This window comes from Triturus cristatus, chromosome 11, assembly GCF_964204655.1.
Source record: "Triturus cristatus chromosome 11, aTriCri1.1, whole genome shotgun sequence".
Classification (NCBI taxonomy): Eukaryota; Metazoa; Chordata; class Amphibia; order Caudata; family Salamandridae; genus Triturus; species Triturus cristatus.
Genome location: NC_140594.1, coordinates 257,165,670 through 257,309,848, shown reverse-complemented (window position 1 = coordinate 257,309,848; position 144,179 = coordinate 257,165,670).

Genomic DNA, 144,179 nt, shown 5'->3' with positions numbered 1-144,179 from the left:
AAAAAATAAAACATAATACAATATTAAATACATTTCAAAAATACGTAAATATAATATTATAAATAGAATACAAAAATAATTTTCATACAAATAAACTTTTTATATAGAAATTAATTACATAAATACAATTTAGTTACTTCCCACCTTAAAAACACACACAACTATAAACATGCACCTAAAACCTAACTTTAAAAAACCTGTTTTCACTAATACTATAAATATTTATCAACAAACCAATTATAATTTTTTAAATATGAATTATTAATGGATGTTAATTAATGTATGTCCCACAATATATGCCCACAAAGCACACAACAGAAAACAATTTACACAATTAAAATACTTCATTATCAAATTAATAATGAATAGGAATTACAAAAATAATTATTAATCATTTAAAATGAATTTACTTCCCACCCTTTAACCCTATAAAACCCACAACACACATCTATATTTAAACTTTGAATTTTTTTATTACACAATAAAAAGAATTGTCAATTACATAATTAACAGTATTTGCCAACTAATTATTCATTAATTTAAATAATTTTTCTTCCCTGTCTTTACCTCTATAAACCCCACAACCCACACCTAAACAAATTTTAATTGGACAATTAACATGATTAATCATCAATTAATTAATTAATTAACATTAATTAACGACTATTAATTATTTTAAAATAAACTACTTCCCACCCTTGACCCCTATTAGCCCACAACATTCACCTAAAAAATACACATTTAACATAATTAATAATCAATTAATTCATTAATAATGATCAACAACGAATACATTATTTATAAAAAAAATAAATTACTTTCCAACCTTGAGCCCTATAAACCCCCAACACACATATAAAATGTACAATAAAAAAAGCACAATAAACATAATTAATATATCAATTAAATAAATGAAAATAAATAAAAAATGATCATACATGTATTATAATTAGATTACTTCACACCCTATACCCCTATAAACCCACAATCCACTACCAAACTAAAAAAACACAAAATGTAATTACATTTAATATAGCAAAAAACATAAACAAAAATAAGAGCAGACTCGGGCAAAGCAACTTTACACTTACACAAAATGAAATCTAAAGTAGAGTCCACAGTCTATGCCTTGTGCAAATTACATGAGAAAATGCAGAGTCCAAACACTATCCCAATCAGAAAGGTGCTACAATCTAAAATAAGGGCAAACGCGGGTTATGGGCAGCAGGCATTCCCAGGCAAAATGAACACAATGATGGAAAAAGCACAATGCCGGGTGTATAAACGTATTTTTAAACTACCTAAATACACCCGCAATAGCGGCATCCGTTTGGGATTTGGCCTGGTGCAACAGTGCAAAGAATGCTTGGAAGTGCACGCAAAATAATTTTTTCATGTATTCAAAGGGATGGGACCATGAAGAGCATGCTAAAACCCATCTTTAGTGGACCTCCTAACCCATGGCAGGTCTACATGCAGAAAGCAGTAGAGGTTTTAGACTTGGCAACATAGAATTGGGGTCAAGAGGACATAACCTACCTGGGGATTAAGAAGGCAATCAACAAACAATGCTATCATTTGTCAAGAGAAAGTGATCTAGTACATTTTAAAGTGGAAGCGGCCGATCTGGGCTCATGGCAACATACATGGAGCACAAATCTCAGCCTTACCTCCACCAAGCACTGGGTAGAAAGGCTTGAAAAAACATTCAGAGGGCTAGACTAGTGCCCCTCCCAATAAAATAACTTAATCCGGGGTGGAAAGCCCTTGAACATATAATCAGCTGCAGAATCTGCGATTTCAAAACAGAATCATTACTACATCTGACGTGCTGCTGTCCGGGTCTGTTACAATCTCGTCTGAAGCGATTAAAACCAATATGGCTATGCAAAGGTGTTCGGACAGTAAAAGATGCTGTCTTGGCTTTATTTTCCTCCACTTTACCGACTGATCTGGCCAGACTTGGAAGATACATGGAAGAAGTGCGTTCCAGACTTGTAAGATCACGCAAACTTCGAGAAAATAGTCTCGTGGGGGACAGACAAAGACTTACTTCCCTTGTAACGCTTTATTTATCATTCAATTTATTAATTTGATTGTCTTCTTTTCTTAACTCTCCCATATTTTATTTGCACTTTTTATTGAAATGAAATTGTTTATAATTGTAAAACAAAAATCTTAATATTCGGCTTTTAAATCATTCTGTTATATTGCAAATGGTTTTAAGTAACTGTGCAATTAAATAAAATCTATCTATCTATCTATCTATCTATCTATCTATCTATCTATCTATCTATCTTTCTATCTATCTATCTATCATAAACAATTATAAGTATGCAAACAATTACATCATATACATTTAAAATATATTAAAATACATACCAAGAATAAAAGAAGAGATATTAAACAACTATATTTTTGCAAACGATATTGAATACTTTGATATTTTGAATATTGATATTACAATAAAATCGATATTCTTGCTGTTGGTATTTCCATATCACGATATTTCTGACTCAATATTCCAGTATGGCGATATTTTAAACTCAATATTTTGTCTGAAATAAAACTCTCTGAATTACAATGTCCAAAAGCTTGCTTCCATGTATAATTGCATTTGATACAAACTAATACAACTATTTATATAGTGTCCCTTCAAAACATAACAAAACATTGTTTGATCAATGCACCCCCTTCAAGGTATTGTATGACTGACAGTCTTAGTTGCCCAAGGTGTCTGCTGTGAGGTGCAGTCCCTTGTATTGACATGTGAAATGTGCACAATTCTGTAGTGATTGTAGATAGCCATAGTTTGAAGGAAGTGTGTACTATTGCCTGGGCAAGGTGGCGAGCCAATCGTGTTGTAATAAATCAGGGATCAGAAAAGCTCTAGGCGGTTTGATAGTTAGAGCCAGAAGATGGGACATTGTAGGGACCTAGTGAGTAGGATAATCAGTGGAGGTTGACTCAGCACTTATGGTGGTCCTAATGGAGAGGACCCAGTAGTGATGCATGTGGCATCTATATGTGCAGAATAGATTACGACACATAGGACACCATTACGATGTCTGTTGGTAAACCTCCGACCGCTCATCAGAGGCTTACTGACCGACATCGTAGGTTTACAGTCTGACAGCCGAATTTCAATGTTGGCGCTCGGAGTGTAAACCAGCTGGTCGATCCGACTGGGTTCTGATGGGCTCAAGGAGCCCTTCAGCCAGTTGGAAACCATTTATAATCCCATCATGATGGCGTTTCCTCTGGCGGAATTATGATGTGTGATTCCGACAGCCTTTCCATGTTGATCTTTCCGACATAGAATGTCTGTGTGAAAGCGACTTAAAGGGCCCCTAGCAGGGCCCCCATTCCCCCCACGGCTTGTGGTTGTGGCAGTGGGGTGCACCTATGGTGCCTCCCTGAAAATCCCTGCATTGTGTGGCAGGCACCATGATGCACATGCAAGATACTAAATTCTCAAAGAAATATAGCAACTCTTGGTTCTTTAAGTGCAATGTATATAGGGTCTCATTATGATGGCGGTGGGACCGCCACTGTCAGCACATTAGTGGCGGTCCCACATCTCATCAGATCCGCCTGCCACATTATGAAGGAGCCCATCGGATGGAGTGTTATGCCTACAATGGTGGCGGTGCCTGCTCATGCACCACCATAGGTATTCCAATGTCAGTTTCCACCGGCCGTTTCATGGCTGTTTACTCACCATGAAAAGGCAGGCAGAAGGGACATTTGGGGCTCAGAGTGGGCCCTCCCTTGTCCACCTGGCCCTCTGACATGGGCCCTGGGTAGCACCTATGGTGCCCCCTACATATCCCTGCACCATGTGACAGGCACCGCATGGTGCCTGCCACATAGGGCAGGGATATGTACAGAGTGTTTCATTTATACTGCAGCATGTGCTGCAGCCCACAGCACATGCCACAATACAAAAGATATGCATTGTGGCTGCCTTGAAGGTGGTCACATCGTGATACCAGTTGCGGGACCGCCAACAGCTAGTCGGGTGGTCCTGTTTCCGAAGGTATTGACTGCCATCCTAATTAGGCCCCTAGCTCTAAGAAATCTTACTGTACAATACTTGGGGTTGTATTGCAATGGTTTTCCTCATTCCTCCTAAACAGATCCCAGAGAGTCAAAATAAACCAATCTCTGTCTAAGCCCCACGCAACAACACTGGGTGTTCCACAGGGATCTTCCCTCTCCCCTATTCTTTTCAATCTACTCCTGGAACCACTAGCAAATCACTTAAAATCTGCTAACATCCATTGACATATGTATGCTTATGACACTCAGATGTATCTTAAAATCGCCTCCCCAGAGGACATCATATCCATCAATATCATCCTGCAAAACACACATTTCTGGATCACGGATAATCATCTCAAACTTAACGCTGCCAAAACAGAATTCCTTCTCATCTCAATGCCGAATAACACCCCTAAGTCGAGCCTTGGCTGAAACATCTTTCAGCCCTTAACTGCTCCCCTCACATCATAGACTCTGCTAGATCCTTGGGTATTACACTAGACAAACATCTGAATATGCAAGAACACATTAATACTGCCACCAAAGGAGTGAATTACCAACTGAGCATTCTGCAGAAACTTAAAACCCTACCTTCCTCACGAAGACGTAAAACACACAGTCCAAGGTCTTATATTGCCCAGACTGAACTATGTTAGTGCAACATTATGTGGCCTACCTCGATACAAGTTGGCCTCCCTCAATGCGGCAGCCAGACTTGTCTCCGGAACAAAAAGAAACACACACATCTCCCCAGTCCTAAAATCCCTGAACTGGGTACCACATCAAGCAAGAATTCAATTAAAACTTGCATGTTTGACACATAAAGCACTACATTTCAATACCCCCAGATATCGGGCTCAAAAGCTAGAAAAATCAGGGGGATGCAGACCCTCATGAAGTTCGCACACCCTGCTATTAAAACCCCAACGAACCCACAAAAAGTAAACGGGCGACAGAGCTTTCTCAGTTGACGCTCCAACGATATGAAACTCTCTACCTCCGGATGTTCGCCTAATCTCCCCTACCGCCGCTTTAAAAAAAGAAGCAAAATCTTTTTTGATGACTAACTTTTTACCCTAAGGGCCAGATTCACAGAACTAACTTAAGACAAAATCCTAAACTTACTACTTTTGGTATTCACAGAAGGCATTTAGTAGTAGTAAAGTTAGGATTTTGTCTTAAGTCTGTCTTAAGTCTGTCTTAAGTCTGTCTTAAGTCTGTCTTAAGTCTGTCCTAAGTTTGTCTTAAGTTTGTCTTAAGTCTGTCTTGAGTCTGTCTTACTACTTTTGGTATTCACAGAAGGCATTTAGTAGTAGTAAAGTTAGGATTTTGTCTTAAGTATGGCTTAAGTCAGACTTAAGACAGACGTAAGACAGTCTTAAGACAAACTCAAAACAAACTTAGGACACACTTAAGAGAGACTTAAGAGAGACTTAAGACAGACTTAAGACAGACTTAAGATAAAATCCTAACGTTACTACTACTAATCAAGCTTTTTATTCTATGTACGTTCATATATATTTGTCATACACGTATCTTTTGTTTATCAGTCCAACTGATACCCTACTCCTCGTCATATAAAGTGCTCTGATACCCACTAGGGTCTTGTTCGCGCTATACAAAACTTTATATAAATAAATAAAATAAACTTGATTTTCCAGTTTTATCTAAGGCATATAGCAGCTCTTAATTACATGGGGGGCAATCCCCCAGGTCAACTCCTTATAAAGTGCATGGTGTGATATCATATTTAATGTTTTTTCATTATTATGATCAACACCTAGGGTCTCAGAGACCCTACAATAATTGGTTTCACAGGGTACTCTATGGTGTACAGCAGCTCCTAGTTATTAAAGTGCAAGGTGCTTAGTTCTAAAAAGATCCTACAGTACTTGATCTCTCTGGGTTCCCTAGGGGATCTAGCAGCTCTTAGCTACATAGGGGTCAACCCCCCAGGTTGACCCTCTGTAGAATGCATAATGCAATATCATGTATTTTAATCATACATAAAGTGCTATATACCTATAAAGTGCCACATGTATCATGTATTTAATCATATATAAAGTGCAATATATATGTAGATTCACACCAAACACTCCCTCACTGCCAATATCCTCATCCTTTCATGGACAGGCATAAGAAGAAGGAGGGACAGTTCAGAATACCAAAGAGTCATTGATTTTTATTTTTCATTTTAATCCATTAACAAAGTGCAATTGTGCAATAATGGGCAACAATTTTTGGCAGGAGCCTTCCTAAATATATATCTATTGCCAGTAGGTAGTTATAGTTAGGGCCAACTTTACCCATTGACAACGCATTTTTTGTTTTTACTAATAACTTTTTTGCCGTTTGACGACTCTTCATAAAGTTTTCCAAAACAAGTGCCCTACTTTGCCTAGCTCTGCATCTGATGGTTCGGGGTGATCGATCAAGCTGAGAACGAGAAAAACAAGAGTCCCAAAATGCTTTTTTCCCTTGTAATACCTATGAGGATTTTACAGTTTTAAGACACGACTACAGACCGAACCACTGAATGGAATTATACCAAATTTGGTAGAATTCTAGATCTTGGGCCAGAAAGATCTTGTTTTGTAATTTGGTGCAAATCTGTTCAGTAGTTTGGGAGCTATTAACGAAAGAAATGTAAAGATATCTAGTGACCCAGATCCTTCACAGATCTACCCACAGGATAATCGCAGGCACCAGCAAGGGCCTGATTGGCTGGCTGGCAACCTGATAGGTGAGTGTTGGCTGCAATTTTGTTGGCCACTTGGTCTGGGGGAGGGATAAAAAGTTTCAAAACTCAAAAGGGGTCAGAATACACATGCTGACTCGATAGAACACATGGAGGGGTCACTGAAAGACCCCTCATGGGAATGAAATTGGGCAAAACATTTTTTGGGGCCTGAATTGAGGCTCCACAGGTACCCGCAGATCCAGCAGGTACCCGCAGGGAATGCACAGGTACTTAGCAGGGATCCCGGGATCTAAAGCCCATTGGGGAGAAAAAACAAAACTCACCTACTCACATACCATATGCCCATCATGCACGGCCATAGGCTGTGCACAGCGTGGGGTTTAGTGCATGTGGGGTATTGCCCGCAGGCCCTAAGTTCATCCCCACTGTCCACAGCCAAAGGCAGTGTGTGCCAGTAGTTGTATCAACATGCGGTAATTATATATTACTTTATGATAAAAAAACATTAAACAAAAAGTTGTATCAACATATGGTAATTATATATTACTTTACGTTAAAAAAACATGAAATTCACAGTAAAAAACAAAGGTTACAAGAATGTTTAGGCCACGAGTTATAGTTTCTTAACATAAATGTAACTGTAACTGCTGAAATGTTATGGTTTTGTATGGGTAAAACGTGAACATAACTATAACATCCCTGTAACCTTTGCTTTTTTTCAGTGAATTTTGGAATATATATGTATATGTATAGATAGAGCTCTGTCCAGTTGTAAGTGTAGGCTCACCTATGAAGCAGAAAATTTCAGAAGTTCAGATTTTTCTTTGCAAGTTTAATAACAGCTGAGTGCTGTGAAATAGATATTTCATGCATTCCATGAACCTTTTGGTGTCTCAGTCATCACCTATGAGATCAGACCAGTACAGCCTTGCAAAAATACTAATTTAATGTAATTTCAGTGAGCAGCGAAGCTTTATTAACTTTGGCAAAAAAGACAAGATCTGACTAATAAAATTTTAATACGAAACCACAGAATTTGAAACAGATCAGTTTATCTCTTTAATCACATTGATTGAAATTAATGGAATAATGAAGAAAAACATTGGAAATGGTGATGCATAATGTCAGAAATGTACCCTATGTTTCGTTATTAGACGTGCTCATGCATTACTTGAGACAGACAGTACTACATGGCACGATATGTAATAAGGTAGTTCTGTGGGAAATTCCAAAATATAAACAAGTAAACCTTTTTGTGGTTATAAAAACTGTGATCCACAATCATCTTGTAGCACATACCATCATCCAAAATATCCCTCACTTGAGGAGTTTACAAGGGTTCCTTATGAAAAATTTATTCGGAAAAAGCTTTGGGATAACATTCCAATGTGTTGAATTTCTGCCTCTTTAGGAACCAAAGACTGAAACAGTGTTAGCACTTTGGATTTTGATCTGTTTAGCTTCAAATTCACAATTCATTGTACTTAAAAGGAAGAATGAAACAATATTTTTTAAAGTTTTTTTCTAGTAGATTATTAATGTCTTCAGTATTCTTAAAGCAGAAACACTACTTAAATGAGTACTTCACCACTGATCAGCGGTGGCTCCTCCGTTAGGGCGAAGTAGCTAACCCCACTGCTGAGAGCCAGCAGATCCAAACATGAAAAATAAAATGATAATAAAATAATTTTATTATCTTTTTATTTTTCATCACTGAGCTGAGTCTTAGGGTAGGGCGGGGCCATCCTAATGGACTGCACCTTCAGCAGGGAAGTGGAGTGGTGATCACTGCAAGGGCACATGTCAGTCTGCCCAACTGTCGTAGGACAGCCAAAAAACATACAAACTTAGATCTCTCTGACTCGATCTATGTTGCACACTGGTTTTGCAATTCACAAAGCAATTTTACAAGTATCTTTATGGCTGCCTATTTTTCTATGTGGAAAGTCTCCATAATCTGTGCGTAGACTTTGCAGTCTTACAGATGCTATTCGTAAAATTGCTTTTTGAGTTGTGTAAAATCATGTTTGTGAATTGGGCCCTTAGTAAGCATGAGCAAAAGAAATAAAATGCAAAGGCAGGTAAAGTTTGTTAGACAGCAAGATGGGTAAGTTGGGTAAATTTGGCACATGCCACACTGGAAATGTGGTTGAATTTCCCAACATCCTCATAAGCTGCCTGTTGGAAAAGGTTTTGGTAGAAAAAAAAAAAAATCTTTTAACAAGAGAATTTTTGGGATTTTTTTACAGCAAATTCCTTCATTAGTGATTAGGGACGGATTTAGAATTAGAAAGATTGGTTACTCCAACACAAACTTGACGGATATCATGCATGCTGTATTACAAGTGCTTTATATCCAATACACTTGGAATACAGCAGATGGGATACCCGTCACATTTGTGATGTAGCAACTCATCCACCAAACACTAAATCCGGCCCTTAGTCTTCTTCCTGTTAGTACTTGTTGTGTGCCCAAATCAGACTCACGAATCACTTGTAAGGTGGGCCAAGGTGTTAATATTTCTTCCTGTAATTCACTTTTGTTGTCATTGATATGTCCCATGCAATTATCTGTGAGAAGGTGGCCTGATATATGCTGTCCACTAGATCTAGTGGGCACCTTGTATCAGTCCAAATAACCCCTTATGGTGAATGGTTAAAGACAACCTTTATTGAAAGGTGTCCTAGTAGTAGCTATGGAGAGCAGCCTTCGGCTAAGTCTTGAAGGAATGTAAAGCAGCTTGTTTTACCAGTCTATAATCTCTTGAATGATCAAATGAAAGGACAACCACACCAGGTATCTATTCAAAATATATGTATTTAGGTTAAAACACACCCCTCTAGTCTCTTTATGAGACTGGAGTTCGAAGTACTTTGTTTACAAGTTAGCAATTATCAGTAATAGCACAAATACACGTTTGGGCCCTAGGGGCGTACCAAACCATATACCAAAAAAGTGGTATAAGAATCACGAATGGAATAGACACAAGGCCTATAGCCTGTAGAATTGCTGGGACCCCAAAGAACCACCCAAGGTAGTGACACAGGGGACCCACGGGGACTGTATGCAGTGTGTAAACACAATCGCGGGTTCCCGTTATCTTCTATGGGCAATCACACGGTTGGAATTTTAAAGATTAGGGACACTTCTAATCGAGTCAGGACCAAACCCTTTTGGACTTAAGAAGTTCTAGGGCTAGCACCCATGGGAGCACCGGAGTACTCGAGTTACCTCACCCAGGGAAGCCGGGTGCATAGGTGTCTTTTAGTGTCGGGTCGCGTCGTCAATTGCAATGGAAGCCTGCAAAGATCTGTTGCTGCCTTGAAGAGGAGAAGTGTCCAAAGAGATACAAGCCTGGATCTAGGATGGAAGGAACCTGAAAGCAGAGGGGACAGAGTCTGGGTCACTAGCCAGTAACCAAGGGCAGGATGGACCAATGCCCACAGAGGTCGGGTGCTTCAGGTGAGTTGATGGGTGTCTTGACTCTTCAGCCACGAGGTCCAGGAGGCGTCGACAAAGTCCACACGCCAGATTTGATCTGTCCCACAAAGTCTGTCGAGTGCTGCAGTGTCGGCAACCAGAATAGACCCAACAAGCCTTGGCAACGGCAAGTCACTGGAATTCAGATAAAGGTTTGCGGTGCAGACCAACAAGGTCTGAGGGACTCACCCAGCAGGGTAAGTCAGGGCACGTCTTGAGCAACCAGGAAAGCCCAAGTAGAAAAGGAGTTGCCTTCGTGGGGACCTGCTAGCCAACGGGCTAGTGATCGCGAAGGAGCCTCAAGTGGTTGCACTTGAAGCTGGTCCACTGGTCCACTGGTCACTCGTGGAGTGGAGGCAAACAAACTTCGGTGCAGGAGTTGCTCAAGGCCGGAGCCCAAAGCACAACTTCAAGGAGGACCAGGAAGATAGTGTTGCTGCAAAAGTTCATGGTGTCCAGGGGTCACGGTTCCACGTCATCCACGATAGCCACGGGCCTCAGCTTTGCTGTGAACTCAGGGTAGCCTCGGGGAAGTCTGGAAATCCACCTCTGGTGATATAAAGACTTCGGAGCTTCAGCGATGCAGACGGGTCAGTTGCTTCTTTGGTGCCTGCCAAGCAGGGGAGTCACTCCTTGACCCCAAGGGAGATTTCTTCAGTCTTCTAGTCAAAGTAGAACTTCGAAGGTCCAGGATATATGTTGCAGAGTTTCGTCCAGGGTAATCTAAAGTCCTAGGGACTGGATTCCTATACTTATACCAAGTTTAGGGGATGGACTAACTCTAAGGCCCCACCTATGGTTGGGCTTGGAAAGAGGGGTGGTTACACCCATTTCCTTTGTCCAGTTTCACACCAGAGCAGGGGCAGGTAGCCCCTGCAACCGGTTTGAATTGGACTATGCACAGGGACACCAAGTGTGCCCCAGTGTAGGACTTCCAAGCACCAAGGAGTGCTCCCGCCCAGCCCCAATACACATCTGCCTGTCTGGGGTCTCCCTTCGACAGAAATCCTATTGTCCAGGCCTCCCCTGCAGGAGTTTCGGTCAGCAGCAGGAAGCCAGACCCGTGGCTGTGGCAGAGGCATCCATTTTGTGATGCCAGGGCTCAGGAAAGTCCTACCGGGTTTGACCAGTGTAAACATGTCTTTCCCTCTAGAAGGGTAGAATGCTACCCCCTCTGCCAAAACTGGCAGGGGGGTAGTATTCCAAAGCGTTTGACACCAAACACGACATGTTTGGATTCAGTCATTCCAAAGTTAGCATTTACCGCGAGGTTATAATGCACTTAAGAGTATATGGTCAGGCTGCACCACAAACAGCATCACGAACGCTGCAGGCTGGCTCTGCTCATGCAGGGGCACCCTCTCACATGAAAACCAAGCCTTCAGGATTGCTAAGGCCTACCATAGGAGTGACTTATAGGTTTTATATGTGTGTGCAATGATAGTGATATAGGTAGCCTATACCACTGTAAGGGGTGCAAGCACACCCTTACCCATGCTGCAGTAGCAGACTTGTGGTGCCATTTTGGAGTGCTTCCCAGGGGTGGCATAATAAATGCTTGAGCCCCTGGTAGGCCTCTGAGGTACCTATGCCCTAGGTACATAGTATACCAGATACTAGGTGCTTATAAGGCACTCCAGAATCCAATTAGATATGTACCTAATGTACATGCAAACCATTTTACAGAGAAAGCAGATAGACTTGGGCCCTGAATAGCAGGATCCCAGTCCAACTAAGTCATAAACCAGCAAAACACCAGGTAAAAAGTGGGGGCAACCATATAGTCAGATTCCACCTTCCTACACTAGCCACAATAACACACAAATTCAAATGTACACATTTTTCAACATTTCCTTTTCTGGCAGAGGTTTAAATAGCTTTAAAATCAACGGGGTTTATTTATGAGCCCTTGTGTCACTTTTGCGCCGCCGGTGCATCACTTTTTGTCACGCACCAGCTGCGTAAAAAATTAGACTTGTTGCACCATATTTACAAAGTGAAACATCTTGGTAGATGCGTCACTTTGTTAACCCCTGCGCCACATTATACCTGTGCCAGGTATAATGTATGCATGGGGGAGTTCCGACACAAGAAAGGGTTGTAGAAGTGACGCAGTGAAATCTATAAGATTTCACTGCGCCACTTCTAGGACGCAAATGCGTCAATATCTTATGCCAGCCTCATGGCAGACTTAAGACTGACGCAGGCACATTTCACATGAGACTTGCCCATGTGTAATGACCCATTGCCGGAGTTGCGTATCTTTTGTGACACACTCCAGCAATGCGTCATTTTCGCGCCTACAGATACGTTAGACATGCTGAGGTGTCTGTAACTCCTTGCGCCCTCCTTGCGACATGATGCGTCATACTGTAAGTATGACGCATCATTGGTGTCGCAAGGAGGGCGCAATGAAAAGTGACGCATCGCTGTTTTCACGCAGCGATGCGTCACTTTTCATAAATGAGGCCCAAAGTTGCTGATGTATGATCAAGCCTGACAAGGTGGTGGACACATAGCTCCTGATCTCTCTGCATGATCTGGATCATCCCATTTCTATTACTCACAGTGGGTGGTTGGGTACCAATACCATTTCCAGCTGGTGGAGAGTTGAGAGGCTGAGCTGAAATGTGAAACATTTTTCTTTTTTCACAATAGCAGACTCAGTACCGAGGGCAATCGGTGTTTCGACACATGGGGAATTTCAAACTCTATGAGGCCACATGGCCTAGGTCCTAAAGGTCACTCACCCGCACATGAGTAGGTCCTGTGAGCCACATCCTGGACTTTGGCAAACCCTGACATGATAGTGAGTCAGGTGAAGCAGCAACCTCGATGTACGTGCAATAAGAGCCCCTTACATGCAGGACAAGTAGGGCCTTGTAAAGCTGAGCCACCTGGACCATTTGGAGGGATATTCCCCACACATCGGTAGACACTGCAGGCCACCCCCTGGACCGATGCAGAACAGAGGCGCTCAGAGGCAGGCAGAGTGGCAGACCCACTATCGGGCATAAATGTTGCTCTGAGGTGCTGGGAAGAGGGGACCCTGTGAAACCAAGCGGCTTTGACCTCAAAGACCCTTCCTCATAAATTATTGGGCCTTGTGAACCAGTCCACAGCCATCAAAGGACCCTGGGGCAATGGGGGCAGCCACGAGTGCACAGGGCAAGTCATCATGACCAAGATTATGGAGCACACCCCTGGGCCTGTATGTTCTGCAAACAGACATTTCGGAATCCATATAGCCTAGGCTCCTGATGCCCAGAAACCAGTAACCCAGTGTCCCCTATGAGCAAGCTGATATGGATGAGACCAGAGAGCACCCCTTAAACCCTGGTTAGACCCACACATATGCATTGGCAGCCCGCACAGCCCAGGCATCTGAGGTCCAGACATCAGCAACCCAGCTGTACATACATTGACTATATCCCCTGGTGATGGCTCATTGGAGCCACAGGGGAAACACACTTGCATTGAAAGGGGCCACCTCTGCAATCTTAAATATATTCAGGGACCCGGGGATGAAGTGGTAATTGCCTCCCTACCGCATGTTTATGGGGTCAAAATCATGGTGGCCATTTACCTTGCATCTCCATAGCGTTGTGATGAAGTTTGAACACAAATACGTCCAGCTGCCCCCTGATACAGCAGCTCGGCAAAGTTGTAACCATATTTTGGTGTTCAGCCCATTGCGGGCCCCATTACCACCCACCCCGGTCCAAATTAGCCAGCTGGACTGCTAGAACCTTTGACATCAGGCTTGGGCAGCTGTAGTAGCGGTGGCAGTGGCCTCCTTGGGATGGCTTTTGACAGCGATTGAAATAATAGTGATTTTTAGAGTCCCCAAACAGAGACTCCATAGTGCTGGAAAAGTGGTATCCTGGGTTCCATCAGGACAGGTGAATTTCAAACTCCAGCAAGGGAGGTGCCTCCTTCATAGAGAATGGGGTTGTCACCCACTAACCCAAAAACAAGGCACATTGGCTTTGCAGCATTCTAATCCACAACGCCACCACAATTCCAGGGGCTGTGAGACCTCTGATACACTCCATAGGAGGTGACAGTCCCCCAGATACACCAACACTATGGCAGTAGGCAGTAGCAAAAATAATCCACCATTAAAACCTTCCTCCAGCAGACCACCCACCTAAGCTCAAAAGACAATGAACTGGCATCAACAGAATCTGGAGGCATGGATGAGTCGCAGGATGATCAGTGGCCTGCTCCTCCAACTCTTTCAAAATCTCAGGGAAGGTATACTCCTTCATTTCTTAGATGCTGACCTCCCAAAGTACCTTGCAGACCACATTGAGGCCATCCTTGAGAGGAGTAGTGGTGAACCTTTACTAATGGACAGACCAGATAGGGTTGAAACCCTCTATAGAGTCTGATGTGCTAAATCTCAGACACCATACACCAACAAGCAACAAGGAAGCAATCATGGCCAAGGCTTCAAAAGGTTGCCCTCTCTCTTTCAATGACATTCATATGTTCTTAAATCGAGGTGCAAATGGACCTGTTCCACTGTGGAACTAACTACAGCCCAGAATTCTACCCCAGACATTGAGCACAGGGTTTGGGATCACTGCCCACATCGTTCATGCCAAATACTCTGTTTCAAATGCTTCTACTGTGGTAGCCCAGGAATATTTACATATATACACATTTATTATTTGTCTTGTTTGTCTTATCTTGTTGGGCCCATTGTTTGGATTTTAAAGGTTAAATGTTTTACAGAGCTGGGTCCCTTGGAGAAGGGGGGAAGTTGTACACTTGGAAGCACTCCTTGCTGCATACTCCTGCCTTATCAAGGCATGGTCACATGGTATGTATCAATACAAAGAAGGGAGGACCAGGAGCCAGTTGTCGTCCAGTGCCCGTGCTCCTAAAGTGAAGCGTTTAATCCAAAAGGGGATACTGTTCTGGCAGAGGGGTACAACATGTCACCCACTCCCACGAGCAAGAGAAAGGAAGAAAAAAGGGGGAGAGGAAGGTGTAGAGTCTCCTAGGTATTAGGACCCACTTGTGAGAAGGAAGAACAAGTCTTGCTACTTGTTGCCCTCATACATCCCAAAGGATGTCATGCTTAATCATCGGGCGTTTGCTCCTCGTCGGGCCGGCGCTGCACTGCCCAACGGGTCCCCTAAAGGGTTACTTTAGTGGAGATCCTTTTAGAGAACAGCCGTTTGATGCATGCGGGTGTGTGTGGGGGCGGTCCTATAGGAGGGTGATGTAGTGTGTGAAACATAAGTTAAAACTGCTTGAGGGTTACCAAGAATTGTTTTTAATGTGGCAGTACCCTTGACAGAGTAAAAACCCGTGGCTGTGTGTTACCCCAATAGGTTCAATATGCCCAGGTAACTAAAATGTTAAAAAGGTTGACATGTTTCGCTCCTGTGTGGTCTCAAGGATCCATTGCACTTCTTCAGGACCTAAGGAAAACAAAGTGAGGTGATGTGCACGTAAAAGGTGAAAGGGTAAATACCCTCTGAAGGTGTCAGGGCGGGCCACAGAACTCTGTACCCTACAGTGTGGCTACAAACTAAATAGTTGTGACCGCTCCTGAACACCATCTAGGAGAGAAGACAACAGAAAACAAAGAGGACATGCATCAGAACTGTCTCTTGTCTCCCAACAGTATACAGCCGGACTGTGCAAATCACATCAGAGAGCACGAGACAGGTGAAGTCAAAGTAATTCTATTAGAACAGAAACCCCAGCGCGGTGTCTCAACTCCGACAGCCTGGCAGACCGGGCACACGCAGCACCAGAAAGCATGGCTGCTGCGTTTGTGGCCCTGCCGGCATCCAAGGAGTCACCCGTGCTGTGTGTTACGCCAAAGGAAGAGGGGCCCAGCATTATGGGTGAGTACCTCCATGTAGCATATCGAGTTTGTGGTAAAAAAAGAGAAGCAACCCTCCGTGCAATGTGGAGAGGCAACTGGAGGTGTTAGAGACTCTTGGAGCAGTAACTATCTGTCACACAAGTGTAATTACAGTTGTCTGAGTAAAATGAGCCCATGTCGGCATAAGACATAGCCCCGTGGAGTGCTAGCGATCTTCAATTGCCCTTACCTATATATAAAAGGAGAGTTGCTCCATAGGCTAAGAGTGTAGTACGCCTGCACCTTACCAGGCTAAAGAGAGGAAACAACATGGGACACAAACGTCAAATAGTACCCATGTTCCAATATTACAGTGCGATACAGAGAACTTACTGTTTGCTTTCTGTGGTCCCCCATCACAGTGTTCCTACATACAATTTTGCGCGGGCTCCAGCTCAATATCACCTACCCTGTACATATGGCTGCCTGCAGTAAGTGGCCCTGGCAGGGACGACTTAATATAGTGTTGCTAATTGATGCTGGGGAGGTGCCCTCTTCCGGGAAACCCAGTCATGCAACTAACAGCTGCGTATGTTTAAGGGGGCAGCGGTAATGCACATGTGTACTGGAGAGACCCTTGTCCTAGTTACCTGCGCATAGCGTGCTGCGCAGATCCCAGTCGTCATGGTAATTAATGATGCCAAGCGTGCGAAGTGTGAGTGTGTACTCAAGTGCTGGCTATTTCCAAAATGCCGCGAATAGCGGCCTCTACGTGGAGGTGTACCTAAACGTTTGGTTTAATTGTAGTTAAGTGTGGTTAAGCAGTTGAATAAAACTACATTGCCTCAGATTGAGGCGGTGGTCGCCTGGTAGCAATTAGGGATCGAGGATACATAAAAGCATGGCAGGCTCCCTGTAATAAGAGAGACAACCATTGCAGCGCTAGTGGGCAGGGTGAGAGAGGAGACAAAGGAAAAATGTCTGGCTGGTATGCTGGCCCATCACTGTATTCCCATGTTAGAGAGGTTGTAAGTCAATGTGCCCTATACATCTCGGTCGGGAGTGTTCATGGTGTGGTGATGCCCTCATAATCACGTGCCCTCGAAGGAGGGTTATGGTCTAGTGGTGTTGTCCCGCCCTATGCATATGGGCCTATAATCGCCCATATCCTCAGTCTAGATCATGTATGATGGGTGGGGCTTTGCTTACTGAGTGAGTCAGAGTTCACCCATGGGTTCTCATCATTGAGACCCCGTTCATGTGTACGAAGATGGTGTACCAATCGTTGTTCGCGGCGTAGAAGGGAAGCACTGCTCCCCATCTGGTTTGCCTCCAATATTGTCCACTGTATTTCATCACAGGTGTGGCCTTTCTCGATGTAGTGGTTTGTCATTTTGGTAGCCGTCCGGCCACATTTGATAGTGCTCTTATGTTCACTTATCCTTATTTTGACTGGTAGGGTCGTCATCCCCACGTACCTCAGTGAACACAGGCAGGTGACCAGGTAGACAAAGTTCCTAGTGTTACAGTTGGTGTGTCTACGCTGTTCCCATGTGAAGTCGTCAAGGTTCAGAGTTTTGATGTGTCGGGTGGAGGAACACGTACTGCATATACCAAAAGGGAAGTGGCCCGACACTGGTGGAAGGTTCATAGGGTCGGGTCCTGAGGTTTGCTTCTTGCTAGTGGTCTAGTATTGACCAGCTGATCACGCAAATTCATAGTTCATTTGAACGCGAACTGTGATTGGGCCAGATTAAGGGAACCTGTGTTCAGGATCCTTAGATAAAAAGGTCCTAACCAGTCTTGAATGAATAGCCCTGTTTAGACCAGCTTAAGGGTGCCCCTGACCACCTGTTTTTCCATTCCACCAGTATTTTTGAAGGGTCAGATATTCTGTGATTTTCTCCTGAATTTCCAACACGACCACAGGGTTGAGTAGGAGGGAGTCATCGAAATGCCAATAACCTCTGCTTTGCAGTATCCCATTTTTCAACCATATGCCCTCGTTCAAGAGGGTCTAGGGGAGATGGTCTGCCTCTACTAGGGAGCGGTTGAGCTGTTGGTTAACCAGCAGGAGGGTGATCTGTGCATATGTACGATGTGCTGCAGAGTCATAGGGGTGGTGAATTTAAAGAGGATGGTGAGTGCACCAGGTTTCTAATAACCCCAGGTTTGAAGCAGTAGTTAGCCTCGGCTGATTCAAGTGCACCAAGGATAACCAGTCTGTTGGAGCGGGTATTAGGACCTCAAACATAATGTGTGACATTTTTTTATGTTGTATGATTTGTGGTCATGGCATGCTATCTATATGTTATGTTTGGCTACTATAAGACCATTTAATCAAATATGGGACACTGTTCTGGCAGAGGGGTACAACATGTCACCCACTCGCTACGAGGAAGAGAAAGGAAGAAAAAGGGGGAAAGGAAGGTGTAGAGTCTCCTAGGTATTAGGACCCACTCGTGAGAGGGAAGAACAAGTCTTGCCTCTAGTTGCCCTCACACACAACCCGAAGGATGTTATGCTTCATCCCCAGAAGGGTCACTTCGGCGGAGATCTTTTTAGAGAACAGCTGTCTGATGCATGCGGGTGTGTGGGGTGGGTCCTATTGGAGGGTGATGTAGTGCGTGAAAACTTATAAGGTTTATCGATAAGGTTTATCTAAGGTCTGAGTTGAGCTTGAGAATGCAGAGTGAATGCACTCCCACTAGGTAAATCTGGAAGAAGGTCCTTGGAGTGAATGGCCATTTACGCACGCTAGAGCTAGATAAACCCAACTATCTCCTCACTCAAATTGAATTCAGCTTTCACGAGGGTGGCAACAAACCAGGGACCATAGCGGCACACAAGTTGAGGGACTACCAATCCCCCAGTCTCATAGGTGACATTAAGGGCAACAAAGGCACCGTCTACTGTACCTCAGAGGATAAACTTTCAGGCCTTTCAGACATTCTGACAATCATTATATACTGCCAACTAAATCTCCTCAGACTCTCTAATTAAATCCACTGTGGTATTAGATGAGCCCATCACCAACACAGAGGTACTTATTTTTTTAAACATACATTATTGAATTTTCACATTACAGATACAGTCAAAATCAATGCATATACTCAACATTCTCCACATTGGCCGAGCAAGTACTATAGGTTCACAAATCATTTGCAGTTCTGAACATTTATAGCCCACCACTGGAGGTTTCTGACATAATAATGTAAAAGCATGTAATCATATGATGCATTCACCTACCAACAAAACTGCAACATTTTGAACTATGAAACAGCCCTTTGAGAGTGCAAGTATTACTAGGGATAAAGCCACAGTTATAGTGAGAGGGACATGCTTAGTGAGAGTCAGACAAGTTCAATTGTATAAGTTTCTTTAAAGTCATAGCCCCCCAGGTGTAGGGCAGTATAGTGTGGTGTGTTATTCCTTGGTAGAGGGTAGGTTTAGGGGGCATCTGCTTGGTCTGAGTTGTACCTGACCAGCTGTTTGTCACTCCCTATGTATGGCAAATAGTCTAGTATTTGGGTCCTGAATTACGCCCATCTCCCCGGTCTCAGCCCTTTATCTGTTTCACTTTTCAGTACTGTAGTCTCAAAGTTCCATTAACCAGCTCTGAATTGTGGGTCCCCTTAGGGACTACAAGGCCATTGTCAGTTGGCGTTTAGCTAGGAGTAACACCATATATGCAAATCTAGTCGTGACTGCTCTTGCCTTAGGCTGAAACCAACCCAAGAGGAAGGTCCTGGGCAGGGAACGGTCTGTGGCCTTTAATAGCACTTCCATCACTGTGTCCTAATAGGGAGCAATGACTGAGCACCCCAAGACCATATGTAGGAATGCTGAATGTGCCTAAATTGTGCATTGTGGGAAACATTTGGGATGTTTGCAAGGATTGTGTCCCAATCAAGGTCACCAATGGGAATTCCCGGGTCTGTCTCCCATCTTTAACGCAATGGCCAGAATTCTACTTTTGCTTGCCCTAAAAGTACTTTATATAGGAGTGATGCTGGACGGTGCTGCCCCGAGATCTCAGAAATACACTGTAGGCCCAGATGGACTGTTGGTCCAGTCAAACCTGTGCACCACCACATCGGCACTCCTGCCTCCAAGGACCTTATAAGTAAAATGTACAGGGCAGGATCACATAATGCTCCCCAGCCTTCTTAGTTGCATTAAACAATGCTGTACGTCGAGGGATCAGGCGAGCTGCATAAGTCACATAAAGCTCAATTGCCCATCCACCCTCAGTACTTTTCAGAGCACCTTGACCTTAATTGCCCCCCTGAAGTCGTGTTCTGAGATATCCCCTCCCAATTGGCCTACCTTCTGGGCATTGGAGGCAACCCTTTGGCACACTGAGGATGTAATTGAGGAGCTGTTGAGTGCTACATTTATCGCTCTGTCCGTAAAATTGCTTAAATTATATAAAGAACATCCAGTTAATTTGTACCTGAGAATGAACCTCTTTGTCTTGTGCCATTCTAATGTTCAGTACTGGTTACCCCCTCTTTTCTGAGTTAATGAGCCACCCCAGTACGCGTTTGGACTTATCCTCTCATCATGAGCTTTGACGAGATAGAAGTGATAATCATATCCCCTGCTCAATCAGAGCTAGTAAGGATTCTTGTTCCTAACACAGCCTATTTTCAGCAAGGGGGTCCCCACTCCGCACCATATCTTTGTCGCTACGGAGTGGCCCCGCAACCCCACTGTGAGAAATCAGGGCCTTTTTGCAGGGACCCCACTTTTTACCCTTAATTCTGACTACTAAATGCTGGTTTTCTGACTCTGAATGTGTCCTGGGCTCTGCTAACCTGACACAGGGTTCTGTTTATAAGGTACATGGTAATTACCTACCAGTAAGTCCTTAATATATGGTAGGACATGTAGGTTTATAGACCGAGTGGATTTAATGCACTTAATTGTGTATACTGCTCTGGTTCCTGGTGTCATTTTAAAAGCCGGCCCTACCTTACAGGCTGCTTACTTCTTAATTTGACTTTGTAATTAAAGTTACTTTCAATTTATTCAATGCCCTTATTTTTTACATTTAAGATGTTTTATAAGCACTGGTGAGGGGCAAACTGCACATTTTGGTTTTCCCCATTGTAGTGCATTAGCTCCATAGGCTAACATGTGAAGGCTTCATTGAACTTTAAGAAAGTCTAACTATTGACAGGTGTGAGCTAAAATAGTACTTGAAAGTATGAAAATGATTGTTGAAATAAATCCAGCAACTTGCCATGGTTGGATTCATTATAACTCTTATAGAAAAAAAAGTTATAGATCTTGCTTTTCTGATGTGCCTGAATTCAGCTTTGTAGTAGCCTCTTCTGCTTGGCCAGCTTTTGACAGATTGAGCTAAGTACTCTTGCTTAGATGTGAAGTGACCTCAGATGAGACAAGTGGTACATCTTGTGGGAGGAGATCTGCTGCTTCAGAGAAAAAGGAAGAAAGGGTGTGGTGTAGTTCCTATTTCCCTTAGAGGCTCTGCGCATTGGAATAATATACACTATACATTTTGCATAGGACTAAGGTCAGTATGCTCCTATCGAGTACATTAAACTTAATTACTTGTGTGTGCCAGCTAACTCAGAGGTCACTAGAAACTTCTCGAATGGACAAGAAGGGATTAGTTTCTGACAACTGCATAAACATGACAACTTTGTTTCCCTTAGAATCGGAACAGTCTCAGAATTGTGGAAACAATAGATAACAGTTTCACTCAGTCAATCGTGCATGCTTAGTTTATCCAGAGTTACACAGAAATAGATAGACGGGCATTTCAATAAAAGGGGTTTATTGAACAGTCTTGTTTCTCGTGTAAGAGATATGAGCTGTTACAATGATTAGACAGTAAGCAAGATATAATACGCACAGAGTAAGCAGTAAGAAGAAATAATACTGCAATAGCATTGTCTTTTAGCTATGACATATAATCATATATACATACATAAATAACACAGGCTAAAAAGTGAATACTCGTCTGATGCTTCAAAAATAGTCCTACCCCGGTGTACCTAACCTAAGTGTAGTGCGAGTTAAAAGTAGGTGCTGTTTTCTATAGTATGGTATATACTAAGTTTAGTATGCCAAGAGTCCCTCTAGGTTCTAGTCGGCTCCATACCTTTAGAATGAGCGAGGTGGGAATCTCTATCCGGGTCTCAAACTCTAACACCCCACGAAGGGAGTCAGAACACTGGAAGCTGGATTCTCTGCGAGCAGGGATGACAGCGTCGGGTCACTGCGTCAGGCCGGAATATGGTCTCTTCCAAACTTGCTGTGGCGAACCGTGCAGTCAAGTCGTGCCATGGTTTGCCATGGTAAGGGAAGGTATATTTATACCTGGAAGGGGCCTAGGAATGCTAGCATTGACGTAAAGTCGGGCAGAGGAAGACATCATGGATGAACCCCTAAGGAATAGTAGTTCATACATAATAGATGAGTTCTTGAAGAAATCAATAATCCTAGGTAGGGAAAGTCCTGTTTGGCTTAAGGGTCTGGTTTTATAATAACTCGTTGTGACGTGGGATGGACGGATGTAGGTGACCATGCCTGTATTTGGTTAGCATGGCTAATTCCTAAATAAGGACTGGGCTTCTATGCCTAAATAAGGGCAAAGCGAGTTGTGCCTATATAAGGACATGATTCAGGGAAACCTATATACGGGTATCTAAATCGAAACACAACGCCCACTCAATTGATGAATGATTGATATTACTAAATGCTACACATGATAAAAACATAAAATTGAGTATCACAAGTTCACTGAAAACATTTGTAAAAGCATACTAAAAGAAGTTGTTAAAAGTTTGCTGCACATGAAATGCAAAGGTGCTGTACATAATTAAAGCAATGTTGCATTCTACGCATATATTTACAGTGAATGCTAAGTGAATGAACATAAATATATACACATATGTAATGAAATGGTCTAGTTTTACAGAAAGGAAAAAAGTTCGGAGCCATTTCATGTCATGATTACATAAATGTTGAAAAAGGCGGCAATGTTGTCTGTTCTTTATGAATAGTTTTACTGTAAGCAGAGCTTTGAGCCATAAAAGAAAAAGTCAATATTCAAAAAGTGCGATCTTAGGGAAGTTTCAAATGCAGTCTTTTTGTTTTGAAAAAATGAAGGCCGAATTCATATATTACATGGTACACTGTGAGCCAAATCAAAAGTTATTTGAAGATGCTGGGGAAAACATGAAATCCTCTAATCCTGTAGACAAAAAGTCGTCTATTGTTGTTGGTGACAGGTCGCTTACCTCGTTTAGAAGACTAACTGCACATAAATGTGATGCATCGTCAGTAGCAGTGTTCGTTGATACTTGTGTGCTTGTTGATCCATCTTGTACCTCAGCAGTAGCATGTTTCGTCTGTGAGATCTCAATGAATACCGTCATCAGGATTGGTAGCCTCTGGGGACAACACAGAGCATGGGCCGTTATTGGGTCCAGCAGAGTATCGATATCCGTTGGCATGACTGATGGGCATGTTAGACAGATGTCTAGCACGCATTCTTCACCACAAAGCAGGCAGCGTAGAACAGGTAAGAGGCAATCTTGCCAGATTGGTCGGAACGACAGAAACCATGTGGTATTTAGTGCTCGTAAATGAGGTAAACCCAATAGCTGTACTATGCGCTCACGACACTTCCTTTCCAGGAGAGCATTCTCCAAGGTGCTGGGAGTGACGCTGGTGGATTGGCTTGCCATAGCGTAGCAGAAGGAATGAAAACAGGATTCCTGCAACGAGTGCTAGAAGTAGCAGCAGACCACCAAACACCGAGTGCATGAAGTTTGGAATGATTCCTAGGACTGCTTGAAGAGGTGTTAACTGTCCCGAACATACGGTCTTAAATACATGCACAATACCGCTCGTATCAGACATGTTTAAGATACGTTCCAACATTTCTGTGAAATGTGTAGGATAATTTGTCCTTAACAGAGCCTGTATCTCAGCAGAAGTCCTTGCGACTTGTAGGTCATAGGTTTCTTTGGCCGAGGTCAAAGGCACGGTTTGTTGTAAAAGAATGGCTTTTATTCTACTTAAAGTATCAATTTGTATAGAAGAGATGTTCAGTGAAGGCCATAAAGGTGACTCCCTGATTGTGTTTATTTGGGGGAACAAGACTTGCATACAGCAAGTGACCCTGGAAGTAACCGTTACTAGATATGAGCAACATGCCACAACAGCTCTGATCATTCAACATGAGGTAACTCCCATTTGAAAGTTGTCCAAACGTTGGATTAATCACAGCGGCTGGTGAACCTTGCATGTGGCAGGATAAGTTTGCAGTGGAACCGCTACAGGCCCTGTGTAAGCTAATATCCCGACATATGAGTGAGCCACTCACTGCATTTTCACAGTGTGTACCGCTAATAAACAATTCACGCCCCCACTCCAACATCTGTGTGTGTAAGGTAAATCCCTGGATGTCCTGATGTATTCTTTACCCAACCTTTCATATTTGCCTACTGGCATGTGTTTAAGGCAATACTGAAAATGGAAAGTTGTAACAGGCAGAGTTATTTTGCCATGTAGGATCCATTCTGTAGCTGGTTTTTCTGCTACCATAAATGGCAATATTTCCAGTTTTTCAATGCTCAGCACTGTATACTTTGCTCCCCTTTGTGCCAGCTCGATCTGTTTATCAGTGCAATTGTAATCAGAAAACAGAGACGATGTATTGATGAAACGCCAAGGCACATAGCCTGAACGCAAGTTTGTAGCGTCCAGCCTAATGACAGAATAGAACGTAATTGAGACTGGCCTTGACGCAGCAGGACCAAATCTTGTTCCACAATGTCTATAGCAGAGGATACAATGTTTCCCAAAGAATATATACTGGATGACAGAGTCATTAACCCATTGTCGACCACAGCGAGAGATTTCTCTAATTTAATACAATCAATTTCTTGGATTCTTTCTGCAGCGTCTGCTTGGGTAACCTTCCATATTTCATTATACGCAGCATAGATGCCGGCATATAGGAAACGTTTTTGACGTGGTTTTCTTGGACCTAGCAAGAATTCCCTAAGGTTTGCATCTTCTTTAAGTAAAGATAAGTGTTGTTTCACATCCTCTAGTGTAGATGTCTGCAGCCAATCAAGGCATAGTTTTCCTACACTGTATGTTATTACTAACCCTGGATGCTGTCTTTGAACATAGCGTGAGTCTGGTCTATTGATTGTTAAACCTTGTGTTTTCTCAGGAATCTTTCTTGACATATGTTTGTGTCTGTGGGCCAGAGCAACCATTTTTTCAATTCAGAATCTGACCTGTTGTATTGTAAGATAGTATCTACGTAGACTACCCCCTGTGTAGTCCTATTACTTTGCAGGTGTAGGTATAGACGGTTTGTTCATGTCTTTGATCTTGGCTAACCCAAGGCAAGACGTTTGTTGGACAGTGTCATTCAAAAACATTATCTGCTGTGTGATGATGCAGGCTTTAAACAAAGCTTCTATCCCCTGCACTTGCCAATCTTTTGTACCCCAGACAGATTTCATGTCAATTGTCTTTTTCCAAAAGTCGAAACCCTGTCTAGACAGTTGGACAATAAAGGCTGCAGAATAAATCTGTTTCGTATTGGTTAACATATTTTTCATTCCTATTTTGTTCACATTTTTAAAGTAAAACGCTTCTGGATTGGATATATTGTACCCTAAAAAATATGGAAACTTCATTTCAAACGTTTTTGAGCTACCCCTTGGTGGTGTAGGACAATGTTCCCATTGGTTACACATAAATACATTTCTAGCTGTTGTAGATTTATGCAAGAAATGATGACCATAGTGGTTGTAACAAAAAGCTTTTCATAGTCTGTTGAACCCTCTAAGTATTCATGGTTAAAGAGTGCAGCAAATCTTTCTGGATCAGACATCATGTTATTAACAGTCTCAAAGTCCCAATCATCAGAATAGGTACTGGAGGTAATAAAGTCACTTAATGAAATCTTGACGCGGACACTTTATGTCAGCAGCGCCGTGAGGGGAACGGCTGAATCTGTGCTCCTGTTGCCAGTTTGCCCTGCTTCTTCTGCCTTTTTGTTATCGCGCCGTGAGGGGAACGGCTGAATCCGTGCTTTGTTGCCTGTCTGCCCTGTTTTGCCTGTCACATCGCAAACGAGCCGTGAGGGGAACGGCTGTACCGGCACAACTACATCTCCCAGAGGCCCCTAGCGTCACACGGCAATAGAGGGCGCCAGATGCCCTTTAAAAGAACTACACGCCTCCCGCTCCGCGGGACGCGGACACTTTATGTCAGCAGCGCCGTGAGGGGAATGGCTGAATCTGTGCTCCTGTTGCCAGTTTGCCCTGCTTCTTCTGCCTTTTTGTTATCGCGCCGTGAGGGGAATGGCTGAATCCGGGCTTTGTTGCCTGTCTGCCCTGTTTTGCCTGTCACATCGCAAACGAGCCGTAAGGGGAACGGCTGTACCGGCACAACTACATCTCCCAGAGGCCCCTAGCGTCACACGGCAATAGAGGGCGCCAGAGGCCCTTTAAAAGAACTACACGCCTCCCGCTGCGCGGGACGCGGACACTTTATGTCAGCAGCGCCGTGAGGGGAATGGCTGAATCTGTGCTTCTGTAGCCAGTTCGCCCTGCTTCTTCTGCCTTTTTGTTATCGCGCCGTGAGGGGAACGGCTAAATCCGTGCTTTGTTGCCTGTCTGCCCTGTTTTGCCAGTCACATCGCAAACGAGCCGTGAGGGGAGCGGCTGTACCGGCACAACTACATCTCCCAGAGGCCCCTAGCGTCACACGGCAATAGAGGGCGCCAGAGGCCCTTTAAAAGAACTACACGCCTCCCGCTGCGCGGGACGCGGACACTTTATGTCAGCAGCGCCGTGAGGGGAATGGCTGAATCTGTGCTTCTGTAGCCAGTTCGCCCTGCTTCTTCTGCCTTTTTGTTATCGCGCCGTGAGGGGAACGGCTAAATCCGTGCTTTGTTGCCTGTCTGCCCTGTTTTGCCAGTCACATCGCAAACTAGCCGTGAGGGGAGCGGCTGTACCGGCACAACTACATCTCCCAGAGGCCCCCAGTGCCACACGGCAATAGAGGGCGCCAGAGGCCCTTTAAAAGAACTACACGCCTCCTGCTGCGCGGGACGAGCGCAGGCGCGCCCGGGCGAAGCCCGGGCCAAGGGCGGGCCCGTCCTTGCCCGTCATTGTCAGGAAGAGGCAGGGCTGGGCCCCCCCCTAACGTTGACTGCCTGCTGGTGCACATAAGGTACTATTGATTAGCTGCTGTTGGTAGGAAGGACGCCATCTGTTGCATAGCATATCTGGCCAAACACTCATCATGGGGAAAAGAACACCAGCTGTGCCCAGGCGAAACGGTAAGCAGAAAATGCCTGTAACAACTCCCACTACCCCAGTGCCCAGCTTGACAGCCATAGACAAAATGCTACAGAAGACTATTGGTGTTGTCGCTACGGCCATCCAGAACACTTAAAGGCGTCTCTCGCTTCCACCGAGCTTGCCCCTATTTATCATTGGATTCCCTGCTTGCTACATCTTATGCGGGGCTTCCAGGCGCAGATTCTAGTGAGAACTGTATAATTGTAGATACGGTACCTCCTGGACATTTTTCTACAGATAGCAGGCTCTCGTCAACCCCTACTATGCTAAGGTCAAGCATGAATAGGGGCTCTGATTCCTTTTCACCCCTAGTTAATGACCAGGCAAACTTAGAGGGGACAGGACTATGCCCCGATTTTGATGTGTTAACTATAGGCAGGGATAAAAGCGTCAGGATATCGATGCAAACTAGGGGGCAGAAAGCTAAGAGGCAAAAAGCTAAGCGAAAACAGAAACACATAGAGCCAGCGCCGACCAAACATAGCGATAAGGGTGGGCACAACCAACTACGGAGGACCCCTGCCCCTGTAGAGCAAAATAAGGGTAAGGGGGAAGGTCAATTTAGTGAGATGGATTCCCAAATTATAGAAGCCAGTGCAGCGTTGGGGAACGAGGGTTTCTGGGGGAGATTGGAGACCCTGATAACCACCCTTTTAGGGCCAATTAACCAACAAGTCCTCAATAGAGATAAGAGGCTGAGAGCATTAGATGATCATGTGATAAAATCGGGCATAGGGCACAACTTAACAATTATACCAAATCCGGGGATAACCACTGTAGACAAACCCAAAAACATCGTGGTTAGTACGAACACAAAGGCCCATACTAATGCCCCTTTGCCAACACCAAAACTGAGCACAAGTAAAAACTCATCAAATGCGGAACTCCCAGCCAAATGGGCACCCAATCCTAAAACAACTAAGGCAGATACCCCAGAAGGTATGGATCAAACCACTGCCAAAAGCAAAAGGCCACAACCTAGACAAGCTAATAATGATGCCCGAAATCCCCCAAACCCCCCATCAGCTAAGTTGGACCAAACTACAGCAACTAATATGAGACAGATCCTGGCTCGTATTAGTTTACCCCCAGAGTGTGGAGCCTATGTGTTGGTCCTAGTTAATGTGCCTAAATTGAGGAAGGACCAAGAGGAAAACTTCACAACTCTTAAAAATAGAACCCTTCATTGGTTAGCTGGAAATTGTAATTTTCCTATGGAAGGAGCAGGGGAGATTATTCATACCCAAAGAGTGGGGTGGGTGGGCCCGTTGAGAAAAAAGTTTGAGGGTGACTGCATAATTATACATTTTAGGTCCCCGCAATGGGCGCAATCCACACTTGCAAAAGCTCCATTGCCCTCACCCTGGGAATATAATACTACTCTGCTCCCTCTGGGATACTTCTACAGGCACTTAACAGACCCCAATTTTAATTTCGGGACTAACCCCCCAGCATATCAATCGGACCTAAATTTTAATATCAGGAATAACCGTCGATTGTGCCATCAGGATCAAAATTCCAATTTTAGGTATGGCCCCCCATTAGGTCACTTGACCGCACCCCCAGGATACCCAATGTCACACCCATTCTTTCCCATTTTGCCCCAGCATATCCCAAGGGAGAGGCTTCATGCAGGGATTAATCAAAATTCTAACATGCCCCAGAATGAGTTGAGGTATATGTACAACATCCCAACTTATAACCGGTTTGAATACGCCTTTTCAAACCTAGAAGATCAGGATTGACTGGGGAATAGAGAAAGTAATATTGAATGTGAAGAGGTAGTTAATGTTACTGGGGAACATTCACATCTAATACAATCCAGTCAATGGTAGCGCAGGACGTTACTGTCCTACCCTCAGTCATACGTGAGGATATAACAACCATATCAACTCAACCTAAGCAGAGTGCAAGGGACAAGCTCCCAGGTTCCTCTAGTCATTCTGATTTGTCAATCCTTAGCTGGAATGTTGCCGGCTTAGAATCAAGATTGTCAGACCCTCAATGGGTCCAGCTATTGGACGGCAAATACATTATCATGTTTCAAGAGACATGGGCTGTAGGAAATCTATATATAGAGGGCTACCACTGCTTTAGTGTGACTGCATCCAAGCCTGTTTTCCGTCGTGCAGTGGGAGGACTATTTATTGGTATTAGGACATTGGCGGGTGGCACCATCAAAGATTTATCTGGAGGGAACCCGAATATTCAGGTCCTTGAATTCAAGCGAAAGACTAGGATTCATTTAATTAATTTTTATAATAATGATTTTTACTCTGTACCCAATAAGAACTACACAGCACTCTCTAAGACCTTACGACATTTGGAAGCAAATATAGAACTAGAAGAGGAGACAGGGATTTTAATCGGGGGGGATTTTAATGCGAAAATTATAAAAAAACGCTGGCCTGAGGATAATATTTATTTAGATCAAGCTGAACGAAGGGGTATTGAATAAGCCAACATGCTAAGTGAACATATTCTTAGCAATGCTATGGAAACAAGTCAAACCTCTAGGATGGACTGCGTCCCCACGTTCAGAGGGAGGGACTGCCGTTCAACTATTGACTTTATTTTTATGTCCCCTTATTTAGTAGACCGTGTAATAGAATCTAAAGTGATAGAGACATCATTTGGAGATCATAACCCCCTCACAATCACCCTACATTTAGGCCCCAGTCCGGTATATGCTAACTTAAACGGAGCAAGAGATATCACACCATCTGGCGATGGCCTGCGTTTAAGATGAAGGGGAATTGACTGCGGGGCCATACTAGAAAGTGTGAAAAATGAACATCCCGAATTAATTAACTCCTGTTAAGTTGGGAATAGTCACAGAATAATTACGGACTTTGGCAAACTGTGTTTAGTAATAAAAACTTCTTTGTCAGTCCCACTACCAACGAAAGGGAAAGAGCCAAGGTGGTTTGATTCTGCCTGCTCAATAGCAAATAGGGAACTGCGTAGGGCACTAACCACCAAGCCAAGGAGCACAGCAGAGGTACAGACAGCTAGAAAATATTACAAACTAAAAATAGATGAAAGGAAGGCTGCATTACTGACGGAACAGTGGGAATCGCTGGTTGGAAGTGCTAACCTGAAGAGCAGCGGCCCCGTCTAGTCAGCCGTAAGGAAAATGCGAGACATGGGCAAACATCTATCCCCAATTAGCTGCAATATAACCAGCAGCACCTGGGAGGCCCATTTCTCCAAAATACATGCTGCTCCTTCCGAGGAAGTAACTATCTCGGCCTCTGGACAGCTGCGCGGCTTACAGATTGACCTTCATGAGGTAGAAGTAGCAATCAGAGAGAGCCTTGGTAACAAGGCCCCAGGTCCTGATGGACTCCCTATAGATGTTATCAAGCACAGCACCAATTCTTCTTAATGTTTTTAATAGTCTGTCAACAGAGCCGATGCCCAAAACTTGGGCCACCAGTATTATAGTCCCAATTTTTAAAAAGGGCGACAGATCACATCCAGCTAACTACCGCCCGATCTCGCTCTTGGATAATATCTTAAAAATTCTCGGGCGAGTTATTTATAACAGGTTGGTAGAGTGGACCGAAGATACAGATCTATTGGACCTGTGCCAGATGGGATTCAGGAGCAAGGTGGGTACGGTGGAGCAACGTTTGAACCTAAAGTTGATCGTCCCCCATCTACCTTGCATTTATGGATCTTTCATCCGCCTTTGATTTAGTCAATAGATCTAAATTGTGGACCATGCTTCTTAATTATGGACTGGATGAGGCCCTTGTAAATTTCCTGGCTTACCTTCATACCGATCTCAAGGCACAAGTCAGGATTGGGATGGGCGGTGAAGTATCCGGAGCCATAAAAATAGGCAGGGGGGTCAGACAGGGGTGCGTTTTAGCTCGCCTGCTGTGTATTATTTATATTAATGGTCCAGCAAAAACACTGAAACAAGTGACTAAAGATGTCCCAATTATTCAGGGGCACCCACTGCCAGTTCTATTATACGCAGACGATGCGGTCCTTATGGGCCGCACTCCAAACGCCCTCCGTTTGCTTGTTGAAACCTTCGTTCAACACATGGAGGCCCTAGATCTGCGTGTAAATTTTAAAAAATCTTTTATTATGCCATGTGGGCCTGGGAAACGAAAGCTCAATACTATACATATAGGGTCAGACAAACTAGAATCTGTAACCTCATTTCCATATCTAGGGTTGGTTTTCGCTGCGAACGGCTCATGGAGTGGGCATTCTGCCCACGCCATGGCCAAGTTCTCGAAAGCCACCAATTCTATATTGAGTCTCTCACGTCCAAAGAAAATAGGTGCCATTAGAGCTATTTTTAAATTTTTTAGATTACAGTGCATTCCTGTAGCTACTTATGGGACTGAGGTCTGGGGATCGGGGAAAAGTCCCGGAATTCAGCGTGAAGAGAGTCATTTTTGCAGGAAAATACTGGGCGCCCCAATCTCATCCTCTGAATGTATTTGTCACAAAGAACTAAACCTCCCCTATGTTGGCGACTTTATTAGAACTAGACCAGCTCTATTCTGGATTAGGATCTGGAGGAACAACTCAGCAACTTTAACACAAGACATTATAAAAGACTGCCTCAAATGTGGACAGAGGCGACCTTTTCTCCGACCCATCCAGAATTGAGCCTAAAGACAAGGTTGAGGTCAAACAAGCACTATATGCACTTTTTAACACAGAAAGAATGGGAAGGGAAATATTCAAACCCACTGTTGTTACATACATAGGGAATGATTTGTGTAGGCAACCTCTTCCACCCTACCTTACCCTCCCCATGTCCAACTGGGAAAGGTCCCTGTTGTTTCTAAGGGTGGGCGTAGGTCGCGAAGTAGCACTTTGCGAAGCTACGCAAAGTGAAGTTCGCACTACGCGAGCTACGCGTAGCACTTCGCGAACTGCGTAGTAACATGTTCGCACTGTGCAAGATGTTGTTTTCAATGATTGCACAGTGCGGACAAGCAACCGGCACTGTGCAATCATTGAAAATGGCATCTTGCACAGTGCGAGCTGTAGTTTTCTGCTGCTCGAGTAGATTTTTACTCGAGCTTCAGCTTTCTCAACGCGAACTGGTAGTTTCTCATCGCGAGCGGTCGCGAGCATACGCGACCACTCACAATGAGAAACCTGACCTCCTCGCGTTGGGAATCTCGCCGGGAGGTTTATTTTCCATGCTCGCGATCGCCAACTTGCAGTTGCTGATCGCGAACAAGGAAAAAGTCTCGCTGGGATGTCATTTTGCTTGCTCGCGGTCGCCAACTTGACGTTGAGGACCGCGAGCAAGCAAAAAATGACCGCAGCACTACGCAACACTACGCTACGCGTGTTCGCACTGTGCTACGTGCAGTTCGCGTAGTGCGAAGTAGCGCGAACTTCGCAAACTACGCGAGCGTAGCGTAGTGCTTCGCCCAGGCCTAGTTATTTCGCCTTAGGGCAGGCTCTGTGAAATTTTTATTGGGCTTTCCCCTGGGTTATCACCACACGACACAATACAATCCATGTCCGTGTGATGGCATTAGCACACAGAACGATTTGCACTTTCTATTTTTCTGTAAATTTTACTTAAAATATATTAATTGGTTTTTAACACCTTATTTTAGAAAACAAAGACTCCTCTCCTTGGGGGAGTCTTGCTCCATGCTATTCTCCCTGGATACAGATGAATTAATCTTTTGCACTAGCACTTTCTTTAAAACTGATAACACGTGTACGTAAAACTATGGAAAATCCCTGAAAATCGATTGATGAGAGCTGTATTGGTTTTTAATAATTAGGAAATTGTACCTTGATTTATTGTGAAAATGAATTGCTCTTACTGTTGTACTTTTATGGATTTTATGAAATTCGAATAAAGGTCTTTTGAACTTGAACTTGAAATCCTGAATAAGTGTGGAATCTTCAAAAGTTCTGACAGACCGAATATATCATAATCCGTTTTGTCCCAAACTATACCATCTTGTATAGGAACGGCTGTGATGTTCACTGCTGACAAGTCTCTTGCTTCACGATGGGATGATTTGAGTGGTTTTAAAAGTAAGTTCACATTTTTATTCCCTGTGTCCAAATGAATATATCTTCCATCTATCAACATGCTCAGAGTTATTACTAAAGCTAGCCAAAGCAAAAAGAAAAATATTCCAGAAATAATCCATAGTTCAATCCATGGTGAAACCAGATAAGTCTTTTTCACGTGTTGAAAAAAGTCTTGTGCTTGTTCTTTGAAAGTTGTTTTGGCTGGCGTAATTTCAGGCTCACTGGGATCCTCAGAAAATGTATCAAAGTTAATGAAATAGCCAGAAGCAGTTCTGTCAATGGTTGAAATTGCATCAGGATTCGTTGAAATCGCTGGAACCAGTGGATCACTTGGTACGTTGGTGTAGACAGGTGTATCAGGATGAACTGTTATTTGGGTTTCAAGAGGGATGAGATCCATAGCATTGTTGCTTAGTTCTTCATTTCTTACTGTTGGATTCTCAATGGTGATGAGTCTTTCAGTTTGAACCTCTTGGATAGTAGCTAGAGGAGTGTGTCTGCTACTTGGTTGGAGTCCACATGGCCTACTGCTTAGTATCGGCCACATAGTGTGGTTTGATGAGGTCGATGGACACAAATCTTTTCTCCTTTTTTCCAGCAAGGGGCGGCAGAAGTACTGTTCTTGATCTGTGGATTGCTAGGACAGGTACTGGTTGTCTGTAAGAAGGCCCAAATTCCTTCTTGTCCGCGATATTTTCTCTGACTAGATCCCCAAGCGTTGGGATCCAGACAGGCCTTGCTGGGATGGCAGGTTTTTCCCCAGCGGTGGTTGGCTTCAGGAACATGTTGCTTTGTTTGGATCTTAGTTCATTTAAGTCCTGTAAAACAGCCAAACGATCTTTGATATCACATGGTTTATTTTCCACCACTGTGCCTTTACATTCGAGATCAGGAACCCACATTCTTGTCCCAAATAGGATCTCATATGGAGTGACCCCCCCTAGAGAACTTCTTGGCAAATTGTTTAATGAGCGTTGGACCCCATAAAGATTTTTAACCCACCCAACCCCCGAACCTAATACCCTAGCTGTTATAAAAAGCTTTATGTCCTGGTTCTTCCTTTCCACAACCGAATTTCCCTCAAGATGGAATGGAGAGGAGTACCGCAATGCAACGCCCAAACTGGCCACGGCTTCTTTGTAAGCGAGAGAGCTTAGCAGGGCACTGGTCAGAATGTAGTGTGCCAATTGCGTATGTGCCGATGAAGACTCGCAAATCTTTTATAACAGTTCGAGCGTCAGATAAACGCTGAGGCCACATCCATAGGCACTTTGAGTTAGTGTTTGTGGGATTGCATTCGTCCAAGAGGACGCCTGCACATAGATAGTCTAATGCTGTCTAAAAATGGTGTCTGTACTGGGCAGGCTACTTCGTACTCTGGTGGCAATATCTATTGCAGTCTATGCAGTTATTGATGAAGATGTGAATAAGTGTATTCATTCCAGGTCACCAGTACATCTCCTTTAATGTTAAGATTGTTTTAGAGATCCCCTGATGTGACAGACCCTCTCCCAGGTGTGCTTCATAAATCAAAGCTGCTCTACGTTCCATGTTTGGAATTACCCTATCCCCCACTCCAGGGATTCGAGCAAACGGAACGTTGTTCACATCAATTATATACGAGTATTTGAGTGGAAATTTATTAGGTAATGCTGCACCACTGCCTTTGCTTGAAGCATTGACAGCCAACAATATCTCACTGTCTATTTTCGTTTTTGAACGAGTGATCGCAGCTACGGAAGCCGTTTGCACAGCCCCCTTTGCGGCTATATCAGCCAATAAATTCCCTGCAACATGAATGCCATCACGTTGATGACTCAGCGTGTGTATCATGTGAGTGTTTTGTAGTCCGTTTCGCAACTGAAGTACTTGTTCCCAAAGCGTTTTATGCTTGATTGTGCCACCTTTTGCATCGTTGAAACCATTTTGAAGCCAATTCTGTAAATATTCACTGTAGGATTGTACACAGTAAAAATAATCGCACACTATAAGTGTGGGGAATTCACGATCCATATTTTCAAGTGCCAATTTGAATGCTTGTAGTTCAGCTCGCTGAGCTATACAATCTCCTAGAGATTGTGTTTTAGTAACCATCGGTCGGAATTTACCATTGCGCATACAATCTTTAACGATCACGCAGGCTGCACTGTAAGCTTGCTTACTTGCCGTAGCAGGTTTTGCTGATCCGTCAGTATAAATTATGAATTCATACTGGTCAAGAGGGAGAATCTCAATAGACAAAGGACATTCATGTTTGTATTGCAGGAATGCTTGTGTTTTTAAATAACGATCAAAAACATATTCGACATCTGTTGCAGCAAGAGAATTAACCCATTTTATCCATCTTGGATGCAAAGCTTTTGCATTCGGAATGCTCGCTTCTGTAACCGCCTCTAAGGCTGGTACCGGAGTCACGACAATATTGCGTTTCCGCTGAGCTAGAGCTCTTTTTTTTGCTACAGCGGTTTGAACTGCTGTCAGAATTTTTTCTGTTGAAGTCAAGCGCATCTCCGCTTGTGTATACAAATGTGATTTGTATGCAATCTGTACTTTTTCACCTTCATTAAAAGTTAGGTAAGTGAATCCGCATTGACCCGAAATTATTCGGATCACTAAATTACGTGTATTTATGCGTTTGTAAGTGATTTGTTGCTAACAAGTCAGCTTGTAGTGACGCAGGATTTCTGTGTGTTCCTGTGTCCAATCTTTGATTTTGAAATCAGGTTTGATTAGTTCATAGAGAGGTTTAACCCTTTCTGCGTAATTTAGAATGTAAGTTCTTCCAAAATTCTGGAAACCTAGAATCGACTTTAAATTTTTCAGCGTTTTTGGAGGTTTAAGCAGCACACACTTTTCTAAAAGATTCGCTGCCAGGCTTTTGCCTTCACTTAAAAGTTCATATCCTAGGAGAAGAACATTGAGATGGGCAATACTAGACTTTTTAAAGTTGAGTTTATAGCCCTCAGAGGCGAAGCCCAGTATGATCGTGTTCACCCTGTTCAAGTGCCTAACCAGGTCATCGCCTGTCAGATAGATATCATCCACATATGACAATGCCTCGTCATCATAAATTTGTGGTAACTCTGTTACTCTTGCTGAGAATAACCCCGGGCTGTTCTTGAACCCTTGTGCGAGCTATTGTTACTTCTGCTGCACTGTCCAGCATTGTCTGAGCCCATTCTCCGTTCTTGAGTTGTGTCCTCAGGATTTTCAACATGTCTGATCTTCAGACCTGCTACCTTTTTCTTGGTGAATTGAGGTTTTGGTTTGTTTTTCTGAACGGGTTGATCGTCTCTGGACTTCACACGTTCTTGTTTGTGATCTGACCGTCCTCTTCTGTCGGATGTCTGTGAACATGTCTGAAAGGTACGAGAGGAACGTGTATCAGTATCTTGATACCTGTCAGGTTTTTTCAAATTATCCCTATTCCTGAGGTTATACCTCCCTTCAGAGTGCTCCTTTTGAGGAGACCTACCTCGGGATGGAGAACGTTTATCTTTTGAATGTTTTTTTTCCCACTTCTTTTTAGAAGATGTAGGATGGTGTTTAATTGAGTATTTTTCAGGACCCTCAGACAGTTGTGGTTTAACTGGTTTCCCACCTAAACTGTCTCTGCCTAATTCTTCATAGGATTTTTCTATTATTCTGGGTAGTTCACGTTGATGTTCTGTTACATCAAATTCCCTTAATTTCTGGCGGATCGCCACTGCTACTGCCTCCCCTTTAATATTAGATAATATTATTGTTGAGACCTGGTCGAAGTTCTTTAGAAATTTCATACCTAGATTCAGAGCAGGCTCTGCCCCGTATTCATTTTTGAATTTGTTTCAGGACATCAGGTATTACCGCAATAGACGGAACACCATGTGTTTTAGTATAGATGGAAGCAAAGACTGTGGCCCAAGTGGTGCAGTCTTCCAGATGTGGTGTTATCCCCATTGGTAGACAGATTGTTAAGATTCTGTGTTTCTCATAAGGGCTAGGATTAGGAAATACTGCTTTGATTTGAGTAATTTTTTGAGCTATCCAGAATGGAATTTGTTCACGTTTTGTGGGCATTTTACCCATGACTGCGTGTAAAGTCTGTGGAGTAATTTTTAGTATATTCCCCTGATGAGGAGTCTGATTTGGAATGTTATTGGTGGTTGGACTGTTAAAGTCCGCATCACATATTGTACTAACTGTCTGTAAATTGTTATCAACTCTTTGAGTTGAATGAGTAGTTCATCGTCTGACATTGTTTCAATGTCAGGATGAGGTGTGTAGGCGGCTAAAATCGGCCATGTTGCTCCTGGTCTACCTAGTGGACCGAGCCTGGTAATGTGATTGTAATGTTTTAGGGCGCCTTTAAACCAGAGCTGATGCTCCTGGTATGCAAGTGGAATTTCAACATCCTCGAATGGAATGTATTCCTCAGGTGCTTCATCTTCTTTGAAGAAGTGAAAAATTTTTGTTACTGGATTTGATTCTGTAAATGTAATCCATGAATAGAATACCTCTGTCTGAAAAGATTCATGTGCCTCTATCACAAAAACTGCTCTACCACCTGTTTGTGTTAGGCCATGTTTTATAAGTTTTAGAGTGATGGCTCTCCTTAAATTTGGATGGATGTTTATAACACCCTCATCGGTTTAATTTAAACCTGTAGTATTTAAACCTGTTACAACTGGATCAGCCGTAGCCTCTGTATCAGACATTTTTGTTTAATGAAAAATGCAGAATAAGTTTCAAGGAAAAAAAGATAAGGTGCCCAATATTTTGGAACACTGTATCCTTCAACGTTGAACAAACCAAACGGCTAATACATAGGATTTTCATCCTACTCAGCTATGGTGGATATTATTCCTACCCGCTCCAGACGTCTTATGGAGTTTTATGAGTAGGGATCTCTGAGAAAAACACGACTGAGTTACATCAGTATCTAGCATTAAATGAGTGCCTTACCAAACCGTTGGGCGCCATGTAGTGTAGTTCCTATTTCCCTAATAGGTTCTGCGCATTGGAATAATATACACTATATTTTTCGCACAGGACTAAGGTCAGTATACTACTTTTGAATACATTAAACGTAATTACTTGTGTGTGCCAGCTAACTCAGAGGTCACTAGAAACTTCTCAAATGAACAAGAAGGGATTCGTTTCTGAAAACTCATAATCATGACAACTTTGTTTCCCTTAGAATCGGAAACAGTCTCAGAATCGTGGAAACAATAGATAACAGTTTCACTCAGTCAATCGTGTATGCTTAGTTTCTCCGAGTTACACAGAAATAGATAGACAGGCGTTTCAATAAAAGGGGTTTATTGAACAGTCTTGTTTCTCGTGTAAGAGATATGAGCTGTCATAATCATTAGACAGTAAGCAAAATATAATATGCACAGTGTAAGCAGTAAGAAGAAATAATACTGCAATAGCATTGTCTTTTAGCTTTGACATATAATCATATATACATACATAAATAACACAGGCTAAAAAGTGAATACACGTCTGATGCTTCTGAAATAGTCCTACCCTGGTGTACCTAACCTAAGTGTAGTGCGAGGTAAAAGTAGGTGCTGTTTTCTATAGTATGTTATATACTAAGTTTAGTATGCCAAGAGTCCCTCTAGGTTCTAGTCGGCTCCATACCTTTAGAATGAGCGAGGTGGGAATCTCTATCCGGGTCTCAAACTCTAGAACCCCGCGAAGGGAGTCAGAACACTGGAAGCTGGATTCTCTGCGAGCGGGGATGACAGATTCTGATCAGTGCGTCAAGCCGGGATATGGTCTCTTTCAAACTTGCCGTGGCGAACCGTGCAGTCAAGTCGTGCTGAGTCGTGCCATTGTTTGCCATGGTAAGCGAAGGTATATTTATACCTGGAAGGTGCTTAGGAATAATAGCATTGACGTAAAGTCGGGCAGAGGAAGACGCCATGGATGAACCCCTAAGGAATAGTAGTTCATGCACAATAGATGAGTTCTTGGAGAAATCAATAATCCTAGCTAGGGAAAGTCACGTTTGGCTTAAGGGTCTGGTTTCTGAGAACTCGTTGTGACGTGGGATGGACGGATGTAGGTGACCATTCCTGTATTTGGTTAGCATGGCTAATGCCTAAATAAGGACTGGGATTCTATGCCTAAACGAGTTGTGCTTATATAAGGACATGATTCAGGAAACCTATATAAGGGTATCTAAATCAAAACACAACAAGGGGACTGTGTAGCCAAACTGGTCTTCAAAGGGAGAAAGGCATTGAGGACAGGAATCAGGCCCACCCCCACTGCATGCACCACCAGTCAGATGGATGCCCTTGTAATTGAATTAGCAGAGGGGCTGGAAGGGAGTGATAAGGAAAGTTAGCCACACCTGTAGTTTGTGTTAGCCAAACCTGAAGCACCAGGTGAGATTTTCTCCATTTTAGATTTAATGGAACTGTGCTTTCTGGGACAAGAATATACCACACTTCAGGAGAAATAATCATCACTGATGGTGGCATCCTGCACCCCATTGGTCAGGAATGCACCCCTGGTTGCCAGCCCAGAAATCTGGATAAATACGGGAGAGCTGCCTAGAAACTCAGAATCGTGCCTAACAACAAGAATTACTATCCTGCTGAACCCCAGGCCTGCACTAAGAGGACGGCACTCTGAAGGACTACCCCTGCTGCACACCGTGAGCTTCAGCAACAGAAGGACTTTGCTGACTCTAAAGGTTTGAGGATAGACTTCCTGAATGCAACAGGTTGAAAGAGCTCCACCTGCATCATCTCCACCAAGAAGAACCCAGCTGAACAGCGTTCAGTGGACTTTTAAGGATTTGGCCAGGTGCATTATAGGTTGTGTAGTTCCAACTTCCCAAGGAGCAACTCAGAGATTCTTGAGCGTTAGATTGGTATTGTGGACCCTTCAAGACCCAAAAGGCCCTCTGAATAATTTGGAAAACATTTGTTAAAAAGATCCATAATTTGACCGACCCATCGTCGAGAGTCAAGCCGCTGACGTCAGAGCTGTGACCCGGTCTGAAATTCAGGTTTATCCGGCTGTAAGCTCCAGAGCTCAAAATCTTCCAGGATTTCACCAAGGCTTCTCACTGAAGTGTGCTTCCATCCTTGAGTCGCACGCTGGCCTGACAAGAAACCTCGCTCGATGCCAAGAGAAAAAGTTCCCAAAAAAGTGACTAAGTCTGAAGGTAAAGACTTGACCAGGCCCTACCACTCACTGTATCTGACACGCGCTCCATCGCAGTCAGCCTGAAACATTGAATTTGTCTGTGTCAAGCGCGAGCAGATGTCCCAATTTTGCGCTTTTGGCTTTTAGGCACTAGAAAATATTTATTCTTCAAAAATTCATATCTCCAGTTCCCTACATTCAATGTTTGTAGTTGTGGTGTCATTTTAATCAATAAAATATTTCCTATTTTTATAAATTGGTGTAGGATTTTTACTGTGTGTTGTGTCTTACTTATTTAATGTATTGGCTTTTTTACAAGCCTTAAACACCTGTCTCCTAAGTTAAGCCTGTCTGCTCACAGATAAGCTACCAAGAGTTAAGCTAAGATAGTTTTATTGAAAACTTTACAGGACGTGATTTGTTATTGTGGTGTTGTTACTAGTTGTAGATACCTACTTGCACCTACTAATAAACCATCTTCCAACAACCACCTTTGAGGCATCTCATTCGAACAGGCTGGAAGAGGTCATGCCCTCATTTTCTTTAAAGAAATGGCCTATAGCATATCCCAGCATGGCACGAAAAACTGGGTCCTCCAACAGCAGGGGGTTGAGTTTTCATGTTGGGATCACGGGCATAGTCGCAGTTCAATTAAATGTTATAAGTAGCAGGTTGTGGTCCTAATGTGTTCTAGCTAGGAATACCTACCTAGCATTCCACAGCTATGGCCCTACTCTGTAATAAAGTGGTGCACAGACCCTTATTTAAACACACACATACCAAAAATGGACCCCCAAGTAATATAAATATGTCCTCTTTGATGGGTATTGGATTAGCCATGTGTCCCCCTGAGCCCCAGTGCAGCATTCAGTCTTTAAACCACTTGGCAATTTTGTGTGTGAGGGTGTTATGCAGAGGAGGGTGTGATATATTCAGGAATGTGTTGGCTACACAGTTAACCCCCCCCCATCAAAAGAGGATTGTTGGTAACTTTAACTAATAATGAGGCCATGGTATCTAGAATAGCACATTGATCCAACTTTGGGGGATATATGTTGAGAAATGCCACAGCCTGCCCATCCAGTTGGCCCACTAGCAGGACATTTCAACCCTCCTCATAATTCACCTCCATGTGAGGACTGAAGTGGAACCACAATCATATCCATAACAGTACTCCACTATCTTATGCTGAATATGTCATACAAAGCACCCTACCTCTCCATCATTTTTGTAATGCCAGTCCCTCTGATTTAGTGATGTGAGTCTCTTACAGGAATGCCACTTATACTTTCCCTCTCTTCAGAAATGCCTGCACATTCGATCTTTTACAGGCTGCGTTAAGCCCCACACATTCCATGTTGTGACTTTCATAGACAATATCATAGCAAAGTCTGGGTGTCCCCATAAAGTATGCTCCCCATTATGGATCTCCTCAGGAGTAGTACATCGGGCTATACCACTCGGCATCAATAAAACAGATTAAACCGTAACATCCCCAACTCCCTCTCCCAGGACTGAGAAGTGAGGACACTCTGTGCAAACAAATTACAAATGTCTATATGGTGCAACAATGGTTGAAATCTGCCACAGACCAATGCAGCGAGAGTCCCGTCCTCTTGTGCTCTGGGGATTGGGCTCAAGGTCATCTGGAATCAAAACCTGCTGCCCTGATATATCAGGCACTCTGGAGTGTGGGCCCACTTTGCCCAATCCCCTCCCTGATATCCCCCAATACCTGCCACCATCATAGGCATTGAGAGTGTCCCAGACTGTTCGTCTTAGAGGTCGTCCGCTTGGCGAGGGGTCAGAGCAAGGCCCTGCTGCTGTAATCCATTCAAAACTGCCGACCCACTGGTGCTCCTTTCACAATCTGAATCTCATTCTGTTGCAGGGATTCTGCACATATACAGAACTATGAATAGGAAGCCAGGTCTTCGGTGTATTGTGGTGTACCAAAAACACGCCTCAGTGCCCAGAACCCCTATCCGGCTAGCTATAGTATCCCATTCGTTCTCCTTACTACAGCGGAGCTACCAATGATTGATATCCTAGAACATGCGACTCAGGGCCTCTCAGAATTCATGGGAACAAGACACTCTTTTGCTTAGATACTCATACCTGTTCATAATGTGAGTAACCAGAGACACTGTATAGTTTAAAACGTTTATTTCTAGCAAAGAAATGCATAAAAACAATAAAATCAGCATGGTTACAATTCCATATAATGCGAACGGGGATAGCATATTATAATGACAGTGGATTAAGCCTTATAGCGCTTTACTACCCTCCCCGTGCTACAAGCAATGTTTATCATATCAGTGGAAGACCTCTGGGCTTGGACAGTGGAGCCCCCTACCTCAAGTCTTAGATGATAGGATTTACATCTCTGGACAAGCACAGCTCTTCCTCTGGAAAGGTTCTTTCCATCTTATGTCTATATGTGTGTGGGACAGACCAAAGCTGATTAACCAGTGGAGTTGTTTTCTGGCCTTGAACACGAATTACAGACGAGAACTAACAGCACAACAGAAATAGTGAAAGGCAGACAGTTCCCATGTGAAGCAGCATGAGCAAAAGTGTTTACGGGAACCAAGGAATGTAGTGTTGTGTGCTTGAGAGGCAAGATGGCGGTGTTGGAATGCATAAACTAATGCTAACTTAGCAACGTCCGCTGGCACCCCCAAACCCTCAAAACACCCTCCCCTTGGGTAGTCCAATGCACAGTGATCGAAGCAAAACACAGAGTTAAAAAAGTCTGAGGAACAAGCGCTTATGCGACTTGGTAGTGACGAATGTCAATAGGGTGAGGAATATGGTATAGTTCTGTTTGCTTAAAAAAAATATATCCTTCTGGTAGGGGATTAAAAAAGTAATAGAAAGGAAAAAATATATATTTAAAAAAAATGTCTGGACGGCCTGGTCTTATCAATCCATTAGCGTGTAAGAGCAAAAAGTGGCGACAGCTTCCAACAGCAAATCATTGTCATCGTCTGAAAATGTAGACGCCATCCAGTTAAGTCATTCAAAGGAGCAAACATGCTCATTAACGATGGGTGCTTCCAGCACCATCGGTGGGCAACTTGCGTGGTACTCAATGTAACTTCGTTGCAGGAATTCACGTGCTGCTGCACCGATGTCCCACTGAGTTAGTACTCCTAGCGCAGTCGCACATGCCATCAAACCCATACCAGAACAGTCCTGCTCATGAGACACTAGTGGGCCCTTCAGAAAGGCAAAGTCTGGGTCAGGAGACACTGTATTTGTGAGGCAGAGATCCAAAGCCCATTGAAAAGGACATTCCAAGCAGGACAAAACTGGTTGCATGCAAGTGTACCATGGAAATCGGAAAGACAGATTATAAGCCACGCTTAGAGTGGCCAGTGGCAAGGTACCGTAGCACTGAAGCATGCGGATACGAAGAAACTGCAGCTGGGCCGGGTTGTGTACGACCACAAGAGGGGCAGCCATTTCAGAGGAGGCAAATCACTAGGAAGACCCCGGCAGAGAAAAATGAGTATTAGTGGCAACCCGCCGAAGACACTGGAAAAAATTGAATGAATGAAAGCCGGGATCACACCAAAAATAGTTTGAAAAGATGTTACAAGGCCAGAGTCCACAGTTTTAAAAAAATGAGCCAGCCCCGTTGTATGTGGAGCATTGAAGATAGAATGAATTCGCTCACCAAAATGTTGTGGGAGGTCAGTGTTTAAAAGTGCTTGAACTTCTGTTCTTGTATTTGCCACCTGCAGGACATAGTTCTCACGGGCAGAAGTGAGAGAATCTTGTTTCTGGGAAAATAAAGCTCTTATTCGGCTCAGCTAGTCGAACTCTGCCTGGCCAAACTGCAAGGCTTAATTGAGATATCGGAACTCCCACGAGGTGGAGGAAACAGCACATTTTTGCAGCAAACTACACGTTGTGACACAGACACAATGTACGGTATGCCTATTAACATGCCACTTTTTTTTACAAAACAAGGGAACCCTAAAAGGTAAGCAAGGACCTAGGGAGTCAATTTTAAAAAAGAACAATGGTCCTTGTCAAGAATGATTTTAGCAGCCAAAAAATAATTATAGAAAGAAATCAATTCTATATGTAATCTATCCAGCCGGATAGTGTCATTTAATGGCTTCAGCCAGCGCGCTCCCTGCACGTCAACGAATTCTCGTGGTTGCTAACTCAGTCCCTGATCACTCATCAAGCCAGCGCGCTCCTTGCACGTCAACGGATTCTCGTGGTTGCTAACTCATTCCAGACCGCTCCGGGCCATTCCCACGTATGCCCTGAAATTCGAACACAACCGGGTCGCTGTAAGCAAGCATTGCCTTGCCTTCCTCGCACTAGAAGTGGCCGGTTTTCTGACACCATTGGCCCGCCTTCACCAACTATCTCCCCAGTGGTGTTTAATTGCTCAGGCCTACATTACCTATGTGCTGATGTTGATCCCAATATTTTACAAATAGGGATCGAAACATCGTCGACACTATATAACACCGTGCACATTAACAATTTTATTATTATGTGTCACGGTGGTAGCCATTTATCACGCTTGTGGCATTTCCTTTTATCGTGGTACAAGCAATTTTTTGTTTCGCCTGTCTTGTAAATTGTCAATGACCTTTTATTTTATGTGAAATCGGATACAGGACTGTGTCCCACTACTCACGAAATTTGTTCCTTTACATTGTTTAATTCTCATTTACTTCTCATTAAATTACACTATCCGGCTGGATAGATTACATATAGAATTGATTTCTTTCTATAATTATTTTTTGGCTGCTAAAATCATTCTTGACAAGGACCATTGTTCTTTTTTAATATTAACATGCCACAGCATTTTTCATTATTCTGAAGTAAATAACTAACGTTAGACAACAGTGTGAATGTTAGTTTATTCGAGGGGACGGGCTTTCCCTTTAAAATGCATGCTAAATTAGGTGCATCTAAATTACAGGCGCCATGCAATTGTATATTTTTGCACACAAGGGACTGTCCAATAGAAGAATCAAAAAGATTCACCAATCAGATACACCTCTGTGTCATCACGCAAACGTCTAAACGTGAAGGGGAGTGACCAAACTTCATGAAGGAACGAGTTTCCTAATGGTTCATAGCGACCGAGGGGAAAATGTTTCATGCATGATGTAAATTTAAATAAGGAGAACGGCAGTGTTATAACCCCATGAACGAGCCAAACAGCATTGTTTCCGCTACTGAGAATGGTAAAGGGTCTAATTTTTCTCTTTGTAAAAGGGTATAAGTTGCATCTTTCATGGACATAGACTGTTGTCTGTCAGTCAAATGAAAAGGTAAAATCAAAGATGATGAGCTTACATAGTCCCATGGCACGCGACCCATTTTAAGCATCTGCAAGGTCCATGCTAACTGCATAATAGAGCGCAATTGGTTCTGACCATGATATAACACAGATACCTCATCCTGTACAATATCAACAACAGAAGAAACAAAATTTTCCAATGTGTATATCCTGGAAGAAAGGGTATTAATACTGTTGTCTACTACAGCAAGAACTTTTTCAAGATTAGCTTGGTCTATAGCCCTTAAATATGAAGCGGCTTCAAATTTGAGACAATTTCCAAATTTCACTGTAAACAGCATATATCCATCATTTAGGCCTAGGGCCAATCGGGCATTTTATGAAATCTGCTAAATCCACATCATTCGATAACATTGACAAATGCTGTTTAACAGAAGACAAGGTAGAGTGTTGCAACCAATTTTGACATAATTTACCAACAGAATACGTTGTAACAGAATGTGTAGTCAAAAATCGTGGATCAGGCCTGTCCTGTGTGTAACCTGGAGCTCTGTCATGGAAACGCATTTGGCATGCATCTGCACTAGTCTGCCAAACCAACCACCCCATAGAGTCAATATTAGAGATATAAAATTTTGCATTTGTAAATAGAGACTGAAACTCCTCAAATGTGTAATTGGTAGTAACATTCCAGTCTGGATATTCTGCAAGGGAAGGAAAAGCAGGAGCCTTCAGCACCTATCAAGTAGTCTGATAGATGGAATCGTTCAAGAACAGTATTTGTGTTGGTATAAGACATGCACAATACAAAGCTTCTGTGCCCTGCACCTGCCAGGTTTTGGAACCCCAAAACGATTTTAAATCAACTGTATTTTTCCAATGATCATAGCCGCCCACTGCCAATTTAAGGCTGAAGGAATCAGTGTATAACAATTTAGTGTGGGTAAGCATAACTTTCGTATTTGATATAGAATTTAAGTTAAAATAGTAAGATTCAGGGTTTGAGTTATCAAAACTCGTAAAATATGTAAATTTATTCAACAGGGTGTTTGAACTCCCTGTTGATGGGGCGGGACAATGTTCTCATTGTGTGTAATTGAATAAAACTCGAAAAGTAGTTGCTTTATGCAAATAATGGTGGCCATAATGCTCATAGCAAAATAAGTCAGCATAATTTGCAGAATTCAAATACAAGTCTTCAGCATCAAATGCTGCATAGTATTTTAAATCTGAAAACAGAGATTGTATTGCTCGCATATCCCAGTCATCTGAACGTATTTTATATTTAACCACATCACCCATGGAGACACGAAGTACATTTGGAACATTAACAATCTCTGTCGGACCATGAATTTGAAATGGGACTGTATCCCAAACTATGCCATCCGTAACTGGTCAGGCTGTAATGTTGACGAAAGTCAGGTCCCTCCTCATGATGTGCGATGAAGAATGCGGGGCCAAAGTTCCATCTACCAGTTCTACAGCAGAGCATTCTTTAAGGTAGTGTCCATTGATCAAAAGAAAAAATACTGTCACAAATCCAATGGACATGAATAAAAAAATAAGGATGAGCACCAGCCACATATATATCTAAGGGCGTTTAAACCTGGAGATAAAAATAGCAAATTTTGATGGGGTCAAACTCGATTATGAATGAGAGTCAAAGGAAAAACGCGACTCGTTCCTGGCTGTAGCATTCAACCCAGGCAAAGATTCACTGGTAAGGTAAGTATATTCTGGTTCCTCATTAGCAGCTGGGGTTGTTGGACCAGCAAAGGATTAGCAATAGAATCCATCTCTATGGCAGTGTCAGGATTTCCTGGAATAGTGGCATACGATGAAGCTGGAGGCAAACTATTCAGAATCGGCCAGATAGTGTAGCTTGACATTGTCAATTGAGACATATCTATTATTATACAAACAAAAACTACGACTGACTACTAGTTTAGCACTTGCAATCCCAAAGTCTCATCATTAGTATTTCAAGTCCTGTGCACAGTACTTCCGGAGTGCGTCGTAAGGCTACTCCACTGAGGAACAGATGAAGATATGAAGAACAAAAAGGAAGTTGCACCAGTCAAAAGACGTCCAAATCAGATAAGTATCTTTAGGTATTCTCTTTATTTTCTTTAAGGAAACTCAGCCAACGCGTTTCGTTCCACGCAGGAACTTCTTCAAGGCAAATTCAAATCTTTATGGCAACTAGAATGCACCATGCCATGTGTCAGAGTCCCACATGCATAGAATTTTTTGGGTTCCAAAATCCCCAAAAGATATATGATGGTAATTGTCTAAAGATTTGAATTTGCCTTGAAGAAGTTCCTGCGTGGAACGAAACGCGTTGGCTGAGTTTCCTTAAAGAAAATAAAGAGAATACCTAAAGATACTTATCTGATTTGGATGTCTTTTGACTGGTGCACCTTCCTTTTTGTTCTTCAATTGAGACATATCTGTTGTCTTTGCGTCCTGGAAGGGGTGGTAAAATAACTGTACGAGTTTCCTGCACGCCCAGCACTGGAACCGGAGCTCGATAGGATGGACCAAATTCTTTTTTGTTCTCCACCTTCTCTCTGACCAGTTCTCCAACTTTAGGCAGCCAGCCGATCACTGGAATCTGCAGTGCAACATCCGCGGCGGCAGGTAAATGGTCTTTTGCTAGACTGTCTCTTGTATCTTGTAGGGTCTGTAATACAGCACAATGTTTATCTACGTAAAAAGGGACGGCAGCAGCCGTCAAGTGTAGACCATCAAGGTCTGGCATAAACATTTGCATGCCAAAGAGCAATTCGGATGGGGTCCGCCCACCCTGAGGTCTTCTAGGGAGATTATTAAGTGCACGTTGTACACTATACAAATGGGCGAGCCAGTTCCTGCCAGCGCCTAGCACTCTAGCTGTTAAGGATTGCTTTAGGTCAAGATTCATTCACTCCACAACGGAATTGCCCTCAAGCCGGTCCGGAGACGAAAATTTGACCTGCACCCCCAAAGACCTCATAGATTCTTTGTACGCCTTAGAGGTGGACGCCGGACCCTGGTCCGAATATAAGGTGCCCACTGCAAAAATTCCCCCAAAGACGCTCAAATCACTGACTACAGTTCGAGCGTCAGTGCTGCGTTGTGGCCAGACCCATAGAAAACGTGTGCACAAATCAACTGCAACTAAAATGTATTCATATGCAGTATCAGAAGAAAATGGACCGCAGTGATCCAAATAAACACATGCAAATGGTCTATTGGATATGCATAACGGTGTTTGTGGTGGCCGGGTCACAGTAGATGGCTTGATTTGCTGACAAATGCCACAAGAAAGTACATAAGTACGTGTTCGTTTATATAAGCCACGCCACCAGTAATGTTGTTGCAAGATACTGATTGTAGCAGACACGCCAGCATGCGCCGAGGCCATGCCCTTGTGTGCTACGATTATCAGTGTAAGCCTGCGGTCCACGTTGGGAATCAACCTTTCACCAACGTTATTAATTGTCACATAGGGAACGTTATCAGGGTTTAAATGATAAGAGTATTTAGAAGGGAATCCTTTTTGATAATTACCTCCCTTCTCTGTAGCAGTTATAGCTGCCAAGATGTCATCCTCAGTCTTACTCATGGATCTTGTAACCGCAGCTACTAAGCACGTGTCCACTGCTTTCTTAGCTGCTTCATCCGCTAAGCTGCTACCAACCACGTGTACTCCTACTTATTGGTGGCCAAGGGTATGAATGACCTGTGTGAGCGGCAGCTGTTCCTTTAGCTCCGCCATTCAAACCCATAGCATTTTATACTTAATTGTCTTGCCTTTAGAATCACGGTAGTCCTGTTGAGACCAAAAGAATAAATCGTCATTGAAAGATTGCACAGAGTAATAGAAATTGCTTACAATCAAAGTAGTCACGTTAGGATCTGCAAACTCCAGTGCGAGCACCAAAGCACGCAGCTCAGCCAATTGGGTGGTACAGTCGCCGAGCGCCTGTTTGTGAACCACACTGGACTTAAACTTGCCGTTCACTAAGGAACCAACCACAATCGCACAGGCTTCAGAATAAAAAAGTTTAGATCCAATAGCCAGTTGCGCTGAACCCTCAGTGGAAATGATACAACGGAATTCCTCGAGCGGGCGCATAGACAGAGGAGCTGAATGAACTAATTCATATTGCAGCGACTCCTGAGTCTGTAACGAGGAATCGTAGATAAATGTGACATCTGGGGATATCAATGACGTAGCCCATTGTATCCAACGTGGATGTAAAGCTTTGGAATTAGGATCACTCGCCTTTGTCACTGCTTCTAGAGCAGGATATGGTGTCACCCCCAACAAGCGTTTTCCTTGCGCCAGGCCTCGTTCTTTTAGAATCGCCATCTGGGCTGCTGTCAAGACTTTTCGACAGAGGAAAACCTCAGTTCTGCTGAAGTGTACAAGCGTGACTTGTAAGCAATAGGGACTGTGTCTCCTTCATTAAACGTCATGTATGTGAAACCCAGTGAGCCTAGGACGATTCGTATCACCAGGTTAGTATGGTTGTCACGGGTTAACAAGAGTTTAGAGTCAAGTAAATCAGAATGCAAAGTCTGCAGTAAGAAACCCAGCTAAGATTGTAATTTTTTCAGGGTTGTAGGAGGACGCAAACGTGCACACTTCTCTAGGAAGTGTGGTGCCAAACCGCGTCCTTCATTATTGAGCTCGTAGCCCAAGAACAACACTGCGAATTCAGCAATGTGTGATTTTGCAAAATTAAATTTGTAACCGTAGTCCGCAAACTCCACAATGATGCGGTCCAAGCGACAAAGATGCAGATATAATTCATCGTCCGCAAGGTAAATGTCATCTACATACGAATATGCATCAGGGTCGATTGTGTCTAACAATAAGACTACAGGTGTGGCGAAAACACCCGGGCTGTTCTTTTAGCCCATCGCCAATCTTGTAAAATGTTTTTGTTTGCCGCCGTGTGTAAATGCTGTCCACTGACTTGACAAGGGGGACAGGTTGTGGCTTAAAAAGCCATTGGATATATCTAATGTAATTTTATATTTTTTTCCGAACTAGACTGTCCACTAGGGCTGAACTAAGGGTATTCTGTACCGCATTCGTCCGACAATGATAGTTCAAATGTCGGTAATCCAAAATTATTCGGTATGACCCGTCTGGCTTGGTCACGGTAAAAAGAGGGTTATTCATCGGTGACACACATGTCTTAATTACCCCTCGATACTCCAATTGGTCTAGTATTTCCGCTACAGGAGCCTTTGCTTCCCTACGGATGGGATATTGGGGTTGTGCCAGTGGCATGGACCACAATGGAATCTCGTGATGGGGAGATGTTGTATCCCAACCCACCTGAGTACGGTATAAAGCCAGCGCAAGCGCCGATGCCCACTGTTCTGCAAAATGTTGCGCATGCTCCTTCAGGACACTGTGTGAAAAACTAGGGAGGATTACCTCCTTCCCTCTCAGGGCTGCTAGAACAAAAGACGGGGGCCAGTCTGCCTCTGCTAACAGGATGTCATATGAAGAAGTCAGATTTTCCTCCAAAAAATCTTTGATAATGCGTTTTATGTCACCTTCAATGAGAATCCTAATGTCCTAATGTCTGTCAGGGGGAGCCACTCGGGTTTCAGCAGTTTCAACTGTGATGCAAGTATCAGTTGCTGTCACCTCCAGAAATGGAAGCAGTGCTTGCTGTACTACTGTAACCTCCGTTGCGCTGTCTAGCAGCGTTACTGCCCATGTTTGATTCCGGAGCTGGGTCCTCACCGTCCGTGGCATACCTCGCAGTTAAAGTGGCCACTTTTTTCCTTTGAAAAGGGGGGCACTGGCAAGGAAAGTCTCACCTCAACCGCGCTCCTGGCGATCACCTCCACATAAGTGCTTTCTGAGACCAAAGGTGTAGGGGACGGTGTCCGTCGCCCTTGCTTTTGTAGTGTTTTCCCCTGTTTGTTATTCTTCCAATTCTTTTTAGGGAATTGTGGACAGCCTTCTTGATCATTTTGAGACGTCTGCTGTGCCTGTGGTTGTGCAGGCACTTTAGCAAAAGGCTTAACACCCAAACTATTACGCCCAACTGTTTTATATGCCTGGGCAATAATTTTAGGTAATTCGTGGGGCTTGTCCACATCTGGGACAAGCGCCAAAGAATTAGACACCTGAAAGCTGACTGCATTACCCTTAACATTAGCAAGGATCAGATCAGCAACCACGTCATACGCTCCAACAAACCTCATCCCCAATTCGACTGCCGCCTCTGGTCCGTGTTCATCTTGAACACGTTTTATTACAGAGGGGAGTTCTGTCACGGATGGTGTGCCAAAACACTTTGCATAAACTGCCACGGATATTTTACCCCAACTCCCACAATCAGTGACTTCAGGTACTAAGTTTTTCTGCAAACTAATTATCAAAGTTCAGTGCTTCTCCACAGGAGTGGTATGTGGAAACACCGCTTCCAGCTGGTCAAATTTCTCAGCAAGCCAATAAGGCAAATCTTCCTTATTTGGGGGAGGCTTGCCCATAACTGAATTAACTATTACGGAGCTAATAGTAACATCGCCAGCACTAGCTGGTTGCTGTGCAACTCCAGGTGATCCCGCCTGGATGTTGCGGTTCACATACTGAACCAATGCCCTATACACACGGATTAGTGTAGTGTGCATGAGACGGAGGGCCGCTATATCGCACATTAAATGCCGTGGATGCGGCGTGAAACCCACCAACACGGGCCAAGTGGCCCCATCAATCGACAACGGGCCAGACATGACAGGTGTCAGGGGTACGGGAAGGGCGCCATCAAACCAAATGCGATGCTGCCATGCCGTCAACGGAAATTCTAGAGTTCTATATGGCCGATACACAGCAGGAAGGGCGGAATGGCTGTATTCATGCCATAAATTATCCGAGTATTGGTCAGAAGACAGATCAGTTGACCTTTGATACTGCTCTTGTTTCAAATAGATATTCTCCTTTGGCAGATATGGAGGCTTGCAAGGCTTGCGATTGGCTCATATTACCTATAAATATTTTGCCATCCCACTCTGACCCTTACTATAAATATCAAACAAACAATTCCCTTTTTGATACAAGATGGGAAGGGACAGACGGTTGTTTCTGATTCACAAAGTAGTACAACGTCTTTACCAATTGGCCCTATATTATCAGTTCCTGAATCATCAGTGCCCTGTTCAGTGGGGCCCTTAAGGGATACAATGTTTCTCACTTGGAACATAGCCGGTTATTAAAATAAAAAAGATAACCAAGATTGGTATAAAGTGTTTATGAACTGCGATATCATCTGTTTCCAAGAAACCTGGACGGAACAGGCTGTCTATGTAAATGGCTACAGTTCTTTTGTTACGCCAGCTCTCCCATCTTCATCAGGCAGATCTAAAAGGGGCTTACTCACACTTATAGCAAATACAAACTAACCCCCTCGTAAAGGTGACTTTTACCAATAATTTGCATTATTTTCATACTAACCTAGCTGAAGTTTACTTATTATTGATCAATTATTATAATAATAATTTTCAGAATCCCATACAGGTGACTGATGAGTTGGGGGAAATATTGGAAGCCCTGTTAACTCATCACCCACCGCCATTCTTTATAATCTGAACTGGCGATTTCAACGTGCATTATTGCACTAAAACAGGTCAGCGTATTTGTGGAGTAATAGACACTAATGACTCATTGCTTATTTATTTTAACCATTTTAACTATGGTAACGTCCTAAATAGTTTTTTTGTTAACGTGGGACTTAGGCATATTAAACCTGTGTCACCCCACTGCAGGTGATCTTCTTCCCACTTTTCAATGAGCTGAGGGCTATTTCTACAATTTATTTTACAATCATTCATGCTGTTTTTAAGAGATGTATTAAGTCCTCTCTTGTCTTACGTGGCCTCTTTCCACCAAGTCAAGTTTTTCATCGGCCCCATAACCTATCCTGAGTAAAAAAAAATGATTTACACTCAAGTGGGAGAAAATAGGTTCAACAGTTTTTCTTCCAAAGTTGGTAAAAGAGGTGTTACCTGAGATCCAACTCTGTCTAGACATTCACTCTGATAGTCACCAAGTAGTAATCACATTTAGAAGAAACTTAACATCTATAATTTCTAACCTCTCTCTCCCAGCAACAAGATACACTCAACCAGTGTTACGATGGTTTGAGGCAGATTGCTTGAGGGCCTCCAAACAACTCTCCACTGCTCTTAAAACACATCCCAGGAATAAGGACTTTAAAAGGAAGCTACGAGCTGACTACAAGAAAGCTAGGGTGGTGAGAAAAAAGCCGTTGCGGGATGAAGCATGGGAAAATCTATGTGAGGCCTCTAGGAGTAAAGACAGCAAGGCTTTTTGGAGGGTGGTTAACGCCCCATTTCTGCAGGAACAGGGCGCCCCCTCTCTTGACCTTCATATTGAAGAATATACCTGGCTGTTCCATTTTCAAAGCATTTTTCAGGATGGGAGGGATAGCACCACTAATGAACCAGAAGATATGATGGTGGCCCAACTAGGGATGACATTTTTTTAAGAGGAAATTTAACTTACAATTTTCCAATCCCCTGCCTTCAAGGCAGCGGGCATGGATGGAGTCCCACTGGATATTTTCTTTGTACATAAAAATTTGTGGGCCCCACTCTTGAGCTAAGTTTTTATTGCTGTTACTAAAGTGAGTCCCCCGACATACTGGAAACAATCTGTGATCATCCCTATATACAAGAAGGGGGATCCCTTAAATCCTGCAAATTACCGTCCAATCTCCTTGTTGGACAGCAAAGCCAAGTTAATGGCGAGATTGCTCTTAAATAGATTGGCGGTGTGGGTGTTTGAAAACAATGTTTTAACTGAAGTCCAATACTGGTTTAGAAAATGAAGGGGCACGATCGATCAAGGTTTAAATTTAGCCTTGCTCACAGCAAAATATTTTTATGCTAAAGAGGGTCAGTTTTATATGACCTCTATGGACTTGTCTGCGGCCTTCGACTGTGTGAGCCACACTAAATTGTGGGCTCTTTTGGAGTCGCTCGGCGTGGACAACTCAATATTCTTTTTATCAGAGAAATGTATAGAGAGGCAGGGGCTGTAATTAGGTTTGGAAAACAGGGGGAATGTATGAAACTGTTTAAAATTGAAAAGGGGGTTCTGCAGGGCTGTGTGCTCACCTCCTTACTATTTTCCTTGCATACCAATAAACTTAATGAAGTTTTGACTACACTGTGTAGGGATGTTTCATCTGCAGGTGGCTTATTGCGCCCTGCTCTTCTCTACGCAGATCATGAGGTCCTGATGGCCAGAACACCTCTGGCCCTTCAGCGTTTGATTGGAATTTACTCAAACTATATGGCTTTTGTTATGTCACCGGGCTCGGGAAGGAAAAAGCCAATTTCACTTAATTTAGATGGGGCTCCCTGGTATGTGTAGAGTCCTTTGTTACTTACGTGTCCTTTTTGATTCCAAACTTAATTGGTCTATCATGGTAGAAAATAGAACCAACATGTTGAAACGAAGTATAGCTGCTGGAAATTTGCTGCTAATTTGGCCAAAAAGCCATGTAGGGAAATTGAAGAAGTCTATCTGGAAAAATCTGTCGCAACCTATGGTGCTGAAATATGGGGTACAGCTCAAGTGGGTAACCTTGCAGATAGTAGAGTATAACTTTGTTAAAAAGCTGCTTTCAGTTCCGCAGGCCTGCTCGAACTTGATTGCCTACAAAGAACTCAGCTTGCGTTTTATTACTGATACAATCAAATTGGCCCCGCTCTTTCTTTGGTTGAGAATATGGAAAAGGGACTCGGTCATGATAAACCAAGTGATACTAAAAGATATTATCAAACTTGACCAAGCAAACAGAATCCAATGGCTAGCTTATATTAAGCAGGCCTTTACAGACCTGGGCCTAGTTTTTCTGTATACATCACCCTCAAAATGCTTGTCCTTTTTTAAAACCAAGTTAAGGGAGGCCTTTATTAATAAGTGTGATTTACAATGTTGGCTATGCAATCAAAGTAAACCTATGGTTTTATTAGACCAGAACTTGCCTAGAGCGGTCAGAGGTCATGAGTCCTATCTTTCCTTTGTCTCAAATAACTTGCACCGATATTTATTAACTAGAATGAGACTGAACTTTTTTCCCTTAATGGTAGGCTATCCAGCGAAAGCATATTCATTAAGTCATTTACCGCTATGCCCTTGTGATGATCGATCTTTACAAACTATGTCACACATTTTATTTTTCTATTGTTATTAAAAAATGTAAAGGAATAATTTTATCTTTCCAATGTTAACAAAATTGAGTTTATCTTCTCATTCCTCAGCTCTGATAGTTATTAATACACTTGAAACCCCTTTCGTTTGTTACATGACTGCAAATTCTTTTATATTCAGTCCTGCATACTAGGAGAGGTTCATCAGTGAGTGGGGTTGTCCTATTGGATCTGTTTTAATAGTTTGTTTTTTATTATTAATTGACGTGTTGTATGGATGTTACTATAATAGTCCAAGTTTGCTGTGGGATGAGGAAGAGCTTGCCTAGGAGTGGTGCTGTTTTAATTGGTCTGTTTTAACAACCTTATTTATAATTTGTATCTGTTGATAATGAATTGCTGTATGGTGCTTACCTTGCTGCTAAGCTATAGTGTTGGACATGCCTGTGACCTGTGATATTTTAACAAACATTTAATTGTTAATTCTAGAATGTTTTTGTCCACCTTCATACTGTGTTTCTTTTGTGTGAACTTTTATGCATTTATCAAATGCGAATAACGCAGTTTTTAACATGTGGTACCATATACTGGTGACTTAGAGGTAAATTAAATGTATCATGTTATAGGAGCGAACATTAGCACATTAGCACTGTAAGTAAGGTAATCTTTATTGTCCAATTAATAAAAATCATTACAATTAAGGAATATATAAAATGCAGTGGATTTCTTAAAAGAATAGGTTTAAAAGATAATTAGAGTAGCAGTGTTAATTTCTTGGATCATCAAATTCAGAACAAATATATTACTAGTATTGAGGTAATTTTTAGGGCTAACATGCCGTACTGGATCATTGATATCACATTAAAACATCACTAAAATAAAATTTTGTTCTGCTACTTACATTTCATGTCATATTTTTACATTTCATTTCATTATTAAACACAACTTCTCTATATACTAACAAAACCTTCCGTGCGGACAGTCATTAACTCATTTTGTTGCAATTTTGTTTTTAAAGTGCCATTGTGCTTTTCGTTCAAACCAAACTTCTTTGATTAGAGTCATATTTCATGGGAATTATTTTTTCGGATTTGGTCTGTAAAGTGCCTCCGTGCTTCTTCTCAATGCTTAACTAAATGTATTAGAATCATATGTAATGATGCATTTAATATCATAATAGGTTAGCTACAACAATTGAGAAATTTCAAGATCTATATGGTGACTTCATGCTTACTTTTCCAGAGATGGACTCTATTTCTCGAAAGCACTTCATGGGTCATTGCATACAGGTACCCTATGCTTCATAAATTATAAAATATATACATTTAATAATATCCAAATTTTTAAATCAGCTTATAATATAAGTTGGCCCTGATGGTATAATGTAATTCCATTAGTGCTTCCTTGAAAAACTGATTAGTGGGGATCAAATTGATCGGCTGGATCAATAAAGTGTCAACGTGTTTTCTTTTCAATATTATTATGTTAAAATTAGAAAGAAAATTTACATTTCCTGTCCTGAGTCGGCTTATTAGGGATTTCAGTTAGCAATATTAACATGCTTGAGTCTCACGGCTCTATAGGGATTTAACAATAACAGTACGGTAAATAAGCCTGATTGCTGATTATAGCTGCTCACATTTTAGGGAGACACTCCTAGTTTAAAAAAAAATTCCGCTATAAGGATAAACTTTATGAATTGGATTGTTAGGTGGGTAGAGTTCCCGCAAAGGCAAGATATGCTTGCTTGGTGACGCGTTCTCACCCCATTTTCCTAAAAGATGGGTTTTAACACAGCTTGTCTCTCCTGTCGCAATCAGGAGCAAGTCGATAATATACATAATAATGTTTCATTATGAAAACCACATAATCTACAACTGTATGTTAACCAACTTTGTAACCATCTTAGAGTGCCGTCCTTTGTAGGATAGCGGCCAAATCTTAGCAGGAGAAATGTATCCCCGGTTTTAAATAGGAGATTAAATAGAGTTGGGGTTCAATTTTATCGAATGAATTAATGACCAACCAAGCATGCTTTTTTGTACAATCTTCTGCTTATCCAATATAGACAATAAGACATTTGCTGATTGATTTAATATCTGTTTCAAATCAGTTTTATTTCTATCCATATATTCAAAAGGCAGGGACTTAAGTGTTTAAACTTTCCGTTAGGTAAGGTCTCCTGGTACTTGCATACTTATATTTTGGTACTTCCTGCCAGCATTGGTTTGCAAGAGTGCTGGGGTCAGATACAATTAATGAATATAAACATTTTAAAGCACAGACTGCCTCACTAGGGTTTGGCTTTTCAGGCTAAATTCCAATCTGATTTTGGCATTCCCTGTGTTTATCAGTACCCTAAAGATTGATTTGAAAACTTTTATTTGAAGATTATCAAGGATGTTGTAGTCTTCACCTCGAGTTGTTGGTTTTGCTGGAGTAATGCAGTTTTGTCCATATTTCTTCATGATGTGCCCTTCTTCCATAACTCATTTTTATATATTCTTCTCAAGCGTTTCAGTGAGCACAGATTTGAGAATTTAAAAACACTGTTTGGTTGTTTTTAATTGGCCTGTGATGCTTTGTTGAGTTCCTTCTTTTGGAGATGTAAACTGTGTGAGTACCACCTGTTTTTTGCTGGCTTGATTGGGTTTCCCCTGGTAGCTGTTTTTACAAAAAAGTGATCTACTAATGAGTAACAGAAACAGGGCCAAATTTCCACCATAACTTTCCCATGTTGGCACTCACTAAATACTGCTTCTATTCTGGGTTGTAAGAAGGCCAAGATATCCATTTGTTTTGCTGAGTGTCACGCCAGTCTTCTTAAACTATAGGCAATTGGCCCAGATACAAGGGTTCTTGACTTTGGTAGATAGTCAACTGTTAATGACAATGTCATTGTTTGGGGGTTATGGTCGCTTTCCACTCTAGGGACCACTTGATACCCAATAAAGCCGGATAGTAGTTCTTTTGAGATAATGGTCTAGTCGATGGTAGAGTGTTGTTGTGAATTTTTACATGTTGGAGCCCTTACAATATTATGTTGCGTTATCTCCTGTAGCAACATGCGCTCATATTTTTGTAACTGGGAGCAACACATCTGAGTTAAATCTCTACTTGATTTATCTGGAGTGTTCGAGGAAAAAAAATCTCGAGGAAAAAAAATCCATATTAAAATCACCCGAAATTATTAGGCTGGTGACATGATGCTGATAAATCAAGGTTTTGATTATTTACCATAGGACAGTAAGCTGAGCCATCTTGGCTGATCTCATTGTGCTCAAACATACATTTAGAAATATGATCGGCATATCAAAGTATATTTTGATACATACCTAGGTGGAAATTATTTTCATGATGCTTGGTATCTAGGTCCAACGACACATAGGTAGATAGCCCACCTTTAGCTTGGCCATAGGCAGATGAACAGGTTGCAAAATTAGTGTACTCCTGATAACAAATAATGGTCTTGTTGCCAATTTTTCAAGTTTCCTGAAACATTAAATCATTAAAATGCTGCATAAAAGTTAATGTGTCATGACCTTCTTGTCTTGTCAAGTCTTGTGAGGCCATGGACATTTCATGTGCAAATATTAATGAATTTTTTCGCATTGACCGAACTGTTCAACCATCAATTCTTCCCTTCGGATTTCCCTTTAGTACGTTTTTTCGGAAACCAGGCCCCGTCATCACTGAGAGCTGGATTTTGCTGGATTTCTTCACACATTCGTGTGCCCCAACTGCAGCTTGAGATTTTAATGTTGTAAGATAACGCAGGATTGAATAGTGGGCCTATTTTTTTTGTTGCAGTTTTATATAGCGCGAACTTGACCCGAATCCAATCAGGTATCAGAGCGCTTTACATAGCACAAGTCACGTTACATTAGGACACACATTCATTCTTTGTTAGGCACGGGGAGATTAAGTGACTTGCCTAGAATCACAGGATGTTCAGCGTCATTACCGAGACTTGAACCCAGTTCCCCTGGTCCGAGGTCGAGCGCCCTAGCCGTTAGGCCAACTCCTCTCCCTTCTCCTCCTCTCCTGCTCCTTTTAGAACTTAAGTATACCATCACTGTATTCCACTGGTCGTGGGGATTTTTGTCTGAGCACTTCTCTTTACGGCTGGCTTGGGAATTAATAGAGTTGGATCATTAATTTCTTTATTTCGATCCCCCATTTCTCAAATTGTGAACCATTTTGTAGGATTTTTTTTGTTTTTTATTATCATTTACTAAGAAAGTATAACAAAAACAGTGCTGGTTACACTTAGTAATGTCTCTTATCATATTACTTACATTATAGGTCATATACACAGGTAATGCATTGTCAAGAGTTGCCGTAATTTACATTTCTGATTGTCAAAGCGTTTGGATCTCCGATCCTGGCCGTTTATCTGTCCCCCTTACCAGACCCTGTGGGTTAGTTGCTCAAGTCTGGGTCTGATTCTTCTGCCGAAGGGGCACAAATATTGCCCCGGAATGAATTCCAGTTGCCCCACACCCGCTCCCACTTTTTGGGACACCCTCTGTGTATAAAAACTGCTATTTTGGCCACCATTGATCTATCCATATCTTGACACCAGTGTCGCTGTTGGGGGGCTGCTGGCACGCACCAGTGTTGTGCGATATTGCGTTTTGCCAACGTGATCCCCAGGGTTGCCCAGTCCTGTGCTGCATGATTAAGGTTAGTTTGTTCCCATATATTGAGGAGGCACCTTTTTGGCTCAGGGGGAACCTTAAAGCGACACACCCGAGTAATTGTGTCCATAACCTCCTCCCAGTAGTGTGTTATGTGAGGACAGTCCCAGAGCGCGTGGTAGAATGTGCCCCGTGTCCCACATGCCCGCAGATAGAGAGGTGTCTCAGCTCGGCCGATTTAGTGGAGCATGGTTCTAGTGTAGTACGTCCTATGTAGGATTTTCAGTTGCACCAACTGTAATCGGGACGGGATCGCCACCTCTCTTGGGGGCGCCAATGCTTCCTGCCAGTCCTGGTCATCCATGTCTCCAAGGTCTGCCCGCCATTTGTCTCGTAAGGCTAGTGTGGGATCTTTCTGATTATTAATAAGCTTACGGTAGGTGAGAGAAATGGCTTTCTTAGTGAGATAGTCTGTAAGGAGACGGTCCTCGAGTGGCGATGATTTGGGGAGAACAGTTCCTCTGGGTATGGCCCTCGTAAGTGCATGCTTGATTTGTGTGTAGCGAAACAGTTCTGTGTCAGCCATTTGTCGTTTGTAGTTGAGCGAACGCCACTACTTCTCCCTTTTTCCAGAGGTCCTCAATTCTCGAGACACCAATAAGGTCCCACTGTGCAAACCCTTTACTGTAGCGAAGCGTACCTAGTTTTGGCGTATCCCACAATGGTGTGAGTTGTGTGAGGACTCCCTCCCATCCAAGCGCTCGCTGCGCTATGAACCATACACGTATTGTATGCGCAGTGGGACCCATCCATGCGTCTTTTTTTCTTCTTGTGGTAAAGCGCCATCTGGTGTCCTTCGGTCCCGAGAGTATGTCAGTCGAGCCGGAGAGCTGGTTCCTCCTGTGGGGCATGAAGCCATTGGTTCACTATAATAAGCTGCGAGGCCCAGTAATACAACTGTATGTTGGGCAAAGCTATTCCACCATCGTACCAGCTTCTAGTAAGTTTGGATAGGGCTATGCGGGGGGGGTTTCCCACCCCAGAGGAGCCGTCCCACCTCAGCCTCGATGGCCTTGAAGTAAGAGTCGGGGACCAGGGTGGATGTATTTTGCAGAGCGTAAAGGAACCGCGGGAGAGCCATAATTTTAAATAAGGCTGCGCGGCCCAGGAGGGTCAGGGGTAGTGCATGCCAGTGTTTTAGGTCGTTTTTTAGTCTCCGGATGGGGGTATAAGATTTCGCTCGTAGAATTGAGCATGGTCTGGGGTAATGTGGATATCCAGGTATTTAAAGCCATCTTTCCCAAGCTGTATCGTTACTCCCCTGGGTAGGCGCAGAGGGGAACCATGGAGGACAAACAAAAACGATTTCGCCCAGTTAATCATGAAACCCGAGTATCTGCCATAGGCGGCACATATGTCTAATAGACAATTAATTGAGCAGCTGGGGGAGGACATATATATTAATATATTGTCTGCGTACAGTGATATACGGTCTTCCCACCCCTCTGTCCATCTCAGTCCTCGTATCACTGGGTCACATCGTATCCAAGTCGCGAGGGGCTCGAGCACCAGGGCGAATAGGAGCGGGGACAAAGGACATCCCTTTCTGGTCCCGCGCCCTAAGGGAAAGTCCTCAGAAATGCGCCCATTGACCACATGTGCCATGGGTTGCGTATATAATAACCGGACCCATGCACGAATATTGGGCCCAAAGCCAAAGTGTTGCAGCACTGCGAACATAAATGGGCATTCCACCCGACCAAAGGCCATACTGGCGTCCAGTGATAGAATGACTGCCTCCTCTCGGATGGTAGACATTCGAGCCATCACTCCGTGGAGCTGTCTTAGGTTCATTGCCGTGTTGCGGCCAGGCATAAAACCGGACTGATTCGGGTGGACAAGGGAAGTGAGGTGCGGTTTAAGCCTAGAGGCAAGAACTTTTGCTAAGATTTTTGCCTCTGCATTGAGGAGTGAAATTGGACGGTAGGAGGTGCAATCCTGAGGGGGCTTGCCAGGTTACAGGATCGTCACTAAGGTCGCTATTCTCTGATCCCTCGGAAGTATTCCTTTATCTAGACTGTCTACGTACATTTTTAATAAGTGGGGTCCCAGTCTGTCTGCTTCAGTTTTGTAGAATTATACCGGGATGCCGTTGGGACCTAGAGCTTTGCCTGATTGTAGACCCCTAAGTGCAGCAATCATTTCGTCCACCGTAAGTGGCTCGTCTAATGTGTCGGCGTCTCGGGCATCAAAGTTGGCAAACGAATGTCTCTGAGAGAGTCTAAATTCTCCGCCACTGTGGCGTTTGTGGAGGGTGTGTAGATTGCCTCATAGTGCTGTGCAAAGGCTGTTACTATGTCTTGTGGGTCCGTTATGTCCTCCCCGGAAGGTAGGTGTAGGTGGGCCACCCAGCGACTAGCACGTTCTTTCTTATCTAGCCAGGCTAGCAACTTACCGGCCTTGTCCCCTATCTCGTATATCATATGTTGTGTTTTTCGGACTTTCGCCTTGGCGTCCTCCCATGTGTAGTCCCTATACGCTTGTTTGGCCAAGTCTAGTTTATGCGTTGTCTCATCGGTCTGTGCTCTGGTGTGTTCTTCTTCGGCTAGGCTAACTGTGCTCTCTAGTTACGGCTATTGCTTGCCCTCATAGGACCATCTTGTATGCCTCCCATAGAATACCAGGGGAAGCAACTGAATGTGTATTTTCTTAGAAATGTTGTTTTGTGGTTTTTCGCAGTTGCTTCCTAATAGTCGGTACTTTTAAGTACCCTGGGTAAAATGGATAGATACGTTTACGTCCCATGTGTTGTGATGTATAGGTCACTAACAAGGGTGAGTGATCAGATATTCCTCTAGGGAGGTGTGTGATCTCTGAAATTGCTGATAGGCTTGTTGGGGATGAGAGGATGTAATCTATCCTTGACAAACTATTATGGACTCCAGAGTGGTATGTGTATTGGCGCGCCGCAGGGTGTCGCGCACGCCAGACGTCTATAAGTCCATTCGCTTTCGTGAAGTCTCGTAGATGTGTGGAGGGGTTCCCCTGGTCTCGTGATGGTAACCTATCCCGTGAGGTATCGAGGACCTCGTTAAAGTCGCCTCCTATAATTAGTTCCCCAGGGGGTAAGGTGCGCAGGAACTTACCAAGAGCTGGGAGGGCCAGGGCATGGAGCGCAGGGGGGACGTATACCGCAACTAGGTTGTAAGCTCGTCCCTTCCATTGAGAGGATAGTGCCGCAAAACGCCCTTGTTCATCCCTCTGAGTGTCGTGTATTATTAAAGGGCAGCTTTTACGTATTAATATTCCCACCCCTCTTATCCCGTAGTGTATTCGGAGTGTACTATCATTTTGAACCCCCATCTGTCCAGTGCATTAGTAGCGGTTCCTACCAAGTGGGTTTCCTGCAAGAGGACTACAGATGGAGTGTGTCTCTTAATATGTTGTAGTACAAGCCCTCTTTTAATTTTATTGCCTAGACCATTGACATTCCACGATATGAGAGTAAGGGTGGGGGCAGGGCTTGCCAGTGTCGTCCAGACCTAATTGCGCGGGGTCAGGCATCCTGTTGCCCAGGAAGTTAAGGCCGTTCTGTGACATTGGATTTGTGTGTGTGAGTTGATGGGTTCCCTGTGCTTAACCCCAAAGTGCATGCTACCAGCATTGAACAAATGAACATTTCTAAGTAAAAAGGAATAAAAACTCTAACAATACCTAAATCAAATCCACCCCCCCCTCCACCCCCCTCCTTGCCTCCCTGCTAGACGGATTTCCAACTACCCGCCACCCCAACTTTGCAGAGCGCTTTAATCCCATGAACAGTACTTGCGTGTGGGGGGGAGAGAGCATCCAGAACATTCTAAACATCCCTTCCCTCTAGGACGTTGAAAAAGGTCATGATATTACGTTAAGTGTGGCATCTGAATTAAAGGTTCGTTAGGTGTAATTTTATGTCTCTAATAGTTCACTTCTAGACCTCCACGGGCGATCCGTGCTGTGGCCAGGTCTCTTGGTATGAGGTGAGCAGAGGTTCCATCTATGAAGTCTGAGCCCCGCCAAGTTGGCGACCATCATCCATTGTGGGTCAGTCCTCTGTGTCCGTTTGACGGTGGTCGTGTTCTTTTTCCATGCGTCTCTGGCCTTGTGTTGCTGCTTCTGTTACGTGACGTTGTTGTCACCCATTGCTGTTTTTAGGTCTGTTTACCTGCCGCCAGCCCTCCAGCCAGTCATGGGCGTCCTCCGGTTTGTCAAAGAACAGGGTCTTACAGTCCGCCACTACCCAAAGTTTTGCGGGATAAAGCATGGAGTATGCCAGTTCTCTGCGTTGAAGTTCCTTCTTGACCTCAAGAAAGCTCCTCCTCTGCTTGGTGACTGCCGCCGTGGAATCTGGGAAGAAAGAGATGATGGAGTTCTCTATACGCAGAGGTGGAGCCACTCTTGCTGTTTGGAGAATGGCGTTGTGGTCTCTGAAATTGAAGATCCTGGCCAGGATCGGTCGAAGGGGGGCCCCAGTCTTTGGCTTACCCCCCGGTATTCTGTGCGCCCGTTCCACCGAAAAGAAGCCGGAGAGACCCCTTGGCTAGAGGTGATTCTTGATGAGGTCTTCCACGTAGAGGTCCATGGCCGGCAACCCTTTTGACTCCGGAACTCCCGTGATACGGATGTTGTTGCTTCTCGATCTGCCTTCTTGGTCGTCCAGTTTGGCTGCCATATGGCGGTTCTGTGCTTCTAAGTGTAGGACCTGACGCTGGAGGCTGGCTGTGTACTTTGTGAGAGACTCCGTCCTGGTTTCAACTTCAGTCATTCTGGAGGTCATTTTCTGAAAGTCTGCTTGGAGGAACGATACATCTGAGGAAATGGACCCCACTGTCGTTTGGACGTCCTTTAGGGCGGACATGATATCTAGCAATGTGACTTCTGGCTGGCCTTCTGGTGTGCACCTACATCCGTGGGCGTCCGTTGAGTGGTCGCTTCCATTCCATCTTTGGAGAATGCATATTTGTCTAGTTTGGCTTGCTGGGTCGCCCAAGGACACCGGCCCCCCATTGGGCCCTCGTTGCGAGATTGCAGTTATTGCGCAGTACTCACCGCCACCTGCCACAGGACTATGTGTCACCCTGTGGCCTGCCGGGTTTCCTGCTTGATTGTGCGGCGCCTCTGGTTCTGGTGGTGGTCAGGCTATTCCCAGCTCAGTGGAGTCCAAATCTGTGGCTTGCAGTGCTTCGTCGAGTGCTGGAGTCAAGGCTCCCAGTATGGGGGGGTCTATCACAGCACATGGGCCATGGGGCTTCTTCGCTTGTATCAGCGTGATCTAGGTGTGGTGCCTCTGCCAGCCCGGAGTTGCTCAGGGGGATTCTGGTCTCTCTTGCCTGCGCCTGTGCACCTTTTCTCCCCCTCACTCTCCGCTCTCTTCCCCGTCAAATATTCTGCGAGGTGGGAAAGTGCTGTTTTCTGGGTAGAATCCTTAGGAGCGCTGAAACAGGCGTGTGCGGGCCCCTCTTCACCCGTGGTGCTGCTGCCACTGTTGTCACTGCCAACACCTGTTTGAACGGCCCGAATTTCCACAAGCCACACACGGTCTCCTCCTCACTGGGCCGCTGTAGTGTTCTGCTCTTTCCTCGTGGGGACTCTCGTGCTTGAGGTGCCCCGTGAGGAAAGTGTAGAACTATGGATATGTAACTGTTGAGCTTACCTTCGAATGTGTAACGGCACAGGAGAGCAGTTGATTGTAGCTGTCGACTCCCGGAGGTTTGTTTTCATTGGCTGGTCGAGTAATTCAATAAATACTTGCTTCATACCTATGTGTAGTACTGATATTTACCACACATTTATTGGCAATGATCTCGGCCAGGCTAGACCCTCGCATTCGTCTATTTCCTGAATTTTAATGAGTTCGGCTGCAGCAAATTGAAGAAATTTGGCGTTGCGTTTCATGAACGGTTTTCATTGGAGCAACGAGCCCCACCTGCGCATTTATTGTTCTTATTGGTCGGCACCACAGAAACCACACCTTCGGATTTTCTGTGTCACGTTTACAGTAAGGCACCTCCTTCATGAAGATCGCTTTACGTTGAAGCAGCTCAGTCCCCGTAATGCGCAACATATCAGTCTCTTCACATATGCATTGAAGAAGTGATTTTGACGAACTGCTGCGTTGGTGGTGAGTTCAAAGAAGTGTCATACGTCTATTTTGAGGTGAGAGGCATTCCTTGGAATTTGAATTACTCTGCTACTCTTTTTTCACTATGTGTTTGTGCAATATTTGACTTTCCAGTTTCTTGATTTTCTCGCTGATTCACACAGCTTTCATGGTGTAAACTTATCTGCAGTTCCAAGTGTTTCTCGTTGCGGGTCAAACTACGCTGATTCGCACAGCTTTCTACTGTTCACGTTTGCTTGTTATTATCCTTCCTTCTGTCAATTCAGTAGCTCATTTTTCTATGCGAATCCAGTGACTTACGCTGATTCACACAGCATTCTACTGTTTAATTTTTGTTGTTAATAACTTTCCTTCTGCAAATTCTGTCGCTGATTCCCACAGCTTTCAAATTACCATTACATGTTTAATTTTTTAATGCAAATCTAGTGACACTAATTTTATTGGTTCTAACAACGGCCCTGCCAGCAGCCTAGAGCCACTGGTTACTAATCAATCTGGCCCCTACATATCGAATACTGTGGACATTTAAACAGAAATCTGAGAGCTCACACAGGCCAGCTTATTTATCCACAGCCTGAAGCAATATAGCTGCCGTCACAGGTGCTTCCTCCTCACTTTCACCTCAGTCCTGATGAAGACCCCGAACCCAATGCGTCAATTTTGCTGTTCCATTTAGGGGTCAAAACGTGGACACTTCTTTATTTTATTGTCAGGCATATATGACAGAGAATGTATATCTGCAATAATGTTATGATTTGACATTTAGGTGCCGATTCCAATCCTGGAGAAATTTTCCCCGTACGAATCGTATCCGGATTTTTTTCCGTACGAATCGTACAAGTACCGTACAAACTGGCAAGTACGATTCGCATGGGAAAAACTCCATACGAATCACATAGGGAAAACTTCCCCACAGGTCCTCGGGTCGGAAATTGTGTCCGACACATCCCCGGACAATTTACCGTACGATTGGGAAAAATGAAGTCCGACCGCGCAAGTACGATCACTCCCGTCCTTTCGATTTCACAACTGTATGGAAAAAACACCGTACGGACCGAACTCCCATAGCAACCATGTATGTACGGACCGTACCCCCACCCCACCCCCGTATGTACGGTGCGTACCCCCACCCCCGTATGTACGGTGCGTACCCCCACCCCCGTACGCACCGCACATACGGGGGTGGGGGTACGCACCATACATACGGGGCTGGGGGTACACACCATACATACGTGGGTGGGGGGACGCACCGTACATACGGGGGGGGCTGTGTGTAGGGTCCGTACATACACGGGTGGGGGTACGGTCCGTACATACACTGGTGGGGTGGGGGTTCGGCGCGTACATCCGCGGGGGGAGCTGGGGGTTCGGCATGTACATCCGCGGGGGGGCTGGGGGGACGGCGCGTACATACGGAGGGCTGGGGGGGTACGGCGCGTACCGGTCCCCCAATTCCGCTCGCATCGCGGCGTACTTCGCTTTCCCGGCAATTTTTGGGTGCCGTAAAAATATTGCCGTCCGGACTGCTGTCGGTTCGAATCGTACTTCCTGGTTCGTGAAACGCAGCCTGAATGTGTCCCGACGTCACGTCGGCGCTGTCCCGGATCACATTGGTTTGTATTTTTTCGTCGGTCGGTGTTTTTTACGATTCGTACGGAAATGGTGTTTCCGTGCGAATCGTACTTGCATGTTTGTAAGGTTTTTTTCCCGGTACGAGTCGGACGGAGAAAACGCTCCGACCGACGGTTCGTACCCGGTTTCTCCAGGATCGGAATCGGCACCTTAATGTATTTGGCAGGAAACTGTCTGAAAGTCCTTTATCTAATTATTTATTCATGTATATATATGCGCACTACTGTCCTTTCGCACTATCCCTTCCATGCACCTTCACTTCACCTTTTTTGTGCACCTGTTTGTAGAAAAATATTTAGTTACGATTTTTCTTGTACTTTATATCTTGATTCATTCCAGTGCTGTGATGAAATAAAATCACATCCATTAGCGTATTAACTGTATGGTGGTGTTGTATTTTGTTCAGATACAATAGATTAATTCTTGCTTTGTCTATCTGTTTTTAAATTGCTCTCCACTGTGACATTACCTTATTGTACCACTATTTACCCAGGTCCAGTGGTTGTCCGGGTTGCCCCTTTGCATTATAACTCCTGGAGTGTTTTCTCCAGGATTGACCTTTCCGAAGCTTACCATCAGATTCCCCTTTCTAGTGCTTGCAAAAGCCTCACTGCTTTCATTTCTTACACTGGTTGTTTCCAGTACACTAGAATGCCGTTCGGCTTAGCATCAGCTGCTGCGGTATTCCAGCGTTTGATGTACAAAATGTTTGGTCAGTTAGATTATGTTCTCATCTTTCAAGATGATATTCTTGATATGGGTAGGAACAGTGAAGATCACAAAACCAAATTGCTTTATGTGCTGTCCCTTTTGAACACATTTGGTTTGACTGTTGCATTTTCAAAGTGCAAGTTTGCAGCTAGTAGTGTAAGTTATCTGGGTCATGAAATCAGTGCAGTTGGTATACATCCTAAAGCAAAGTTGGTTTCTGCTATTACTGATGCCCCTAGCTTCAAAAACAAGGATGAAGTTAAATCCTTTTTAGGACTCGTGGAGTTTTTTTCAAAGTTTGTAAAACATTTTTCTAACAGAACATTTCATATAAGGCAACTCCTTAACTCCAATTCTAAATGTGTGTGGTTTGGTGTATGTCTGACATAAAGAACGCTATTGCCTCTGCTCCTGCTCTTCAAGGCTTTGATCCGTGTGGTAAAAATATAATCACTACTGATGCCAGTGGTACTGGTATTGGTGCTGTTTTATCACAGATTGATAAGAAGGGTTTTGAATCCATAGTTGCTTATGCATCTAGATTGTTATCTCCTGCTGAGTGTAAGGATGCTGTAACTGAACACAAAGCACTTGCTTGTACTTGGGCCCTAGAACATTTTTGCACATTTGTTTGGGGCAGCAAAGTCACGGTTAAATGTGATCACAAACCTTTGGTTAAGGTCTTATCTAATGGCGGTATGATAAATGTTTCTGCCAGATTAGCACGCATTTCTGAGATTATTAGATTTTTTATACAAAATTGAATACTTGCCTGTTAAGAAGAATGCTGTTGCTGATTTCTTATCACGCTCACCAGTTCAAATGGTGGAGAACCAGGATGATCTTATGGATAATGTTCAAGTTGCGTGGATATGGGACCATTGTCTGGATTCCTTTCATAGAGAGGAGTGGAATGAAGCTTTGACTAAAGATGACTGTTTAAGAAAAGTTTTAGAATTTGAGAGCAATGGTTGGCCTCGCAAAATGGATGTTAAAGATGTAAAACCTTTTTGGGAAGTCAGAGATGAATTATCTTCTTTGGATACAAATCTTATGAGAGGTGATAAAATTGTTCCTCCATCTGATTTAAGAAATACAATTATTTCTTTGGGCCATGATGGACATTCAGGTATTTTAAAAACCAAGTGCATTGTCAAGAGCAGGTATTGGTGGCCTGGTGTGGACATTGAGGTAGAGAGAGTTGTGAGAGATTGCAGGTTGTGTTCCACTGCTGACAAAACACTTTAAGGCCTCCAATGAGTGACTTTATGTGCCCGGATTCTCCATGGGATTGTGTTGCAGTGGACATCATGGGTCCTGTTGACAGTTCTGGGAAGTATGTTATTTCCATGATGGATGTGTTTTCTAAATGGCCTGTACTCAAAGTTATCAGGAAAGTGGATACTGATACTGTAATTGCGTTTTTTTATGAAGTTTTCCTTAGTGAAGGTATTCCTGCTGTTATCATTAGCGATAATGGCGTACAATTTACTTTGGAGGTAATTACCCAATATTTATCCAAATGTGGCATTCAACACAAAACCACCTCTTTGTATAATCCCAGTGCAAATGGTTTAGTGGAAAGGTACAATAGAGATTTGAAGGGCGCTATTCAGTTGGCTTCTAAGAACAATATTCCCTGGGAAACACAATTTTTTAAAACTCTCTGGTCTTATAGAGTTTCAATTGTTGATTCAGCTAAATGTTCCCCATTCAAGCTCATGAGAGGGAGAAAACCCAGAGCAAAGTGGTATCCTGGTTGGATTAAAAGTTGTGGAGAAGTGAATTAGTCTTCTTCTGATGTTAAGAACAATATTTTTCTTAAACAAGACAAGAACAAAAAGTTCTATGACATGAAGCATAACACGCATAATGATAAACTGTCTGTTGGTCAGTGGGTTAGAGTCAAAGAAACAGGTTTTGTAAAAAAAAATGTAAGCAAATTCTTTGAACCTCAACGCATTGCCAAATTAAGGAAAAATGCTGTTATTTTGGAGGATGGAAAGTTGGAATCTCAAGAGAGTAGCTTTATGTAAAGCTCCGTTTGCTTTCAATTCTGATGTCAATAACTTGTCTGTTTTGCATGATTTGTCTAATTGCCTACAGGTTCATCCTGCTCAGAAAACTGAAGTTATCGTCTCGCATGACGTTTCACTGGATGAAGATACCAACACTTGTGGAAAAAGAATCATCAGACGTCCGGTTGCTTTAAATGACTATGTTTGTAATTAATGTGTAATTTGTTGTGAAGGAGGAGATGTGTAGTGTTCTGCTCTTTCCCCGTGGGGACTCTTGTGCTTGAGGTGCCCCGCGAGGAAAGTGTAGAACTATGGATACATAACTGTTGAGCTTACCTTTGAATGTGTAATGGCACCGGAGAGCAGTTGATTGTAGCTGTCGACTCCCGGAGGTTTGTTTTCATTGTCTGGTCGAGTAATTCAATAAATACTTGCTTCATACCTATGTGTAGTACTGATATTTACTATAGCCGCCTCCATGGGGAGGGACCTGAAGACCAAAGGCAGGAGCGGGACAGCGAGCCATCAGCAGCACAGCTTGGAACTTCACTGGACCGACACAGATGCTTAGCACTGGTTAGCAGTGGTTAAGTGCACAGAGTCCTAATGCCAATAAAAACAAAATTCAGAAAACAGGAGGGGTGAAAACAAAACATTTAGGGAAATACCACACCAAGGACGACAGGTCTAAGAGTTACAAGGCAAAACTGATAACCAGTGTTGCTATATCGACCAACTTCTCACAGCCAGACTCCTGAGTGAAATCCTGTGACTTCCAAAGAGTATGAAGGGCCATTTTCATGTACATGTTCCCAATCACTAAAGCAACACTTGCTGTTTGTAACTCAATGTCCCATCTGGAAGATCTCACTTCATTCTCTTCCTCTCCCACAAACATCATTGCTAACACAGGCTTCATGCTGGCTTTGTCGACCAGGACTTTCAGATTTAGATGTCAAATGACTGCTTCCACCTTTCTGATTCTCATACAGACATAGCCCTCAAATCATTTGAGGATCTCAAACATGAATATGCAAGCCCAGAGGTGAACACGTTCACTACCTCCAAATTCATTGGAGATGTTCCTCCAGTGCCTTACATCACCCACACATCTGGTATAATGCTCCATCACACACATGAAAATCTACATTCCAACTACTATGGTAAAAAGATCTGTGTGAAATGTATTTGCACCAACTCTAGCTCTTGTAAGGACATGAGAAATACGCATATGATCCAATGGGCAAGCCCTAAATGTTAACTAATTTATGGAATCCGGTCCTAACATACCTAAATAAAGACTACAGAGGCAGATCTTGCACTAGGTTTGGTTTAATGCTTCTCAATCCTCTGATTTGGAACCTCCACAGGTCTGGACACTGGCGAATTATGAATTTCCACTACTTAATTTACAAGTGGTTGAGCGTGGGGTGTAGGGAGAGTGGGAGGGGGGGGATTTGAGTATTGGTGACCATTTAAATTGTTTGGATTACTTCTTGTATCGTAAATAATCATCCCCAAACTTTTAAAAAGTAGGAACAAGACTTAGTCCATTTCAATCCGGTTTCAAACTCTGCATGCAATTTTGGTTATGCTTATCTACAATGTTTGGAAGAACACAACATGTATAAGGATTTTCTTCTAAGCTCATTGAATAAACATTGCACTATAAATACAAAACTCAAACATATTATTTTTTTGAGAGAGCTGTCCAAGGTTTGTTCGGCACTTTAAAAAACATAATGTACACATTATCCAAAAGACTACACGAGAAATTGAAGCAAATGCAAAGTATCAATAAGGATAGCACATGTAATATTCCTCAAAAACATTGTCAAATAAGGCCAGGAAACAGCAGGACTGCTAATTATTGCAAGTGTATTCCCACCTTAATTAGGGTGGCAGACATGAGACTCATGGAAGCATTGGAAATCTCTTTTTTGTGTGTTTTTATGTGTTAACTACATGCAATATCCAGATCTTTTCATAATGTGAGAATACCTACATACATACGAAGTAGCCTGCTTCATAAGCAGGGCCGGACTGGGAACCAAAACCGACCCTGGCAAAGTGCTCGGCTGCCCCCCCCCCACACTCCCCCTGCGGGGGATTGGGGGTGCTGCCGAGCTCTTTGTCAGGGCTGGTTTTCGGCTAACAAAAACAGCCCCCAGGGATCCAAAACTGGCCCCCACCCATACGGTGCACAAGGGGATTGCCCGGTGCCCGCTACGGCCAGTCTGGCACTGTTCATACGTGAGCCATGGGGTTTCTTCATTTGCATTTTTTCTATTTACAATGTTTCAGTGGTACGGTTTGGCTCCCTCTCAGCTGAATTTCAGCAGGAGACAATTCTCCTGTCTGCTTTATATTACATAGTCATGTTAACGATGCTCGAATTCAGCATCTTGGAGCACTTTCGCCTTGTGTTTACCATTGCACTTTTGATTAGATATGATATTGTTGGCCATCTTTTGGGATACTTAGGAATTCAAAATCATAATCTCTCTTTCCACCTTTGTAAAGTTAGGAATGGTTGATTCATTGTACCAAGTGACGAATTAAGCAAGAAAAACAATGCATTAACATGACAGCATTTTTTAACATTTGAAGACCTTTGAGTGAAAAACACCAGAAGCTGACAAGTATAATTATAGTCCAAACACACATATCTTTATGGCTTGTTTGCAAAATACCTGTATTTGATTATCATAACATTGTGATACAGAACTACATTGCTATCACAGCTTGTGTCATATACAGGACAAAGTACCCCTCCCGTATTTTTAAGCATATGCCAAGACACAGAGAAGTTTTGTGATCATAGAAATAAGACTGAATACCAACATCCTTTACATAAAACTCTGAGGTGGCTTGCAATATCATGTTTACATTTGCCATTCTGTATTTTATTCCTTAAAGTACATGGTCACACACACAATGACACCCATTATTATTTCATTTAATTCTTAGGCCATCATTGCATATCAAGTGCTAAATTAGTGTGTTAATTGCACATCAAAAATGTGTGGTACCGTAAGGTTCAATTATTAAAAGGTGCACTATTACAACAATATTCTGAGTCCCAGGCTTCGGAATAGGGTTAACGGGCTAATCACGCTTGTTGTTCTCAGGTTAGCAAACCCCATATTTAACAAACTACATGAATAAACAATAAAACCAGGTTTAACTTTGGAAAGCTGATGTGTGGCAAAACTAGCTGGAGTGCAATTGATGCACTACCTGGACTCCTGCTGACAGTTTCTGTCTGAATTGGGATTTGCACCTAGCATGTAATAATGGTCTTGTTCTCATGTGCCTATTAATGAAATAATTGACGGGGGCAGCGCACTCCTGTTTATTCAAAATAGAAGATTGGTTTTATCACTTGTGACTGAGGTGCTGCAGTGGTATGCTCGCTGTCAATCGAGCATAATAACTGAAAGGAAAAAGAAACTAACCATGCGGTAGTCGCCACTGCGCACAGTGCTAGGGGTAACTATGACCCTTGATTATTAATCAACTCATCGAATGCAAAGGAATCAAACAAATCAATTAGATTCAATGCACATATATTAATTCATATATGTTGATAATTTTCACACATATACATAGATCATTTTGTTACATCATTTGTAGTGTATCCTGATGCTAATAAACATATGTCAATATACAGACAAGGTATATTTTTGGTTAACACAGTTTAGTACACGAGAGAATAAAGGTGAGCCCAATGCATTTCGGGACCGACACGTCCCTTCGTCAGGGGCAATCTAGAAACAAGAAAAACAATAATAATTGACATTACTAATAATCAAACACATACTGGTTGTACCCAATGAAAAGCCATTGTAAATGATTGTGTGTTCATCACTCTGTAAGCCACACTACATCAATAGTGAATCAAGACCCAGTACTTGTAGTATGTAAATACAACAGTATACTGTAATGTAATGGAAGCTGCAGGAACCACGCCACCAGAAAAAGTCGGGCACCAAGGTGAAAATAATAAATGTGATAATATGAACTCTAATGGAAATTTTTGAAAAGAGAAAAATGAATAAAAGATATACATGGTGAGGTGAACTCACCTCGTCTAGTAAACCAAAAGCAACCCAATGAGGGAAGGATTGCGAGAGCAAAAACGTGAATACCAGCCGTTATGATTCTACGGGAGAAAAAACAATGAAGATTGGAGAAAGTGCTAGGTAAACATGTAGGTTACATATGAGAAAACGTGGCTTCCCACTTACCCACAGCTAATCGCGTAGTGGAACAAAGTAAAGTGGATCTAAAAACTTTCTCCAATCTTCATTTACATTGGACCTCCTTGAACTCTTCTCAGTGATAACATAATAACTCAACAATATGCTGAAGACAAACATCTTTGTTTCAAAGTCTATCCTGCTCCACACAAACAAGTGCCTCAAGCACTTCTTGCACCTAACCCAGTCTGGAAAATACAGCATTGTCCACCGAATGCCAAGTAACTAAGATTTGCCCTGTACACTAATCTCACCATCAAGAAACCAATCCCCAAGAAAACTAAGGTGGCCTGGTATCAAATCTCTCTCATAAAAAACTGAAACCATTTCTATCAGAAACTGACTTCAGAATTGCCATCAAATTTTCTGGAAGGTGGCAATTCCCTACTCCATGACCTCCAACACTCAACACAACAGCCATAAGAACATCTACAGCACACCTCATCAAGGACCTGAAGAAATATAACAACATCACTCCCATTCGGATTGAAATTCACTGGCTCTCCTTGCTGACCCACAGCATGTTCAAAGTCAGCTGCATCATCTACAAAGTAATGATTACCAGCACCTCCGCTAACCTAGCTGAGAAGCTCATCATCTCCAGTGGACGCTTCAATAACCACATAACACCCCATGACATGCCCAAGCAACAGGCTCAAGCGAAAGACGTGCAAAAACATAAAACAAGAACACACCTTCACTATCTTAGAAATCAAGATCTAGAACTACATTTCCCTGTCAATCATAACTGCCACGATTCTGCTCCAAATTAGGATTTGAAAACATACTTATTTAAAGCACACTAGATAATGTCACAGAAACAGGCCATTTTCCCTCTTTCAACCCAAATACCCCTCCACTCACATATTAGTTGTGCCCTTTTATTTGACCTTGAACACCACTCAGCTGCCTTCTGGCTAGAATTGCACTATATACGTACCACATACACACATACATATATTCTTTAAATAAAAACTTGTTAGACCTGGCAACTTTGGTATGGTTTCCCTGACTTTTTAACTTCAGATCTCCTGTAAGGCTGACAATGTTTTTGCTGGCTTTAGGACTCTGGCCACTTTTCACACAGCCAACCAGTGCCAAAGCACATATGCTCCCTGCTTAAAAAATGTTAACATTGGCTTTCACACAAGTGGAATATTTAATGTACATATAAGTATCTAGTAGGGTACACTTAGGCTGTGGGGTTTTAGGTTTCAACCTATAATAACTGATAAAACCCCACTGAAAGAGAAATAGCCCTCACCAGTGAAACATATAAACACTGAAAAACACTTGCACAAGCACAAACTAAATGCCACTCAAAGAAAGAAAAAAGAGAGTGAAAGAGTCATTTTTTTTCTACCTGAAGGTGCTAATACAATGTAACTTTGTTATACAAGCTACCAGCAAGAACGACTGGGCTAACAATTATTCTGCTTGAGTTTTGTTGTTTAGGGATGCCACTAAAATAGTGTTTCTTCTTCCTTTTGCTTTTTTCAGTTTTGTGGTCTTTGGTCAAAAGATGCAGGGTTTAGAAGCATGTTTTATGTCTTGTTTAATTATTTTATAAACTGTAGAGCATCAGGACATATCAAAATCATATTTGATATTTTGGCTGCGTTTGATTCTTTCACTGATAGGTAAAATGGCTAGTTTCATAAGAATCTTTCCGAATATGTGTCATCACATTTACCCACAAGGAATGGATAAAAACCCCTAATACATCAGCCCACAGTTTCTAGTGGGTCAGTATTGATAGTAGGTGAATTGCCAACACCTCAGGCTTTAAACATTCAATGCAAAGTATAGTGACAAGTATATGTATAAAGAGTGTTATCACCAAGCATCTGGGATAGTGGTGAAAGCATGACACCAGACTTTTGGAAAACATGGAACGCAGTGTCACTTGGAATGCTCTGCAAAAAAGGTTCTTTACAAGTTCAACAAAGATTGGAGTGATATTGTTTGTATGTGCAGTGATTCAGCTACATATATGGAAACGTTGTGTGATGACCTGTCAAAATTGATACCCGAGCTGAAGTGATTCCCTGTAGGAGATCCTTACCACTTGTTAGATGGTATGCTGAAAGAATCGCAATCTTCAAGTGCACCAGTATTGGCATGGGAAGCTATGTCAGTGGCCAGAGTTAACAAATTGTGTACTGGCTGTTTTGGCGTTGCCTGTCTCAAGTGCTAATGTTGAGAGGGCTTTCACAGGAATTTACATGGGAAGGAAAGAGCGAGCGTACATGACTAAAGACTCACTGAAGAAGTATTGTATGGTGTACTACAATAAGTTTAATTTGCAAAAATCTATTTGGACCTCATATACACTATACGTACACTGTCTATATACCATGTTCTATCAGTGCAGAAAGCAAGCAATAATAAAAGCAAAACGTTCCATAAACACTGGAAAAACACTTTTTCTGTTGTTTTTAGTGGTGCGAAAATGTGTAACCACTGATAACAACTGTTTTTTAAAGTATTGAAATCACTTGAAAACACTGAAAAAAAAACACCAGAATTTACCTAAAATAGAAACTGAAAACAGGAAAGCCTAGGTACACTACATGTGCCAATGGCCTGGAAATAAATGCTACCAGTGGGCCTGTAGCACTAATTGTGTCATTCATTTAAGTAGCCCTTTAAACATATCCCAGGCTTGCCATTGCAGAGCCTGTGTGTGAAGTTTTAAATCCCATGTCGACCTGGTAAGGTAAACCTCTTGGCAGGTCCAAGCCTTCCTTTTTAATAGATATAAATCACCCCTAGGGTAGCCCTGGACAGCCCAAGGGTAGGGTGCAGAGTATGTAAAAAGTAGGACATGTACTTTTAAATTTTACATGTTGTGGTAATAAAACATTCTTAAATTTGTTTTTCTCTACTGCAAGGCCTATCACTCCAATGAGATAACATTGGGGATTACTTTATTACATTATTTAAGTGTCATTTCTAATTGGAAAGAGATGGACCCCCATGTTTGGTGTTTCTAGAATCACAATTTAAAATCACAACTTAGGTTGAAGTCATATTTGAATTGTGCCACTTTTAGAAAGTTGGCATTTTCTTACTTCATCCATTTAGTGCTATCTGCCTGTCTCTGACTACATGTCTGGGGTGGGTGACAGCTGGGCTTAGTGCTTTCCCTCTAGACAGCCACACACAAAGGGAGCTTAGAAGTGACTGATGGGCCATCCTATTCAGAATGGGAGGGAGGAGCTGACACCTACATCTGAATAGGATGTGTGGGTTTGGAGCCAAGGCAGGAAGGGCAGGGACTCTCTGCACTTCAAAGTCATCTCTTTGAAGACTCCCTCACTTCAAAGACACAACTGGGCATAAGTATGCGACCTCTGACACCACCACTTTAGTACACCCCTGGACCTGTGGATATTCTGCCAGAAAAAAGGACTGCTTTGCTGCTTCAAGGAGATCTACTCTGCTGGGCTACTACTCTGCTGGAATCTTGCTTTGCTTTGCTTACCTGCTGCCTGCTGCCCTCTTGTCTGGGAGTGAGAAGGACAGAACCTTTATCTCTTCAACTAAGAGCCAAAGTAGTTCAAAGGGCTTGCTGACCTGCCTCCTGTTTGAAGTCTCAAGGACATCAAAGACTTCCGACTCACCCAGGACTCTGCAATCTGAGAGTCTTGCCCAGCCAAATGATGCCAATCCAGTCCTGGGTCCTTGAACATGGGTATAGAGTGCTGCTCCAGCAGAAATCCATGCACAAATGCCACTGCACCACTCGGAACCAGCACATCTCCATCAGTGCTGATGCATTGCCACTGCCGCGAGGCTCAATGGTGCATCGCCTCCATTCTCAATGCATCTTCAACTTTGCATGGCTCAGAACTGACTCATTGCCTTCATCCTGCATTTCGACAATGATGCATTGCCTCTGCTTCTCCTATTTCGGCACTGACGATGACACATCGCTTCTTTGCTTCATGCACCCCTGCTCTGTTGACGATGCAGCTAAAGTATTTTGCAGTGGGCCAATGGTGGTCCCTGTATCTGACCTGCGCTCCATCATGGTTGGCCTGAAATTTTGGATTTGACCCAGTCTAGAGAGACCAATTAGCCCTGGTTGGCACTTTATGCTTTTAAGCGCTACATTTCAGTTTATTCTTAATAACTCCAGTTATACTTATTGAATTTTTGTTGTATTCTTCACTAAATTAAGCTCCATTTTTTAACCCCTTGTATGCGCATGACGGCTCCCGGCTGTCATGCATCACGGTGGGCGTGTGCGCACGACGGCCGGGAGCCGTCGTAATCCCGCCCACCGTTTATTTCTCCCGCACAGCATGGGAAATAAACCCGCACCCAAGGGGTTAACTAGGTGTGATATCTTTTTGTGCGGTGGTTTCACTGTTTTACTGTTGCACTAAGCAAAGCCTGAGACTCTGTGTCAAGCTGCCAAGCTACCAGGGGGGAGGCACTGGTTAATTTAGTCTGTGTTTATCACTTACCAGACTAGGATTGTGGTTTCTGCTTGGACAGGGTGCATACCTATTTATTTCTATTTAGGGAGTTTTGTAAAGCGCTTGGTGACGCACAGCGGCGTGTCCCCGCGCTAAGGAGCGGCTGCTAACTGGAACCTACAGATGTGCATCTGCCAATCAGAAACACAATTTCGAACATAAGCCAACATGTATTCTTTAAGTAGTATAATTTAAGTCACTTTTAAATTGTTTGAAAATCTGGATGTAAAGCTCTTGAATTATTTGAATGAGCGTCACCATTGAAATAAATAAGCATACTAACATTAATGACTCCTTGTCAGCAAATTAATGTGATTTCTAGTAAAAACAATTCTTAAGAAAGGGCTGCAAATCTAGAAGCTGATTGAATCAGCAGCTGTATTTCTGCTCAGTTAATTGCCCTTGACATTATGCACTGGCTTTGAGAGTGGGAAAATGTGATATCAAAACACAAGGAACTTCAACTCCTCCACTCAACATGCTTAGCTCCTCAAATTGAAGGCTGAGGAATAAGTATACCTTTCAGCTCTACCTTCTGAACATTTTTTAATCATTCTATCTTCCAGAAAGGGGAAGCGATTAAGCTGGTTCCATTGTTTCATGACAGTTGAATCCCAACTTGCGAATCTGGGACTCATTCAAATATTTTCTTGTCACTATTTGTTACGCTATAGATAGAATATTTGACCGTGGTGTTATAAGAAAAGGAAATAGCATACATAAATATTCTGATGACATTCCGTTACACTTAAAAGTGCCTAATGCATCCAACTTGATATCTCAGAAAAACTTTAGATGAAAAGACATTTATTGGCTGTATTTCCACTTCTCTCTTAAGTTCAACCCAAATAGAACAACATTTTTTACTTTCTTTTTAGGTCATTCTCCTCTAGCAGTTCAAGAGTGCCTCATCATCCTCTCCGAACTTGGTACTTCACCACCCTTAGCTCCATTCACCAAGTCACCAGGATTCACCATCAATCTGAAAGTCAACGAAAATTAACGTGTCAATAATCTGGAAAACACTGCTGCCTATCAACTTTACTTGCTAAAGAAAACAAAGAACTTAGGGGAATATGTACAAGCCCCGATCGCCACTGGAACATCACTTTTTGTGACGTTCCCGTGGCAACAGGGGCCTTGCCTATGTACAAGGCAGCGTTAAGCCACTTAACATGGCTTAACGCTGCCTTGTACATAAGGAACCCTTTCATGCTATGTTTAGCGTGAAAGGGGCATGCAGTGGGTGTTGTGGAAGGCGTTCCACCGCAACACCCATTGTATTTGATGCTGCCCCCTATGTACAAGGGTGGCGTACATAGGATGCAGCGCCAAAATGAAGACCAGGAAAATCCTGGTTTTAAGATGGCGAAACGAGGAGAAATGCATTATTTCTCCTCGTTTTTGCTTTTTCCATGTGTGCTGCCTTGTGCAGCTCACATGGAAAAAGCTAAATGCCATGGTTTGTGTATGTACAGGAAGGAGCCCCTTCCTGTATATAAACAAACCTTTTAAAAGCAATTTCATTTTGGAACTTACATGTGTGCTGCATGAAGCAGCACACATGAAAGTTACAAATTGGCATTTTAGAATTCTTTATGTGCAGGAAAGGACACCTTCCTACACATAACCAATCCTCCCCTGAAAAGGGTACCTGCGTTGGCGTTAAGTTGTTAAACTTAGCGCCATCGCAGAGGGAAACGCAAGACTGCACCACATTCTTGTAAATATGGTGCAGCCTTGCTTTTCCAAAGTGGCGGAGCGTGCCGTTAAGCCCAGGAGGCTAACGACACGCTCCGCCACTTCATTGTACATATCCCCCTTAGTCCCGCCTTAGGTTTTAAGGGAGGAGTCCAAGCTCTGGTGTTTTCCCACCTCAATGGAGTCAATTCAATTCTAATTAGTCTAATCAAAAACACAACTACATCTCTGAAGGCCAGCATCTATTCCACTGTGCTAATGGTATGCAACTGAAAAAGACATTTGTCATACCACTCTAATATAAAACAATTCCACTGGTTACTGTTAGAAGCTTGCAACAACTTCACATAAGCCTTGACACATTATTCTCTTGCTAGTTCTACTGTACTCAAATTATGGTCTTTGTAAATTGTTCTGCTGCTCCTGTGGCACAATCTTGCTATATAAATACTTGAATTCTACTGTAGAGGCTCCTGATGGCGTGCATGTGAAATTGCCTCTTCTCCTCCATGAATGCAAGTACGAGACCGGCATTCCAATAGCTGCTTTGCTACCACTTTATTCAATTACATGAGCTGAGGAATCAACGTGTTGCGACTGAACAACCAGCCTTGTACACTTGCTCATAAGACATATAAAAAAAAGACACTCTAATAGATTTAGATAGCGCGGGTTATCACCCGTGAGGGTATCCAGGTGCTGCCATGGCCACAGGCAGATTAAATGATTTGCGCAGAATCACAGGATGTTGCACCAAATCAAAGACTCAAACTCGGATCCCTAGCTCCCGAGTCGGCAGCTTTGGCCACTGCTCAACATCCTCACCATCGTTTAAGGAGAGCAACTATACCATTTTTTTATATTTAGGGCAGATCAACTGGGAAAACGTGATGTGTGTCTTTGGCGTTTTCCATTTAATTATTATTCTGCTACAGGTGCTGCATGTTCTACCATAACATACACACACATATTACTCACATATTATGACTATGCAATACAAATTGCTTTTCTGCAATGCTGTCTCCTATTGTAAATAGGTGCTTCTGGAAGAATACATAGCGTACACGAAGTAAAACAAACGCAGAACTGGGATGTGCAGTATAAAAAAGGCACTTTTATAAAATCATAAAGTAGGCAATTTCAAGTTCATTTTCTGCTTTATGTGTTACACACGAGAGACAGAACAGGGGAACCCTACTCACTAAGGAACCAGGGTATGTATTAGTTTCAAGAAAACAGTGTTTCCTGTGGAATAATACTATGTTTTGACAATAGGATGCGCAATCGCAGTGTAGAGGGCTTGAGTAATGTCAGAGGGGGAAGAAACCACATACACCAATGGTTCAGTATATGAAAGTTATATTTATATTTTTCAAAGAAGGAAAAGGATATATACAATGAGAAAAATAAAGAACATTTGTGCTAGGTGTTACAAGTGTAAACAGGAACCTAAGACAATAGTGAAGGTTGTGACAATTTTTACAAGGTTTCTAAAGTTCTACACAAGTCGACCATCATCACATATATATAGGGTGAACAGCAGCTCTATACAATGATATGCGCTGAGTAATGGTTCTCTTTCTCTTTGTTGTCGATGACGTTTCGACCCTCTACGTGGTTTGGGGTCTCATCAGGATCTGGGGATGTAGGGACATCTAGGAAGAGAAGGGTAGAGTAAGCATAAGGCCCATTTACTGGCACAAATGTGACAGATAGGAGAAGGTTGTATAAAGAATGGAGGGTACCTGATGTTTGGAATGCGCAGCCGCGTGAGGAGTGTGTGCCACACGTGAGTGAAAGAAAAAGGGTACTCACAATGGGACCTGGCGGGGTACTGATTGTTTAAGAAAGAAAAAGAAGAGAGGGTTCAATCAAATGAGTGCGGCTGAATGAAAGAGCTGTGTGACGTTATCACTCACAACACATAAATTATTGAAACACTTACCCCAAGTGTGAGTGGGTCGAGGCGGGGCTGGCAGTAAATGGGTAATGCAGCACTGGAGAAGTAGTTGATGGCACACTATAGAGGTAGTAGGCTGATAGTGTTGTATGGAACTCTATGAAACAAGAAAATACTGTAAGGGCATCTTCAATTGGACAGAGGTGAGTAAGGTCTAATTGAAAGAAAAGGCCTGTTTGGATTACCTGAATCACGGTGCTCACGAGCGAACTGTCGCTTCAGTACCGTCTTAATGCAGATGTAGGTGAGGCCGTGAACTGTAGGAGTCAAGAGTGGCGCAATTGTAAATGAACATCCAGCGCGTCAACCATCGTTAAAGATGTGCCGGAACTAGCAGAAAGGTTCTTACCTAATAATCGCTTACAAAAGGGGTAGGTGGAAGGTATATTTGCAGCCGTCAATGTTGTTGACAAGATCCTGTAAATGACAGGAATCATGATAAATCATCTATTCAAGAGGCCGCATAGTGCGAGGGAAAACAGTGACGCGGCCATTTCCTACCCGGATTCCAATTGTAGAGATCCCCACAGCGCGTGACGGTCCAACGCGCGGATGGCAAAGCAGCGTAAGTCTGCTCTGCTCCAAGGTCTGATGACATTCCGAAAACCGGAATGACCCGCAGGAAGTGCAGTGTCATCCAGTTTTCGGTGTTTATAGAAGAGTGAAGAAAGACCTCAGAGTGAGGTTGGCAGATGAGGGTGGTTGGCATAAAACGTGTCAAATACACTTTTTGAATAAAAAGGGTGAAAACAGAGTGCGGCACATTGCAGGCTGTCATAGCAGGTACTTATGAATCACAAAATCATGTTAAATGAAGCTACTGTACCAGTAGCGGGAATGCTGTTAGTATGGCTGTGACATGTTAGGGGCTGGCAAGGACCGGTGCCTGGGAGTTGGACAATTATATACTAAACAGTATTGCAATCCTAACAATATTACTTCGGCTCATCTAGTATATCACAAGCAATTTGAAGATTGCGATTTCGACATTTACACAGTGCATGCATATAGTATTTCAATTGCAGGAAAACCACACAGTGCTTATATATATACAATATTCCATCGTTACTTGTCTGCATATATCAACCATCCCAGCCATGACTGAATTGATAACAAGTGTATGCTGGCAAGGGCATGGGTGGTCACATTCCAGTGAAAATATATATATAAAAAAACACAATGCATGATGGTGGGTTATTTTTCAATATGGTGTACCACAGCCATTTAAATGTGCTGGCAATCACAGCAGCCTTTATCTCTTAGACACATTTTAAACATATGTCTAACATCGTGATTGCAGAAGGGTGCCTCTTTGACAAAATTATTTTGGTGAGTGCACAAAGCATATGAGTCATACATTCGAGGCAACAGTGTAAAAATAAGTAAATTTCATTTTCGTTGCATAGAATCTATTGATTGGTATTTACATTCTACATGTGCGGTATGTATATATGACATACCTTGACCACAGATGTATAGGAATCTGTGCCGTATTGATGGCAATGCTGAAAAAATGTAACATATGCATCTCAAATTATACATACATTACACAGATTAAGTAATCTCATCGTGATATAGGTGAGCATAAGGATCTTTTAAAGTTCAGAGACAAGGGTGCCCATACAGGTGTCCACTTGTGGGCATCGGAACTTGACTAGTACGTTAATGTGGTTGTGAAATGTCTCCACCCCTTTCAGGGATGATGTCAATGTCAATTATTTGTAGTTTAATGTCTTCTGCAGTGTGATTCTTGTCATTGTAATGGGATACCAAGGGGGCATTGACAACTGATCTACGTATGCAGCTACGATGTTGTCCGATTTGTGCCTTCACTGGTTGTTGGGTTTGTCCAACATATGGAAGACCACAGGGGCACCATATGCAATACACAACGTTGCGTGTGTTGCAGTTGAAGAAGAATTCCAAAGTATGCTTAACATTTGCATGGTCAAACGTGTTGGTGTTAAATGTGACAGTGCAGGAAACACAGTTCCTACATTTATGGTGCCCTTTAATCTCAGGTAAACCCCATGTAGATTTTAGTGTGTTAGTTCTGCGTGTGTTTACCTCAGTAGAAGATCTAACCAGATGGCCCTTAATGTTTTTGCCCCCTTTGAAAGCAAGCATGAGGGTGCCAATTTCCGGGTCAATACTCTTAATTATGTCCCAGTTTTTTGTTTTTAGGCTGCAAACATTGTTCTTGTGTGTACCAAAAGTGGTGACACTTTGGTTTTTAGAAGTTCTTCTCTGGAGCAAAACAAGCGTGTTTCATTGCTTCCCTCACCAGTCTATTGGGGTACCCTCTGGTGATCAGTTTCGCTTTAAGTATTTCTACCTCCAGCATGTAATCCTCTTTGTGCGTACAATTTCTGTGCAAGCGCAGAAATTGGCCAAAGGGTAACCCATCTTGTAGAGCACGTGGGTGGTGGCTCTTGTATGAAAGGAGGGTGTTTCTCTCAGTGGGTTTTCTGTGTAGGGAAGTATACAGTGTACCATTAGCATGGTGGATGTTAAGATCCAGAAAGGATATGGATGACTTATGGACCATGGACGTAAAAGTCAGATGAGTCTGAATGCTGTTAAGTTATAGTACAAAGTTGTTAAAGTCTATCTCATTGCCCGACAAGATGAGAAAGATGTCATCCATGTACTGCTTCCAATGTTTGATGTTGGGGCGGTACATATTGGTGACACTTAGTGCAAATTTCTGTTCAACAAGGTCCATGTAAATGATTGCCAGATTTGGTGCAAAAACGGCTCCCATGCTAGTCCTAGAGCATTGTTGGTAGTAATTACCTCCTGACACAAAATAGTTTGTAGTGCAATGCGAAGTAGTGCAATAATAAAGGAGGTGGGTACCTGGAACAGCCTGGTTCTTTTCTCTAATACCTTCTCAATGATCTGAATACTCTCATTTTGGGGTATATTGGTATAGAGCGAAGAAATATCTAGGGTTGCTAGCCAGTCTGTCTCAATATCATAGTGCATACCATCTACCAGATCGATCATAAACATCGTATCTCTCACATACGTTTCCTGTAGAGGGACAAAGTCCTTGATGAAGTAGTCTACATATCTACCAATGGGTTCTAAGATGGACACACAGCATGATAGGATTGGGCGGCCCGGGGGGTTTGTTATGCTTTTGTGTCTCTTTAGCAATGTGTAAAGGACCGGAGATCTGGGATTCTCTGCATTCAGAAACACAAACTCTTTTCTGGTAATATATCCTTCACTCATCCCTTCCGTGGTGACGCGCAATATCTCATTGCAGATTTCAGTTAGGGGCTTAGCGCGCAGTTTTATATAATGCTTTTCTTCCCCAATTTTTTTCAAGATCTCTGTCTCGTAGTCTTTACAATCCTGAACCACAATGCCTCCCCCTTTGTCAGCAGGTTTAAGGATTATGGAGTCATCCTTCTTTAATGCATTCAGTGCCTGGCGCTCCTGTAATGTGATGTTATACGGTATGTACTCTCTGTTGTTTTTCAATTTTTCAAGACCCTGTAGTACTAATCTCTCAAAGGTGAGTAATTCTAGAGGCATCATACCATTAGTGGGATAAAAGGTAGATGGTGGTCGTAATCCTGTCACTGAGTCTTGTGTCATGGGTTCTCTATCTTTAACCCCTTCAGTGCCACGCCCTTTCCCCCTCCTGTGCCGGGCGTTGCACTAGTGGGTGGGGTTCATGACGAGATAGTCTCGTCATGGGCACAGCGCAACCGTGCTCCATGACGAGACTATCTCGTCATGGGCACTGAAGAGGTTAAAGAACAATTTTAGTCGTATTTTTCTAAAAAAAACTGAAATAGTTCTGCTTTCAAGGTGAAAAAATGTGTCTTTTCCGTGATTACAAATGACAGACCCTTACTCAAGAGTGATATTTCTGAAGATGACTTTATATGTTGGGACAGATTGAAGATAGGGATGGCCTCCATTCTGCTCATATCCTGACCTAGTATGGTTGGGGAACCCACTGGTAGTGTTTTCTTCAGGTTTGACGTTCCCCTGGATACTGGTACCAAGTCTTTGCTTTGGCCTTCCCTCCACGATCTAAAAAAGGCTGACCTGGGTGGTTGTCTGAACGGCTGGGACCTGGTGGCGCGTCAGAGTCGTCTGATCCCCCTGAGGGTCCTGAAAATGTAATAGGTTGGTTTCTTCTAAACCTCCCCCAGGTGGTGTTTTGTCTATTCTGATTGCCAATGGTAGGGTAGCAGTCTTCTCCAAGGTAGGGATATGCTCTTTCTTTGGAGAAATTCTTGATATCCTTAGTAACTTTATCCGCTTGTTTCTTTAATTCAAACGCATTAATGTCCTCAATGTTTTTGTTCAGCTTATCTAGCAGCGTTTTTGCCTCTTCTACCCCGTCACCACCAAGAAGTTCCTTCTCTAGCTCTTCAATTTCCTTAAGTTCAGCCTTAGCATGATCCACTGCAGTTTCTACACCTAACACCATCCAGTGGCGTGATCAGGTTGTAGAAATATGGCTGAAGTTACCCTTGAATTTGGGGTCCTCACGGAAAATGCCTGAGACGTTCCTAACCTGTAGACCCTGAAGTATGATTCCTGCTTTCAGGTACTCTGTCAACATGCGAGCATGAAGCTCGGTCCTGATGTACTTCTTTTTCGCCTTCTCTAATCTATCTAGCAATTGTTGTCTTGGGCTTATGCTTTTAGTAGGTTGTGTGGAAAAAAGGGATGGTCCACTGATAATTTTCGCAATGTATTCATCGGTATAAAGGGGGCTTCGCCCTCTGAAATCATAACCCTCGAAAAAAGTTTACCCTATATTGTTATAGGGTATCTGAGAAAATGCAGTTAAAAGATAAATCCATCGTGGTGCAGCCACCACTCTAAAAGTCGAGAGACAGAACAGGGGAACCCTACTCACTAAGGAACCAGGGTAAGTATTAGATTCAAGAAAACAGTGGTTCCTGTGGAATAATACTATCTGCAGAAAGCGAACCATTACTCAGCGCATATCATTGTATAGAGCTGCTGTTCACCCTATATATGTGATAATGGTCAACTTGTGTAGAACTTTGATCATTTTTTGAAAAATATAAATATAACTGTGATTTACTGAACCATTGGTGTATGTGGTTTCTTCCTCCTCTGACATTACTCAAGCCCTCTACATTGCGATTGCGCATCCTATGGAATCTCCTGAGGCTTGAGCCGGGAGAAGCGCTGGCTTTTCGCTCTCATTGCGGTATTATTTTATCTTGCCTCTATATTTTAATCGCTTTGCTGCTATTGTTTTTAGAACTATTGAAACTTTTACTATTTGCTCAGCACTTCCTGACTTTTGCACAGCCCTTGCCGAGTTGGTGACGATCGGCAGGGCCGCCATCTTGGGTGGGGAGGTGATTCGCGCTCTAGTGCTTCAGGGCACATTACTATTTAATCACGCATGGGGCGTGCACGCAGCGCTGGAATCTCCTGAGGCTTGAGCCGGAAGAAGCGCTGGCTTTACGCTCTCATTGTGGTATTATTTTATCTTGCCTCTATATTTTAATCGCTTTGCTGCTATTGTTTTTAGAACTGTTGAAACTTTTACTATTTGCTCAGCACTTCCTGCCTTTTGCACAGCCCCTGCCGAGCTGGTGACGATCGGCAGGGCCGCCATCTTGGGTGGGGAGGTGATTCGCGCTCTAGCGCTTCAGGGCACATTACTATTTAATCACGCATGGGGCGTGCGCGCCGCTGGCGTGCCGAAGGCGCGCCTAAGGCAAGCCCGTCTGCGCCCGTCCGCGCACCGGCCGCGCCATACGCCAAAATCCCTGGCCAATTTTCCCTTGGTGATGCAACCACTCTCAGCTACTCTAGTAGACAACTACGAATTCTTAATAAGGCTACCAGGGAACCGGACTGTGTTGGTTATTCACCTGGTTCTGGGTTGGGGCTCACACCTCGGTGGTGCCCGGCCTGTCTCACAACTTTGCCAGAGCTGGGCTCAGGCTTAACGCTTGAAGAAGCCCGGGATTTGGGCTCCAATTTATCTAATGACAAGACTACGGCTGTATTTCAATGCCTATTAGTTAATGCTCGCTCCTTGGTCAAACACAGTGTCGAGTGTGCAACACTAATCGAGGATAATAATATCAAAATAGCTTTTATCACGGAAACCTGGCTGGACGAGGCTTCTGGACCTGATTTAGTGAAGGCCACGCCTCCGGGTTTTTCCTGCTACACTGTAAATAGACCCTCTAAGAAAGGGGGAGGATTGGCTGTGCTCTTTGATAGTTCCATCAAAGCCACTTTCGATACAACTGTTTATTCCTGCTTTGAAGCCCTGTCATTTGCCTTCACCCTCCATCACGGCCACATTTTTAGGGGTGTTTTAATCTACAGACCTCCGGGTCTTAGGAGCCCTTTTCTAACGGAGGTTGGAGCTTTGCTGGAGGACGGCTTGTCCAGGGAGTCATTTACCTTTCTAGGCGATTTTAATTTTCATCTAGAAATGGATGGGGATCGAGACACTGGCAAACTGCTTGACCTTATGGGTAGCCTGGAGTTTAAACAACTGGTGCAAGCTCCTACTCATCAGGCTGGGCACACGCTAGATGGGGTTTTTTCTAATTCCACACAGCTCTCGGTCACTGATATCTTTCCCCTGGCCTGGTCTGATCATTACGCAGTCAGGTTCGAGTTAAGGGGTGTAAAAGATCAGGGTAGAACCTCCACGGGGGGAGCCTAAGGAAATTGTATCCTGGAATAAGGTTGTAGGACATGATGTTAGGGATCTTCAACTCTCTACACAGAAACCCCTTCCTCCAGATGTGGAAGAGGCCGCCTCGGTTCATACATCTTGGCTAGAGGATGTCTGCCTTACTCTTAAAACCCACAGCCCCATGGTATTCTCCAGATTTGAAGTCACAAAAATTAATTTGTAAACAGCTTGAACTGGCTTGGAGGAAGGGTTATCTTCCAGCTGCTAAAGATACCTATAAACAAAGTATTCAGTGCTATAAACTTTTACTGTTGGAAACTAAGAAAGAGTTTTTTGCACACCAGATTAAACTTGCGAGTAATTCCACTAAGGAACTTTACAATATAGTAACTAGACTGGCACACCCATCGTCCGTTCTTCTAACGCCGACGAGAGGTTTCTGTGAGGAAATTGCAATTTTTTTCCAGAATAAAGTGGCTAAAATTTTTGAGACCTTTAATAACCCGGTTAATACTGACTCAGGCTTCACGGCCTGTCCGGAGTTAAAACTCACCTTGGATATTTTTCCTCCTATAGTATACTCTGAGACCCTCAATTTTCTGGTTACTGCAAAATCTGGGTCACCTTATGACCCTTGCCCGGTGGCAATAGCAAAATTGGCACCTGAACCCATAGCCTTGATACTGACGAGCCTTTACAATGCTATGTTTACTCTTGGCCAGTTTCCTAAACGTTGGAAGACAGCTTCGGTGCTTCCTCTGCTGAAGAAACCCAGCTTGGGTAGGAATGATCCAAGCAACTTTTGCCCCATTTCACGTCTTCCCTTACTGGCGAAATTGGTGGAAAAACATTTGAATAGCAAACTGAGTACTTTTCTGCGCGATACTAATGCCCTCGATCCCACCCAGTTTGGTTTTAGAGAGGGGCATAGTACCGAGACTGCTCTTCTCAAATCAACGAATGAAATTAGGAGAGGTTTGGATCAAGGTGGCAAGGCCGTACTGATCCTGCTTGACCTTTCCGCGGCCTTCGACACGGTCCATCATGGAGTCCTGATGGACCGGTTGTCGGCCGGCGGAATACGGAAAAAAGCCTGGTCTCTTTTAGAGTCCTTTCTCTCCGATAGACGACAGTCAGTGGCGTTGGGTGACTTTGTCTCGATCCCCTTCTCACTTCCGTGTGGGGTTCCACAGGGTTCTTCCCTTAGTCCTACCCTTTTTAACGTTTATGTATCCCCTCTTGCCCCTTTCATTGAATCGTTCGGCTTCTGTCTCACATCTTATGCTGACGATACTCAAATCGTAATATCCATGTTACCAGGCGAGGAGAGGGCATCAGGGGAAAGACTACATGAATGTATGAGGGCGGTAGGAGAGTGGATGTCACAAAATTGTTTAAAGCTCAATGCAAGTAAGACGGAAGTGATGCTTTTTGGCAATAATGTCAATATTTGGACCCCTAGTTGGTGGCCTGAAACTATGGGTACTCTTCCAGTCCCCTCGAGGAAAGTAAAAAATCTGGGCGTAGTTTTGGATGAATGCCTCTCCATGCAAGCCCAGGTGAATGCGGTTGTTTCCTCCACCTCTTACATTCTTAAGAGCTTGAGGAAAGTGCTCCCGCTTTTACCTCCAGAGTGTAAATTTACCGTGGTCACAGCGTTGATTTTGTCTCGCCTTGACTACTGCAATAGTCTTTATTTGAATATGCAGGAAGGTAACCTCCATAAACTCCAGATGCTCCAGAACTCAGCAGCTAGGCTGCTTACGGGAACGTCAAGATCTACCCCCATTTCTGACGCCATAAGAAAATTCCACTGGCCACCTGTAAAAAAGCGCATTCTATTCAAAGCTCTTTGTTTAGTTTTTCGCGCTTTGCATGATACTGGCTCTCTACATCTGAGACAGCAATTTCGCTGGTATGTTCCAGCAAGATCATTGCGCTCCTTGGGAGCAAAGCTTATCATCCTTCCCATCATAAGGAAAGCCAGATGGGGTGGGAGAAGTTTTGTGGCAGGAGCGGCCAGGGCCTGGAATCAGCTTAAGTTTGAGTTGAGGAATTCAAAGGATTCTTTCGTTGCAAGTGTTGGGAGAACTTCAGCAAGCGCCGGGACACCCTAGGGTAGCTGTGCGCTATATAAGTTCTAATAACATAACATATCATATTGTCAAAACAGATAGTATTATTCCACAGTTTTCTTGAATCTCATGTGTTACACAAACATACCATGAGAGTTAGAATTTTTTTGGATTGTATTCACAAAGGCTTTCTTAAGTATGTAAATTAGTGTTCCTATACTTCAATTTTTTCACCCTTAAATATTTTCATGAATTAGACTCAAAACATCTAACACCGGAATAAAATGGGATTATTGAGGAAATATTCATATAAAATTAGTAAAAAGAGACAAAACTGTGCCCTATTTATACTTTTACCCGTATCGAGGTGGGCATCTCAGGCCAATTGCCAAAGGGAATCCTTCGTTTTTTAAAGCAGAAGTAATGTGGCCAGCCTGTCTGGGCTCCGTTTCCTGCTCCCAAGACCCATATGAAAAGTCTAGGTATCTGGCTTGATCAAGACCTGAGCTTTAAGGTACAGGCGCGGAATGTGGTGGATTCCTGCTACAGCATCCTAAGGATGCTTTGAAAAGTCCTCCCACTTCTTCCCTTCCTTCGAAGAAGGCTTATGGTCCAGGCTTTCATTCTTTCTCGCCTGAACTACGAGAATGTTCTCTATTTAGGAGCCCCATGTGCTACCATCTCAAAACTCCAGACGGTGTAAAATTTGGCAGCGTGGATGCTTCTTGGGATTCTGAACCGTCAATCCGCGAAACCAGCCCTGAAATGTCTTCACTGGCTCCCTATTCAGGAGAGAGTTAATTTTAAGGCCATTTGTATTGCCCACAAGACGTTAGCAGGGAAGGGACCATCCATCAACTGCTCCATTGTCCTGCCTTACCTTGCGATTAGACGCTTGCGTTCAGACGACCTGCATCTTGCCGTAGTTCCCAGGATCAACAAGACTAGAAGTGGTGGCCGCTTGTTTTCTTACAATGCTGCCAGGATTTGGAATACTCTTCCACTTCGATTACACAGGGAATCCAATCATTTGACCTTTCGTAAACTTCTAAAAACTTGTCTCTCTCTTAATGTGGTTGTGGTGTCTACTGTTTTTACAGCTGTTAGCATGGGGATCCCCCTGGGTAGCTATATGCTTAATAAATGCTTTTTTAATTTCATTTAATTTCATGTAGGATTCTTCACGATATGACTCATGTATCACTACTTTCTGTACTCCTCCCTGTTCTGGTGAGTCACCCCATAAATGTTTTGCTCAGTAACATTAACATTAGAAATTAATCAGTCTGTATTATTTTTCCCAAAAGGTATTGTATTTTGTAAAGCATCGGATACCTTTTTTATCGATAAGGAAAAAATTATTAAATAGCAAAATACATTTGACACCGAATATGCAGCATAACTGTTAATAGTTTGCCATTTCTTGCCACATAATTTAGTCAATTAATCCACCTAATTTGGTACTCCTCTGCTGCATAATTCTAATTGCTCTGACTAAATTGACATGTGAGTTTGAAACTGGACTGTGAACATAAGTTAATGATCAAAATTGTTCAACAATCATATGCAAGTATCATCATTTATTGCTATTATGATTTAGGTGCTTTTGAATCAAAAACAATCTTTCAAATTAAGATTTTAAACGGACCGCTATGTCTACCGTGGTTCTGAAAACAGGCACTAAATGGCATCTGTATTTTTTGTTTTTCGCACTAAAACCAGGCAATGCAATCCAGTTAAAGAGATAACATTTTTTGGGACAAATTTACTACTTTAACCCACAGTTTCCCTCATTGGTAGCAACCAAACGTTTTGTTTAAAAATAGCAGAATAAATGACTAGATGTCCACACTGATTCTTCCAACAGTAGTTGTGGTTTCAGATGAATAACACACAATCTTAAATCTGCAGCAGAATTTAAACTGCGAAGATTAATGGATTTCCTCTGCCACAGAGCCAACTTCCTTAATAAAAAGGACTTTCTTCACCCCAGAGACAAAGGGAAAGTTTCACACTTCTAACTTTAGAAAAGGCTCACTTGCCACAAGTCGAATGGTTTTCTTCACAGAAAATACAGCTGTCCCTGTTTTCATGATCTTGCACACGTTCCTAGTTAGGAGAGGTTCATTTTCGTTATACTTAGATACGTTTTTATCCTTCAGCAAGAAACGTGTAATAGTAGGTATGAAGAAGTTTTTCCAATTCCAGAAATTCAAGGTAAAAGATGGGACACCACTTGTCAATCAACCCCCAAGCAGATGAAAAATTCTTTGAGCACACAACAGGACATCTATCTTCTTCTGATCTAGAAAACGTTCTAACTATAATACACTGAAGCAGCACATTTTTAAAGAAGTTCTTCAGGTGTCATTGGTGATGACCTATGACTAAATCTGATAAAAAACTTCTTAAACCATTCTCACCTAGGTTTCACTTTCTGGTGACACAGCTCCTGCCTCAGCCAGACACTTTATGACTAAAGGTATCTATCCCAGAGCTCAGAGTGCTACAGAATTACAAACAGGTAGATCTCCATCTCACTAAGATACCACCCTCTCATTCCAAAATCTTTCCAAAATCCAACTACTCCCAGGCCGAGAGGAAGAAACAAAAAAGCATACCCTCTTGTGGCCATTTCCTTCTATCCCAGATGCAGAAATGCTCCCCAAGTCAATTAGATACAGCAAAGCCTTTGCCACACTAAGGAAACGAAGATGTGACCTGACACTGGCCACCTTAAAGTAGAAATGCAACACATTTTAAAATTCTATAAGGTACAGAAGAGCGACTCATTATGCCAATGGGAACGTGGTTTAATATTCACATGCACAATAAACAGCGGCTCGCCACAGACTCAATTAATGAATGAATTAAGTGAATAAACAGTAACATTTACTGAAGAGAATAAATGAAAAACAATTAACTAGTCCACCCAATTACAGCTCATTATAGGGAACCACCTTGTTCAACCTGTACATGAAACCCCTGGCTTGAATTCTCAAACTCTGTAACATACAATACATACCTTTACATGAACATTGCTTCACCTGAAGACATCAGCATCCTCAATAATAAATAAAAACTCAACACTGGCTGACTCACAACCATCTCAAACTTAACACCAACAAAACAGAATTTCTATTCATCTCTCTACCCAATTCCACCTCTAACATCAAAGACTGGCTCCCACTTCTTACATCCTTGACCTGTAACCCACTTATCATCAGTTCAGTATAATCACTGGGAATTATACTGTACCATAACCTCTCCATGCATAATCATATTAGTGCCTCCACTAGTGGGGCCAATCCTCAACTTCACACGCAAAGGAAACTAAAACCCTTCCTGCCCATTTCAGATCTCAAAACAGTGGTTCAAGCTCTTGTACTATCCAAACTTTTCTATGGGAATCCTACTCTTGTGGGCCAACCAAAAATAAAACTAGCACCTCTGAGGGCTATCCTGAATGCGGCTGCTCAGCTAATAACATACACTAAAAACAGCGATCATATCCTCCCAATCCTACAATCACTGAACTGGCTACCCTATGAGGCTAGGATCTATCTGAAAATCCATCTAAAAATCAACTGCATGACACAAAATGCCATTCTCTTCAACACTCCATGTTCTGGTGGGAACAAATATTCTCATAGAACAAGCTCCCTATTGTTGAAACCCCAAAGGTTCAACAAGAAGAAAACCTACAAGCGAACCTTCTCTGGAATTGCCTCTGAAATTTGGAACTCTCTTCCCCCAGAGACTAGAACCAACCCTTCATTAACCCTCTTTAAAAGAGAGGTAAAAAAGTTACAAATAAATTTACTGCTTCCTTTCTGATCTGAATATCTGTACTATCATGAGTTCAGCTGCTCCTGGCCTCCTGATAACCTGTGAACATTCTTTGTCACTTCCATTGTACACTGCCCTAATATCACCATGTGATCTTGTATAACCTTGTACATTCTCTGCTATATTCCATTACAAAGTGCTCTGATATCAGAAATGGTCATGTTTGAGAAAATAAATCAATCATTTGAAAATTTGCCACATAGTGGAAGAAAAAATGATGATGTGTTCTGTGTCCCCATTGCTCACTCAGAGGGAAGGGAAAGACATCAGACATAAGATGCATATAGCGACATGCATATATAAAAGACGCACAGCTTGAGTTCATTAGTACGCTAGGCCTATATTAAATTAACATCGATGAAGCAAACAAAACGGAGTGATAATAAAGGCCTGGAAAAAGTAAGAAGGACTACTAAAATCAATGTAGTTAGGCTCGTATGACAGAGGAGAATGATGGGCACTTAGGGGCATATCAGCAACACCCGGCGATAATTATCGCTCAGCGCTCTTAGTGTGAGGGTAATTATCGCCGGGTGATGTGGATTTTTATCGCTGAGATAGCGTGCTATTAGCAACGTGTGGCGTTAGCTTGCTGATAGGGACTCACAAACTTAGCCATGATATCCACATTCCATAGGATATCATGGCTAAGTCAGTCCTGAAGCAGGCTTAAGGAAAGTAGCGATAACAGGGGTTATCACTTCTTTTCCTGACACTATGCTATTAGCAACGCTTATCTCCTCAGCGATAAAAATCCTCACGGAAACCCAGCGATAATCTCACGTAGTGTGGCGTTAGCTTGCTGATAGGGACTCACAAACTTAGCAATGATATCCACATTCCATAGTATATCATGGCTAAGTCAGTCCTGAAGCAGGCTTAAGGAAAGTAGCGATAACAGGGGTTATCGCTTCTTTTCCTGCCGCTATGCTTCATAGCGTGGGGCTTGATGATAGGAGAAATGTCGCTTAGCGAAATTTCTCCTGTCATGTTAGGTCAGGAACGCCCACTTTGCATCTCATTAGAGATGCAAAGCTGGACGTTAGGAATCCCCACGCTAAAGCAAGGTTTCACGTGTTAGCGTGGCCTTGCTAATTAGGCAATAAAATTATCGCCAGCTTGTAAATATGCCCCTTAGTGGTTATAAAGGAATGTGCATTCACTTTGAAGGCAAAAGGTGAGCAAATCAGATCTCCATAGTGTGGGGAACAAAGAAAAAGTGCATATTCACTTAGTGGGACAATATTAACGTTTGTACATACCCAAAAGATCAGAATAAGTCATCAATCAGTTCAACAAAAATGTATTACATTGCTATTTGAATCACAAAAGGGCTTGTGACTTAGCCATGTCAATAGTCTCATCTGCTGGTTAATAGAAGGTGTCAGGGTTTGTTGTGGGTAGAGTAGGCAAGCACCATGTGGTTGTTGCTCCAGTGACATAATTTAACCTGTCTAACATCGCCTACAAGGACATTGCTCTGATACTAACACTGGCCAGTAAATACAATGCCACTCGTAGACTTAAAAGAAATACAGCAGCATCGCAAACTGTCACTGTCTCCTCAGGAATTGCGATGCACATGCACAAGAACACACTGTTGAAACAAGCATTTACAATGCAATCAATCTCGCATTTGAGAAAGTTAGAGCTTTTGGCATTGAAAAGGCCAATGTTTTTTTACTTTTTTTTTTTTTATTTGCAGTGGAGTAATTATATTTGTATGACTTTGTGGTGCTGGAGAACCAGAAAATGGGAAATTGGTTATGAGGGTTGGGAGACAAGAGTAATGTGTTGCTTGGGGAAAAAAAGTAACAATATCCTGGTAAAGGCAAATACTCATAGGGAATGCAAGTTTAAGTAAAGCATGTGAAACTGTTTGACTTGGCCCTTTTTGCAGGGTCATCCCTAAACTGTTTGCCTTTCTCCTAGCCATTTTCTGACATGGTGTTGGTGGTTTTAGGACTCTGGGCACTTTAGCACTGCTGTCCAGTGTAAAGTGTGTGTGCTCTCTGTGTTAAATATGGTAAGATTGGTCTACACCTGTTTGGCCTATTTAATTTACCTGTCAGTCCCTTGTAAAGTGGTATCTCAGATACCCAGGGCTGGAAAATTAAATGCTACTGGTGGGCCTGCAACGCTGATTGTGCCACCTACCAAAGTAGCCTTGCAAACCTATCTCAGGCCTCTGCCATTGCAGGGTCTGTGTGTGCAGTGTTACTGCCGCTGTGACGTGGCACCTAAAGTGTGTGCCATGTCCATGACCCCCCTTTTACTGCATGTCAGTCACCCCTAAGATAGGCCCTAGCTAGTACTATGGGCAGGGTGCATTGTAGGTAAAAGATAGGCCATGTACCTAAAGTGTGTGACATGTCCTGGTAGTGACAAACAGCCATTTTGGTTTCTCACTACTGTGGGGCTGCTCTCCCCTAGGAATGCATTGGGTATTTCCTGATAAGTGTTTCAGTGGTAATTCCTGATATGAGAGGCGCAGCGTGGTCACGTTTGGTATGTTTGGAATAGTGATAATAAATGCTACGCAATGGTTTGCGCATCTTTATTATAACTATTTTAGAAATGCCACTTTTAGAAGTTGGCATTTCTGTGTGCTATGTGTCTGCCTGCCTGATATGAATTGCATGTCTGGCTTTTGAGTGACAGGGGCTGATGAGGTGTGTGTGGCTCCAGGAGGGGCAGGGTGAGTCAGCGCTAGGCTGAATGGGACATCTGCATTTGGAGTGGGGGAGCAGAAGTCCCTGGCCCCTGAATAGGATTGTGCCTGCCCTAGTGAATGCTGAACTTTTGCTGGGACTTACTCTTTTTTATGCAGGACTCTTGCTTCTAGCGCCTCGTGAGCACTTTCTTTTAATCTTCCCAAGAGGAAGAGCGTGGGCTGCACAGCGCTGAGCTGCCCATCTTGTTAGAGGGAATCCCCATTGTACGGATTCCCCCATGATGCCTTGCGAGCGGGAGCCCCCCCCTATTGGATATTTAACTTGCGGGTGCCCACCACACTTATGCTTTTATTTTCGCGGGTGCCCACCCCTCATCTGTGCACTTTTTAATATGAGGGTGCCCACCCTGCTTTGTGGCCTGAATGGTAGCGGGAGCCCACCCCGCATTTTGATGAGATCACCACAAACAGCCTGATCCGCCAAAGAAATCCTCTCCGGGCCGCTACTGAGTGTGACCCGGAAGCCAGGCGGCCTTGCTTGGTTGAGGGCTGGGCCTACTACGGGCTGCTGGAAGTCTGCGCGGGGCTCCCATGAGCATGGGAGAGCCCCGCGCATCGGAGCATAGTTTCCATAAAGAAGAGGAGGTAGTCCCCGAGGGATGGGGGCTCTCCTGAGATGCCGCCAGGAGCCTGCCTTCAAAGTGGAAGACCGGAGGTGCCTATGAGACGGCCCCCTAGTGGGAGAAGAGCCTGCAGAGCCCCGGTGAGTGACTGCTCTATGGGGACATGGTTGACCCGTTTGAGGCACATTGCTGGTGCCTTTTTGCTCCCGGGGGAACACGCAGGAGAGCGGGCTGCTCCAATGGCGCCCACATTGCTTTTAGGGCCCCCATGGTGGTCCAGAGGGCTCAGAGGGGCCCGTGCCTCTTCCAGTTTGGCTATTTGTTTACAGCTGCCCGCCTGCATTGTTAGTGGCAATGTATATTCTTCATCACAGCTGCACGGCAATTAGCGACAGCTGCAAAGTTTAGGCTATTAGTTCTTTGGGGTCATTTTGGATGAGACAGGAGTGAGATACACTCCTCTGCCCCAGCGCGATTGCACACTTTGCTTGCTGCATTGGCAGCCGGAGGGCTAATTGGATAGCCCTAGAGTAAGCCCTGACTTTCTGGACAGAGGGCATGGGGGCCCGCCCTTTAGAGGCCAGTTGGCCTGGGGGACAGGTTTAAAGTTGGTCGGGCGCAAAGCCCTAATATGATGCCCCTTTCATCATGTGTTTATGCCTACAGATATTGCTATGAGGTCTATGCGTAATGTGATTTATGCGTAATGTTATGCCTAATGTGATGTCTACTGCGTGATGTGATTTATGCCCACTGTTATTGCCTCAAGTTGGTACCTAATGTGTAATGTATTTACGCTTAGGAGGTTAGTGCATACTGTGTTTATGCTGGTGAGGCCTTGTGCGTAATGTGTTTCTGCTAATGAGGTTTGGGGCTAATGTGATTTAATTCCTAATGTCATGCTATGATATTTTAGGATGGTGTCTAATGCTAATGTGATAATGCTTAGGTCAGTGTTTCCCAAACTGTGGTCCGCGGACCCCCAGGGGTCCCTGACACATTCCTAGGGGGTCCGCAGGCAGCAGTTTTGAAAGCACTGCAAAGTATCTTGTTTAATTAGCAGTTTTCAAAGAACAATAAAAGTGTCAAGATAACACCAGTGATTAGTGTCCCTGCTGGAGAGAGATGAGAGTTTTGTCCAGTGGCAGCTTTGACTTATCGAATGTAGCGCAGAGGGTTAAAATGCCTACTGCAAAGAACATGTACCATACCTTTTAAAAAACAGTATTTTATATGAATAGGTCAGTGGGTTACTACTTTTGTCAGAGAGATTCTTTTTTTTTACTGTGCAGTTCATTAGGGACAATCGTAATCTAGCACAGTGACCTATAAACTGTCATCAAACAGCTGCTTGCAAACTGCAAGGTACAAGTTAGTGACTTATGTTTTTTCCCAGTCTTTCATTATCCTGATGCTGCTGAAAAGGTTTATTTGGGAGGAAATACATTTTTAGTGTTAAAGTCAATGCTAACCACTGTGTTATGTTCTGAATCATGAGTTTGTGCTTCTCCAGACCAAGCACTCCTTAACAATGCCTACCAGTAAGAATGACATGTGAATTCTACACCTTGTAGTCCCCTTTGCCTTATGTAATATTTTCTATACACTGATTTACACGTATGATTCACTGTCTCTATGTGTGTGATGTAAAGTGCTCCGACATCCTACAATGGTATGAGAGATGCTATACAAAATGAAATACAGGTGACAGAGGGGCTATGGGGAGATGAGAAGCACTGTTGGAGGGTGATAGTGGGGGAATCATTGAAGAACCCCCAGAAAGATTGTCGAATTCTGGTGCATAGTCAGGTCTTCATTTACTATTCTTTAAAAGCTAATACAATTCAACATACAATGTGTTGTAGACTGCACCATTGTTTCCTAAATGTTTTGGGGGGGGGGAGAGCCTCCCAAAGCCCCCTTTGTAGTGGTCAGGCTCATTCACTGCACTTGGTGTGCACCGTATGGGGACTGGTCTGAAATCATTTGCCAGGGCTGCTTTGGATTTCCAGTCTGTCCCTGGCAGGAGCAGGAGCCTCGTACTGCGAAATAAAACCAACCATTGAAAAGTTAGTCACGGAGATGCAGCACCAACCTTCCCATTAACTTTTTTCGTTTACTTGCAAATGCTTTCAATATTTAATACAACAGAAGTGGCGGAGAGGGTCGTTAGCCTCCTTGGCTTAACACACTCCGCCACTTCAGAAACGCAGGGCTGCACCATATTTACAAGAATATGGTGCAGCCCTGCATTTCCCCTGCGCCGGTGCTACACTTAACAGGGGAAGATTGTTTATGTACAGGAAGGTCCCCCTTCCTGCACATAAAAAATCTTGATATGTCGTTTTGTCACTTCTATGTGTGCTGATTAAAGCAGCACATATGGAAGTTACAAAATGTCTTTTTTTTTTATTTTTTAAAGATTGTTGATGTGCAGCAAGGCGTTTTGCAAAAACGAGGAGAAATGAAGCATTTCTCCTTGTTTCGCCAAGTTGAGACCAGGTTTTCCCTGGTCTTAATTTTGGCGCTGCCTCCCATTTACGCTGCCCTTGTAAATAGGGGGCCACGTCAAAATCAATGGGTGTTGTAGGGGAAACACCCACCGCAACACCCAATGCCCACCCCTTTCACACTAAGCATTGGGTGAAAGGGGGTCTTATTTACAAGGCAGCGTTAAGCCACGTTAAGGCTTAACACTCCCTTGTAAATAAGGCGAAGCCCCTATCGCCACTGGAACGTCTCAAAAAGTGATGTTCCCATGGTGATAGGGGTTTGTAAATATGCACCTAAAATCATTAGTAATTAGAGTATTTGTTTTGTGTGCACACGTGTGTTAATAGTTTTTCAATTACTGTTTTAATGTTTGAAATTTAAATCCTACAAATTGCTTGGGGGTCCCTGGCATACAGTGGTGACTCAACGGGGGTCCTCAGGAGTCAAACGTTTGGGAACCTCTGGCTTAGGTCATTATGGTACCAGTAGTGACTGGTTGTGTTTTAGATTTACTTATCTGTTCTGATGGTTCTGACCATGACCCGATTGGCCTGGTCCTGTATATAATCCCCTGTGAATATTGCCTAGTGCCAGTTGGCCCAGTGTAAATGTGTGATTAGGTTTCTAATGTGTTTATGATAATACAAAGACTATTTTTGATATAACCTTGTGTGGAGTTTCTTTTGTAGTGTGCCTAGTGTGTTGCTGCTGTGTGTGTGTGTTGCACAAACGCTTTACACATTGCCTCTGGGATAAACCTGTCTGCTCATGCCAAGCTACCAAGGGGGTGAGCCGGGGTTATCTTCAGCGTGTAACTCCCTTGCCCTGACTAGAGTGGTGGTTTTTGCCTGGCTTAGGCGCAAGCCCTAGCCAACCAGAAATCCCATTTCTAACATAAACATAAGTAGGAACAACATGGTGAACTTAATGCTTTTACACTTATTATTCAGAAATCAATGAGTTTTTGTGCCTGGAAAGTTAAGGACCTGACTACAGGGCCCAGAAGGGAACTGTTTTAATATCTATTAAGTAAATCTTTGCAAAACATAAGCAGTATGGTTTGAAAAGATCACATCTCTGAACACAGAGCAGTGATACACATTTTATAAAGTAGAATAAGGAAAACGGTTGATAGTGTAGTGAGGGAGGTGGGGTTCACTATTTTCAGAAGGTGGACCGCACCGTGGTGAGGCAGATGAAACCATATGATTGGTTGGATTTATTGTGAGTGAAACCAAACCTATACAAATAAATAACACATTCCTGTTTGTGGATTTAAGAGTTTTTGCTTTTTTTTCTGTTAATGAGTCAAATGTACATTTTGGGGAGGGAAAATACAGCGGTTATGGTGCCCGATTTATTTGTTACCACAGCTTTGCCTTAAAAAAAAATTTCGCGCTGTAGGCGATTTGGGGTTAGGGTGGCAGAGGGCATGTGTCCTCAATTTTGCGGCGCTGTTGAAGCAGTGCCTGAAACGCATCTTTGTGTTTCAAAGTGAGGGAATTACCACCTGTATGCAGCATGAGGCTGTTCAGGGCTTCAAGCATGTGAAGAAGAGCAGGGGACATTGAGCAAGCAGGATGTTGAAACACACATTTAAACTCACAGCAAAGGAAAACAGCTGATAAGGTTCACATTAAATGTTGTCCACTGTATGCATTAAGCAGGTATTGCAGCACCTCCAGGAATGGTGCACTTCCCCACGCAGGGAAAACAAAGTTGTTCAAAGAAAGACGAGAAAACAAAAGTAGCAATTCACTGGCAGACTCTGTAAAGTGATGCTAATGTGTGTGGGACTAATTCTGTCTGTGGGAAATACACACACCTAATAGACACCTAAAAGGCAATGTGCACGGCATTCAGGTTGAATGAAACAGGGCACAGAGTCACCTGTTAACCACCAGTCTCTGAATGGTGACTGTGGCAGTCCTTCTGAAGAGGAAGGCAGCACCAGGCACAAGGGGAAGTGGGAGGAATTGGAATGTATTTTTTAGGTTTTTGAAAGTTTAAAAAAAATATTATGTGCTACAGCAGAACAGCATTTCAAATAAATAAAACTTGCAGCCTTTGTGCATAGTAAAATAAACTGTGCTATGCAATCAAATGATGGACGGAAAGCTGAATAAATCATACATTCACCCCCAGTCAAGAGATCTGGGTTAAATCCATTGTTCTTTTGCTCACCATGCCACCCCAATTTAGACCCAGCTATATGCAAATCAGTCTTGACCCTGTGCCTCATGGGAACAGTGCAGACCGAACTACTAAGCCAGGTCCTCCCTGGACCAGAAACAAGCATCCTGGGACCGTTTTCAGGATATTACCCTTCATCAGTCAGGCTAGCTTGAATCCAGTGGCACTGTGAGCAAGGGACACACGTCTGGGCATACCCATCCCGATTAGGGTGAAAAGGGCTATGCAAACAAATGATGGACGGAATGCTGAATAAATCATACATTCACCTCCAGTCAAGAGATCTGGGTTAAATCCATTGTTCTTTAACTCACCATGCCACCCCAGTTTAGACCCAGCCATATACAAATCAGTCTTGACCCTGTGCCTCATGGGAACAGTCCAGACCGAACTGTCAAGCCAGGTCCTCCCTAGACCCGAAACAAGCATCCTGGGACCGGTTTCTGGGTATTTACCCTTCATCAGCCAGGCTAGCTTGAATCCAGTGGCACAGTGAGCAAGTGACCCACGTCTCGGCATACCCATCCCACTTAGGGTGAAAAGTGCTATGCAAACAAATGATGGACAGAATTCTGAATAAATCAGACATTCAGCCCCAGTCAAGAGATCTGGGTTAAATCCATTGTTCTTTTGCTCACATGCCACCCCAGCTTAGACCCAGCCATATGCAAATCAGTCTTGACCCTGTTAATCATGGGAACAGTCCAGACTGAACTGCCAAGCCAAGTCCTTCCTGGACCAGAAACGAGCATCCTGGGACCGGTTTCGGGGAATTACCCTTCATCCGCCAGGCTAGCTTAAATCCAGTGGCACAGTGAGCAAGGGACTCACGTCTGGGCATACTCATCACACTTAGGGTGAAAAGTGCTATGCAAGCAAATGATGGACAGAATAATTAATAAATCATACATTCACCCCCAGTCAAGAGATCTGGGTTAAATCCATCATTCTTTTGCTCACCATGCTACCCCAGTTTAGACCCAGCCATATGCAAATCAGTCTTGACCCTGTGCCTCATGGGAGCAGTCCAGCCCGAACTGCCAACCCAGGCCTTCCCTGAACCGGAAACAAGCATCATGGGACCGGTTTCTGGTAACACCCTTCATCAGCCAGGCTAGTTTGTATACAGTGGCAAAGTGAGCAAGGGACCCACGTCTGGGCATACCCTGCCAACTTAGGGCAAACAAAGCAAACACAAGGAGATAATGGACGGAGCGATTAAACATTTCAGACACCAACCCCCAGTCACAGATCTAGGTTGAATCCATCAACATTCTTTAGCTCACTTCGCCACCTCAGTTCAGACCCAGCTATATATAATCAGTCTTCACCATGTGCCTCATGGGAACAGTCCAGCTCGAACTGCCAAGCCAGGTCTTCCCTGAACCGGAAACAAGCATCCTGGGACCAGTTTCTGGGTAACACCCTTCATCAGTCAGGCTAGCTTGAGTCCAGTGGCAGAGTGAGCAAAGGACCCACTTCTGGGCAAACCCTGCCAACTTAGGGTGAACTACTCCCATGAGGCACAGGGTCAAGACTGATTTGCATATGGCTGGTTCTAAACTGGGGTGGCATGGTTTGCAACAAATGTGTTTCACACCAACTTTTAGCAAGAAATGTGTACTTGCATTTAACACTTAAATAAATAGCTATATGACGGGTTTGCATTTCATGTTATTATGCATAATTTCACACAATTTTACTGAAATGTCATATAATTATGTTGAAGCAAATTATGAGAATTCTGTACAACACTTATTAGGCCACATGTAGTGAGAAGTTCCATATTAAACAACCAAGAGACAATGGAGGGAGAAAATACAATTGGAGACATTCAATCTACCTGACAGAACATACTCAAGATGCTGAATCCTACCACTGAAAACTACACAAAGGACCTGGAAATGTGCAGGTACATAGACATATTAAGCCCATGCAAGAAAAAATGAAAAAATGTCAAGTTATTATTATGCGAATGCCCATCAGTAAATGCAATAGAAGAAGCCCTCTTTGTGTCTACCTCTTATATATTGCTGACCATGAAGTAATAATGGTAATTCTTGAATAATTGATGGTGCCAACTTGTAATACTGTTTTTTACATAATTGTTATACATATTGTCATCTATTGGATATTTATGGCCTGGGATGGTGATACATATGCAAGCCTGGCAGAGTCTGTCCATTTGAGGCAGTAGTATGGATTCCTGCTTTATGAAATTGTTTCACTGATGTTTGAGAACACTGAAAACATGAAAATCTTTCATTTCTGGACAAAAAAGTTTAATTGTGAAAATGAAAAGCATTTGTTTGGAAAACGTATTGTGTTTTTAAACAAAAAGCTTGAAATTGATAATGAAATTGTGTGTATTATTGTCAACCAAAAGCTGATTTTGGGGTATAAAATGACTGCATATTGTTATATTATGTCGTAATTTCTTGTAGACGGTTGGCTACTCAGACATGGGCATCCCACCACTGACAGGAAGTGTAAGAAAAGAAATAATGAGCTGATTATATGAACAAGTATTTATTTGCTTTCTGAAGCTGAGCAGATTGGTTCTTATGTGGATGGGGAGGGAGTTCCAGAGATTGGATATCAAGTAAATGAATGATCACCCTCCACTTCTGGCACTTTAAATTGTGGGAAAGGCCAGGAGGAAGCGGTTGTTCTTTCTCAAATATTATGCATTATTAGCCAGAACAATTAAATGACTTAGTATGTGTGGGACCTGAGTGTGTTTTATTTTAGGTGCGATAGAGAGAGCTTTGAATTCTATTCTTGTCATTACCGGCTGGATATGCAGGCTGTGATTTTGGATGGCTTAGCTGAACACAAGCTGTGGCATTTTGAATAATCTGCAATCTCTTTATGACATAGGCAGGGCCGCCTACGTTGAGTGAATTGCCATAATCTAGACGTGAGAGTATGAGGCCTTATACCACTGTTCTTCGGGTTTCCACAGGGAGCCATTTGAGAGTCTTCCTCAATTATATTAGAAGACCAAAGCATGACCGTGCCACTCACTTGGCCAGAGAGGCGATAGTGAGATACTTATCCAGAAGATCCCAGGCTCTTAACTTCCGGTGTGGGGATGGAAGGTCAACCTGGCGTGAAGGCCAAATAAGATGGTACCAGAGGGATGGATTGGTCCAGACCACCATGACCTCTGTATTCCCACATTTTAGTTTAATGCAGCTTGTAGACATCCATTTGTTAACTTGTTACAGGCAGGTGGATAAGTTTGCTGCAGTTTGACTGATGTTCGGTGACAAGGAGATGACTATCTGGGTGCCGTCAGCATACGGCACCATGGTGAAACCAGATGAGCAGATGATATCAGCTAGGGGCAGTACATATACATTAAAAATAGTGGGGCTCAGGGATGAACCCTGAGGCACACCACACTTTAGCTAATGTACCTCCGATAGACAGGAGCCTTCCCTGACCTGGAAGCTCTAGTCGTCAAGGAATGAGGTCAGCCATTGAATCACTTTTCACGTTATCCCTAGCACCTCCCGCCTATGTTGAAGGATGGGGTACAAAAAAAAAATTCAAAGAAAGAAAAAGGGGCTGGGTAGGAATACCTTGACCCGCTGAAGTTGGTCCTGGGGTCCCAGAGACAACCTTCAAGATCAAAAAAGAATTTAAAAAAATCGAATTTCTGCCAAATTACGAGATTCGCGAAGAACGGTATAGTTAGGAAATAGAATTTAAAAAAACTTAGGAATACACAAAAAAAAAACAAAGGTTACAGTCTTCAGTGATGTCATGAGCGATTTAATATGTGAGGACATAAGCAGTGCATTGCGGTGGCCTAAGGTCTCGTTAGCTCAGGTAACTATAACTGCTGAATTTCTCTTGTTTTGTATAAGTGAAATGTCAGCCTAATTAGAACTTTCATGTAACCTTTGATTTTTTCACTGAATATATATATATATATATATATATATATATATACCGAAAAAGATTCCAAATAAAGTGCGCTCTCAGTGACAACAGCATCCACCAGATACGTTGGTATTCCAAGGGTGTTTATTCACTATATGTTTCGGCTACAAAGAAGCCTTGATCACGTGTATATATATATATATATATATATATATATATAAACTCTTCGTGCAGCAGTGCAAATAAATGCATTTATTGCAGCTGACGCATTCTGACTGAACCGGTCTTTCTCAACGCCAGCAAGACTTCAGTGACAGTGCCCTATTTCCCATGAAAATAATCATCTGTGTCACAGATTGGTAATAGACATAATAACAATAGTTTAGCATTCTTTCTTATACATGTTCTTTAATACCACCTGATTGCACAAATCACATCATTTTAGTTAATTCGTACTTTGCCCACTATACTAACGTGGTCAATGGCATTTAAGAATTTTCAATTAATAATACTTGATTAGCATTGCAAATATTCCTCTTCATATTTCAAGCAAAGTTTATCTCACAAGTGGGGATAATTCAGAATGACAATAAACACATAATCATTAGTACAAACGTTTAAAGAAGTGTTTTTTTTTTTAGTTTAAACAAAGAAACTTTATTTTGGAAGAGATACAACCAAGTATAAACCATTAGATAAATTAACAGAAATTCTGAATCAATAAATAAGTTAATATTATATATTGAGGAGAAAAAATGAAAAATAAAGCAGAGTAGTTGTATATGGAAAGACAAAAAACTGTAATTATAGAAATAAGGAGGGGAGAGAGGAGAAGAAAAATGGCACAGCAGTAATCATAATACAATATACAATATTAAAGTATGAGGGCTTAATACAATATAAAAAGTTATCAACAGTTTATAGAGTAATAGCTGTAATGATGTGGTAAAGGAAAAAGGAGAATGAATTATATAGATAAGTAAACAAAAATATATACAAAAGAGGTCAATAAAAACATGTCAGGGTGGTTTGAGAACTTCCTCCAGTAAAGGATGGTGTTGAGCAGATTTTTGTGCTAATACATCTATGAAATCGGTTATAGGGGACCATAATAACTGTCTTTTCAGATCGAAAATAAAGGGGAAACATATGCACGATCAAGACGGTGATAATAACAAACACAATACCACCAAGCTTGGAAGGAGAGCTGTGCAGCTTGTTTCCAATTTTTGGTTATTTGCGAGGACAGTGATTGCAATCAATAAATCTACAATATTTGTGTTAGAGGGAAAATCATGCCAATGGTCAGACAGAGAACCCAGGAAGATATCTACAGGTGAGTAAGGGAAATGAGTATGGAGGTACAAAAAGAAGCAAGAGCAGTGCAGAAAGAACCAACAGAGGTGCAAAAAAGCGGCAAGAGGGGTACAGAAATTGCAAGATTAATGCAGAAAGAATCAACAGAGGTGCAGAAAGAGTCAAGATAACTGCAAAAAGAGGCAAGAGTGTTGCAGAAACAGGCAAAAGAGGGAACAGGGGTGCAGGCAGAGATAAGAGAGAAGCAGAAATAGGGATGAGGGGTGCAGAAAGAGGCAAGAGGGGTGCAGACATTCGCAGAAGAGGTACAGAAAGAAGCAAGAACAGTGCAGAAAGAACCAAAAGAGGTACAGAAAGAGGTAAGAGGGAAGCAGAAAGAGGCAATCAATATAAGTGCAGAAAGAAGTAAAACAGGTACTGAAAGAGGTAAGAAAATTGCAGAAAGAGGCAAGAGAGGTGCAGAAAGAGGCAAGAGAGGTGCACAAAGAGGGAAGAGAGGTGCACAAAGAGGGAAGAAAGGTGCAGAAAGAGACTAGAGGGGTGCAGAAAGAAGAAAGAGAGGTGCAGAAAGAAGCAAGAGAAGTGCAGAAAGAACCAACAAAGGTACAGAAAGAGGCAAGAGGGGAGCAGAAAGAGGCAACATAAGTGCAGAAAGAAGTAAAAGAGGTACTGAAAGAGGCAAGAGAACTGCAGAAAGAGGCAAGAGAGGTGCAAAAAGAGGCAAGAGAGGTGAATAAAGAGGGAAGAAAGGTGCAGAAAGAGACAAGAGGGGTGCAGAAAAAAGAAAGAGGTGCATAGAGGCAAGCAAAGTGAAGAAAGAGGCAACAGGTGTGCAGAAACAGGCAGGAGAGGTACAGAAAGACAGAACAGGGGTGCAGAAACAGGCAAGAGAGATACAGAGAGGGAAGAGGGGTGCAGAAAGACGCAAGAGGGGTACAGAAAGAAGCAAGAAAGTTGGGGAAAGGACCAAAAGAGGTGCAGAAAGAGGCAAGAGAAGTGCAGAACGAAGCAACAGAGGTGCAGAAAGAGGCTAGAGAACTGCAGAAAGAGGTAAGAGAGATCTACAAAGAGGCAAGAGAGGTGATGAAAGAGGAAAGAGGGCTGCAGAAAGAGGCAAGACGGTTACAGAAAGCAGCAAGAGAGGTATGGAAAATAGTAAAAGAAGTACAGAAAGAACCAACGGAGGTGCAGAAAGAGGCAAGAGGGGTGCAGAAAGAGACAAGAGAAGTGCAGAAAGAAGCAACAGAGGTGCAGAAAGATGCAACAGAACTTCAGAAAGAGGCAAGAGTGTTGCAGAAACAGGCATAATAGGTGCAGAAAGACGGACCAGGCGTGCAGACAGAGGCAAGTGAGGTGCAGAAAGATGGAAAAGGGATGCAGAAAGAGGTTAGAGTGGTGCAGAAATTTGCAAGAGAGGTGCAGAAAGAAGCAAGAACAGTGTAGAAATAACCAACAGAGGTGCAGATAGATGCAAGAGGGGTGCGTAAAGAGGAAACAGAAGTACAGAAAGAAGCAAAAGAGGTGCAGAAAGAGGTAAGAGTACTGAAGAAAGAGGCAAGAGCGGTGCAGATAGAGGCAAGAGAGGTGCACAAAGAGGGAAGAAGGTTGCAGAAAGAGACAAGAGGGGTGCAGAAAGAAGCAAGAGAGGTGTTGAAACAAGTAAGAGAGGTGCAGAAAGAATCAAGAAAAGTGCAGAAAGAAGCAACAGAGGTGCATAAAGTAGCAAGAGGGGTGCAGAAAGAGGCAAGAGAAGTGCAGAAAGAAGCAACAGAGGTGCAGAAAGAGGCAAGTGATGTGCAGTCTGTGGCAACAGAGGTGCAGAAAAAGGCAGCCGAGGTGCTTAAAGAGGGAACATGGTTCCAGAAAGAGGCAAGAGAGGTGCAGAAAGAAGAGAATTACAGTATAAAGCAAGAAGGGTGTAGAAAGAGGCAAGAGGACTGCAGAAAGAGGTAAGAGAAGTACAGAAAGAAGCAACAGAGGTGAAGAAGGAGGGAAGAAAACTGCAGAAACAAGCAAGAGACTTGCAGAAACAGGCAAAAGAGGTGCAGAAAGAGGGAACAGGGGTGCAGACAGAGGGAATACAGGCATAGAAAGAGGGAAGAGGGGTGCAGAGAGAGGCAAGAGGGGTGCATACATTTGCAAGAGAGGTACAGAAAGAGGCAACAGAAGTGCAGGAAGAAGCAAAAGAGGTGCAGATAGAGGCAAGAGAGGTGCACAAAGAGGGAAGAACGTTGCAGAAAGAGGCAAGAGGGGAGCAAGAAAGAAGCAGGAGAGGTACAGAAAGAAGTTAGAGAGGTGCAGAAAGAGGCAAGAGAAGTGCAGAAAGAAGCAACAGGGGTGCAGAAAGAGGCAAAAAATGTGCAGGAAGAGGGAGAGGGGTGCAGAAAGAAGCAGGAGGGGTGCAGAGAAACGCATGAGAGGCACAGAAAGAAGAGAAGTACAGAATAAAGCAAGAGGGGTGCAGAAAGAGGCAAGATAAGTGCAGAAAGAAGCAACAGAGGTGAAGAAGAGGGCAAGAGAACTGCAGAAACAGGCAAGAGATTTGAAGAAACAGGCAAACGAGGAACAGAAAGAGGGAACAGGGGTGCAGACAGAAGGAAAAGAGGTATAGAAAGAGGGAAGAGAGGTGCAGAAAGAGGCAAGAGGGGTGTAGAAATTTGCAAGAGAGGTGCAGAAAGAAGCATGAGCAGTGGAGAATGAATCAGCAGAGGTGCATAAAGAGGCAAGAGGGGTGCAGAAAGAGGCAACCGAAGTGGAGAAAGAAGCAAAAGAGATGCAGAAAGAGGCAAGAGAACTGCAGAAAGAGGCAAGAGAGGTGCAGAAAGAGGCAAGAGAGATGCACAAGGAGGGAAGAAGGGTGCAGAAGAAGCAAGAGGGGTTCATAAAGAAGTAAGAGAGGTTGAGAAAGAAGCAAAACAAGAGCAGAAAGAAGCAACAGAGGTGCTGAAAGAAGCAAGAGAAGTACAGAAAGAGGCAGGAGAGTTGCAGTTACAGGCAGGATAGGTGCAGAAAGAGGGAACAGGGATGTAGAAAGAGGCAAGAGAGGTACAGAAAGAGGGAAGTGGGGTTCAGAAAGAGGCAATAGGGGTGCAGAAAGAAGCAGGTGGGGTACAGAAAGAGGTAAGAGAAGTGTAGAAAGAGGCAAGAGAGGTACATAAACAGGCAAGGGAAGTGCAGAAAGAGTCAGGAGAATTGCTGAAAGAAGCAACAGAGGCGCAGAAAGTATAACAACAAAAGAACAAAACAGCTGACTGAGGTCAAGCACTTAAAGTTCCATTAAATAACAATGTATGCATACGAGTGCAACAACTCCCAGAATCTGCTGTTTGAAGATACTTGTTTTACAAGAAGTCCATAGAGAAAAAAAGGAAGGTGCACTCCATTACGAGTCCTACAAGACCAACACCAATAGTTGAAATAATTTTTCTTCTTTTCTTCTTAGTCTTGATTAAAAGATAGGCACACAGCCAACGCTTTTCGTTCCCTTGTGCCTTGGGAACTTCGTCAGGGCTGTAACAATTTATAGAAACATCCACATAAATATACATATAAAATACATATATAAATAACAATGTAAAAAAATGAACGTAAATGACAATAATAAAATAATTATAAGAAATAATAATCCAAACAATAAAAAGATAAAAAGAGGAAAAAACATCACAGACTCAGAATTTGCACATTACAAACAATGAAAAAAATAACAATCATGATCAAAATCTGATTTTGAAGTCAACCATCACGTACAGTATATGACATCCAGAAAATAAAGAGAATGCAAAAAGGGTGAGAAAACAGAAAATTAAATTCAAGATCAAAAAGAAGAACAAAAGAGAGACCCAAGCAGACAAGCACAATATGCACATATCCTATCTTATTTATATCAAGCCTCTTCAATGAAACACACATAGATATAAAAGTTCAGAGTCAAAACACTAAAATACCAGAAAAACAACCAAATAGCAAAAAGAGAATCAAAATCAAAACTAAAACTAAAAAGAATGCCAGAAAACACCTCAAGTGATGAGGGTGCAGAATAATAAAAACACCCCCATATCAGACAGAAATAATATCAAATGTGCTCGAGAAGTAGAGACATCATGCAAAGCGAAAAAGAATAAGAAATGACAGTCAGTTGTAAATCTTCCTTACCTTCCTATAGGTATCAGGAATAATCAATATAACCTGAATACGGATAGCTTAATCAATGAAAAATCAAGAATCTAGACTTGTTGTTCAAGAACACCAGTATATACGAGTTCTAAAGAAAGAAAATATAGAAATAAAGGTGAAAATGAAAACCCAATTTCTAAAAGAGCACATGTGACTAGTGTAGTGACACAGACATCGTAAGCACAGGTGATTACTGCACCAAAATACAAAAGATTCATCGTAAATCCTGATGATACAACCAAACTACAAGGATAATAGTCAATAGCTAACTATACAATGTATTATGTACTATCCAGAAAACTGTTCGTACCAATAAGCAGGTCAAAGGCCAAGATTTCAATATTTAAGCAATATAATCATGTGATTGGTCTACATGGTATAGTAATATTAGTTAATACAGAAGTTTATATATCAAACGGCCGCGTGGGGGATACTTAAGTTCTGTTTAGATGTTAAAATAGATGTAAATACAGAGAATATACGGACCCCTACATTCGCGCTGCGCAGAGATAAAGATAAAAGAATATCCTACACGGCCTCTCACCTTAAAAATGTATTGATTATGCCTCCAATATAGCGCTACTTCAATGTTATAGCATCAAGCAAAATGAAAAGGTCTCCAAAAGTATCTGTCAAAAGAAATATAAAATTATAACCAAAGACACAAGAATCAGCTCGATAAAAACCGCAACTGCGAAACACAAAACCCTACAGTATACATATATATATATATATATATATATATATATATATACACGAAGAATTTGTAGGGCAGCACATACCTGTATGGATTTTTCTAACAGAGTCGCAGTATGATAGCTGTTAACCTCAATATCAGCAAAAGAGGTCATGAGTCTTTCATCCGCGTTAAAAAGACCCGGCGAAAAATCACGTGGTCGCATTCGACGTCGTGAGCGTTTGAGTAAACATAAAAAAAGGTGAATTCTGAACATATAGTCTCACTTACATGGCGGCCATATTGGAATGGAGTCATTCATAGATAACAAGACCCCAAAATGTATGAATCCACCATATATTACAGTTGGAATTCATAAAAAATCGAAAAATAAAAATTATTGAATACCCCAAGCAGTGTGGGGCAAGTCCAATACACTAAATTATGAATTATCCGTAGCAAGGATCGCAATATTCAACCTATCATAAGTTGCAAGGGGGATTCCTGTGAATAATCAGCAAACAAACCAAGGACCCGCTTATTTGCAGCGAATGGTAGGACAAAAGGTGTATATAATGTGTCCATCATAAAATGGCATATTTTAATCAGTCTCTGATCACACGAGCGAACGGTTATAGATTTAAAAACTAACCGGGCAAAGAATAAACTGTTAACATAACCGAAAATGAACAGCCAAATCCGACTATCCTTTAGGAAGAAAAGAGAATTATTTATAAATTTAAAAGAAAACATGTATTATGGTGGGCTCATATATATAGTGACAAAGACACCAAATAAAGTGCCACTATCCCCACAAAGCATTATGTATGCATATATACAATTAGTACTGTGAATACCAGTAACTTATATCAAAACCTGATTTCACCGCCAGATCAAATGTTCATCTAGGGGAAAAAGACAGCGTCTACTTAGTCACGTATTATCTCTAATATTACATACCAATTCTTGGGCATGAGAAGTCCTACAGTTTTTCAGCAACGTAATGAAGTCGTGTAAAAAAACAGTTACATGACATAAACTGTATAACAATGCAAGAGAAGAGTTACGTAGTGAATATCCATTGGCCAAGATGCCTGACAGATACTGCCACCCACTCGAAATCAGCTAATCATATTAGCCGGAACAACAGCCATGTTCAGATGTAAAACCAGGCTGTGAACATAGCTATCAACATGAATCTGAAAATCATTATATAAGCAGTACATATCTTAGTATGAAAACCCGTACCACCGTAAAGTTTTAGCAATCAAATCAGAAAAGATATCATCATATAGGGTGACAGCATTAAAGAAAAAAAGTTAAAGAAAGAAATTGATAAAAGAATATCAATATAGTTGTTAACAGATATTGGAAATGTACATTTGATTCAGTGCAATTTTGAGCAAAAATATTTTCTTAAAAAGCAGAAAAATAATGGTCAGTTACCACAGAAATCCCAAGTCTTGTTGCACTTTTTATGTATTCATTATGAAACCTCCTATCCAAGGAAGTAATGCAGCTCCCTATCTGAATTGTGGCCCATTTGTGTAGCTTTCAGACGGCAAATCCATCTTGCCTCCATCTGCCTGACTTGCAAATCTCGGTCTCCGCCCCTAACAATAATGGGTACATGGTCAATTCCATGGAACCAAAGAGACATATCATCCGGATGAGTTTTCGCAGTGTTCAGTAACCGGATAACGGGTATCAGCATTAAGTATAGCCCTGCAGTGCTCCTGGATTCGAACTTTAAGTGGGCGCACCGTACTTCCTACATAAATGACATTACAGTTACACCCCAAAACATAAACCACATGTTTTGTGTTGCAATTGATGAAATGCATAATTGTATGTACTTTAGGTGTATTGTTGGTAAAGGTAGTGGTTTTATTTTTGCCCAGTGCGCAAATACTACACAGTCCGCAGGTAAAAAAAACCCTCGGTTTAGATGGTAACCAAGTAGTCTGTATGTTAGCCACATAGCTAGAACATAAGATATCCCGTAATGTTCTTCCCCTGCGATAAGTAATGGCGGGTCCACTAGGTAGATGTTCGTCAAGACCTGGGATGTCTTTAAGTAAACTCCAATTCTTTCTTAAGATCTTATAGACTTGGCCACTGTTACTGTTGTACCGAGTAATAAACCTAACTGCTCTATCTTTTTTAGTTTTTGTTGCCATGGCTGTAGTAGGTTTATCACGGAGGGTATCCTCCCTCGTAAGTTTATGCGCCCTATTTACAGCTTTGTCAAGGAGTTTCCTGTCATATCATCATTTTAGAAATCGTTTCTTTGATTCCAAAACATTCCTTAGATATGTGTTCTCCTCACTGCAATTTCTCCTTATTCGTGTCATCTCCCCGAAGGGGATATTGTTGATGACCGAACAAGCGTGTGCACTATCCGCATGCAAAACAGCATTGCATGCAGTTTCTTTTCTATACAGGGAGCTTTGTATCATTCCATCCTTCACGTAAAACTCAATATCAAGGAAGTTGATCTTTTCCTTATTGTATGTCATAGTGAGCTTTAGATTAAAGGAGTTGGCATTCAGGTATGTTTGATACTCATGAAGTTATTCGATGGGTCCAGTCCATAACATGATGATGTCATCAATATACCTCCCCCAGAACAAGATGTATTTAGTCCAGGGGGAGGCTCGTCTATGCCAGGCATACTCCCTCTCAAACCACCCCATAAAGAGGCAGGCGTAAGAAGGAGCAAATTTTGAACCTATCGCGGTCCCAAGTATCTGATGGAACCAGGTCATGTCATATAAGAAAAGATTATTACTCAAAATAGTATCTATCATTTCAAGTATCATTTCATTAGAATCATGGTGGTCAGCTGATTCTCTATCTAGAAAAGATTGAACAGCCAGCATCCCAAAGTTCTTATGGATACATGTGTATAGACTTTCCACGTCCATAGTCACAAAGTAGAGTTCATCAGACCACTGGAAGTTGTTAAATTTGGCTAAGATATCCTTACTATCCCTGATATATGAGGGTTGATCTAAAACAAATTTCTTAAGTTTACAGTCCACAAATTTAGAAAGTTTTTCAGTGGGAGAATCAATCCCTGAGATAATCGGGCGGCCAGGAGGAAAGGCACCACCTTTATGGATTTTGGGTAAGATGTAAATGCAGGGGTACTTAGGTTTGTCAATCCTCAAGTATCTGAACTCATCCTCAGATAATAAACCTGTATCTCTCCATTCACATAACTTCGTGTTGATCAACATAGTGATATCCTTGATGGGATTTGCTGCAATTCACTGATAACAGCAGGTGTCACTTAGTTGTCGTGCAATTTCGGACATGTAATCACAATGGTTCATAACCACAACATTACCGCCCTTGTCAGCCTCTTTTATGACAATAGTATTGTCAAGTTTAAGTCTATTAAGGGCTTTTCGTTCATTGGCGGTAATGTTGTGGTTAATTTTGTGGTTAATTTGCGACATAGTTCTTTTAGTTGTTTCTAACTTGTCAAGATTCTTACTCACTTTATCATAGAAAACATCTATGTTTGAGTGGTAATTAGAAGTAGGTACAAACCTCGATCTAGGTTTAAAACCACTGTCTGTGTCACTATTTTGCTCAATGTCAAAATGATTGAGCAAATGTCACAATTGTTATCATCATCAAGACTAAGTAGCAGTTGGACATTTCGAATATCAGCTACCGTCTGTATAGTACCATCTAATCTAATAATGGGAGTTGCAATTTTAGGTGTATGTTGCGAGAAATAGTCTTTAAGTTTCAATACTGAGTGCAAATTCTGAGTCTGTGATGTTTTTGCTCTTTTTATCTTTTTATTGCTTGGATTATTATTTCTTATAATTATTTTATTATTGTCATTTATGTTCATTTTTGTACATTGTTATTATATATGCATTTTATATGTATATTTATGTGGATGTTTCTATAAATTGTTACAGCCCTACCGAAGTTCCCAAGGCACAAGGGAACGAAACGCGTTGGCTGTGTGCCTATCTTTTAATCAAGACTACGAATAAAAGAAGAAAAATTATGTCAACTATTGGTGTTGGTCTTGTAGGACTCGTGGTGGAGTGCACCTTCTTTTTTTTCTCTAGAGGCGAGAAAGTAGCGAGGGGTACAGAAAGAGGTAAGAAAGGTACAGAAAGAAACAAGTGAGGTACAGAAAGAGGCAAGAGGTTAGTAACGCACACGCCACTTTGCTAGAGACGCTGTAGTCAGATATCGTGAGGTTCTTTTATATTACTGTTTTGGCATTTTAAAATGTATCTGTGAGTTGAATATAGCTCCGCTTACCCGCACATTAAAAAGTTATGCACCGGAACACTTTGTTCCAAACCTTGGTTGCGATCTTTTTAACTACTACTTTGCACAATACCTTTTTAACATGGCGCCGTTTTAACTTTATCTCTAGCTCCTACAGGGTCACGCGGTTCACTTTCCTGAGCCTATCAGCTTGCTCCGGCTTCTATTTTTACAGCCGGATGCAAGCGCGCATTCTGTTAGTAACGCACACGCCACTTTGCTAGAGACGCTGTTGTCAGATATTGTGAGGTTCTTTTATATTACTGTTTTGGCATTTTAAAATGTATCTGTGAGTTGAATATAGCTCTGCTTACCCGCACATTAAAAAGTTATTCACCGGAACTCTTTGTTCCAAACCTTGGTTGCAATCTTTTTAACTACTACTTTGCACAATACCTTTTTAACATGGCGGTTTTTTAACTTTATCTCTAGCTCCTACAGGGTCACGCGGTTCACTTTCCTGAGCCTATCAGCTTGCTCCGGCTTCTATTTTTACAGCCGGATGCAAGCGCGCAGCGCGCGCGCGCAGCGGGCGCACCAATGGCGCGCCAGAGGCAAGCCCGTCTGCGCCCGTCCGCGCCCATCCGCGCCCGTCCGCGCCCGTCCGCGCCCAGAGCCCGGTAAGGCCTGCCTATCTGATTTTTCTACTACCAATATTTTAAAATACTCTGCCGCTGATCTGTGGTCTCTGCGAGGCAAGGCCTCACCTTTTTGTACTATAGCTAAACATCAGTCACAAAGATTTGTCTGTTCTAATTGCCAATTCGCTCTAGGCCGGGGCCTTAAAAAGCGCCAGAAGCCTATTTTAAAAGCTCCTGCTTTATCCACTCCAAAGGATAAGTCATTTTCAGGAGTAGATAACATTTTTCGTTTTTGGAGCCTTAATTGCCGCTCTTTTCCGAAAAACAAGGCTCATATTTATGATTTTTTACAGTCAAAAAAACCTGATGCCTTGTTTGTTACTGAAACTTGACTTCATGCTGGCTCGGGTCCAGATATTGTTAGTGCTCTCCCTCCCGGCTATGTCATGGTTAGGAGTGACAGAAGCACGGGAAGGGGCGGCGGGATAGGGATTATTTTTAAATCAAAGTATTTTTGCAAGTTTGAACCCCAATCCTTTCCAGGCTGTGAATTCCAGGCTGTGGAATGCTTATTTATGTTATGTTAGCCGGATTTATATAGCGCACAGCTGCCCCAGCAAAGGGGCGTCCCGGCGCTCCTTGAACAGGAAACCGGCACACAAGCAAACCGATGGACAAGCCATGACAGTGCTAGGCATCCAGGGGAAAAAGGAAGGTTTTTACGGCCTTCCTAAAAATCAAGAGTTCATCAATAGCGCGAATATGGGCAGGGAGTGAATTCCTGAGCTTGGCAGCAAGCACACTGAAAGAGCGGCCACCGACCCTAACCCTCTTAAAGCGAGGAACTGTAGCCAGATGAAGCCCTGAGGCTCTTAAGGTCCGCGATGGTACATGTGGCGAAATAAGATGTTCCAAAATCTGAGGGGAAGAGTGCTTGAGAATTTTAAATGAAAGGCAGAGAGACTTAAACTTAATCCTCTGAGAAACAGGGAGCCAGTGAAGTCCGTAGATGGTTTTTTTGGCCGAGCAAAATCTCGGCAGGCCCACCAGAGCCCTGGCGGCAGCGTTTTGAACGCGTTGGAGTCTAGAAAGTTTGGCCTGATTAGCTCCGAGCAAAAGGGAACTCGCATAATCCAACCGATACAAGATAGTAGCTTGTACAGTAAGCTGTCTGGTTGGGGCATCAAAGAATTTAAAAATAGGTCTGAGCCTACGAAGAATCCCAAAGCACATGGCAGCAATTTTCTTAGTATGAGTGACAAAGCGTAAGTTTGGAGTCTAACCAAATCCCTAGGTTTTTCATCTCAGTGGCAGGAAGAGGGGTAGGGCCAAGCTCAGGTGGCCACCAATGATCACCCCACAGATGGCTCTGCTTGCCAACAATAAGCACCTCAGTTTTTTTTGCATTCAGTTGCAAGCAATTATCTGTCATCCAACAGGCCACTGACCTGATTCCCTCACGGAACTTGGTGGCCTCTAGGTCAGACGCCCCACTTATTGCAACCGCCAGCTGCGTGTCGTCAGCATAAGACACCATAGTCAGATTACAGCGCTTGGCGACAGCAACCAGCGGTTGCACATAGATATTGAAAACTGTGGGGCTGAGAGCCGACCCCTGTGGAACACCCTGTGTGATGGAATAGGGTTTGGACTGGAAGGGAGGGGTGACAACCCTAAATGTACGGCCAGATAGGAACGATCAAAACCATTCGAGTGCCACGTGATCGACACCAGCCTCACTCAAACGCTGTAGTAAAATTGCGTGTGAGACGGTGTCGAACGCGGCCCTGAGACCTAGAAGCACCAAAGCCGCCGTTTGACCAGAGTCCACCAAAGTTCGTATGTACTCAACCATAGATAGAAGCGCGGTCTCAGTGCTATGGCCAGGTCAAAAACCATTCTGAGAAGGATCTAAGACATTGGCAGAATGGAGATGGTTACATAGAATGGTATTAACATGGGCCTCAGTCAGTTTTGCCACCCAAGGAAGGAGGGAGATGGGACGATAGTTCTCAAATCTTAAAGGATCCAAAGCAGGTTTTTTTAAGATAGGCATCACCTGCGCTTGTTTCCACCTGTCAGGAACAGAGCCAGAAATCAGAGATAAATTGACAAGATTGCATAAAGAAGGAAAACAAAGTGTCGCAGATTCTCTGAATTGGGCAGGTCATAGAGGATCCATCGGAGAACCTGATTTAACTTTCGCCGCGATTTTATTAAATTCTTCCATCGAAAGCTCAGGAAAAGAGCGCAAAGACATAATTGTCTTCGGGCCGGAATCCTACTCCTCCAAAGATGCAGATGGGCCAGGAAAAGAACGGTAAATGGCCTCCACCTTTTCCACAAAAAAGGCTGCCAGGCCCTCACAATGAGTGGCAGAGCAAATGTCAGCGAGTGGAGCTCTACTGGCTGTGAGATCCTTAAGCACCTTAAATATTAATTTAGTAGGATTGGTGAAAATATTAATTTCACGAGAGAAGTAAGCGGCACGGGCTTTACAGACCGCTCTGTGGTATGTTTTTATCCTGGCAAGATACAATAGTTTTTTATCAGATAAATATGACTTACGCCAGGCTCTTTCTGCTTGTTTACACGATTTCCTTAAGAGCCGAAGTGAGTCATCATACCAGGGACTGGGTCCAGCGCGACGGCGCTTACTCTCGGTCATTGGGATCTAAGGCTCCAGTCAGCCAGCTGCAGAAAAGATCATAGCCCGTCTCAGCATCTGTAAAGGGGCCCAGAGGATATGAACTAAGAAGCCGATGAAAGTCGGCTAACTTCAGTTTTTTCCATGGGCGTCTGAGAGACACAGGTGCGGCTGCTCTAAAAGGAGAGTCCTCAATCCAAAGGTCCAACTCTATGAGATGATGATCAGTCCAGGCCATAGGCCTGGGGGCAACACTTTTACCATAGTTAAATTGGTGAAAATAGGGTCTAGAATGTGCCCACCAATATGAGTGCAATGTTTAACCATCTGGGGTAGCTGGAGAGCTTCCAAATCGGCAATGATGCTGCTTGCCGCAGGAGAAAGGGAAGCATCAAGGTGAAGATTTAAATCACCAATAATGCTAAAGTTAGCAGCCCTTAAAGCTAGAGCGCTAACAACTTCAGGAAGAGCAGATCTAAAAGCAGCATCCGGCCCCGGTGGCCGATAAATTAGTAGTCCAGAGAAGGTAAAATGCGGACTAACAGAGATACGAAAATGGGCACTTTCGCAGCCAACTATATCCAAGACCGTCCATAGGCATGAGTAACAGGATTTGACAGCGGCAGCAATACCGCCACCTCGCGAGTTACGGTTATGTGTGTATATCGCATAGTCAGAGGGAAGAGCTAAATTGACCGCAGCCAAACCTTCCTCATGCAGCCATGTCTCCGACATAAAAAGAATGTCAGGACTTTCCTCCATGAGTAGGGTGTGAATATCCAGATGATGTTTGACCAACGATCTCACATTAAGATGACAAACCTTAAACTCATAGGGGGCCTGTAATTTTACTGGCGGTGGAACTGGACAGTCTAGGCACTCAGGAGGGGCTATCCTATGGGCAGAAGTAAAAGCGGGAGATGTGAGCCCAAAAGCACACTCCTGGCACTGAAAAGGACCAGAGAGAGGGTGTAGCCGTGCCTGAGTACAGCGCGTAGACTCACGATAACTAAGCAGCTCCATTCGCGAATACATTCGTATTCACTCCTGTCACAGCACCAACGTAAACAAGTTCTGGGGCCCTGCTCGAGCCCTGACTCGGCGCGGACGAGCGCAGACGGGCAGGACTCTGGCGCGACTCCGGCGCAGGGAAGGCGCTCCCGTTGCGCGTCACCGCTGCGCGCTTGAGGCGCTGGCTGAAATAGGGTGGCAGCGTATAGGCAGCACCGCTAGGACGCTAAAGATGGCGCCCAGAAAGCGTCACCACAGCTCCCAGTCCCAATATGGCCGCCAATTCTCCCCGGTTATCAAACCCCTAGGACAGGACCCGCTCTACCAGCGGTGAGACAACTGATTATAGTGCAGGTAAGAGGGAGACCCCCAACGATAAAAACAGGGAAGAATAAATAAAATACACGCAAATGCAAAACGCGGGAGATTTAAAAATATAGTGTGGGCAGAGCGCGCCTTCAACAACGCTAGACACGCGAGTCCAAATCCGCGCTAATGAGCACAGAATACCTTGTCAAGGCTGACCCCCTTGAAGAACCGCCTTAAATAGGGTGGCAGCGTATAGGCAGCACCGCTACGATGCTAAAGATGGCGCCCAGAAAGCGTCACCACAGCTCCCAGTCCCAATATGGCTGCCAATTCTCCCCGGTTATCAAACCCCTAGGACAGGACCCGCTCTACCAGCGGTGAGACAACTGATTATAGTGCAGGTAAGAGGGTGCCCCCAACGATAAAAACAGGGAAGAATAAATAAAATAAACGCAAATGCAAAACGCGGGAGATTTAAAAATATAGTGTGGGCAGAGCGCGCCTTCAACAACGCTAGACACGCGAGTCCAAATACGCGCTAATGAGCACAGAATACCTTGTCAAGGCTGACCCCCTTGAAGAACCGCCTTAAATAGGGTGGCACCGTATAGGCAGCACCGCTAGGACGCTAAAGATGGCGCCCAGAAAGCGTCACCACAGCTCCCAGTCCCAATATGGCCGCCAATTCTCCCCGGTTATCAAACCCCTAGGACAGGACCCGCTCTACCAGCGGTGAGACAACTGATTATAGTGCAGGTAAGAGGGCGACCCCCAACGATAAAAACAGGGAAGAATAAATAAAATAAACGCAAATGCAAAACGCGGGAGATTTAAAAATATAGTGTGAGCAGAGCGCGCCTTCAACAACGCTAGACACGCGAGTCCAAATACGCGCTAATGAGCACAGAATACCTTGTCAAGGCTGACCCCCTTGAAGAACCGCCTTAAATAGGGTGGCAGCATATAGGCAGCACCGCTAGGACGCTAAAGATGGCGCCCAGAAAGCGTCACCACAGCTCCCAGTCCCAATATGGCCGCCAATTCTCCCCGGTCATGCAAGACATTGGTCATCCTCCTAACCAGACCTAATTGCCCCTTTCATGCTACAAGCAGCTAATTTCATGATCTTGGGCGATCTAAATCTTCATTTGGAAGACTTAACGATTTTGGACAATGCTATCTTCCTAGCCGATCTGGAAGCCCTAGGCTTGTCTCTCCATAACAAAGGATCCACACATCAGGCAGGGCATCTATTGGACCCTATTTTTTCAAATTTGCCTTTAGTCTGTAATTTGCCTGCCTTGCCCTTAAGTTGGTCAGATCATTTTGCGGTCTACTTTCAACTTATGATTTTTAACACTCCCCTGCCTTTGCCAATTTCTGGCTTTGGGAACAAGAGATCTTGGCACAAGCTAAATTTAGACTCATTAAATGGTCTTCTTGAAGCAAATCCTCCGGATTTGACACTTCCACTTGAGTCTTTAAACACGGCAGTATCGGATTGGTTATTTTCATCTATTAACCTTTGCTTGCCTTTGTCATCAAAAACTGGTCCTCCCCACCATACCCCGGTTCCTTGGTTTAATGAAGACCTGAAGATTCTGAAAACAAAATGTAAATCTTTAGAAAGAAAATGGAGTAAATCATATGCTCCTAGCTGTAAAGCCGATTACAAGACAGCTCTTCGCACATATCATGCCGCTTGTAAGGCAGCAAGAGCAAAATATGTTTCTAAGGCTATCAATAATTCATTAAACCAGCCCCAAGTTTTGTTCTCTATGGTTAAAAAATTGGCCGGAGCAAACATCCTCCCCCTACCTCCTATTCTTGATGCCACTAAATGTAATAACATTGCTAATTTTTTCACCGATAAGGTTAAGACTATTTATAGCAACTTAATCTCCACTGTTCCTCATGGTTTAAACATGTCAGATACTATTTACATGGCCCCCCTACCTGACATTGTAAAAATTTCACAGTGGCCTCTTTTTGATGATGAATCTTTTGAAAAAATGCCTAACTAGGGTAAATTCAGTTTCCCCTCTCGATCCCCTACCGGCCAATATTTTAAAACAACTCTCTCCTGTTGCATTAGGAATTTGTAGAGGGCTCATTAACTCTTCGATATGTGAGTCCTCTGTTCCATCAGATTGGAAACATGCGATGGTGGTCCCTCTACTGAAAATGCCTAATGCCGACCCGTCGGTCTTAGCTAATTTACGTCCCATTTCGCTTTTGCCAGTATTTTCCAAAATTTTGGAAAAACATGTTAATTTTCATTTAACCGCTCAGATTGAAAAGTCCGAATATCTACACCTCTCTCAATCGGGTTTCAGGACACACCACTCTACTGAAACCACCCTTCTAGGAGTAACTGAAAAACTACGCTCTTGTCTTGATCAGGGTGAGACCGTGGCACTCATTTTATTAGACCTGAGCGCAGCGTTTGATACTGTGTCTCACTCTGTCCTGTTGAAGTCTCTTCAGTTAGCAGGTGTGGAAGGCCCAGCTCTGCTATGGTTAACCTCCTTCCTTAGTGACCGGTCTTTTCGTCTGGCTCCTCATCCACTTCCCGTTCATCTGCATATGGAGTCCCCCAGGGCTCCACCCTGAGTCCACTGCTTTTTAACATCTACGTGCGACCCCATCGTCGAGGACGCAGGCCTCACTTTATACTCCTATGCCGATGACACTCAAATCATTTTCTCATTATCTTCTTCTAAAGACACACCGGTATCTTCTCTAAGGAGTGGCTTACGCCGTGTCTCGGAATGGATGAATACCAACTGCCTGAAACTAAATTGGGACAAAACTGAGGTTATCATCCTGGGCAAAGATAAACATCTCTGGAACTCTTCTCATTGGCCTCAAGAAATGGGTCCGTTTCCTCAGCCTGTAGCCCAAGCTCGGAACTTAGGGTTTATCATCGACAGTCAACTCTCCATGCGGCAACAAGCAGTGAGCACCGCTGGCATTTGTTTCTCCATACTGAGATGGTTACGGAAGATAATTTGGATGCTTCCTCCTTCCACACAAAGAACCGTAGTCCAGTCTCTTGCTATCTCCCGTCTGGACTACGGGAATATACTTTATTTAGGATGTAATAAGGAATCTTTGAAAAGGCTTCAAGTGGTCCAAAATTCTGCGGCGCGCCTTCTCTGTCATGTTTCCAAGAAAGCCTCTATTACCCCTTTTCTCCACAATCTTCACTGGCTTTGTATTGGCAGCCGAATTAAATTCAAGGCACTCTGCCATATTTTCAAAATAAAGCAAGGAGCAGCTCCAGTGTATTTTCAGAAACTCATTTGTTGCTTGCGCTCCTCTATTCTAGGTAACCTGGCAATTCCTAGATTTAAATTGACTAGAATGGGCGGACGCTCCTTTTCGTATCTTGGACCCAGACTCTGCAATTCTCTTCCTAACCATGTAAAACAAGACCTGGCTCTTCATCCAGCAATTGGCTTAGTTACTTAGTCTAGTTTTAGACTCATCAGTGCTGGGAAACCCTGAATAGGGTAGCTGTGCGCCTAACAAATTCAATTAATAATAATAATAATAATAATAATAATAATAATAATAATAATAATTAATAATAATAATAATAAGAGAAGTGCAGAAACAGGCAACAGAGGTGCAGAAACAGGAAGGAGAGGTGCAGACTGAGGGAACAGGGGTGCAGAAAGAGGCAAGAGAGAGACAGAAAGAGGGAACAGGGGTGCAGCAAGAGGCAAGAGGTGTGCAGAAAGAGGCAAGACGTGCAGAAAGAAGCAACAGAGGTGAAGAAGGAGGCAAGAGAACTGCAGAAAGAGGCAAGAGAGTTGCAGAAACAGGCAAAAGAGGTGCAGAAAGATGGAGCAGGGGTGCAGAAAGAGGCAAGAGGGCTGCAGAAATTTGCAAGAGAGGTGCAGAAAGAGGGAAGAAGGATGCCGAAAGAGGAAAGGGGGGTGCAGAAAGAAATAAGAGAGGTGCAGAAAGAGGAAAGAGAGGTGCAGAAACAGGCAGGAGATATGCAGGAAGAGGGAAGAGGGGTATAGATATAGGCAAGCGGGGTGCAGAAAGAAGCAAGTGTGGTGCAGAAAGAGGTAAGAGAGGTACAGAAAGATACACAAGAGGTGCAGAAACAGGAAAGAGAAGTGCATAATGAGGCAAGAGATTTGCTGAAAGAAGCAACGGAGGTGTAGCAAGAAGCAATAGAAGTGCAGAATGATGGATGTGAGGTACAGAAACAGGCAAGAGAGGTGGCGAAAGAGGCAAGAGAGATGCAGGAAGAGGGAAGAGGGGTGCAGATATAGGCAAGAGGGGTGCAGAAAGAGGCAAGAGAGAGACAGAAAGAGGGAACACAGTGCAGCAAGAGGCAAAAGGTGTGCAGAAAGAGGCAAGACATGTGGAGAAAGAAGCAGCAGAGGTGAAGAAGGAGGCAAGAGAACTGCAGAAAGAGGCAAGAGAGTTCCAAAAACAGGCAAAAGAGGAGCAGAAAGATGGAACAGGGGTACAGAAAGAGGCAAGAGGGCAGCAGAAATTTGCAGGAGAGGTGCAGAAAGAGGGAAGAAGTGTGCCGAAAGAAGAAAGAGGGGTGCAGAAAGAAGTAAGAGAGGAGCAGAAAGAAGCAAAAGAAGTGCAGAAAGAGGCAAGACAGGTGCAGAAACAGGCAGGATATATGCAGGAAGAGTGTGCAGCCATGGGCAAGTGGGGTACAGAAAGAAATAAGAGCGGTGCAGAAAGAAGCAAAAGAAGTGCAGAAAGAAGCAACAGAGGTGCAGAAAGTGGCAAGAGAGGTGCAGAAACAGGCAGGAGATATGCAGGAAGAGGGAAGAGGGGTGCAGATATAGGCAAGCGGGGTGCAGAAAGAAGCAAGTGAGGTGCAGAAAGAGGTAAGAGAGGTACAGAAAGATACACAAGAGGTGCAGAAACAGGCAAGAGAAGTGCATAATGAGGCAAGAGATTTGCTGAAAGAAGCAACTGAGGTGTAGCAAGAGGCAACAGTAGAGCAGAAAGACGGAAGTGAGGTACAGAAACAGGCAAGAGAGATGGAGAAAGATGCAAGAGAGATGCAGGAAGAGGGAAGAGGGGTGCAGATATAGGCAAGAGGGTGCAGAAAGAGGCGAGAGAGAGACAGAAAGAGGGAACAGGGTGCAGCAAGATGCAAGAGGTGTGCAGAAAGAGGCAAGACAAGTGCAGAAAGAAGCAACAAAGGTGAAGAAGGAGGCAAGAGAGTTGCAGAAACAGGCAAAAGAGGTGCCGAAAGATAGAACAGGGGTGCAGAAAGAGGCAAAGAGAGGTGCAGAAAGAGGGAAGAAGTGTGCCGAAAGAAGAAAGAGGGGTGCAGAAAGAAGTAAGAGAGGAGCAGACAGAAGCAAAAGAAGTGCAGAAAGAAGCAACAGAGGTGCAGAAAGAAGCAAGAGGGGTGCAGAAACAGGCAGGAGATATGCTGGAAGAGGGGTGCAGATATAGGCAAGCGGGGTACAGACAGAGGTAAGAGAGGTACAGAAAGATACACAAGAGGTGCAGAAACAGGCAAGAGAAGTGCATAATGAGGCAAGAGATTTGCTGAAAGAAGCAACGGAGGTGTAGCAAGAAGCAATAGAAGTGCAGAAAGACGGAAGTGAGGTACAGAAAGAGGCAAGAGAGGTGGAGAAAGAGGCAAGAGAAGTGCAGAAAGAAGCATGTGATGTGCAGAAAGAGGGAAGAGGGGTGCATAAAGAAGCAAGAGGGGTGCAGAAAGAAGCAAGTGAGGTGCAGAAAGAGGTAAGCGAGGTGCAGAAAAAGGGACGTGGGGTCCATAAAGAGGCAAGAGGGGTGCAGAAAGAGGCAAGAGAGGTGCAGACAGAGGCAGGAGAATTGCAGAAACATGCAAGAGAATTGCAGAAAGAGGAAACAGAGGTGCAGAAAGAGGCAAGAGAACTGCAGAAAGAAGCAAAAGAAGTGCAGAAAGATTCAACACAGGTGCAGCAAGAGGCAAGAGAAGTGCAGAAAGAAGCACAAGAAGTGCAGAAAGAAGCAACACTGGTATAGAAAGAGGCAAGAGAAGTGCAGAAAGAGGCAACAGAGATACAGAATGAGGAGTGCACAATGAGGGATGAAGGGTGCAGAAAGAGGCAAGCGGGGTGAAGAAATAAGTAAGAAAAGTGCAGAAAGACAACAGAGGTGCAGAAAGACGTAAGAGAAGTGCAGAAAGAGGCAAGAGAGGTGCAGAAACAGGCAGGAGAGGTGCAGGAAGAGGTAACAGGGGTGCAGAAAGAGGCAAGAGAGGTACACAAAGAGGGAAGAGGGGTGCATAAAGAGGCAAGAGGGGCCCAGAAAGAAACAAGAGAGGTGCAGAAACAGGTAAGAGAAGTACAGAAAGAGGCAAGAAAATTGCTGAATGAAGCAACAGAGGTGTAGGAAGAAGCAAGAGAAGTGCAGAAAGAGGGACCTGAAGTGCAGAGAGGGGCAAGAGAGGTAGAGAAAGAGACAAGAGAAGTGTAGAAAGAGTAAAGAGAGGTGCATAAAGAGGCAAGTGTGGTGCAGAAACAGCAAGAAGGGTGTACAAAGAGGCAAGAGTAGTGCAGAAAGAAGTAACAGAGGTGCAGACAGAGGGATGAGAACTGCAGAAAGAGGCAAGAGAGGTGCAGAATGAGGAAAGAGGGATACAGAAAGAAGCCAGAGGGGTACAGAAAGAAGCAAGAGAGGTATGGAAAGTAGCAAGAGAGGTGCAGAAAGAACCAACGGGGGTGCAGAAAGAGGCAAGAGGGGTGCAGAAACAGGCAAGAGAAGTGCGGAAAGAAGTAACAGAGGTGCAGAAAGAGGAAAGAGAACTGCAGAAAGAGACAAGAGTGTTGCAGAAACAGGCAAAATAGAAGCAGAAAGTGGGATCGGGTGCAGACAGAGGCAAGTTAGGTGCAGAAAGAGGGATGTGGAAAGAGGCAAGAGCGGTGCAGAGATTTGCAAGAGAGGTGCAGAAAGAAGGAAGATCAGTGTAGAAAGAAAAAAACCGAGGTGCAGAAAGACGCAAGAGGGGTGCTGAAAGAGGCAACAGAAGTGCAGAAAGAAGCTAAAGAGATGCAGAAAGAGGTAAGTGAACTGCAGGAAGAGGCAAGAGAGGTGCAGAAAGAGGCAGGAGAGGTGCACAAAGAAGTAAGAGAGGCACACAAAGAAGCAAGAGAGGTGCTGAAAGAAGCGAGAGAGGTGCAGAAAGAAGAAAGAGAAGTACAGAAAGAAGCAACAGAGGTGCAGAAAGTAGCAAGAGGGTTGTGGAATGAGGCAAGAGATGTGCTGAAAGAAGCAACAGAGGTGCCGAAAGAGGCAAGAGAAGTGTGAGAAGTTGGCCTGATATATGCTGTCCACTAGTTATAGTGGGCACCCTATATCAATCCAAGCAACACCTTATGGTGAATAGGTAAAAGACAACTTTTATTGAAAGCTATCCTAGTGGTAGCTATGGAGAGCAGCCTTCAGGCTAAGTCTTGAAGAAATGTAAAGCAGCTTGTTTTACCAGTCTATAATCTCTTAGATGATCAAATGAAAGGACAACCACACCAGGTATATATTTAAAATAAATGTATTTAAGATAAAACACACCCCTCTAGTCTCTTTCTGAGACTGGAGTTCGAAATACTTAATTTACAAGTTAGCAATCAACAGTAATAGCACAAATACACGTTTGGGCCCTAGGGGCGTATCAAACCATATACCAATAAAGTGGTGTAAGAACCACGACTGAGCTAGACACATGGCCTAGAGCCTGTAGAAGTGCTTGGACCACAAGGAACCACCCACGGTAGTGACACAGGGGACCCACGGGGACGCGTGCAGTGTGTGAACACAGCCGCGAATCACCATTTACTTCTATGGGGAATGTCGCGGTTGGAAATTTTGAGTTTGAGGACACTTAGGAGATATCTACGAGTGAGCCCTTTTGGACTTAGAGGTGTCTAGGGCCAACACCCATGGGATCACCGGAGTACTTGAGTTACCTCACCCAGGGAAGCATAGGTGTCAAATGGTGTCAGGTCGCATCGCTGTTTTCAATGGAAGCTGCTCAGGAAGTGCTGCTGCCGTGAAGAGAAGTGTCCGGAGCAATCCAAGTCTGGATCTAGGATGGAAGAAACCGGAAAGCAGAGGGGACAAAGTCTGGGTCACTTACCAGTGACCAAGGACATGAGAGACCAATGCCCACAGATGTCGGGTGCTTCAGGTGAGTTGATGGGTGTCTTGACTCTTCAGCCACGAGGTCCAGGAGGCGCCGATGATGACACGGAGCTGGATTCGAGCTATACCACAAAGTCAATAGAGTGCTGCTTTGTCGGCGACCAGATTGGACCAAACAAGCCTTGGCAACGGCAAGTTAGTTGGAATCAGAGAAATGACGTCGGTGCAGACCAGCAAGGTCTGGGGGACTCACCCAGCGAGGATAAGTCGGGGCACATCTGGAGCAACCAGGAAAGCCCAATCTGAAGAGGAGTTGCCTTCATGGGGACCTACTAGCCAACGGGCTATTGATTGCGAAGGAGCTACGATTGGTCGCACTGGAATCTGGCCCATGGGTCACTTGTGGAGTGGAGGCCAGAAATCTTCGGTGCAGGAGGTGTTCAAGGCTGGGGCTACTCGGAGCCCAAAACACAACTTCAAGGAAGACCAGGAAGATGATGGATGAGCAAAGGATCACGATGTCCAGGGGTCACCCACGATAGCCATGGGCCTCAGCTTTGCTGTGGACTCAGGGTAGCCTCGGGGAAGTGTGGAAATTCGCCTCTGGGGATGCAGAGACTTTGGCATCCGGCGGGAGCTTCAGAATTGCAGACCAGACAGTTGCTTCTTTGGTGCCTGCCAAGCAGGGGTGTCACTCCTTGACCCCAAGGGAGATTTCTTCAGTCTTCTAAGCAAAGAAGAATGTCGAAGGTCCAGGATATATATTTCAGAGTTTCATCCAGGGTAATCCAAAGTCGCAAGGACTGGGTTCCCATATTTGGGGGTTGGACATACTCTAGGGAGCCACCTATGGGAGGGTTTGGAAAGAGGGGTGGTTCCACCCATTTCCTTTGTCCAGTTTCACACCAGAGCAGGGGCATGTAGCCCCTGCAACCGGTTTGAACTGGACTATGCACAGGGACACCAAGTGTGCCCCCAGTGCAGGACCTCAACGCACCAGAGAGTGCTCCCGCCCAGCCCCAATACACATCTGCCTGTCTGGGGAGGTGGTTACACCTCCCTGGGACAGGAAACCTATTGTCCAGGACTCCCCTGCCGGAGTTTAAGTAATCAGCAGGAGGCCTGACCCCTGTCTGTGGCAGAGACATCCATTTTGTGATGCCAGGGCTGTAGAAAGTCCTACCGGGTTAGACCAGTGTGAACATGTCTCTCCCTCTAGAAGGGTGGAATGCTACCCCGCCGCCTGAACTGGTGGGGGGTAGTATTCCACAGCGGTTGACACCAAACACAACATGTTTCTGTGCAGCCATCCCAAAGTTAGCATTTACCGCGAGGTTATAATGCACTTAAGAGTATATGGTCAGGCTGCACCACAAACAGCATCAGAGGAGGTACTTCAAACACTGCAGAGGGGTTCTGTTCATGCAGGGGCACTCTCTCACATAAAAACCAAGCACTCTGCCATCAGGATTGTTAAGGCCTGCCATAGGAGTGACTTATAGGTTTTATATGTGTGTACAATGGTAGTAATATAGGTAGCCTATACCACTGTAAGGGGTGCAAGCACCACCTTACCCAGGCTGCAGTAGCAGACCTGTGGTGTCATTTTGGAGTGCTTCCCAGGGGTGGCATAATACATGCTTCAGCCCCTGGTAGGCCTCTGAGGTACCTATGCCCTAGGTACCTCAGAGCACGGGACTCACGTCTGAGCATATGGCTGGGTTCAAACTGGAATGGCATGGTGAGCAAAAAAATCGATGGATTTAGGCCCAGATCTCTGTACTGGGGGGAATGTATGACATTGTTCTGCATTCTGTCCATCAACTGTTGTTTTTGCATTTGTCACCCCGAGTGGGATGGGTATGCTCAGATGTGAATCCCATGCTCTCCATGCCACTGGAATTAAGCTATCCTGGCTGAAGAGGGGTGAAACCCCGAAACCGCTCCTAGGATGCTTGTTTCCAGTCCAGGGAGGACCTGGCTTGGCAGTTCGGGCTGGATAGTTCCCATGAGGCACAGGGTCAAGACTGATTTGCATGTGGCTGGGTTCAAACTGGAATGGCATGGTGAACAAAAAAAGATTGAATTTAGGCCCAGTTCTCTGTACTGGGGTGAATGTATGACATTGTTCTGCATTCTGTCCATCAACTGTTGTTTTTGCATTTGTCACCCCGAGTGGGACGGGTATGCTCAGACGTGTGTCCCGTGCTCTGCATGCCACTGGAATCAAGCTATCCTGGCTGAAGAGGGGTGAAACCCCGAAACCGGTCCTAGGATGCTTGTTTCCAGTCCAGGGAGGACCTGGCTTGGCAGTTCGGGCTGGACTGTTCCCATGAGGCACCGGGTCAAGACTGATTTGCATATGGCTGGGTTCAAACTGGAATGGCATGGCGAGCAAAAAAACGATGGATTTATGCCCAGATCTCTGTACTGGGGTGAATGTATGACATTGTTCTGCATTTTGTCCATGAACTGTTGTTTTTGCATTTGTTACACCATCAACTGACCAATCATCAGGGTTCTGAGAAAGCAGGTTAGGGAGTGGGTCACTCTCTTCCTCCTGTCCTTCATCAGTAGCCATGAGCAAGCCCATCTCTGCCCTGTCAACATATGGTTTAAGTCTGTTGACATGAAGTACCCTGTGGGGACTCCTAGGGGTTCCAAGTTCTACCAAGTAGGTAACCTCCCCTTTCTGTTCAACTACTGTATGGGGGCCACTTAATTTGTCCTGGAGGGCTGCTGGGGCCACAAGCTCCAACACCCACACTTTCTGTCCTGGCTGGTAGACAGTCAATACAGCCTTTTGGTCATGCCAGGCTTTTTGCAGTTCCTGGATAGCCTCAAGGTTTTTAGTTTGCCTTTTTCATATACTCAGCCATCCTGGAGCGGAGACCAAGTACATAGTCCCCTATGTCCTGTTTGGGGGGCTTGAGAGGTAAGTCCCATCCCTCCTTCACCAGACACAATGTACCCCTGACAGGGTGACCAAACAAAAGTTCAAAAGGGCTGTAGCCAACCTCCATTTGAGGCACCTCCCAGTATGCAAATAAAAGGCAGGGCAAGAGTATGTCCCATCTTCACCTAAGCTTTTCTGGGAGTCCTTTAATCATGCCCTTTAAGGTTTTGTTGAACCTTTCAACTAAACCATTGCATTGTGGGTGATAGGGTGTGGTGAACTTGTAGTTCACTCCACACTCCATCCACATAGCAGTCAAGTAACTAGACATGAAGTTTGCATCCCTGTCAGATACTACCTCCTTAGGAAAGCCTACTCTTGAGAACACACTCAAGAGAGCTCTTGCCACCACAGGTGCTGTAGTGGTCCTTTGGGGAATTGCCTCTGGGCACCTGGTGGCATGATCCACCAACACCAGTATAAATCTGTGCCCAGATGCTGTTTGAGAATCCATGGGACCAACAATGTCAATCCAAACCCTCTCAAAGGGAACCCCCACCACAGGTAGTGGTATCAGAGGGGCCTTTGTGGTTCCACCTGCCTTGCCACTGGCTTGGCAGGTCACACAGGAGCGACAAAACTCCTTAGTGTCTTCAGACATGTGGGGCCAGTGAAAGTGAGGGACAATTCTGTCCCAAGTCTTGTTCTGGCCCAGGTGTACTGCTAGGGGAATATCATGGGCTAGTGTCAATAGGAAACCCCTTAACATCAGAGATATAACCAACCTCCTGGATGCACCAGGCTTGGGGTCTCTGCTCTCTGAGTAAAGGAGTCCATCATCCCAATAAACTTTATGGGTGCCACTAGCATTCCCAGCAGCCTCATCAGCAGTTTGCTTTCCGAGGGGTTCAAGAGAGGGGCAGGTTTTCTGCTCCTGGCTCAGATCAGACCTGGAAGGGCCCCCTGTCCCCAAGAACTCAACCTGGTCAGGTTCAAGCTCCTCTGGGACAAATCCTTCTTCAGGCTCAAGATTATCTCCCTGAGGAGACTGATCAGCATTCTGAGTCAGGTGGGAAGGTTCTACCTTAACCCTACTGCTCCTTCTCTTGGGAGGCACCTGGTCCATTCTTCCAGAATCCAGGGCCTGTCAAGCTTTAGACATTTTGGCCTGTGACCTAGTCACAGCAAAGACACGAGCAGGGATCCCTAACATTTCTGCATGCGTCCTGAGCTCCACTTCAGCCCAAGCTGAAGTCTCTAGATCATTGCCAAGCAAGCACTGTACTGGTAGGTCTGCACTTACCACAACCTTCTTAAGGCCAGTTACCCCTCCCCAGGAGAAGTTAACAACTGCCAGAGAATGGTCTGTTCTGACATTGCTAGCATTGGTCACTTGGTACATTTCACCAAGTATAATCTGCCCAGGATCCACAAGATCTTTTGTCACCATTGTGACACTTGCTCCTGTGTCCCTGAATGCCCAAGCCTCTACTCCATTTATTAAAGGCTGTTGTCTGTATTTGCCCAGATTACTGGGACTCACAAAGGGGGACATATCCATGCCCCCATCACAGACAAGCACAGCCTGAGTTGGAACTCTGACTAGGCCAGAGTCCATCTCAGAACCCGGGGGTCAACACTACTACACCCTTATTCTGGACGTTGCCACCACCTATTGTAGCTGTACTAGGGGGAACAGTTGCCTTAGGGGCAATGGTGGCTGGAGTAGATTATTTGGACTTGGTGCAGACACTGGTCCAGTGACTTTTCTGTTTAAAGATTTTGCACCAAGGTTTCTTTTGGCCTTTTCCCTTGTTAGACTGTGACTCCCCATTGGAAGAAGATTTTTGGGGCCCTTGAGAAGACTTCTGGTCTGCACCTTCTGCCTCACCCTGGTTCTGACCCATTTGTCTGCCTTCTTTCCCAATTCTTGGGGAGAGGTCAGATCAGAGTCTACCAGGTACTGGTGAAACAGCTGATTTTGACAGTTATTAAGAATCTGCTCCCTCATTGTCAGATTGTACAATCCTATGAAGTCACCCACTTTACTGCCCAATAATCAACCTTCCAGAGCCTTAGCAGCACAGTCAACAAAGTCAACCCAGTCTTGATTTTGTGCTTTTTGGGAATCTCTGACCTTTAACCTGTATTGCTCAGTGGTTAGGTCAAACCCATCTATCAGTGCACTTTTCAAGACCTTGTAATCATCAGCATCCTCTTCTCTTACAGTGAGGAGCTTATCTCTACCTTTGTCTGCAAAGGAGAGCCATACGATTGCTGCCCACTGACCTTGAGTGACCTTCTGTACTTTACAGGCCCTCTCCAAGGCAGTTCTTCATTTATGGATGTCATCCCCACTCTGGTAGGGAGGCTTAACCTTGCTTAGGTTTCTATGGTCATAAGACCTCTCCCTATCTCTAGGGAAATTGCTGCCACCAAGGGACTCTAGTTCCTCCTTTTTACTAGCTCTGTAGAGCTCTAGGGCTTCCCTATCTAAGACCATCTGCTGCTTTCTGAGGTTGAATGTATCTTGCTCGTACTTCAGCAGTCTCTCTCTCCTCTCCTGGGAGGTTTCCCTCCCTCTGTGAGAACAAAAAGAGGTCCCTACAGATGAGGTAGACTGGACAGATCCCCTTGAGAGAGACCTATCCCTTCTAACCCTACTTTCAACTCTTCCTGGAGGAACAAAGAGGGGAGCATTATTGTCTTCCTCCTCATCCTCATCCAGGGAAGCTGGGTTCACCAGATCCTGATCATTGTCATCAGTCTGGTCAGCAGTAGAGGTGGGGTCAGGGGAGTTTCTACCCCTAGACCCACCCTCAGCTGCTACCCCATCCACTCTGCCTACCCCTTCAGGCCCACTAGGCCCTGGGAAATCATCCAGCTTGAATATCTTTATGAGATGCTGGGTGGTTGGGCTTTTGCCTGTCTTCAGCTTCCTAATGGAACATAAGGCCCTAAGCTGTGTAAAGGAGAGAGCCTCATATCTATAGGGGAGAAGCTCACTTGCTTCTGAAAGGGGCCCACTGGTTCCTGGCTGATTAGACATTACTAATATGGTGTGGTGCATTGCACTACCTACACTAGTGTGGCCTTCTAAACTCTCTTGAGTTGTAGAAAGGGTGTGCTATCCCTTAACACACAACTCTAAGTTCAGTATAACTTACTATATACTAAACTTAATATTATATGTACCTAAGGTACCTTTAGTGGTTTTCAGTTGATCAATTCAATTGAGATTATCTGGTAAAACAATAGCAAGCTGGAATCCCACACGCTGCACACCAATGTGAGAAGTTGGCCTGATATATGCTGTCCACTAGTTATAGTGGGCACCCTGTATCAGTCCAAGCAACCCCTTATGGTGAATAGGTCAAAGACAACCTTTATTGAAAGCTATCCTAGTGGTAGCTATGGAGAGCAGCCTTCAGGCTAAGTCTTGAAGAAATGTAAAGCAGCTTGTTTTACCAGTCTATAATCTCTTGAATGATCAAATGAAAGGACAACCACACCAGGTATATATTTAAAATATATGAATTTAAAATAAAATACACCCCTCTGGTCTCTTTATGAGACTGGAGTTCGAAGTACTTAATTTACAAGTTAGCAATCAACAGCAATAGCACAAATACAGGTTTGGGCCCTAGGAGCGTACCAAACATATACCAATAAAGTGGTATAAGAACCACGACTGAGCTAGACACAAAGCCTAGAGCTTGTAGAAGGGCTTGGACCACAAGGAACCACCCAAGGTAGTGACACAGGGGACCCACGGGGGACACGTGTAGTGTGTGAACACATCCGCGAATCGCTGTTTACTTCTATGGGGAATGTCGCGGTTGTAAATTTTGAGTTTAAGGACACTTGGGAGATATCTACGAGCGAACCCTTTTGGATTTAGAGGTGTCTAGGGCCAACACCCACGGCAGCACCGGAGTACTCGAGTTACCTCACCCAGGGAAGCCAGGTGCATAGGTGTCAAATGGTGTTGGGTCGCATCGCTGTTTTCAATGGAAGCTGCTCAGGAAGTGCTGCTGCCGTGAAGAGGAGAAGTGTCCGGAGAGATCCAAGCCTGGATCTAGGATGGAAGGAACCTGAAAGCAGAGGGGACAGAGTCTGGGTCACTTACCAGTGACCAAGGGCATGATAGACCAATGCCCACAGATGTCGGGTGCTTCAGGTGAGTTGACGGGTGTCTTGACTCTTCAGCCACGAGGTCCAGGAGGTGCCAATGACAACAAGGAGCTGGATTCGAGCTGTCCCGCAAAGTCTGTCAAGTGCTGCAGTGTCAGCGATCAGATTGGACCCAACAATCCTTGGCAACAGCAAGTCACTTGGAATCAGAGAAAGGACGTCGGTGCAGACCAGCAAGGTCTGGGGGACTCACCCAGCGAGGATAACTCGGGGCACGTCTGAAATAACCAGGAAAGCCCAATCAGAAGAGAATTTGCCTTCGTGGGGACCTACTAGCCAACGGGCTAGCGATCGCAATGGAGCCTCGAGCGGTCACACTGGAAACTGGCCCACAGGTCACTCGTGGAGTGGAGTCCAGAAATCTTCGGTGCAGGAGGTGCTCAATGCGAGAACGTGGCCTGATATATGCTGTCCATTAGTTCTAGTGGGCACCCTGTATCAGCCCAAACAACCCCTTATGGTGAATGGTTAAAGACAACCTTATATGAAAGCTATCCTAGTGGTAGCTATGGAGAGCAGCCTTCAGGCTAAGTCTTGAAGGAATGTAAAGTAGCTTGTTTTACCAGTCTATAATCTCTTGAATAATCAAATGAAAAGACAACCACACCAGGTATATATTCAAAATATATGTATTTAAGATAAAACACACCCCTCTAGTCTCTTTATGAGACTGGAGTTCGAAGTACTTAGTTTACATGTTTGCCCTAGGGGCGTACCAAACCATATACTAAAATAATGGTATAGGAACCACGACTGAAATAGGCACTAGGCCTATTGCCGCTAGAATCGCTGGGACCCCAAGGAACCACCCAAGGTAGTGACACAGGGGACCCACGGGAACTGTATGCAGTGTGGAAACACAACCGCGGGTTCTCATTATCTTCGATGGGGAATGTCGCGGTTGAAATTTTAAAGATTAGGGACACTTCTAATCGAGTCAGGACCAAACCCTTCTGGACTTAGACAGTTCTAGGACTAGCACCCACGAGAGCACCGGAGTACTCGAGTTACCTCACCGAGAGAAGCCGGGTGCATAGGTGTCTTTCGGTGTCGGGTTGCGTCGTCGATTTCAATGGAAGCCTGCAAAGAACTGCTGCTGCCGTGAAGATGAGAAGTGTCCGGAGAGATCCAAACCTGGATCTAAGATGTAAGGAACCTGAAAGCAGAAGGGGACAGAGTCTGGTTCACTAGCCAGTGACCTAGGGCAGGATGGACCAATACCCACAGATGTCGGGTGCTTCAGGTGAGTTGATGGGTGTCTTGACCACGAGTTCCAGGAGGCGTCGATGAAGTCCATGAGCCAGATTCGAGCTGTCTCACAAAGTCTGTCTAGTGCTGCGGTGTCGGCGACCAGAAAGGACCCAACAAGCCTTGGCAATGGCAAGTCACAGGAATGCAGAGAAAGGACTGCGGTGCAGACCAGCAAGGTCTGATGGACTCACCCAGCGAGGGTAAGTAAGAGCAAGTCTGGAGCAACCAGAAAAGCCCAAGCATAAATGAAGTTGCCTTCGGAGGGACCTGCTAGCCAACGGGCTAGTGATCGCGAAGGAGCCTCGAGCGATCGCACTTGAAGCTGGCCCATGGGTCACTCGTGGAGTGGAGGCCAACAATCTTCGGTGCAGGAGGTGCTCAAGGCTGGGGCTACTCGGAGCCCAAAGCACAACTTTGAGGATGACCAGGAAGGAAGTGTTGCTGCAAAAGTTCACGGTGTCTAGGGGTCATGGTTCCGCGTTACCCACGATAGCCACAGGCCCCAGCTTTGCTGTGGACTCAGGGTAGCCTCGGGAAGTCTGGAAATTCACCTCTGGTGATGCAGAGACTTCAGTGTCCGGCAGGAGCTTCAGCAATGCAGACCGGTCAGTTGCTTCTTTGGTGCCTGCCAAGCAGGGGAGTCACTCCTTGACCCCAAGGGAGATTTCTTCCATCTTCTAGTCATGATAGAAAGTTGAAGGTCCAGGATATATGTTTCAGAGGTTCGTCCAGGGTAATCTAAAGTCCTAGGGACTGGATTCCAATACTTATACTAAGTTTAGGGGATGGTCGAACTCTAAGGCCCCACCTATGGGTGGACCTGGGGTGGGGGTGGTTACACCCCTTCCCCTTTGTCCAGTTTCGCACCAGAGCAGGGGCTGAGTGCCCCTGCAACCAGTTTGAACTGGACTATGCACAGGGACACTGAATGCACCCACCCTGCCCCAATACACATCTGTCTGTCTGGGAAGGTGGTTACACCTCCCTGTGACAGGAAACCTATTGTCCAGGCCTCCCCTGCCGGAGTTTCAGTCAGCAGCAGGAGGCCAGACCCATTTCTGTGGCAGTAGCATCCATTTTGTGATGCCAGGGCTTTGGAAAGTTTTAACCGGGTTTAGCCAGTATGAACATGTCTCTCCCTCTAGAAGGGTGGAATGCTAACCCCTCCACCAGGACTGGGGGGGGGGGGGGTAGTATTCCAAGATGTTTGACACCAAACACAACATGTTTTGATGCAGCCATTCCAAAGTTAGCATTTACCGCGAGGTTATAATGCACTTAAGAGTATATGGTGTGGCTGTATCACAGAACAGCCATAAGGAGGTATTTCCGAAGGCTGCATTGGGGCTCAGCTCATGCTTGGGCACCCTCTCACATAAAACCAAGCACTCTCCCTTCAGGATTGTCAAGGCCTGCCATAGGAGTGGCTTATAGGGTTATATGTGTCTGTATAGGGTAGTGATATAGGTAGCCTATACCACAGTAAGGGGTGCAAGCACACCCTTACCCAGGCTGCAGTAGCAGACCAGTGGTGTCATTTTGGAGTGCTTCCCAGGGGTGGCATAATACATGCTGCAGCTCCTGGTAGGCCTCTGAGGTACCTATGCCCTAGGTACATAGTATACCATATACTAGGGGCTTATAAGACACTCCAGAATCCAATTAGATATGTACCTAATGTACATGGAAACCATTTTAGAGAGGAAGCAGCTAGGCTGTGGTCCTGATTAGCTGGGTCACAGCCAGACTAAGGTCGAAAAACAGTGAAACACCAGAAAAAAATGGGGGTACCCATGTGAAGCAGATCCTACTCTCCTACACTCAAGGCTGGGTCTACTCGGAGCCCCAAGCACAACTTTGAGGAAGACCAGGAAGATGATGGATCAGCAAAAGATCACGGTGTCCAGGGGTCACGGTTCCACGTCACCTACGATAGCCACGGGCCTCAGCTTTGCTGTGGACTCAGTCAGGGTAGCCTAGGGGAAGTCAGGAAATCCACCTCTGGGGATGCAGAGACTTTGGCATCCGGCGGGAGCTTAAGAATTGCAGACCTGACAATTGCTTCTTTGGTGCCTGCCAAGCAGGGGAGTCACTCCTTGACCCCAAGGGAAATTTCTTCAGTCTTCTAAGCAAAGTAGAACGTCGAAGGTCCAGGATATATATTGCAGAGTTTCGTCCAGGGTAATCTAAAGTCGCAAGGACTGGGTTCCTATACTTTTTCAAAGTTTGGGGGTTGGACATACTGTAAGGACCCACCTATGGGAGGGTTTGGAAAGAGGGGTGGTTCCACCCATTTCCTTTGTCCAGTTTTGCACCAGAGCAGGGGCAGGTAGCCTCTGCAACCAGTTTGAACTGGACTATGCACAGAGACACTAAGTGTGCCCCCAGTGCAGGACTTCAAAGCACCAGAGAGTGCTCCCGCCCAGCCCCAATACACATCTGCCTGTCTGGGGAGGTGGTTACACCTCCCTGGGACAGGAAACCTATCGTCCAGGCCTCCTCTGCTGCAGTTTCGGTCATCAGCAGGAGGTCAGATCCGTGTCTGTGGGAGAGGCATCCATTTTGTGATGCCAGGGCTGTAGAAAGTCCTGCCGGGTTAGACCAGTGTGAACATGTCTCTCCCTCTAGAAGGGTGGAATGCTACCCCCACCACCAGAACTAGCGGGGGTAGTATTCCAAAGCGTTTGACACCAAACACGACATGTTTCCGTGCAGCCATCCCAAAGTTAGCATTTACCGCGAGGTTATAATGCACTTAAGAGTATATGGTCAGGTTGCACCACAAACAGCATCAGAGGAGGTACTCCGAATGCTGCAGAGGGGCTCTGCTCATGCAGGGGCACCCTCTCACATAAAAACCAAGCACTCTGCCTTCAGGATTGTTAAGGCCTGTCATAGGAGTGACTTATAGGTTTTATATGTGTGTGCAATGGTAGTGATATAGGTAGCCTATACCACTGTAAGGGGTGCAAGCACCACCTTACCCAGGCTGCAGTAGCAGACCTGAGGTGTCATTTTGGAGTGCTTCCCAGGGGTGGCATAATACATGCTTCAGCCCCTGGTAGGCTTCTGAGGTACCTTTGCCCTAGGTACATAGTATACCATATACCAGAGGCTTATAAGGCACTCCAGAATCCAATTGGATATGTACCTAATGTACACGAAAACCATTTTAGAGAGGAAGCAGCTAGGCTGGGGTCCTGATTAGCAGAGCCACAGCCAGACTAAGGTCGAAAAACATTGAAACACCAGCAAAAAGTGGGGGTACCCATGTGAAGCAGATCCTACAAGAAGTACAGACAGAGGCAACAGAGGTACAGAAAAGGGCAGGAGAGGTGCAGAAAGAGGGAACATGGTACAGAAACAAGCAAGAGAGGCAGAGAAAGAAGTACAGATTAAAGCAAGAGGGATGTTGAAAGAGGCAAGAGGTATGCAGAAAGAGGCAAGAGAAGTGCAGATAGAAGCAACAGAGGTAAAGAAGGAGGCAAGAGAACTGCAGAAAGAGGCAAGAATGTTGCAGAAACAGGCAACTGAGGTGCTAGAAAGAGGGAACATGGATGCAGCAGAGGGAATAGAGGTATAGAAAGCGGGAAAAGGGGTGCAGAAATTTGCAAGAGAGGCGCAGAAAGAATCAAGAGCAGTGCAGAAAGAATCAACAGAGATTAATAAAGAGGCAAGAGGGGTGCAGAACAAGGCATGAGAAGGTCAGAAAGAAGCAACTGAGGTGCAGAAAGAGGCAAGAGAAATGCAGAAAGAGACAAGAGAGTTGCAGAAAGAGGAAAGAGAGGTGCACAAAGAGGGAAGAAGGGTGCAGAAGAGGCAAGAGGGTGCAGAAAGAAGTAAGAGAGGTACATTAAGAAGCAAAAGAAGCAACAGAGGTACAGAAAGAGTCAATAGAAGGGTAGAAAGAGGCAAGAGAGATGCAGAAACAGGCTGGAGATTTACAGAAAGAGGGAACAGGGGTACAGAAAGAGGCAAGAGAGGTACACAAAGAGGGAAGTGGGGTACAGAAAGAAGCAAGAGGGGTGCAGAAAGACACAAGTGAGGTGCAAAAAGTGGTAATAGAGGGGCAGACATAGGCAAGAGGGGTGCAGAAAGAAGCAAACGAAGTACAGAAAGAAGCAACAAAGGTGCAGAAAGAGGCAGGATAAGTGCAGATGTAGGCAACAGAGGTACAGAGAAGGTCAGGAGATGTGCAAAAAGAGGGAACATGGTTCCAGAAAGAGGCAAGAGAGGTTCAGAAAGAGGGAACACGGATAAAAAAGAGGCATGCGCAAGAGAGGTACAGAAAGAGACAAGATATGTGCATAAAGAGGGAAGAGGGTGCAGAAAGAACCAGGAAGGGTGCAGAAACAGGCAAGTGAGACACATAAAGAAGAGAAGTATAGACTAAAAAAAGAGGGATACAGAAAGAGGCAAGTGGCGTGCAGAAAGAGGCAGGAGAAGTATAGAAGGAAGCAACAGAGGAGCAGAAAAGGGCAGGAGAGGTGCAGCAAGAGTTACAGAAACAGGCAAAAGGGGTGCAGAAAGAGGTAACAGGGGTACAGAAGAGGGAATAGAGCAAT